Genomic DNA, 144,179 nt, shown 5'->3' with positions numbered 1-144,179 from the left:
AAGCCAGATTACAGAGTTTGGAAGAGCTAGCTGATTCTTCAAATGTTAAAAATCATATTGATGTATGGCAAAACCAATACAATATTGTAAAGTAATTAACCTCCAATTAAAATAAATAAATTTATATATATTTTAAAAATCTCAATAAGAAAAATAACAAAATATTCAATGAAACAGGCAATCATGACACGTTTAAATGAACCACTAAATCTCCAGAAACTGAACCTAAAAGAAATAGAAATACATGAATTGCCAAAAAATGTAAAATTACCATGATAAGAATGCTCAGTGACTTAAAGAGAGCACAGACAATGAAACAAAATTGGGGGTGAAGAAATGTGTGAACAAAATGACACTACCAACAGAGGTGTAAACTATGAATGAAAACCAGACAAATTCTGGAACCAAAAAATCAGATCAGATTAGATCAGTCACTCAGTCATGTCCTACTCTTTGCGACCCCATGAAACGCAGCACACCAGGCCTCCCTGTCCATCATCAACTCCCAGAGTTCACCGAGAATCCCGTCCATCGAGTCAGTGATGCCATCCAGCCATCTCATCCTCTGTCGTCCCCTTCTCCTCCTGCCCCCAATCCCTCCCAGCATCAGAGTCTTTTCCAATGAGTCAACTCTTCACGTGAGGTGGCCAAAGTATTGGAGTTTCAGCTTTAGCATCATTCCTTCCAAAGAAATCCCAGGGCTGATCTCCTTGAAAATGGACTGGTTGGATCTCCTTGCAGTCCAAGGGACTCTCAAGAGTCTTCACCAACACCACAGTTCAAAAGCATCAAATCTTTGGCACTCAGCCTTCTTCACAGTCCAACTCTCACATCCATACATGACCACAGGAAAAATCATAGCCTTGACTAGATGAACCTTTTTTGGCAAAGTAATGTCTCTGCTTTTGAATATGCTATCTAGGTTGGTCATAACTTTCCTTCCAAGGAGTAAGCGTCTTTTAATTTCATGGCTGCAGTCACCATCTGCAGTGATTTTGGAGCCCCGAAAAATAAAGTCTGACACTGTTTCCCCATCTATTTCCCATGAAGTGATGGAACCGGATGCCATGATCTTCGTTTTCTGAATGTTGAGCTTTAAGACAACTTTTTCACTCTCCACTTTCACTTTCATCAAGAGGTTCTTTAGTTCCTTCTTCACTTTCTGCCATAAGGGTGGTGTCATCTGCATATCTCAGGTTATTGGTATTTCTCCCAGCAATCTTGATTCCAGCTTGTGTTTCTTCCAGCCCAGGTTTCTTATGATGTACTCTGCATATAAGTTGAATAAGCGGGGTGACAATATACAGCCTTGACGTACTCCTTTTCCTATTTGGAACCAGTCTGTTGTTCCATGTCCAGTTCTAACTGTTGCTTCCTGAACTGCATACAGATTTCTCAAGAGGCAGATCAGGTGGTCTTTTATTCCCATCTCTTTCAGAATTTTCCACAGTTTATTGTGATCCACACAGTCAAAGGCTTTGGCATAGTCAATAAAGCAGAAATAGATGCTTTTCTGAAACTCTCTTGCTTTTTCCATGATCCAGCAGATGTTGGCAATTTGATCTCTGGTTCCTCTGCCTTTTCTAAAACCAGCTTGAACATCAGGAAGTTCACGGTTCACATATTGCTGAAGCCTGGCTTGGAGAATTTTGAGCATTACTTTACTAGCATGTGAGATGAGTGCAATTGTGTGGTAGTTTGAGCATTCTTTGGCATTGCCTTTCTTTGGGATTGGAATGAAAACTGACCTTTTCCAGTCCTGTGGCCACTGCTGAGTTTTCCAAATTTGCTGGCATGTTGAATGCAGCACTTTCACAGCATCATCTTTCAGGATTTCGAATAGCTCAACTGGAATTCCATCACCTCCACTAGCTTTGTTCGTAGTGATGCTTTCTAAGGCCCACTTGACTTCACACTCCAGGATGTCTGGCTCCAGGTCAGTGATCACACCATCGTGATTATCTGGGTCATGAAGATCTTTTTTTGTACAGTTCTTCTGTGTATTCTTGCCATCTCTTCTTAATATCTTCTGCTTCTGTTAGAACCATACCTTTTCTGTCCTTTATCAAAATCAAAAAATAGAAAAACTAAATTGAGAATTTTATGGGAAGGACTAAACAACAGACTTGACCTGGCAGAAGACAGAATCAACCAACTTGAAGACCGAACTTTTGAAATTACCAGAGCAGAGGATCAAAAAGAAGAACCAATAAACAAAAATGAAGAGAGCTAAAAGGACTTATGGAACACATTCAAGTGGAACAACATGAACATTATGGGAGTCACAAAATAGGAGAGAAAGGAGCAGAGAAGCAATTTGAAGAAATAATAGCCAAAAATTCCCAAGTCTCCAAGGAGACAAATAGAAAATCAAGTTGGAACTCCAATTGAGATAGGTCTAAAGAGACCTATCCTGAGGTACATTATAATCATATCATCAAAAGCCACAACAAAGAGAGAATCTTGAAAGCAACAAGAGAGAAACAACTTGTTATGCGCAAGAGAGTGCCTATTAGATTATCAGCAGGTTTTCAACAGAGATCTTGCAGTATAGAAGGAAGTGGAATGATAAAAATTAATGAAGGTATATCATATATGAAATGAGTCGCCAGTCCAGGTTCGATGCACGATACTGGATGCTTGGGGCTGGTGCACTGGGACAACCCAGAGGGGTGGTACGGGGAGGGAGGAGGGAGGAGGGTTCAGGATGGGGAACACGTGTATACCTGTGGTGGATTCATGTTGATATATGGCAAAACCAATACAATATTGTAAAGTTAAAAAATACAATTAAAAAAAATAAAATAGAGGCAAAGAAAAAAAATAAAAACATGATCAAAAAAATAATCAATGAAAAAAACACTGAATCAAGAAATCAAGAATACTATATCCAGCAAAACTATCCTTTTAAAAAAGAAGAAAGACTTTCCCAAACTAAAAATGAAGAAGTTTATCATCACTGGATCAGACCTATATGAAATGCTTAAAGGAGTCCTACAAGTTGAAGCAAAGGGACAATAAGCAGCAACACAAAACCACGTAAAAGTCCAAAATCCCTGACAAAGGTAATTATAGAGACAAATATAGAATCTTGCGGCTTGTGTTGTAGATGAGTGTCTTTTCATTTGTTTGTATCTTCTTCAATTTCTTTCGCTGATGTCTTTATTGTTATCTAGTTGTTCAGTCATGTCCAACTCTTTGCGAACCCATAGACTGGCCCACCAGGTTTCTCTATCCATGAGATTTCCCAGGCAAGAATACTGGAATGGGTTGCCATTTCTTTTTCCAGGGGATCTTCCCAACCCTGGGATCGAACCCATGTCTTCTGCTTGACAGGCAGATTCTTTACCACTGAGCCACCTGGGAAGCCAGAGATTAGCATGATGTGATGTCTTATGTTTTCCAAATACAACTCTTTCACCTAGCTAAATTTTCTTCTGATGCAATGTTTAAGGTGATTGTTTTCTTAATTTTTCTTTCTAACAGATTTTTAATTTATAGAAATGCAACAGATTTCTGTATATTAATTTTGCATCCTACAACTTTACAAAATTAGTTTATCAGTTGTTACATTTTATAAATCATCACCTCAGGATTTTGTATATAGTTTTATGTCATCTGCAAATAGTGACAGTTTTACCCTGTCCTTTTTGGTAAGGATCCTTTGAATTGTTTTCTGTTTTCTTTTTCTTTTATTCTTCCATCTCCTGCATTGGCAGGCATGTTCTTTACCACTAGCACATCCTGAGAAGACCCCTATCAGGTACATGTCTCTTTAAAATTACCTTATAGTCATTATCCTAGAGTTAGTAATATACATTTTTTTTTTCTTTTTTTTCTGTGGCCAGGACTTCCAATACTATGTTTAATAAAAGTGGCAAAAGTGAGTATCCTTTCTTGATCCCAGTCTTAAAATGTTTTCAGTACTTCACTAAGTATGATGACTTTATCATAAATGGATGTTGAATTTTGCCAAAAGCTTTTTCTGCATCTATGGACTTGATCATATGATTTGATTTTTTTTTTCATTTTATTTATTTATTTTATTTTATTTTTTAACTTTACAATATTGTATTGGTTTTGCCACATATCAACATGAATCTGCCACAGGTATACACGTGTTTCCCATCCTGAACCCTCCTCCCTCCTCCCTCCTCCCTCCCCATACCATCCCTCTGGATCATGGAGTATTACTTAGCCATTACAAAGAATACATTTGAATCAGTTCTAATGAGATGGATGAAACTGGAGCCTATTATACAGAGTGAAGTAAGCCACAAAGAAAAACACCAATACAGTATACTAACGCATATATATGGAATTTAGAAAGATGATTTTTTTTATTCTTCAATTTGTTAATGTGGCAGATCACATGGATTCATTTGTGACTATTGAACCATCCTTGTATCCTTGAGCTAAATCCCACTTGACATGGTGTATATTTATTTTGAAGTACTTTAAAATTTATTTTTCTAATATTTTGTTGATGATTTTTGGATCTATGTTCACCAGTGATATCAATTTGTATTTGTGTGTGTGTGTGAGTATCTTTGACAAATCTAGACAGCATATTAAAAAGCAGAGACATTACTTTGCCACCAAAGGTCCATATAGTCAAAGTTATGGTTTTTCCAGTAGTCTATGTGGATGTGAGAGTTGGACCATAAAGAAAGCTAAGTGCCAAAGAATTGATGCTTTTGAACTATGGTGTTGGAGAAATCTCTAGAGAGTCCCTTGGACTGCAAGGAGATCAAATCCATCAATCCTAAAGGAAATCAGTCCTGAATATTCATTGGAACGACTGAAGCTGAAGCTCCAATACTTTCGCCACTTGATGCTGGGAAAGATTGAAGGCAGTAGGAGAAAGGGATGACAGGGGGTGACATGGTTGGATGGCATCACTGACTCCATGGACATGAGTTTGAGCAACCTTAGGGAGTTGATGATGGACAGGGAAGCTTGGCATGCTGTAGTCCATGGGGTTGCTAAGAATCAGACACAACTGAGTGAGTGAACTGAACTGAGTATCTTTGTCTGGTTTTGGTATCAGGGTAATGCTAGTTTTAATGAATAAGTTTGGGAGTTTTTCTTCTACTTCAATTTTTTTGGAAATTTTGAAAGGATAGCTATTGTCTTCTTCAAATGTTTGATAGAATTACCCTGTGAAGCTGTCTGATCCTGGACATTTGTTTTGTGGACATTTCTTCTTGATTCAATCTTGGAAAATAGTACCTTTCTAGGAATTTATCCATTTCTAAATGTTGTGCATTCATTGGCACATAATCTCCTATGATCCTTTGCTTTTGTGGTGTCTTTTATAATTTTTCTTCTTTCATTTCTGATTTTATTTATTTGAACTTTTTTTTCTTGATGAATCCAGTTAAAGGTTTGTCCATTTTCTTCTATTTTCAAAACCATTTCCTAGTTTTATTGATCTATTCCATTGTTTGGGGATTTGCTTATAAAAATGAAGTCTCTGCTTCATTTTTGCTGCTCTCATTTTTCTTCTTTCTTTCCTTCTACTTAACTTTGTGTTTTATTCATTCTTATTTCCCAGTTTTTTTTAGGTGTAAGTTTAGATTATTTATTTGAGATTTTTCTTGTTTCCTTAAGTAGACTTGTATTGTTATAAACTTCCTCTTAGAACTGCCTTTGTTGCATCCCATATATTTTTTTAGTTTATTTATTTTAATTGGAGGCTAATTACTTTACAATATTGTAGTGGGTTTTGCCATACATTGACACGAATCAGCCATGGGTGTACAGGTGTACATGTGTTCCCCATCTTGAACCTCCCTCCCCCCCACCTCCCTCCCCATCCCATCCCTCAGGGTCATCCCAGTGCACCAGCCCTGAGCACCCTGTCTCATGCATCAACTCTGGACCCCATAGATTCTTTATCATTATGTCTCTATTTTTATTTGTCTCCAGGCACTTTTTTTTATCTTTTAATTTTTAAAATTTATTTGGCTGTGCTGGGTCTTTTTTTAATATAAATTTATTTATTTTAATTGGAGGCTAATTACTTTACAATGTTGTATTGGTTTTCCCATACATCAACATAAATCCTCCACAGGTACACACCTGTTCCCCATCCTGAACCTTCCTCCCTCCTCCCTCCCCGTACCATCCCTCTGGGTCATCTCAGTGCACCAGCCCCAAGCATCCAGTATTATGCATAGAATCTGGACTGGCGATTCATTTCATATATGATATTATATATGTTTCAATGCCATTATCCCAATTGATCCCACCCTCTCCCTCTCTCAGAGTCCAAAAGACTGTTCTATACATCTGTGTCTCTTTTGCTGTCTCCCATACAGGGTTATCGTTACCATCTTTCTAAATTCCATATATATGCATTAGTATACTGTATTGGTGTTTTTCTTTCTGGCTTACTTCACTCTGTATAATAGGCTCCAGTTTCATCCACCTCATTAGAACTGATTCAAATGTATTCTTTTTAATGGCTGAGTAATACTCCATTGTATATACGTACCACAGCTTTCTTATCCATTCATCTCCTGACGGACATCTAGTTTGCTTCCATGTCCTGGCTATTATAAATAGTGCTGTGATGAACATTGGGGTACACGTGTCTCTTTCCCTTCTGGTTTCCTCGGTGTGTATGCCCAGCAGTGGGATTGCTGGATCATAAGGCAGTTCTCATCTCTAGTAAAGTAATGCTCAAAATTCTCCAAGCCAAGCTTCAGCAATATGTGAATCGTGAACTTCCTGATGTTCAAGCTGGTTTTAGAAAAGGCAGAGGAACCAGAGATCAAATTGCCAACATCCACTGGATCATGGAAAAAGCAAGAGTTCCAGAAAAACATCTATTTCTGCTTTATTGACTATGCCAAAGCCTTTGACTGTGTGGATCACAATAAACTGTGGAAAATTCTGAAAGAGATGGGAATACCAGACCACCTGATCTGCTTCTTGAGAAATTTGTATGCAGGTCAGGAGGCAATAGTTAGAACTGGACATGGAACAACAGACCGGTTCCAAATAGGAAAAGGAGTACGTCAAGGCTGTATATTGTCACCCTGCTTATTCAACTTATATGCAGAGTACATCATGAGAAATGCTGGGCTGGAAGAAACACAAGCTGGAATCAAGATTGCCGGGAGAAATATCAATAACCTGAGATATGCAGATGACACCATCCTTATGGCAGAAAGTGAAGAAGGAACTAAAGAGCCTCTTGATGAAAGTGAAAGTGGAGAGTGAAAAAGTTGGCTTAAAGCTCAACATTCAGAAAACGAAGATCATGGCATCCGGTTCCATCACTTCATGGGAAATAGATGGGGAAACAGTGGAAACAGTGTCAGACTTTATTTTTCGGAGCTCCAAAATCACTGCAGATGGTGACTGCAGCCATGAAATTAAAAGATGCTTACTCCTTGGAAGGAAAGTTATGACCAACCTAGATAGCATATTCAAAAGCAGAGACATTACTTTGCCAAAAAAGGTTCATCTAGTCAAGGCTATGGTTTTTCCTGGTGTCATGTATGGATGTAAGAGTTGAACTGTGAAGAAGGCTGAGCGCCAAAGACTTGATGCTTTTGAACTGTGGTGTTGGAGAAGACTCTTGAGAGTCCCTTGGACTGCAAGGAGATCCAACCCAGTCCATTCTGAAAGAGATCAGCCCTGGGATTTCTTTGGAAGGAATGGTGCTAAAGCTGAAACTCCAATACTTTGGCCACCTCATGGGAAGAGTTGACTCAATGGAAAAGACTCTGATGCTGGGAGGGATTGGGGGCAGGAGGAGAAGAGGACGACAGAGAATGAGATGGCTGGATGGCATCACTGACTCGATGGACATGAGTCTGGGTGAACTCCGGGAGATGGTAATGGACAGGGAGGCCTGGCATGCTGCAATTCATGGGGTTGTAAAGAGTCGGACACAACTGAGTGACTGAACTGATCTGAACTGAACTGAAGGCAGTTCTATTTCCAGTTTTTTAAGGAATCTCCACACTGTTCTCCATAGTGGCTGTACTAGTTTGCATTCCCACCAACAGTGTAAGAGAGTTCCCTTTTCTCCACACCCTCTTCAGCATTTATTGCTTGTAGACTTTTGGATCACAACTATTCTGACTGGCGGGAAATGATACCTCATTGTGGTTTTGATTTGCATTTCTCTGATAATGAGTGATGTTGAGCATCTTTTCATGTGTTTGTTAGCCATCTGTATATCATCTTTGGAGAAATGTCTATTTAGTTCTTTGGCCCATTTTTTGATTGGGTCGTTTATTTTTCTGGAATTGAGCTGCAGGAATTGCTTGTATATTTTTGAGGCTAGTTGTTTGTCAGTTGCTTCATTTGCTATTACTTTCTCCCATTCTGAAGGCTGTCTTTTTACCTTGCTTGTAGTTTCCTTTGTTGTGCAGAAGCTTTTAATTTTAATTAGGTCCCATTTGTTTATTTTTGCTTTTATTTCCAATATTCTGAGAGGTGGGTCATAGAGGATCCTGCTCTGATGTATGTCAGAGAGTGTTTTTCCTATGTTCTCCTCTAGGAGTTTTATAGTTTCTGGTCTTACATTTAGATCTTTAATCCATTTAAAGTTTATTTTTGTGTATAGTTTAGAAAGTGTTCTAATTTCATTCTTTTACAAGTGGTTGACCAGCTTTCCCAGCACCACTTGTTAAAGAGATTGTTTTAATCCATTATATATTCTTGCCTCCTTTGTCAAAGATAAGGTGTCCATAGGTGCGTGGATTTATCTCTGGGCTTTCTATTTTGTTCCATTGACCTATATTTCTGTTTTTGTGCCAGTACCATACTGTCTTGATGACTGTGGCTTTGTAGTAGAGCCTGAAGTCAGGCAGGTTGATTCCTCCAGTTCCATTCTTCTTTCTCAAGATTGCTTTGGCTATTCGAGGTTTTTTGTATTTCCATACAAATTGTGAAATTATTTGTTCTAGCTCTGTGAAAAATACCTTTGGGAGCTTGATAAGGATTGCATTGAATCTATAAATTGCTTTGGGTAGTATATTCATTTTCACTATATTGATTCTTCCGATCCATGAACATGGTATATTTCTCCATCTATTAGTATCCTCTTTGATTTCTTTCACCAGTGTTTTATAGTTTTCTATATATAGGTCTTTAGTTTCTTTAGGTAGATATATTCCTAAGTATTTTATTCTTTTCGTTGCAATGGTGAATGGAATTTTTTCCTTAATTTCTCTTTCTGTTTTCTCATTATTAGTGTATAGGAATGCAAGGGATTCCTGTGTGTTGATTTTATATCCTGCAACTTTGCTATATTCATTGATTAGCTCTAGTAATTTTCTGGTGGAGTCTTTAGGGTTTTCTTTTGTGTGTGTGTGTGTGTTTTTCTTTTCTTTTTTTTTAATTTTATTTTATTTTTAAACTTTACAATATTGTATTAGTTTTGCCAAATGTCGAAATGAATCCGCCACAGGTATACCTGTGTTCCCCATCCTGAACCCTCCTCCCTCCTCCCTCACCATACCCTCTCTCTGGGTCGTCCCAGTGCACCAGCCCCAAGCATCCGGTATCATGCATCGAACCTGGACTGGCAACTCGTTTCATACATGATATTATACATGTTTCAATGCCATTCTCCCAAATCTCCCCACCCTCTCCCTCTCCCACAGAGTCCATAAGACTGATCTATACATCAGTGTCTCTTTTGCTGTCTCGTACACAGGGTTATTGTTACCATCTTTCTAAATTCCATATATATGCGTTAGTATACTGTATTGGTGTTTTTCTTTCTGGCTTACTTCACTCTGTATAATAGGTTCCAGTTTCATCCATCTCATTAGAACTGATTCAGATGTATTCTTTTTAATAGCTGAGTAATACTCCATTGTGTATATGTACCACAGCTTTCTTATCCATTCATCTGCTGATGGGCATCTAGGTTGCTTCCATGTCCTGGCTATTATAAACAGTGCTGCGATGAACATTGGGGTACACGTGTCTCTTTCCCTTCTGGTTTCCTCAGTGTGTATGCCCAGCAGTGGGATTGCTGGATCATAAGGCAGTTCTATTTCCAGTTTTTTAAGGAATCTCCACACTGTTCTCCATAGTGGCTGTACTAGTTTGCATTCCCACCAACAGTGTAAGAGGGTTCCCTTTTCTCCACACCCTCTCCAGCATTTATTGCTTGTAGACTTTTGGATCACAGCCATTCTGACTGGTGTGAAATGGTACCTCATAGTGGTTTTGATTTGCATTTCTCTGTTAATGAGTGATGTTGAGCATCTTTTCATGGGTTTGTTAGCCATCTGTATGTCTTATTTGGAGAAATGTCTGTTTAATTCTTTGGCCCATTTTTTGATTGGGTCGTTTATTTTTCTGGAGTTGAGCTGTAGGAGTTGTTTGTATATTTTTGAGATTAGTTGTTTGTCAGTTGCTTCATTTGCTATTATTTTCTCCCATTCTGAAGGCTGCCTTTTCACCTTGCTAATAGTTTCTTTTGTTGTGCAGAAGCTTTTAAGTTTAATTAGGTCCCATTTGTTTATTTTTGCTTTTATTTCCAATATTCTGAGAGATGGGTCATAGAGGATCCTGCTGTGATGTATGTCGGAGAGTGTTTTGCCTATGTTCTCCTCTAGGAGTTTTATAGTTTCTGGTCTTACGTTGAGATCTTTAATCCATTTTGAGTTTATTTTTGTGTATGGTGTTAGAAAGTATTCTAATTTCATTCTTTTACAAGTGGTTGACCAGTTTTCCCAGCACCACTTGTTAAAGAGATTGTCTTTAATCCATTGTATATTCTTGCCTCCTTTGTCAAAGATAAGGTGTCCATATGTGTGTGGATTTATCTCTGGGCTTTCTATTTTGTTCCATTGATCAATATTTCTGTCTTTGTGCCAGTACCATACTGTCTTGATGACTGTGGCTTTGTAATAGAGCCTGAAGTCAGGTAGGTTGATTCCTCCAGTTCCATTCTTCTTTCTCAAGGTAGCTTTGGCTATTCGAGGTTTTTTGTATTTCCATACAAATTGTGAAATTATTTGTTCTAGCTCTGTGAAGAATACCGTTGGTAGCTTGATAGGGATTGCATTGAATCTATAAATTGCCTTGGGTAGTATATTCATTTTCACTATATTGATTCATCCAATCCATGAACATGGTATATTTCTCCATCTATTAGTGTCCACTTTGATTTCTTTCACCAGTGTTTTATAGTTTTCTATATATAGGTCTTTAGTTTCTTTAGGTAGATATATTCCTAAGTATTTTATTCTTTTTGTTGCAATGGTGAATGGAATTGTTTCCTTAATTTCTCTTTCTGTTTTCTCATTATTAGTGTAAAGGAATGCAAGGGATTTCTGTGTGTTGATTTTATATCCTGCAACTTTACTATATTCATTGATTAGTTCTAGTAATTTTCTGGTGGAGTCTTTAGGGTTTTCTATATAGAGGATCATGTCCTCTGCAAATAGTGAGAGTTTTACTTCTTCTTTTCCAATTTGGATTCCTTTTATTTCTTTTTCTGCTCTGATTGCTGTGGCCAGAACTTCCAAAACTATGTTGAATAGTAATGGTGAAAGTGGGCACCCTTGTCTTGTTCCTGACTTTAGGGGAAATGCTTTCAATTTTTCACCATTAAGGATAATGTTTGCTGTGGGTTTGTCATATATAGCTTACCATAGCAAAAATCAACAAATCCAAAAGCTGGCTCTTTGAAAGGATAAATAAAAGTGACAAACCATTAGCCAAACTCATCAAGAAACAAAGGGAGAAAAATCAAATCAATAAAATTAGAAATGAAAATGGAGAGATCACAACAGACAATACAGAAATACAAAGGATCATAAGAGACAACTATCAGCAATAAAATGCCAATAAAATGGACAACGTGGAAGAAATGGAAAAATTCTTAGAAAAGTACAACTTTCCAAAACTGAACCAGGAAGAAATAGAAAATCTTAACAGACCCATCACAAGCATGGAAATTGAAACTGTAATCAGAAATCTTTCAGCAAACAAAAGCCCAGGTCCAGACGGCTTCACAGCTGAATTCTACCAAAAGTTTAGAGAAGAGCTAACACGTATCCTACTCAAACTCTTCCAGAAAATTACAGAGGAAGGTAAACTTCCAAACTCATGCTATGAGGCCACCATCACCCTAAAACCTGACAAAGATGCCACAAAAAAAGAAAACTACAGGCCAATATCACTGATGAACATAGATGAAAAAATCCTTAACAAAATTCTAGCAATCAGAATCCAACAATGCATTAAAAAGATCATACACCATGACCAAGTGGGCTTTATCCCAGGGATGCAAGGATTCTTCAATATCTGCAAATCAATCAACGTAATACACCACATTAACAAATTGAAAAGTAAAAGCCATATGATTATCTTAATAGATGCTGCATAGCCTTTGACAAAACTCAACATCCATTTATGATTAAAAACTCTCCAGAAAGCAGGAATAGAAGGAACATACCTCCAGGTGCTTTTTTATTTCTTCTTTGATTTCTTCAGTGACCCCTTGGCTGTTTAGTAATCACATCGCTAGCCCTCATATGTTTGTATATTGTACAGTTTCCTCTTTTAGTTGATTTTTTTATTCACATAGAACTGTGTTTGATATGACTTGAAATTTCTTAAATTTATCAAGATTTTTCTTGCAGCTTAGCATGTGATATGCTGAATATTCCCCATATACTTGAAAAGAATGTGTATTCTGCTGCTTTGGGATGAAATGTTCTGTGTACAGTGAATCCCCTACATACAAACCTTCAAGTTGAGAACTTGCAAAGATGCAAGTGTGCATTCGCATGTCCAACCACATAGTTTGTTCATGTGTCTGGCATACATTGTCAAATATGTACATCCTTTACAAGTGGTTGTGCTTTTGTGTACTTTACTGCACAGCAGTAAAATTGTGAAAGTGATGTCTCTACTTTTTAACGGACTAAGTTTGTCACAGCTTTCCTTCCAAGGAGCAAGCATCTTTCCTTTAAAGAAGCAAGAAATTTTATTTACAATCTTTTCATATTTACTTCTATGTATTTTGCTTGTTTTAACAATTATATTTAGACTTTAAAAAAATATTTAATGCTATTCAAGGTGATATTTTATTCCACTTTATTCTCTTCAATTATTCCATAGCATTTTGTGCATCTGCCATATGTGTATCTTATGACATAAGAATATAATTAGTTATTTATTTCTCCTGTACTCACTGGATTATAAATGCCATGGAGTTATAGTTCCTTAAACTAGCACAGAAAAGATCCTCACAAATGCTATCTGTATGAGTAAACAAGCTAAATAAATAAACCTCTATAAGAACTTGCCATTGTCATAGCCCTCTACCCTCCATCATTGCCCACTTTCCCCCCATTTCAAAAAAAAACACTTGGCCAACAAAGGTTCATATAATCAAAGCTATGGTTTATCCAGTAATCATTTATGGACGTGAGAGCTGGATCATAAATGAAGGCCCAGAATTTATGCTTTTGAATCACGGTGCTGTAGAAGACTCTTGAAGTTCCTTGGACTACAAGGGGATCAAACCAGCCAATCCTAAAGGAAATCAACCCTGAATATTCTTTTTTTTTTAATTTATTTGTTTATTTATTGGAGGCTAATTACTATCTGGTCCCATCACTTCATGCGAAATAGATGGGGAAACAGTGGAAACAGTGTCAGACTTTATTTTGGGGGGCTCCAAAATCTCTGTAGATGGTGATTGCAGCCATGAAATTAAAAGAAGCTTACTCCTTGGAAGAAAATTATGTATACCTGTGGCGGATTCATTTTGATATTTGGCAAAACTAATACAATTATGTAAAGTTTAAAAATAAAATAAAATTAGGAAAAAAATAAAAGTAAAAAAAATAAAAAAAGAAAATTATGACCAATCTAGATAGCATATTGAAAAGCAGAGACATTACTTTACCAACAAAGGTCCGTCTAGTCAAGGCTGTGGTTTTTCCTGTGGTCATGTATGGATGTGAGAGTTGGACTGTGAAGAAGGCTGAGTGCCAAAGACTTGATGCTTTTGAACTGTGGTGTTGGAGAAGACTCTTGAGAGTCCCTTGGACTGCAAGGGATCCAACCAGCCCATTCTGAAGGAGATCAGCCCTGGGATTTCTTTGGAAGGAATGATGCTAAAGCTGAAACTCCAGTACTTTGGCCACCTCATGTGAAGAGTTGACTCATTGGAAAAGACTCTGATACTGGGAGGGATTGGGGGCAGGAGGAGAAAGGGACAACAGAAGATGAGATGGCTGGATGGCATCACTGACTCGATTGACGTGAGTCTGAACCCCGGGAATTGGTGATGGACAGGGAGGCCTGGCGTGCTGCGATTCATGGGGTTGCAAAGAGTTGGACACGACTGAGTGACTGAACTGAACTGAACTGAATTACTTTACAATATTGTATTGGTTTTGCCATACACTGACATGAATCCGCCATGGGTGCACATATGTTCCCTATCCTGAACCCCCCTCCCACCTCCCTCCCCATCCAATCCGTCTGGGTCGTCCCAGTGCACCAGCCCCAAGCACCCTGTATCAAGGACTGATGCTAAAGCTCCAATACTTTGGCCACCTGATGTGATGAGCTGACTCATTGGAAAAGACTGTGATGCTGGGAAAGATTGAAGGCAAAAGGAGAAGAGGACAACAGGATAAGATGGTTGGATAGCATCACCAACTCAATGGACATGAATCTGAGCAAACTCTGGGAGATGGTGAAGGAAAGTGATGCCTGGTGTGCTGCAATCTGAGGGGTCTCAGTGTTGGACATGACTTAGCAACTGAACAACAACAATTTTCATTGTGTTGATTTTCATTGATCTGATTTGAACTGAAGCAGTTACTGGAAGAGAAGGGTTTCATCATATTTTACTTGTTTTAATTTAACGCAGGATTATTTTCATTAACTCTTTTAATAAAGATTCAGTATAACTGAGCAAAAATCTACTTTCACTTCTTTTCACACACAAAAAGTCATAAAGCACTTAACATTTGAGTCTCACATATTACACTTTGAAAAAGGACTGTGCATGCAATATAGAAGGTTGTTTTAGTTTATTTACTAGAGAATCTACAAGTCAAAGTTCAGTGCTACTTTGGATCTTGCTGGAAGAATTTTTACAAAGTAAACATGTAACAGATGTGATCATCAACAGCTAGAGTTACTCAGCAATTATTGATCTCTAATAAATCGCTAATTACTTCCCTGACCTTAAAACAACAGAGAGAAACAGCTTCCACTATCCTGATGGAAGAGCCAGTTGAGGAGAAAGTGTGGCCAGGATCAACACACACTTAGTGTGACATTGCAGCTGGAAATATTTTTTCCCTTGAGCTTTTCTAGATAGTCATTTTGCCTCCTTTTGAGGACCACCTGCTCAGCCTTGATGGCCTTTCAGGACCTTCTGGATCAAGTTGGAGGCCTGGGGAGATTCCAGATCCTTCAGATGGTTTTCTTTTGTATCTCTAGCCTCATAGTGTACCCTCACATCCTACTGGAGAACTTCACTGCAGCCATCCCTGATCATCGCTGCTGGGTCCACATCTTGGACAATGACACTGACTTGGCTAATGACACTGGGACCCTCAGTCAAGATGCCGTCCTGAGAATCTCCATTCCACTGGACTCAAACCTGAGGCCAGAGAAGTGTCGTCGCTTCAGCCACCCCCAGTGGCAGTTCCTTTACCTGAATGGGACCTTCCCCAACATGACTGACCTGGACACAGAGCCCTGTGTGGACGGCTGGATGTATGATCGAAGTTCCTTCTCCTCCACCATCGTAACTGAGGTAAGAGGCCCCATTTACCTCTTGTGAGTACATGATCTGGGTGATTAGGGGTAACAGAATAATGAACATGCTTCTAGCCTTTAGTCACTAGGTAGGTGTTCATTTTTCATCCTTTCAGGAAATATTAATTGCCTCTCTATTAAATGCCAGGCACCTACATATTTAATGAGTCTGCTGCTGCTGCTGCTGCTAAGTCGCTTCAGTCGTGTCTGACTCTGTGTGACCCCATAGACAGCAGACCACCAGGCTCCACCGTCTAACAAACTCCAAAATAGAAATGAACCCTTCTATTATAGTACTTTTATTCTTGGGATGACCAAAGTCTAAACAAGTAATTTATGTAATGTGTTTAAAATGTTATACCAGGTCAGTAATGCTCATCATTTGATTGTATATTACAAATATTTACTGACTGATGAAAAACTCCATTCCAAGATTATATTCTGGAGCAGTCATACTACATCTACTATAAAGTTCTAATCAGTAAAATTTTATATCTCCTCAAATGAGTTCTCTCTGTGGCCAAGACTGAGAACTACTTAGTCTGATGTAAGCTGGAGATTACTAAAACCAACAGATTTAGAGTACACTTCCCTAAGGAAGCTTTGTTTAAATGAGACCTGAACTAATGCAGAAAAAAGAAGCTGAAGAGGGTGAAAAGGCCCAAAATATTGAACTTTGCAAGTTATGTTAAGAAGTTTTGACCAGATTTCCACTGAGAGATTGTTTAAGTTTATTTTTTATCAGAGGATAATTGCTTTACAAAGTTGTGTTGGTTTCTGCCATACAACAATAGAATAAACCCTAAGTATACATATGCCACTCCCTCTTGAACTTCCCTCCCACCCCCACATCCTACCCCTTTAAGTTGTTACAGAGCACTGGTTTGAGCTCCTGGTGTTATATAGCTGCTTCCCACTAGCTATTTTACATATAGTAATGAGATTTTAAGCTGCTGTGAAGCTCTGCAGTGATGGTGTCCTTCTCTTTCAGTGGGACCTGGTATGTAAATCTGAGTCACTGATCTCAGTGGCTAAATTCCTAGTCATGAGTGGAATTCTGGTGGGAGGCATCATATATGGTTATTTATCAGACAGGTGAGTATCTCTCAATCATAGCTTTCTTTATTCTCAAGTACTTTCAGCTTATGAATTATTCTTTCATTAAGAAATATATATATTTCAACTTAGTTTTATGAAGCATCAATCATAACAATTGAGAAGTGTTTTATTTAACTTTGAATAATCATTGTGTCCATATAGTTAAATACTCAGAAAATTACAACAAAAAAAGAATACTTGTTACAATTACTTCAGTATTACAAATACTTCAGTATTCTTGCCTTGAGAACCCCATGAACAATATGAAAAGGCAAAAATATAGGACACTGAAAGATGAACTCCCCAGGTCAGTAGGTGCCCAATATGCTACTGGAGATCAGTGGAGAACTAACTGGAGAAAGAATGAAGAGATGGAGCTAAAGCAAAAACAACACCCAGTTGTGGATGTAACTGGTGATAGAAGCAAGGTCCAATGCTATAAACAGCAATATTGCATAGGAACCTGGAATGTTAGGTCCATGAATCAAGGCAAATTGGAAGTGGTCAAACAGGAGATGGCAAGAGTAAACATTGACATTTTAGGAATCAGCGAACTAAAATGGACTGGAATGGGTGAATTTAACTCACATGACCATTATATCTGCTACTGTGGGCAAGAATCCCTTAGAAGAAATGGAGTAGCCATCATGGTCAACAAAAGAGTCCAAAATGCAGTACTTGGATGCAATCTCAAAAATGACAGAATGATCTCTGTTTTTTTCCAAGGCAAACCATTCAATATCACAGTAATCCAAGTCTATGCCCTGGCCAGTGATGCTGAAGATGCTGAAGTTGAACAGTTCTATGAAGACCTACAAGACCTTTTAGAACTAACATCCAAAAAAGATGTCCTTTTCATTACAGGGGACAGGAATGCAAAAGTAGGAAGTCAAGAAACACCTGGAGTAACAGGCAAATTTGGCCTTGGAGTACATTATGAAGCAGGGCAAAGGCTAATAGAGTTCTGCCAAGAGAACGCACTGGTCATAGCAAACACCCTCTTTCAACAACACAAGAGAAGACTCTACACATGGACATCACCAGATGGCTAACGTCGAAGTCACATTGATTATATTTTTTGCAGTCAAAGATGGAGAAGCTCTACACAGTCAGCAAAAACAAGACTGGGAGCTGACTGTGGCTCAGATCATGACGTACTTATTGCCAAATTGAAGAAAGTCGGGAAAACCACTAGACATTCAGGTATGACCTAAGTCAAATCCCTTTTGATTATACAGTGGAAGTGAGAAATAGATTTAAGGGACTAGATCTGATGGACAGAGTGCCTGATGAACTATGGATGGAGGTTTGTGACCTTCTACAGGAGACAGGGATCAAGACCATCCCCAAGAAAAAGAAAAGCAAAAAAGTGAAATGGCTGTCTGAGGAGGCCTTACAAATAGCTGTGAAAAGAAGAGAAGCGAAAAGCAAAGGAGAAAAGGAAAGATATACCCATTTGAATGCAGAATTCTAAAAAAAAAATAGCTAGGAGAGATAAGAAAGCTGAGGAACAGTGATCAATGCAAAGAAATAGAGGGAAACAACAGAATGGGAAAGACTAGAGATCTCTTCAAGACAATTAGAGATACCAAGTGAACATTTCATGCAAAGATAGGCTCAATAAAAGAACAGAAATGATATGGACCTAACAGAAGCAGAAGATATTAAGAAGGGGTGGCAAGAATACACAGAAGAACTATACAAAAAAAATCTTCATGACCCAGATAGCCACGATAGTGTGATCACTCACCTAGAGCAAGACATCATGGAATGTGAAGTCAAGTGGGCCTTAGGAAGTATCACTACAAACAAAGCTAGTGGAGGTGATGGAATTCCAGTTGAGCTATTTCAAACCCTAAAAGATGATGCTGTGAAAGTGCTGCACTCAATATGCCAGCAAATTTGGAAAACAGCAGTGGCCACAGGACTGGAAAAGGTCAGTTTTCATTCCAATCCCAAAGAAAGGCAATGCCAAAGAATGCTCAAATTACCGCACAATTGCACTCATCTCACACGCTAGTAAAGTAATGCTCAAAATCCTCCTGCTGAAGCCAGGCTTCAGCAATACATGAACTGTGAACTTCCACATGTTCAAGCTGGATTTAGAAAAGGCAGAGGAACCAGAGACCAAATTGCCAACATCTGCTGGATCATCAAAAAAGCAAGAGAGTTCCAGAAAAACATCTATTTCTGCTTTATTGACTATGCCAAAGCCTTTGACTGTGTGGATCACAATAAACTATGGAAAATTCTGAAAGAGATGGGAATACCAGACCACCTGACCTGCCTCTTGAGAAACCTGTATGCAGGTCAGGAAGCAACAGTTATAACTGGACATGGAACAATAGACTGGTTCCAAATAGGAAAAGGAGTATGTCAAGGCTGTATATTGTCACCCTGCTTATTTAACTTATATGCAGAGTACATCAAGAGAAACGCTGGGCTGGAGGAAGAACAAGCTGGAATCAAGATTGCCGGGAGAAATATCAGTAACCTCAGATATGTAGATGACACCACTCTTATGGTGGAAAGTGAAGAAGAACTAAAGAGCCTCTTAATGAAAGTGAAAGAGGAGAGTGAAAAAATGGGCTTAAAGCTCAACATTCAGAAAACTAAGATCATGGCATCCAGTCCCATCACTTCATGGCAAATAGATGGGGAAACAGTGGAAACAGTGGCTGCCTTTATTTTGGGGGGCTCCAAAATCACTGTAGATAGTGATTGCAGCCATGAAATTAAAAGACACTTACTCCTTGGAAGGAAAGTTATGACCAACCTAGATAAGGTATGTCCAGTCAAGGCTATGGTTTTTCCAGTGGTCATGTATGGATGTGAGAGTTGGACTGTGAAGAAAGCTGAATGCCAAAGAATTGATGCTTTTGAACTGTGGTGTTGGAGAAGACTCTTGAGAGTCCCTTGGACTGCAAGGAGATCCAACCAGTCCATCCTAAAGGAGATCAGTCTTGGGCATTCATTGGAAGGACTGATGTTGAAGCTGAAACTGGAATACTTTGGCCACCTGATGCAAAGAGCTGACTCATTTGAAAAGACCCTGATGCTGGGAAAGATTGAAGGCGTGAGGAGAAGGGGATGACAGAGGATGAGATAGTTGGATGGCATCACTGAGTCAATGAACATGAATTTGGGTAATCTCTGGGAGTTGGTGATGGACAGGGAGACTGGCATGCTGTGGTCCACAGGGTTGCAAAGAGTCGGACACAGTTGAGCGACTGAACTGAACTGAAATGAATTACAATCACAATATTGTGGGACTTATGTAATCACCCCAGGGATATAGATACACAAATGGAGAGAATTAACCAGTGTGATAAGTGCCATTTTGTCAACACTAAGTTCTGCATACAAGATACAGAAGCAACATCTCCATCAGACCTGGAAGCATTTCTGGACAGAATTTAGAGAGGGAATGCCATAACATATTAATTTGGAAATTAACAGCTATCTATGGGAACAGAAAGAAGATGTTCAATGACATGGGATTCCACTTCTTTGCAGACATCATATGGCTAAATGTGTTTTTAGCCTTTGCCATGAGTATTGTATTGATTTGTTCCTAAGCTCTGTTAGCTGAATGGTTATGGATGCTCAGAGAATGGTCATCACATCATAGCTGCCCATGTGTGATGGGTATAAATCCTATTAAACTAAACATAGGGGCACACAGCAATGTGTCATTGGTGGTCTATTGAAAAAGTATGCCATAATTTTGATTTTAATTTTTGCAAAAGCAGTTCTCTAAAGATAAATTTGACAACCATACAATTAATCCAGTAACTGCTATTTCAACATCTTTAAGTCCTGTGACAATACTTCTGAAGTAGACAATCATTGCCACCACTGAAGTATGTCTCCCACAGACATATTGGAGAACTGAGGAGAGTCTTATCATCCATCTGCATAATGGTAACTTTTGCTCAGCTAAAAACTATGAAATTGGAATTAGTGAAGCTCAGTCGTGTCTGACTCTTGTGACCCCATAGACTATAGAGCCCATGGAATTCTCCAGGCCAGAATACTGGAGTGGGTAGCATTTCCCTTCTCCAGAGGATCTTCCCAACCCAGGGGTCTAACCCAGGTCTCCCACATTGCAGGCAGATTCTTTACCAGCTGAGCCACAAGGGGAGCCCAAGAATACTGAAGCCTATCCCTTCTCCAGAGGATCTTGCAGACCCAGGAATCAAACTGGGGTCTCCTGCATTGTAGGCGGATTCTTTACCAACTGAGCTTTAGGGAAGCCCCTATGAAATTGGAATATATCATAATAAATGTAAATTAGAAAACAGTTCAGAATCAGAGTATTCACTTTCAACAAACCTGTAACCCAGGCATCTGTGAAAATGTCATGAGAAAATGCAGAGATCAATATTCTTATTGAGTTATAATTGACAGATACAACTATATATATTTAAAGTATACAACATGATGTTTTGACATATGCATACAATATGAACTACATTATCTGTATCTATTGAATTGGTCATACTATTTTTATCCTTCTTTCTGTTAACGTGATGTATCACATTAATGATTGTGTATGTTGAACTATTCTTGCATCCCAGGGATAAATCCCACTTTCCACTTTATCACTTCAGTTACTCAGTTGTGTCCAGCTGTTTGCAACCCCATGGACTGCAGCATGCCAGGCTTACCTGTCCATTGCCAACTCCCAGAGCTTGCTCAAACTCATGTCCATTGAGTTAGTGATGGCATCCAACCATCTCATCTTCTGCATCCCCTTCTCCTCCTGCCTTCAATCTTTCCCAGCATCAGGGTCTTTTCCAATGAATCAGTTCTTCACATCAGGTGGCCAAAGTATTGGAGCTTCCGCTTCAGCATCAGTCCTTCCAATGAATATTCAGGACTGACTTCCTTTAAGATTGACAGGTTTGATATCCTCACTGTCCAAGGGATTCTCAAGATCTTCTCCAGTACCACAGTTCAAAAGCATCAATTCTTAGGTGCTCAGCTTTCTTTATGGTCCAGCTCTCACATCCATACTACTGGAAAAACCATAGCTTTGACTAGATGGACATTTGTCAGCAAAGTAATGTTTCTGCTTTTTAATATGCTGTCTAGGTTTGTCATAGCTTTTCTTCCAAGAAGCAAGCATCTTTTGATTTCATGGCTACAATCACCATCTGCAGTGATTTCAGAGCTCAAGAAAATAAAGTCTGCCACTGTTTCCATTGTTTCCCTATCTATTTGTCATGAAGTGATGGGACTAGATACATGATCTTAGTTTTTTGAATGTTCAATTTTAAGCCAGTTTTTTTCACTTTCCTCTTTCACTTTCATCAAGAGGCTCTTTAGTCCCTCTCACTTTATCAGGGTGTATGATTCTTTAAGTGTATCATTAAATTAAGCTTGCTAATATTTTGTTGCTTCGTGATTGGTTCTTAGGAGGTTGTATGTTTCTGGAATTTATCCATTTCTTAAAGGCCATCCAATTTGTTAGCATATAATTATTTGCACTGCTGCTAGGTCGCTTCAGTCATGTCCGACTCAGTGTGACCCCATAGACGGCAGCCCACCAGGCTCCCCCGTCCCTGGGATTCTCCAGGCAAGAACACTGGAGTGGGTTGCCATTTCCTTTTCCAATGCATGAAAGTGAAAAGTGAAAGTGAAGTCATTCAGTAGTGCCCGACTCTTAGTGACTCCATGGACTGCAGCCTTCCAGGCTCCTCCATCCATGGGATTTTCCAGGCAAGAGTACTGGAGTGGGGTGCCATTGCCTTCTCTGTAATTATTTGTAGTACTTGCTTATAATCCTTCGTATTTCTGCGGTATCAGTTTTAATGTTTCCTCTCATTTCTGATTTTATTCATTTAACTCTTCTCAATGAAGAAGTCTAGTTTTTTGTCAGTCTAGCTAATAGTTTGTCAATTTTGTTAATTTAAAAAAAAACTCTGCTTAATTGATATTTTATATTTTCTAATCTCTATTTTATTTATCTCTGCTCTGATCTTTGTTATTTCCTTCCTCTGCTAGCTTTAGGTTTAGTTTCCTAGTTCCTTGAGGTGTAAAGTTGGGGTGCTAATTTGAGTTCTCTCTTTTTTTTTAATTTTATTTTATTTTTAAACTTTACAATATTGTATTAGTTTTGCCAAATATCGAAATGAATCTGCCACAGGTATACATGTGTTCCCCATCCTGAACCCTCTGCTTTATAGACTATGACAAAACCTTTGACTGTGTGGATCACAATAAACTGTGGAAAATTCTTCAAGAGATGGGCATACCAGACCACCTGACCTGCCTCTTGAGAAACCTATATGCAGGTCAGGAAGCAACAGTTAGAACTGGACATGGAACAATAGACTGGTTCTAAGTAGGAAAAGGAGTTCCTCAAGGCTGTATATTGTCACCCTGCTTGTTTAACTTTTATGCAGAGTACATCATGAGACATGCTGGGCTGCAGGAAGCACAAGCTAAAATCAATATTGCCAGGAGAAATATCAATAACCTTAGATATGCAGATGACACCACCCTAATGGCAGAAAGTGAAAAAGAACTAAAGGGCCCCTTGATGAAAGTGAAAGAGGGGAGTGAAAAAGTGGGCTTAAAGTTCAACATTCAGAAAACTAAGATCATGGCATCGGTCCAATCACTTCAAGGCAAATAGATGGGGAAACAGTGGAAACAGTGTCAGACTTTATTTTGGGGGGCTCCAAAATCACTGCAGATGGTGATTGCAGCCATGAAATTAAAAGACACTTACTCCTTGGAAGGAAAGTTATGACCAACTTAGATAGCATATTAAAAAGCAGAGATATTACTTTGCCAACAAAGGTCTGTCTAGTCAAGGCTATGGTTTTTCCAGTAGTCATGTATGGATGTGAGAGTTGGACTGTGAAGAAAGCTGAATGCCAAAGAATTGATGCTTTTGAACTGTGGTGTTGGAGAAGACTCTTGAGAGTCCCTTGGACTGCAAGGAGATCCAACCAGTCCATCCTAAAGGAGATCAGTCCTGGGTGTTCATTGGAAGGACTGATGCTGAGGGTGAACCTCCAATACTTTGGCCACCTCATGTGAAGAGTTGACTCATTGGAAAAGACCCTGATGCTGGGAGGGATTGGGGGCAGGTGGAGAAGGGGATGACAGAGGATGAGATGCCTGGATGGCATCACCAATTCGATGCACAAGAGTTTGGGTGAACTCTGGGAGTTGGTGATGGACAGGGAGGCCTGGCGTGCTGCGATTCATGGGGGTTGCAAAGAGTCAGACGAGACTGAGTGACTAAACTGAACTGAACTGAATATGCACAATCTTTAAAAAAAAATGATACAAATGAACTTATTCACTAAACATTGACTTAGAGAGTGAACTTATGGTTTCCAGTGGGGAAGTGTGGGAGGGAGGGATAGACTGGCAGAAAAAAAATATAGTTCAAATCATTATTTCCTATTGATTTTCCATTTCCATTTTCCACTGTTGAAAGTGGTATTGAAGTCCCCTGCTGTTATTTCACTATTGTCTATTTCTGCCTTCAGATTGTTAATATTTGCTCAGTCTCTTATTTTGCCCTTCTCTTAATTTGTCTTTCTGTTTCTCTTCTTCTTTTGGGACTTCCACAATGAGAATAGTGTTTTATTTGTTGGTGTTCATAATCCAACAGACATTCTGTACTCTCTTTAATATTTTTTCTTTGTTCTTCTCTGATTGGAAATTTTCAAATGACTTGTCCTTGAGTTCATAGATTTTTCCTCCATTTTATACATCTTTTGTTGGTGCTCTGTATATTGTTTCACTTATTGTATTCTTCAGCTGTAGAATTTGGTTCATATTTATCATTTCTAGCTCTCTGTTCAACTTCTTATTTGTTCATGTATTATTTTCTTAATGTCATTGAATTCCCAACCTGCATTCTCTTGTAGCTCATTGAGTTTCCTTAAGACAGTTTTCTTGAATTCTTCATGAAGCAGTTCAAAGACATACACTTATTAGAGGTCAGTTGCTGCAAAACTATTCTGTTTCTTTGTTGGTGTCCTGTTTCCTTGATCTTTTATGTTTCTTATAGTGTTGTATTGATATATGCACATTTCACAGAACAATTACCTCTTCCAAACTTGATAGACTAGGTTTGTTGGAGAAAGACCTTCACTTGCGGTGGAGTGAGCAGGTACCAGCTGGGTGGGGTGTGCCAATTCCAGCTGTGAGGAAGGTCCAGGAGTGTAGTCTCCATGAAGCTCCACCAAGTGAAGGCTGCATTGGTAGCAGCCCTCTAATATTATTGGTGCAAGGGCTGTTTTGGGTACGGATGCCTACCACATCTTTCCTCAGAGTGTGCTGGTCATTTTGCCCTTGATAGGAGGTGTAATTGATGTTGCAAGGTTCACAGCCTGCACTGAATGTTGGGTAGATCCTCCTCTTTGCTCCGTGACCGTCATAGCCCTGTCAAGGGTGGGATCTGATCCCCAGTTGTTGGAATAGAAGCCCTAAGGGTCAGATTCCATAAGGCTCCATTGCCCTTAAGTGCAAGCTTTGTGCCAAAGGAAGTTAGTCCTATAGCAAGTGGGGCCTGTGTGATCACAGTGAACTTAGGTACCTCCCATGCAGGCATTCACAGTTCTGCCCAGTAGCAGCCCAAATTTTCATCCCTTCTCTTGTGTTCATCCTAACGCAGTACTATAGTGGCTCTGGGAGCTGGCGTGAGCAGCTGCAGGGATCAAGGTGGCTGCCCTGCTGCCTGGGACTTTGGGGGCTGCCTCTTTAAATCCCTCTTTTAAAATATTTGCTTCTGTGTTTCTTCCTTCTCCATCTTATCAAATTCCTCTCAGCATTTTCTAAGTCCCTCTGCTTCTGTCATGACTGTCTTCTATATTGTTTTAGAAGGAAACCTGTTGCCCAAAGCCAACAAACCCAAAGTCAGCAAGGAGGGTCTCGTATGCAACCCATCAGCCACTGTGATGGATTTATTCCACAGGCGTTGTTTTCAAATAAGTTCTGTTGTAAACTGTGAGCCTAAATTAGCAAGTACAACTTTAGATTCCCTGAGTGTAGGTTTTATACAGAATCCCTATGCTAAAGGCATGTGTTAGTAGAAGGGACAGTTATAATATTTTAAAATTCCAAAATTTGCAACCTGCCTATATGGTTTAAATTGGTGTCAACCCAATACTAGTAACAGAAGAGAGAAGAGGCTTTGATACATTCAGTTTCTGTTTACACACGGGAAGTTTGCTTCTCAGATCTGCCATTTATTGTTGATGCTTTAAGGATTCATTGCATCTGCCTGCAATAAGGGAGACCCGGGTTTGATCCCTGGGTTGGGAAGATCCCCTGGAGGGCAACCCACTCCAGTACTCTTGCCTGGAGAATCCCATGGACGGAGGAACCTGGTGGGCTACACTCCATGGGGTCGCAAAGAGTTGGACACGACTGAGCGACTTCACTTTCACTTTCTAAGGATTCAAAGTGCTTTCTTTTTGCTAGTTTTTACAAGAGGTTGTTATTGTTCCTATAGCCTAATTTGGTGCTTTCTTTCTCAGGTTTGGGAGGAAGTTTATAATCAGGTTGTGTTTCCTCCAGCTTGCCATTGTTGATACCTTTACAGTCATTGCCCCCAATTTCCTCATTTACTGCTCACTACGTTTCTTGGCTGGAATGTCTGCTACATGTCTCCTGACAAATAATGTTTTGCTCAGTAAGTCAATGCTTTGTATCTTCAGTGTTTTCCAAGTCTTAACTCTGACCTTGAAATTCCATGTTTATTTAAATAAAATTTCCGCTTGTGTTTTCTTTCAGCACTGGAATGGACAGAGCCCCGATTCCAAGCTATGGCAACAACACTGTTGATGGCTGCCACTAGTCTGGGACAGACAATCCTTGGAGGCCTGGCTTTTGCCATTCGAGACTGGCACACTCTCCAGCTAGTGATGTCTGCACCACTCTTTGTTTTGTTTCTGGCCTCAAGGTATGAACTTCTTTCCTCCTCTGTCTTGTGAGAGTCTGGGGTGAGAATGTACATGGAATCAAATACAAGAATTCTGTTTGGTCCTGGTCTATCCCTGAGTATTGAAGAAGGAAATGGCAACCCATTCCAGTATTCGTGCCTCAAAAATTCCATGGACAAGAGCCTAGTAGGCTACAGTCCATGGGGTCGGAAAGAGTCAGACATGACTGGGTGACTTTCACTTCACTTCATACCTGAGTATGTACTTTCCTTATATGTACCCCATGTACATTCAAGAAGCAAAACAGGTAGAGTTGCCAGATAAAATTAAAGACATTCAATGAAATTTGAATTTAAGATAACCAGCTAATATTTTTGTGAAATTATATCCCAAATATTGTAAGATACATAATTATACTGAAAATTGTTCATGATTTATATGAAATTTCTAGCTGGGTTTTGTATTTTTGTTTGCTACTGAATAAAACACAATAAATCCCATTGTATTCAAATTTCAAACAAGCAACAAATAGTTTTTTATCTAAAATATTGCATGGGGCATAGTTCTAATTAAAAATTTACCTTTTTTACTTGAAGTCCAAATTTAACTAGGCGCACTATTTTTACATGCTAAAACCAGCAACCCTAAAGACAGAGGACAGCAAAGAATCTTCTGGGAATTCTGAGTCTTTTGAGGTCTTTCCATCCTTACTAAAAAGACTTAACGAGTATGATGCAAACAGAATTGATACAAAAATATTATCCCTACAGAGAAAAACATCTGAAGGTGAGCTAGCCTCCATTACAATCTGTGATTATAGGTATGGCTTTGCAAAAAAATTATGTGATACAGAAGATATGGACATTTTTCATTTTTTTAACTGATATTGGAGGGAGGAATGGAAAGCAAATTCACCTCCACAACTTAGTAAAGAAAAAGCAGCGTGGTTCCTCTAGTTTAAATTAAGTCAGATTGGATCAGTTCACTTCAGTTCAGTCACTCAGTCATGTCCGACTTTTCACGACCCCAAAGATCACAGCACGCCAGGCCTCCATGTCCATCACCAACTCCTGGAGTCTGTCCATTGAGTTGGTGATGCTATCCAACCATCTCATCCTCTGTTGTCCCCTTCTCCTCCCACCCTCAATCTTTCCCAGCATCAGGGTCTTTTCACATGAGTCAGCTCTTTGCATCAGGTGACCAAAGTTTTGGAGTTTCAGCTTCAACATCAGTCCTTCCATTGAACACCCAGGACTGATCTCCTTTAGGATGAGCTGGTTGGATCTCCTTGCAGTCCAAGGGACTCTCAAGAGTCTTCTCCAACACCACAGTTCAAAAGCATCAATTCTTCGGCATTCAGCTTTCTTTATAGTCCAACTCTCACATCCATACATGACCACTGGAAAAACCATAGCCTTGACTAGATGGACCTTTTTTGGCAAAGTAATCTCTCTGCTTTTTAATATGCTGTCTAGTTTGGTCATAACTTTCCTTCCAAGGAGTAAGTCTCTTTTAATTTCAAGGCTGCAGTCACCTCTGCAGTGATTTTGGAGCTCCCAAAAATAACGGCAGCCACTGTTTTCACTGTTTCCCCATCTATTTGCCATGAAGTCCCTATTTGGGACTGGATGACATCATCTTAGTTTTCTGAATGCTGAGCTTTAAGCCAACTTTTTCACTCTCCTCTTTCACTTTCATCAAGAGGTTCTTTAGTTCTTCTTCACTTTCTGCCATAAGGGTGGTGTCATCTGCATATCTGAGGTTACTGATATTTCTCCCGGCAATATTGATTCCAGCTTGTGCTTCCTCCAGCCCAGTGTTTCTCATGATGTACCCTGCATATAAGTTAAATAAGCAGGGTAACAATATACAATAACCTAAGAAGGCTGTTCAGAAGAAGATTATTGTCTGAAAATGACTCTCCCTCAGAGAAATGATTACAGATATATTAATAATACAATGAGGTGAGTTCATTTAGACTGGAGGCTGTAGTCTCTGTCAGGCTCATCCTTTGTGTCACTACACCCTCATAACAGTTCTGCAGAGTCTGTGGGACTGCCTCCTTGCTACACAGATGATAAAATCAAGGCAGCTATAAGTAACTCGCTTATGTAGCCAGATTCCATCATAACTGGTAGGAGCGGGAGTGATTCCAATCTGTGTGAGCCTTTGGCATATATAAATCACTTAAGGGCCCTTATTTTAGAAAAATGACACATTATGAAGAGACATTTCTTATGCCCTTATAAGAACCTTGGCAAAGGCCTGTACAAGTACGGATCCCTCATGTTTCAGCTTCATGAGCTCCCTGGTAAATTTGCCTCTGGTTCAGAAGGGAGTCAATATGACTCCAGCCTGCAATCTCCATAGTGAAGGTAAACCACACAGAGAGGTCATCTCATTTTTCCCTAGTTATGGCACAAGAGAATGTAAGTTTATAAATTTTGGTATAATCCAACAAGTGGTAGGCATCAGACTGGAGGGGAAAGGCATCTCTGGAAAAAGGCTATGTGCAAAAAGGACAAGTGAGAGTTGACTACACTTTTGTCCTACTCTTCTATTTTAGGTGGTTGATAGAATCTGCTCGGTGGTTGATTACTATAGACAAACCCAAAAAGGGCTTAAAAGAACTTCAAAAAGCAGCCCACAGAAATGGAAGGAAGAATGCTGGAGATATCCTAACCATGGAGGTGAGGAGGCTGGGAGTTAGTTACAAAATGCAAGAAAAACATATATGTTATTCTTTATATTATTTATATTTCATATATATCATTCTTATCCATAAGAGGAAGGGAAAGCAAGATCACAGTTGTGGTTATGAGGCTTCTTACCTCACTGTCCTGTTTCTCAACAAGTATCAACATTGTTTGTGTTGGCATTGGCAGAGAACACGTTGCTGCTAAAAGTAGACACAGATATTTTACTTAACAGAGGAAAAGATCACTAATTATTAACAACTGGAAAGACTGAGCATTGGTCACACATTAACTTGGTAAGAGAAAGTAACCAAAACTAATTTTTTCTTTCCAGTTCAATGTTCTGATAGCCTTTTTTCAGGGCAACAAGACCATTAGGAAGGTTCCATGACTGTGCAGAATAGAGCATACAGAACTTCATATTTCTGTTCATTCACTCACAAACACTTTGATCCATGCAATCTACTGATGCTTACCTATGGCAAGTTTGGTTCTATCCCTGGAAATATGACAGTGAACAATACAAATCTCTGTTTTGTGAAAGTGACAGTCAGCTTACCACACGTCCCAAGGGTAAAACTGAAGAGGTATGCCTCAAAGAAGTGATTTTCTTTTTTATTTTTCTTCCTAGGTAGGTAAAACATTGTGGACCATTAAGTGACTCATTCATCATATCATGCACATACATAAAATACTTATCAAAAGATTACAGTGTGTGAGACATGTTACTTGGTCATGAATAACAGAATAAGCCAGGATTCCAGCCTTCTAGAATCTTTCATATAGATTTGAGGGGGAAAGTAACAGATATTTTTAAGTCTAAATGTTTGCAATGATAGGAGATAGAAAGATTTCTACTGAAGACCCTGAAAAAAAGAGTCTACCTTCATTTTATTGGAAAAAAAATAATAATTAGCTGGTTCAGGAAAAGAAATGCAATATTTTTGGAAGCATATTCAATGACATATCTAATGAAATTTTTATACTCCCAAAAGAAAGCAGAGGCTCTTTTTAAAAGAGATTTGAATAAGGAGAAGCAAAATGCTTCTGAGAGTTAAGATTCAATTGAAGATGGGGGAAAGGAATCAAAGCATGCTCAGTTGTGTCTGACTTTTTGCATCTCCATGGACTGCAGCCTGTCAGGTTCCTCTGTCCATGAGATATTCCTGGCAAGAATACCAGAGTGGGTTGCCATTTCCTTCTCCAGGGGATCTTCCTGACCCAGGGATTGAAGGTGTGTCTCTTACATCTCCTGCATTAGCAGCTGGGTTCTTTACCACTGAGCCACCTGGGAAGAAATCAAAGTTTCTCCCATAATGAAGCCATTACATGGGGATAATACCCCTGAGGGTCCTTGACATGATGGAGAATATGTTGATACATGCTTCTGAAATAAAAAAGAAAACCTCTAAATTGGTATTGACCTATGGTTCTTTTAAAACTGCATTGATATAACCCTATCTCATACAAAATTAAATTGTACTAACTTATTTCTGAGGAACTATCTTTATAGTCAAGCCCAAATCTAACATTTTGCCTACCAGTTTGGCCCAGTACAGAGAATGAAAGATTTGATCTTACAAGGGCCAGGCACATAACAAAAACAAGTGATACAAGCAGTAAGTAAGACAAGAATAAAGCATTATCAAAGTGAAAGGCAGCTGACGATCACCTCAGTGCCAGGGGAAGAAAGGGAGTTTTGCACAAGAGGAACAACTGAAACTTGGTTTACAAAATGGATTCACTGCATGAATGACTACTCAATATTGTTTAATTTGATTTTTTTATTTTGTAAAAATAATTTAGAAATTTGTGATCTTAATCTTGTTTTAACTTCATCTGATGAATTGCCTGACACACCCATTTCAATCATAACTTAAATTTGTTCCACTTATATCCACTCAAATATCATTTTGTCTTTTTTTTAAATTTTATTTTATTTTATAACTTTACATAACTGCATTAGTTTTGACAAACATCAAAATGAATCTGCCACAGGCACACATGTGCTCCCCATCCTGAATCCTCCTCCCCCCTCCCTCCCCACACCACCTGATGTATAGAACAGTCTTATGGACTCATTTTGTCTTTTAACAGGAGCGTAATTGTTTTACAATGTTGTGTTAGTTTCTGCTGTACAATGAAGTGAACCAGCTATATGTATAAATATATACCCTCCCTCTTGGACCTCGCTCCCACCTTCCATCCTTCCCACCCATCTAGATCATCACAGGCACCCTGTGCCATGCAGCTATGTATTTTATACATGGTAGTGTATATATGTCAATCCTAATCTCCCAATTCATCCACCCTCCCCTTCCTCTACTGAGTACATGTGTCTGTCTTCTACATCTGCATCTGTATTCCTGCCCTGCAACAATTTATCTGTACCATTTTTCTATATTTCACATATATGCATTATTGATTATTCCAGTCTTGAATGTCTGAGAGCCCAGTATATAACACATTTCTTTTCCCCAAAACACATACAACTTAGGTACAATTTTAAGTTTGCAGAAAGATGGAAAGCAAAATCTTTGTTTTTCACTCCAGTGAAAATTGGAATAATAGATGTGACTTTAAATATCTAGCAGCAGAGTATAATCAGCAGAATGAAGGGCTAGGATGGGCCAACACTTGTCTCTCCCGTAAAAACAATAAAAACAATAATTAAACAGCTTGTTGTTGTTTAGCCACTAAGTTGTGTACAAGTCTTTTGCAACCCCATGGACTATAGCCCACCAGGCCCCTCTGTCTGTCTGTAGGATTTCCCAGGAAAGAACACTGGAGTGGGTTGCCATTTCCTTCTCCAGGGGATCTTCCTGACCCACATCCCCTGCATTGACAGGCAGATTCTTTACACTGAGACACCAGGGAAGCCCAAAATAAACAACTACCAACTGACGATAACAGCTCTGGAAAAAGGCTGGACTACAAGGACAAAAGAGCAGAAACACAAAAGTCACAGGGATATCTGCATAGAAGAAGTGCAGGAAACATTTTACCTGCATCATCCTGTGCTCCAATCCAGAGTAGCTTGGTGACAGGAGGAGTCCCCATGCAGGGATCTTACCCTATGAGGAAATGGAGAGCAGGATACTTCTGCAAGTCTCAACCCTTATGGACTTTTACAGACTTTGCTTCTGAGGACTCAGATAGGCTTCACCTATGCTGATCAGATGTCAGAGATACTTGGAGTCCTAGATACTGTGTTTCTTCTCCAAGGCTGGCACTGTCACTGTGGTGAGACCTTTCCCAGCAACCACAGTCACTGTTGTGATCAAAATTCCACAGAATTAAATATCCTTTCATGACAAAAATTCTCAAAAAATCAGGTATAGAGGTAAGGTACCTAAATATAATAAAGGCCATATATGACAAGCCCATAGCTAACATCATACTCAATGGTGACAAGTTAAAAGCCTTTCTTTAAGATCAAGAACAAGACAAAGATGCCCACACTCATCATTTCTGTTCAACATAGTTTGAAATCCTTACCATAATAATTAGGCAAAAAATAAATAAATAAAGCCATCCAGGTCAGAAAGGAAGAAGTAAAATCAATTCTGCTTGCAGATGATACGATCTTATGTACAGTGTTGACATGAAACAAACAGACTGCTAGGTATCTCTCCAGTAAAGATGGGTTTATTCAGGATCAATAGAGAATTGCATTTCAGGGCTTGCAACCATGGTGAGCCATGTGCAAGTTCCTGCATGGCAAGGGAAAGAAAACACCTTTATAGGGAGGAAAAAGCAGTTAGGAGATCCTTTACAGCTAACAGAGAGTCCATGGCCTAATTGGTTTCTCCTTGCCAGGAAAGAAAAGGAGTGTTTCTTCTTCCTATTGGGCTCTACTACTATCACAAGACATGGAAGCTCCCCCTTCTAATCTCTTGATTCTATTTAATTGAAGTTTCTGTGTATTAAGTTTATACTATAGAAAATCCTAACGACTCCATGTAAAAAGCCTGTTAGAACCGATAAGCAAATTTAGTAAAGTTGAAGGATAAAAAAATCAATGTTAAAAATTAATTATATTTCTATACACTAACAACCAACTATATGAAACAGAAATTAGGAAAGCAAACCCATTTACAACAGTAAAAAAATATATATATATTTAGGAATAATTTAAGCAAGGAGGTGAAAATTTTCTGTATACAGAAAACTATAAATATTAATGAAAGAAACTGAAGACACAAATAAATGGGAAGATATTCCATGTATTGGCCTGGAGTAATTAACATTGTGAAAGATCCGTATTACCCCCAAGTAATATACAATCTCTCCCCAAGCAATCTCTATCAAAATTCAAATGCATTTTTCTTTGAAGTAGAAAAAAACTATCCTAAAACTTGTACGGTACCACAAAAGACCCTGAATAGCCAAAGCAATCCTGAAAAAGAAGAACAAAGCTGGAGGTATCACACATCCTGATTTCAAACTATATCACAAAATTATAATAATCAAAACAATATGGTGCTGGCATAAAAACAGGCACAAAGAATGGTGGATCAGATAGAGAGCCCAGATACAAACCCATACATAAATGTTCAACAAGAATTTAATAAGGAACACACAATGAGGAAAGAATAATCTCTCCAATAAACAGTATTGGGGCAATTGGATAGTCATATGCAAAAGATTGAAACTGAGTCCCAGTCTCACACAACTCACAAAAATTAACTTCAAGTAGATTAGACTTAAAGGTAAATCCTAAAAGCATATTAGAGATACCAAGGAAACATTTCATGCAAAGATAGGCTCAATAAAGGACAGAAATGGGAGGGACTTAACAGAAGCAGAAGATATTAAGAACAGATGGCAAGAATACACAAGAACTATACAAAAAAAGATTTTCATGACCCAGATAATCATGATGGTGATCACTCACCTAGAGCCAGACATCCTGGAATGTGAAGTCAAGTGGGCCTTAGGAAGCACCACTATGAACAAGGCTAATGGAGGTGATGGAATTTCAGCTGAGCCATTTCAAATCCTGAAAGATGATGCTGTGAAAGTGTTGCACTCAATATGCCAGCAAATTGGAAAACTCATCAGTGGCCACAGGACTAGAAAAGGTCAGTTTTCATTCCAATCCAAAGAAAGGCAATGCCAAAGAATGCTCAAAGTACCACACAATTGCACGCATCTCACATACTAGTAAAGTAATGCTTAAAATTCTCCGAGCCAGGCTTCAGCAATACGTGAACCATCAACTTCCAGATGCTCAAGTTCGATTTAGAAAAGGCAGAGGAACCAGAGATCAAATTGCCAGCATCCACTGGATCATCGAAAAAGCAAGAGAGTTCCAGAAGAACATCTATTTCTGCTTTATTGATTATGCCAAAGCCTTTGACTGTGTAGATCACAATAAACTGTGGAAAATTATGAAAGAGATGGGAATACCAGACCACCTGACCTACCTGTTGAGAAACCTGTATGCAGGTCAGGAAGCAACAGTTAGAACTGGACATGGAATAACAAACCGGTTCCAAATAGGAAAAGGAGTACTTCAAGGCTGTATATTGTCACCCTGCTTATTTAACTTATATGCAGAGTACATCATGAGAAACGCTGGGCTGGAAGAAGCACAAGCTGGCATCAAGATTGCCGGGAGAAATATCAATAACCTGAGATATGCAGATGACACCACCCTTATGGCAGAAAGTGAAGAAGAACTAAAGAGCCTCTTGGTGAAAGTGAAAGAGGAGAGTGAAAAAAAAAAAAAAAAAGTGGGCTTAAAGCTCAACATTCAGAAAACTAAGATCATGGCATCTGGTCCAATCACTTCATGGCAAATAGATGGGGAAACAGTGGAAACTGTTGTGGCTGCCTTTCTTTTTCTGGGCTCCAAAATCACTGCAGATGGTGATTGCAGCCATGAAATTAAAAGACACTTGCTCCTTGGAAGGAAAGTTATGACCAACCTAGACAGCATATTAAAAAGCAGAGATATTACTTTGCCAACAAAGGTCCGTCTAGTCAAGGCTATGGTTTTTCCAGTCGTCATGTATGGATGTGAGAGTTGGACAATAAAGAAAGCTGAACGCTGAGGAATTGATGCTTTTGAACTGTGGTGTTGGAGAAGACTCTTGAGAGTCCCTTGAACTGCAAGGAGATCCAATCAGTCCATCCTAAAGGAGATCAGTCCTGGGTGTTCAATGGAAGGACTGATGTTGAAGCTGAAACTCCAGTACTTTGGCCACCTGATGTAAAGAGCTGACTCATTTGAAAAGACCCTGATGCTGGGAAAGATTGAGGGCAGGAGGAGAAGGGGATGACAGAGGATGAGATGGCTGGATGGCATCACCGACTCGATGGACATGGGTTTGGGTGGACTCTGAGAGTTGGTGATGGACAGGGAGGCCTGGCGTGCTGTGGTTTATGGGGTCATGAAGAGTCGACAAGACTGAGCGACTGAACTGAGCTGAACTGAAAAGCATAAAACTCCTGAGGTGGGGAGTTGGGGGTGGGGGTGGAAATAGGAAAAAAGCTTCTTGACATGAGTCTTGGCAATGTTTCCCGAATAAGACACCAAAAGCATAAGCAACAAAAGCAAAAATAAAAAGGTAGGACTGCGTCAACTAAAGAGCCTCTCACAACTGAGAAAACGATGGTTTGAAAAGGCAATGTACAACTTGGGAGAAACTAATGTATGGCAAAACCACTACAATATTGTAAAGTAATTAGCCTCCAATTAAAATAAATAAATTTATATTTTAAAAAAGTGTCAAACTATATATCTGATTAGGGGTTAATATTCAAAAAATATAAAGAAACTATTAACTTTTATCAAAAAAGCAAATAATTCAATTTTAAATGAGCAAAGGATCTGAATAGACATTTTTCTAAAGAAGAAACAAATGGCCAATAGGTATGTAAAAAGGTGCTCAGCATAATTTAGGGACATGCAAACTAAAGGCACAATGAGGTATTATCTCACACCTATTGTCAAAAAGATAAGAGATAACAAATGTTCACAAGGATGTTGAAAAAGGAAATCCTTACACACTTGTTGATGGGAATGTAAATTGGTACAGCCATTGTGGAAAATGCTATGGTAGTTTCTCAAAAAATTAAAAAATTGAACTACCATATGACCCAGCAATTCTACTTCTGGGTGTATATCCAAAGGAAATGAAATCAGTATCTTGAAGGGAAATCTGCACATCCATATTAATTTAGCAGTTTTCACAATAGACAAAATTTAGAAATAGTCTAGATGTCCTTCAAAAGTTAAATGAGTAAAGAAAGTGTGAGATACACAGACATATGCAATGGAATATTATTCTGACTTTTAAAATTATAAGGAAATCTTTCCATTTGCAGCAACATGGATTAACCTGGAGGGTATTATGCTAAGGGAAATAAGCAAGACAAATATTTTATGATATTACTTACATGTGCAACCTTAAAAAAAGAAAAAATCAGTTTCTTAGAAGCACAGAACAGAATAGTGGTTGCAAGGGGCTGGAGAAAAGGAGAAATGGGGAGACACAGGTCAAAATGTAAAAACCTTCAGATATAAGTCTGGGGATCTAATGTACAGCATGGTGACTACAGTTAATGATAATGGTATCCAATGAATGCTTCCCTGGTAGCTCAGACGGTAAATAATCTACCTGCAATGCAGGAGACCTGGGTTTGATCCCTGGGTTGGGAAGATCCCCAGGAGAAAGGAATGGCTACCCACTCCAGTATTCTTGCCTGGAGAATGCCATAGACAGAGAAGTACAGCCCATGGGATTGCAAAGAGTCAGCCACAACTAGTGACTAATACACTTACATCCTATGAATGAATAAAGAAGATGTGGTATACACCCAGTGCAATATTGGCATAAGAAATGAAATACTGTCATTTGTAGCAACATGTATGGACCCTGAAAATAGCATACTAAATGAAGTAACTCGGAGAAAGACAAACTACTTATCACTTATACATAAATTCTTTTTTAAAAAACATTTTTTATCTTTTTTAATTTAAATTTATTTATTTTAATTAGAGGCTAATTACAATATTGTATATATAATATAAATGAATCTATTTAGAAAACAGATTCACAGACACAGAAAACAAACTTATGGTTACCAAAGGGGAAAGGTGAGGTGGGGGGGTGTAAATTATGAGCATAGAATTAATAAATACACACTATTATATATGGGCTCCCCTGATGACTCAGGCAGTGAAAAATCTGCCTGCAATGCAGGAGACCTGGGTTAGATCTCTAGGTCGGGAAGATCTCCTGGAGAAGGGAATGGCAACCCACTCCAGTATTCTTACCTAGAGAATCCCATGAGCAGAGGAGCCTGGTGGACTACAGTCCATGGGGTTTCAAAGAGTCAGACACAAACTGAGCAACTAACACTAACACTAATATATATGAAATGGGTAGTCAGCAAGGGTTTACTGTATACTTTATAACAGGGAATAATATTAAGTGTTTTATAACACCCATTATAAAAATAACCTCAAAATTTTTATACATATGATTATATGCATTATATATATATATGGATCACTTTGCTGTAAGCCCAAAACTAACATGATATTATAAATCAACTGTATTTCAATTAAAAATTAATAAATAAAAATTTTACTTAATAAGTTAATAAAGATCTCAGCTGTACTAGATGTAAACTGATATACACATTTGTGACTACAAATCTTTGTGAGAAAGGCATTATTTTTTATTCTCCTAATATCCTAATCCTGATTCTCTGATTTATTCATTTGCTAATTCTTCTTTTGAATGACAAAGACACTGAGGCTAAAAGATATTCAATTAACTTCCCAAGGTACATACCTGGCAAATGGCAGAGCCATTGTATAACACCAGGTAATAAAGTCTGGGTGTAAAATCTACTACTCCAAGATCTCCTCTGATTCTGTCCTTAGATTTAATGCCAGGCATTTCATTCATGAAGACACAACATGCTAGGATTTCCCTTAAAGAGGCTAACTCATGGACCAAAATTAAGGCTGTCAGGAGAATTAGTCTCCTTCCTGAAAAAAATGTTTTTTCTACCAAGAGCAGCCAACTGAGAACCAAGCTCAGTTGCCAGACTTTCAGGCGCCTCTCATAAAAATGAAGCTTTGGACCTAAATTCAAGTAACTCTTCAATTAGTGCCTTCCTGACCTAAATCTACAATCCTGACACCCCTTTTGATTCCCAGCGGGCAAATTGAGTGTCATGCCAAAATGCCATTGTCACTACACAATTTCCCTTTAACTCCACAATTCTCCATTCATAACACTGTACACCTGTCATTACATATTCAGTGTCTGTATTTTCCAGTAGAAACAAAGGGAAGTCATCTACCTGGTCCTCTGTTGGGAACCTCACAAAGCCTACAATTGTGCGACCACTGAACAGTTTGTTTTGTTGAAGGTCCTGAGATCCGCCATGCAGGAGGAGCTGGAGGCAGCAGAGACCAAACCTTCTGTGCTTGACTTGTTCCGCACACCCAACCTGCGTAAAAGGATCTGTCTCCTGTCCTTTGTGAGGTGGGCTTCACACAGTACATGAGGGATGTTAAAATAGTGGAGATGTAATTGTATTTGTTATTTCAACATCTATAACATGCTAGAGGGGCAGATTTGAGACAAAGTATGAGGAAGTTAAGAATATGGTTGCCATGTTTGGCTAAAAGTGAAAAGGTTATGAAAAGGCAAGCACAGAAGTAATTATACAATGAGGAGTTCTGTTTGTCACACCACCCTACCAGGCTCATCACTGCAGATGCTGAGAATGTCAATCATGGCACATGATTGGCTATGAGTATCTTGGCTATAAGTTTCTTCACTTGTTCTAATTTTAATTAAAGTAAAACTACAAATAGTAAAATGAACAAATATATGCTGTTCAATGAACAATTCCATATACAGATAGCCATCACCCAGATCAAGGTATAGAAAAAAAGCTAAAATTCTAGAAGGCTCCATCATATCTCCCCTATAGTAAAACTCTCTCCCCGGAAGTGTAATCATAATTGTGACCTCCATCATCATACAATCATTTTAGATAATTTTAAAGTGATAATCTTGCAAGGAATTATTTCACAAAATAGACCATTCCTTAATAGTTTATCGCCATCACTGCCTGTCTGGGCCAATATTATTGCAATTTGTAGGACCTATAGTCTAAACTTATGTGTTTTTCACCTTTGTTCACCACAGATTTGCAAATGTGCTGACCCATTTTGGCCTGACTCTCCACCTCCAGCACTTGGGGAGCAATATTTTCATGTTCCAGATTCTCTTTGGCATAGTCACCATCCCAGCTAATTACGCCGCTCTTTTGGCACTGAATCACCTGGGCCGTCGAATAACCCAGATGCTTTTCATATTTCTGCTGGCCGTCTCCACTCTAACCATCACATGTGTGTCTGAAGGTAAGAAAAGGCCAAATATTCAAGAAAGAAAATGTCTTCCCCATCCTCATTTCTCATGAATTGTACTGGTCACACCTATTGCAAGCAAGAAGAAAATGGAGACTGGGTTCTAACAATTCCCCGAAACCAATCTGGAGTTTTAGTACATGTGCATGCTAAGTCACTTCAGTCTTGTCTGACTCTTTGTGACCCTATGGACTGTACCCCACCAGGATCCTCTGTATATGGGATTCTCTAGGCAAGAATACTGGAGTGGATTGCAATGCCCTCCTCTAGGGCATCTTTCTGATTCAGGGTTTGAACCTGCGTTTCTTGCCTCTCCTGCATTGACAGGCGGGTTCTTTACCACTAGCGCCACCTAGGAAGCCCCAGGTGTTTTTAGTACATATTCTGCTATTAAGTTGCTGGAAAAAGAGCCAAAGATCCGTCAAGGTTGGCTCTGATATCATGTCCAAGAAGTATCTGGAAATTGATGCCATGTATTACTGGCAGTTTCTCTAAGATAGCATTTGATCACTTGGCTTTGCCTAGTCACGCTTCATTTGGGCCTTTGCTTGCTTGCTTGTTTGGCCCCCTGCAGTGGAAGTGCGGAATCTTAACCCCTGGATGGCCAGGGAAGCCCTGCCTTTTTATAGTAAGTATGAAGGGTCTAGGAGCTTCCCTGGTGGCTCAGCAGTAAAGAATCTGCTTGCAATGCAGGAGACGTGGGTTCAATCCCTAGGTTGGGAAGATCTCCAGGAGAAGGAAACAGCAACCTACTCCAGTATTCTTGCCTGGAGACCCCCATGGAGCCTGGCGAGCTACTGTCCATGAGATCTCAAAGAGTTGGACATGACTTAGTGACTAAACAACCACAACCTGGAGGATCTAGACCTTGTGGCTGCATCTCGTGCAAGGACACGATACTGTCACTTCCTCTCTTCAGGCTCTCTCTCTTTTTTAAAAATTAACTTATTTATCTTAATTGGAGGATAATTACTTGACAATATTGTGATGGTTTTTGCCATACATCGATATGAATCAGCCTCAGGTGTACATGTATCCCCATTCCAGAACCCTCCTCCCACCTCTCTCTCTACCCTATTCCTCTGGGTTGTCCCAGAGCACCAGCTTTGAGTGCCCTGCTTCATGCAGTGAACCATGACATTTTATTCCATGATTCTGTCTCCAGAATGTATATATATTCTCCAACTCTGGTTTAGGGGTGTGGTCTTGACCTCAAGAAAACAAAAATTTCTTATCTTCAGGCAGAGAAGAAATATCCATTAGGAACAAGTCACTGTAGTTAAGGGCCTCTCTTAGAATCAATTTCACTGAATTAAGCAATCATGTGTAATAAATAGGGGAACCCAGATGGTCACCATGCTTCACGTGACTCCCAGTGTGCAGTTATATATTTTACATGATACTTGAGTAGCAGGTTCCACTCCTCATCTTTTTATTATTATTATTATTATTGGAACATAACTGTTTTACAATGTTGTGTTAGTTTCTGCTGTATGAAAAAAGTGAATCAGCTATGTGTATACAGAGATCCCCTGCTTTTTGGAGCTCCCTCCTACCCACCCCCATCCCACCCATCTACCTCATCACAGGGCACTGAGCTGAGTTTCCTGTGCTATACAGCAATTTCTCACTAGCTAGCTATTTTACATGTGGTAGTAGATATATATGTTAATCCTAGATTCCATCAGTTCAGTTCAGTCACTCAGTGGTGTCTGACTCTTTGTGAACCCATGAATTGCAGCACGCCAGGCCTCCCTGTCCATCACCAATTCCCGGAGTTCACTCAGACTCACGTCCATCGAGTCAGTGATGCATCCAGCCATCTCATCCTCTGTCGTCCCCTTTTCCTCCTGCCCCCAATTCCTCCCAGCATCAGAGTCTTTTCCAATGTGTCAACTCTTCGCATGAGGTGGCCAAAGTACCAGAGTTTCAGCTTTAGCATCATTCCTTTCAAAGAACACCCAGGGCTGATCTCCTTTAGAATGGACTGGTTGGATCTCCTTGCAGTCCAAGGGACTCTCAAGAGTCTTCTCCTAGATTCTATACATATGCATTAATATACAGTACTTGTTTTTCTCTTTCTGACTAACTTCACTCTGTATGACAGACTCCAGGATCAGCTACATCACTACAAAGGGTCCAACTTCATTCCTTTTTATGTACCTTTTTATATATGTACCACCTCTTCTTTATCCATTCATTTGTCTGCTGATGGACATTCAGGTTGCTTTTACGTTCTAGCTATTGTTAACAGTGCTGCAATCAAATTGGAGCAGATGTGCTTTTATTTTTATTTTTTTATTATTATTTTTTAACTTTAAAATATTATATTGGTTTTGCCATACATCAACATGCATCCACCATGGGTATACACGTGGTTTTCTCAGGATATATGCCCAGTAGTGGGATTTCTGGGCCATATGGTAGCTCTGTTTTTAGTCTTGCTCCTCTCTTCATCTTGAACAGCATCAGCAGAGCAAGTTTGCTGCCTTACAATCAACGTCACTCCAATGTTGCAATATTCTTGTGAGATTTTCTGTAACTGGGTGGAAACTGACTGAACCTTGCCTTCAGTGTTTCCCGAGGGCTAGCATTCTTTCCTTTGTGAAGGTCCTTACTCCTGATTTTCTAACATTATTCTAAATCTAGTTGCTCTTCAAATTGTTCATTAACATAGCAGCCCTGCCCTTTTATTATATTCTTCTGCAATATAAGTCCCTTGTAAATATTGCATATGCACCAATGTTTCAAATTCATGAAGATTTAAGTGATGATCATACCCCTCAGAAACTGCCAACAAGAGTTCTACATTCTACCTCAAGGCCAGAGGAGACACAGAACAGAATTAGTGCCAGAGAACACCTGCTGGTCTCACCTTCTTTTTCCTCTTCTGCAAATCTCAGACATTCAAGGAGAATTGATGAAATAACCCAGACCCTTTTATTCATCATGAGTCCTAAAAAGTAGATAAGTTACATTTCTCAGCCTATTAGACACTGCACATTTTCGACCCCTGTGCAGCTTCTCTGCAATGTATACTTGCAAACACCTCCATTCAGATCTTCTTCATTTGTAATTACAAGAATGCAATTGCTTCAGCTCAGATTTCACGAGCCTCACTGGTCTTTCTCTCTCCAGAAATGCAGGCCGTGCGTATGGCTTTGGCAGCTTTAGCAACAGGAGTTTCTTTTGCCACATTTGCCAGTAATTTTTGCCATGGAAGTGAATTGATTCCTACTGTGCTCAGGTATACTGAAATCTCGTGGATACTCTTTCAGGATCAAAACAGACCTTTCTGAGTTAACTGACATTTATTGAAGGAAGAAAAGAAGATTGGTTAGTTATCAAAGCAATCAATTATAATTACAAAACACCAGCAATTTATAAGCAAATTTATTTAAAGCAGACTTTGTTGGGCACTGGGTGATGCCCTTAAATGCATCATCTTATATAGTCTTCTGAACCACACAAAGGATAGATGGCATGAGTAATGGTATCTTTTTTAATGATCAAACTGTTTTTTAATGCACTTAATGTACTTGAATTTGAAAAAAATCGCTTATGATTAACAGAAAATTTCAAAAGCAAGCATATGTCATCAGCATATGTCTACTGCTATGCTATCTCCCATAATCAAAGCAAAATAATAAATCACAAATTATATTGTAGATTTGTACTTGACTTTCTTGTATTATTGTTTATACCCCAAGGGTAACATCTGTGGGAATCATGGGAATTGCTGCTAATACTGGGGCAGCCCTGGCTCCCCTCTTGATGATTCTAACGGTGTATTCCCCTCACCTGCCCTGGATCATCTACGGAGTCTTACCCATCCTCGCTGGTCTTGTTGTCCCACTCCTTCCTGAAACCAGGAATAAGCCTCTGCCTGATTCCATCCAGGATGTGGAAAATGAGTGAGTAAACCCTCTAAGTGTCCCTTGGGGGAGCTGTGCACTCAGGGTCTGTGACGAGGATGGCAAAACATGAGTTGAGACACTGTCCCCCAAACAAGCTAAGATCTAAGCTATTTCCAGGTGATCCATGCCTTTGGTTTAGCTAGAGTCTCATCCCTCCCCACAGTGACCTCAGACTCTCCCAAGCTTCCCTGGATCACCCAGACCAACATCAGTATGCACCAGTAGGTTCAGTGGTGAAGAAGCCAAAATTAGATGCTCTGGTGTGACATACACACTCCTAAAGGTGTTTCACAAACATGCACTGATCCAAACATGGGATTCTCATCCCTCAGACCCTGGCAGACCTCAGCCCAGAGAGGGCAGTAAGCTCTCTGAGATTGTTGGTGTCTGTAGGTCTGTGACCTGCCCAGGTCACTGAAGACCAGAGGGAGACCAAGGAGAAGACCAGAGCCCCTCCCCTCCCACAGATGGCAGTGTATCTCGGGGGAAAGAGTCCTACTGTGTTGCCTGTGAGATTTGGACCATCTGACTTTCCCTGGAAATGAAATGTTACAAAAAGAGAGAAAAAGAGTAGTAAATATTGGGAATTTAAAGGGATGACTGGGAAAGGATTCTATGACTTTCTGTGTTCAATTTGCCTTTTCCAAAAACTTTTGACCAATGCAATGGTGTCCAAAAGTAAAAGTAGAAACTATTGAAACTGCCTTCCCAAAGTTTGCTCTGGGAGGTTGGTCTTTTTCTTCACAAGATTCATTCCAACTCTCAGGGCTGAGGTCACAGTTTTCACACAAGCTGGTGGACAAAAGATTAGCTTATTCTAAAAAAATAAACATGTAGGGCATATAGGCTTCTTCCATGTCTTTTTATTTTTTGTGTTTGCTTACTGATTTATTTGTATTTGTCCTAGGGGAAAAAGCTCAAGAAAAACAAAGCAGGAAGATACTTTCATGAAAGTGACACAGTGTTAAGGGATTCCAGGAATGAACTGTTAATCAAAGAGGAAGAAAAAATTGGTGTCTTTCCTAAATATTAAGAAAATGTGAATAAATAAAACAAACTGTATGATAAAAACATAGATCCATTGACTATTGTTGTACTAATTGCTAAATATTCAATACCTACAACCAATCATTGTAAGAGGTATGAAAGAAAATAGAATTATAAAAATATTTATATTAAAATGTTTATGTAATGGTAGAAACCTAGTATGCTTCTAGATAGTAAAATTATTAGTCTTAAAAGCACTAGTGTATTTTGCAGTTACTTGGTAGAATAACTGGTAGAAGAATTACAATTTTTAAAAAACCTATATTTTTTGAGATATTAAAACTTGTTCCAAATATATTTAGAAATTAATAGTAGACAAGATGATTCAGAAAAAGAGGATTATAGAGTGGATTGAGCTGCTTGTTAAGTGGAGAAGCATGTGCAAGTCTTTAATTTTGTAAGCTATAATAGTAAACCAAAAAAATAGTAATAGCAGATGCATTTTCAAATAAAAAGAAATCCAGAAACAGACCATAGTATTTTAACATTTAATATATCATAATTTGGGCATAAGTCACTAGAGGAAATAGAGTATTGTGCAAAAAAAAAAAAAATAGCATTAACCATGTGGTTAGAAGTTGCTAATAATTTGATCACATAGTAAACCAGAAAGATCTACCTGAATAAAGTTAAATGGAACAAATAAACAAAAGAGATGATTATACTGCTTTCTTTGTGTTTTGAATGACTTTTATCTCATTTTCTTACCTAATTACTCCAGCTGGGACTTCCAGTGCTATATTGAATAGAAGTGTCAAGAGTGGACATTCTTGCCCTGTTCCTCGTATTAAAGGAAACACTTACAGTTTCCCCTGTTAAGTACAATGCTAGCTGTGGGCTTCTCACAGATAGCCTTTAGTATGTTCAGGCGATTTCCTTCTATTCCTGTCTATTAGTGTTTTATCACAAAAGGGTGTCATTTTTGTGAAATTCTTTTCTGCATTCATTGAGATGATCATTTGATTTTTATCCCTCATTCTGTTAATGTGGCATGTCACATTATTGACCTGATGTGCTGAACCATCCTTACATATCAGCGGTAAATCCCACATGGTCATGATGTATAACCCTTTTAACAAGCTGTCAAATTATTTTCTAACATTTTGTTGGGAATTTTTGTGTCTACATTCATCAGGAATACTGGCCTATAACATTCTTTTCTTGTATTAATAGTATCTTTAACTTTGGTATCAGGATAATGCTAGCCTCAAAATATTAATTTGGGAGTGTTCCCTCTTCTTCAATTTCTGAAAGAGTTTTGAGAACTTGTGTTAATTCTTTAAGTGTCTGGTAGAATGCATCTGTGAAACCATCTAGTCTCGAGCTTTTCTTTGTTATAACAAAGTGCGTATGTGCTCAGTCATGTCCAACTCTTAGCAACCCTTTGGCCTCTAGCCCTCCAGGCTCCTCTGTCCATGGGATTTTTCAGGCAAGAATGCTGGAGTGGGATCTCCTCCAAGGGATCTTCCTGACCCAGGGATCTGACCCATGTCTCCTGAGTCTTCCATGTTGACAAGTGGATTCTTTACCACTGAGCCATCCGAGAAGTCTGGCACCGAGGCTTGGGTGGTTCAGCTGATAAGGAACTTGCCTGTCAATACAGGAGATGCAAATTCAATCCCTGGGTCAGGAAAATTCCCTGGAGTGGAAAAGGGCAACCCGCTCCAGTATTCTTGCCTGGGAAATTCCATGGACAGAGGGGTCCATGGGATTGCAAAGAGTTGGACACAACTGAGGGCACATGCACCATTTTCTTTGTTGGGAGATTTTAAATTAATGATTTAATTTACTTCCTCATTATTGGTCTGTTCAGAATTTTTTTATTTCTTCCAGATTCTAGGAACTTATATCTTATAGGTTACCCAATTAGTTGACATATAATTGTTCATAGTAGTGTCCTATGATCTTTTTAATTTCTCTGGCATGAGTGGTAATGTCTTTTCTTTTTCACTTCTGATTTCATTTATTTGTCTCCTCTTTTTTGCATTAGTGAAAAAATATCGGTTTTATTTTATTTTTTCCAAAACATTACTTAGTTTTGGGTTTTTTAAATTGTGTCTGCTATTTCATTTATTTCTGCTCTAATCTTTAATGTTTCCTTCCTCCTGTTAATTTAGGCTCAGTTTCTTCTTTTTCTAGTTTCTTGAAGTGTAAAGTTACGATTTTTAATTTGAGATATTTCTTCTTTTTAGTGAAAGCACTTATTACTATAAATTTCCCTCTTAGTACTACTTTGCTGCATACCATAGTTTAGATACCTTGCACTTTCATTTTTGTTTGTCTCAAGATATTAACTAATTTCCTTTTTGATTTCTTTTTTGGCCCACTGGTTGTTCAAGAGCATTTGGTTAAATTTCCACATATTTATGAATTTTCCAATTTTCCTCATATTATTGATTTATAGTTCTATTTCACTGTGCTTGCAGAAAAAATTTAGTATGATTTCAATGACTATGATTTTATTTGTAGAAGACCCTAAAGACTTCACACACAAAAAAAAGAAACTGTGAGAACTAATAAACAAATGCAATAACATTGCTGGATACAAATTCAATAAGCAAAAATCAGTTGCATTTCAATACACTAATAATGAACTATCCAAGACAGAAATTAAGAAAACAATTTCATTTGTAATAGCAAAAAAAAGAATAAGACAGAATGAAGAAGTGAAAAACTTGTACTTTGCAAATTATATGAAGTAATGGGAATGGATGCCATGATCTTAGTTTTTTGAATGTTGATTTTTATGCCAGCTTTTTCACTCTCCTCTTTCATCTTCATCAAGAGGCTCTTTAATTCCTCTTCACTTTCTGCCATAAGTGTGGTGTCATCTGCATATCTGAGGTTATTGATACTTCTCCTGGCAATCTTGATTCCAGCTTGTACTTCATCCAGCCCAGTATTTCACATGATGTACTCTGCATATAAGTTAAATAAGCAGGATGACAATATACAGCCTTGATGTACTCCTTTTCCTATTTGGAACCAGTCTGTTGTTCCATGTCTGGTTCTACCTGTTGCTCCTTGACCTGCATACAGGTTTCTCAGGAGGCAGGTCAGGTGTCCTGATAGTCTCTTTAAGAATTACCAAAGCAATCTATAGATTCAATGCAATCCCTATCAAGATACCAATGATATTTGTCACAGAGCTAGAACAAATAATTTCACAATTTGTATGGAAATACAAAAAACCTCGAATAGCCAAAGCAATCTTGAGAAAGAAGAATGGAACTGGAGGAATCAACCTGCCTCACTTCAGGCTCTACTACAAAGCCACAGTCATCAAGACAGTATGGTACTGGCACAAAGACAGAAATATAGATCAATGGAACAAAATAGAAAGCCCAGAGATAAATCCACGCACCTATGGACACCTTATCTTTGACAAAGGAAGCAAGAATACACAATGGATTAAAGACAATCTCTTTAACAAGTGGTGCTGGGGAAACTGGTCAACCACTTGTAAAAGAATGAAACTAGAACACTCTCTAACACCATACACAAAAATAAACTCAAAATGGATTAAAGATTTAAACATAAGACCAGAAACTATAAAACTCCTAGAGGAGAACATAGGAAAAACACTCTCCGACATACATCACAGCAGGATCCTCTATGACCCACCTCCCAGAATATTGGAAATAAAAGCAAAAATAAACAAATGGGACCTAATTAAACTTAAAAGCTTCTGAACAACAAAGGAAACTATAAGCAAGGTGAAAAGACAGCCTTCAGAATGGGAGAAAATAATAGCAAATGAAGCAACTGACAAACAACTAATCTCAAAAATATACAAGCAACTCCTGCAGCTCAATTCCAGAAAAATAAACGACCCAATCAAAAAATGGGCCAAAGAACTAAATAAACATTTCTCCAAAGAAGACATACAGATGGCTAACAAACACATGAAAAGATGCTCAACATCACTCACTATCAGAGGAATCCACTAGCTTTGTTTGTAGTGATGCTTCCTAAGGCCCACTTGACTTCACATTCCAGATGTCTGGCTCTAGGTGAATGATCACACCATCGTGATTATCTGGGTCATAAAGATCTTTTTTGTGTAGTTCTTCTGTGTATTCTAGCCACCTCTTCTTAATATCTTCTGCTTCTGTTAGGTCCATATCATTTCTGTCCTTTATCAAGCCCATCTTTGCATGAAATATTCCCTTGGTATCTCTAATTTTCTTTTTCCTTTTTTTTTTTTTTTTTTTTGCATTTTATTTTATATTTTTATTTTTTCACTTTTTTTAAATTACTTTACAATATTGTATTGGTTTTTCCATACATCAACATGAATCTGCCACAGGTATACACGTGTTCCCCATCCTGAACCCCCCTCCCTCCTCCCTCCCCGTACCATCCCTCTTACTGCTGGGCATACACACTGAGGAAACCAGAATTGAAAGAGATACGTGTACCCCAATGTTCATCGCAGCACTGTTTATAATAGCCAGGACATGGAAGCAATCTAATTTTCTTGAAGAGATCTCTAGCCTTTCCCATTCCATTGTTTCCCTCTATTTCTTTGCATTGATCATTGAGGAAGGCTTTCTTATCTCTCCTTGCTATTCTTTGGAACTCTGCATTTAGATGTTTATATCTTTCCTTTTCTCCTTTGCTTTTAACTTCTCTTCTTTTCACAGCTATTTGTAAGGTCTCCTCAGACAGCCATTTTGCTTTTTTGCATTTCTTTTCCATGGGGATGGTCTTGATCCCTATCTCCTGTACAATGTCACGAACCTCCATCCATAGTTCATCAGGCACTGTATCAGATCTAGTCCCTTAAATCTATTTCTCACTCCACTGTATAATCATATGGGATTTGATTTAGGTCATACCTGAATGGTCTAGTAGTTTCCCCCACTTTCTTCAATTTAAGTCTGAATGTGGCAATAAGGAGTTCATGATCTGAGCCACAGTCAGCTCCCTGTTTTGTTTTTGCTGACTGTATAGAGCTTCTCCATCTTTGTAACTCCATACCCTAAACCAGAAAAAGAGTCTAATAAACTTAAATGGAATCAATAAACCACAATTGGGGGAGGAGCCAAGATGGCGGAGGAGTAGGACGGGGAGAACACTTTCTCCTCCACAAATTCATCAAAAGAGCATTTAAACGTCGAGTAAATTCCACAAAACAACTTCTGAATGCCGGCAGAGGACATCAGGCACCCAGAAAAGCAACCCAACTCTTCGAAAGGAGGTAGGAAAAAATATTAAAAACAAAAAAAAAGAGACAAAAGAGGGAGGGACGGAGTTCCGTCCCGGGAAGGGAATCTTAAAAAGAGAGAAGTTTCCAAACATCAGGAAACCTTCTCACTGCCGAATCTGTGCCGAGCATTGGAAGCACAGAGGGCAACATAACAGGGAGAAAATATAAATCAACAATTTAAAACTCGCAGATTGCGAGCCCTACGGTAACTCCCCCAGCAGAGAAGCAGCGCAGACGCCTGCATCCGCCATTAGCAAACCGGGGCTGGGCAGGGAGGCGCGGCGCGGGCTGCATCGCTGAGAGTAAGAATCTGGCCTGAATACCCTGAGCGCTATCTGAGCGAAATAATTTGGGCTAGCAAACCAGACTGTGGGATACCTACCACGCGAAAAGCCAGCCCTAACCTAAGACCGCCAGGCCCGCGCACGGAACAAAGGACTGAACAGAGATAGCCGGCTGCAGATCTTCCCCCTCCGGTGACAGGCAGCCAGAGCCGGAAGGGGGCAATCGCAGCCCCAGAGAGACATTATCTATAAAATTGTAAGCAGGCTTCTTTGCTAACTAAAACTTCTTGGGGGTCTGGACGGTCAACATCTGCCTGAGAAGGTGCGCCGGTTTTACATCCAGATAACCGAGTGGCGGGGAGGCGATAAGTCGCAGCATTGGCGCTCGCCTGGGAAGAGCAAATTGGCGCTCGGACCTGGGAAGAGTACAAAACGCAGGCCCAAATGAGTCTGCGCCTCTGAGGACTACCCGAGTGCCTGAACCTGAGCAGCTTGGACCTGGGAGGTGCATGCAGCCCAGGGCCAGCCTCGGATTGTTCCCGGCGGAACAACCTAGAGTCCGAGCAGTGTGGACAGGGAGGCTACACGCGCCGTGAGCGGGGGCAGACCCAGGGTGGCTGAGGCACTGCGAGCCCACGCCAGTGTTATTTGTTTGCACCCTCCCTCCCTCCCTCCCCACAGCGCGACTGAACAAGTAAGCCTAAAAAAAAAAAAAAAAAAAAAAAAAAGTGTCCTCCACCTTGCCCTTTGAGTCAGGGCGGAAACCAGATACTGAAGAGACTAGCAAACAGAAGAAGATATAACAGAGGGAAACGCCTTGGAAGCTACAGGCAATAGATCAAAACCCTGTGGTTACTACGGACTACATAGGAAGGGGCCTATAGATCTTGAGAAATATAAATCTGACCAAGGAACTAGCCAAAAATGAACTGAACCCACAACACCCACAAAAAAAGAAACAAAAAAGTCCTAGATATATTTTTATTATTTTTACGATCATTCTTTCTTTTTTTTTTTAATTAAAAAAAAAAAAATTTTAAGTCCTCTATTGTTCCTTTAATTTTCACTTTTATAACCTATTACTTCGCAAAAAAAAAAAAAAAAAGACCCTATTTTTTTCTTCTTCAGCAAACTTCATATATATATATTTTATAATTTTTTGACCTTGTTGTTTTTTTTTGTTGTTGTTGGTTTTTGTTTTTTTCTTCTTTTCTTTAACATTGTATTTTTGAAATTCCAAACTCTACTCTAGATTTTTAATTTTCGCTTTTTGGTATATGTTATCAATTTTGTACCTATAGTTTTTTTTTTTATATAATTTCTGTGATTTTTTTTTTTTCTTCTTCTTCTCTGTTTCTTTCTCTTCTTCTTTTATATAACATTGTATATCTGAAATTCCAAACTTTACTCTAGATTTTCAATTTATGCTTTTTGGTATTTGATATCAATTTTGTACCTGTATTTTCTTTATAATTTTTGTGACATTGTTCGTATTTGTTTGTTTGTTTTCTCTCTTTATTTTTCTTCTTTTTTTTTTTTTTTTTTAACATTGTATTTTTGAAATTCCAAACTCTACTCTAGATTTTTAATTTTTGCTTTCTGGTATTAGTTATCAATTTTGTACCTGTACTTTCTTTATAATTTTCGCGACCTTGTTTGTTTTTGTTTGTTCATTTTTTCTCTCTTTCTTTTCCTTCTTCTTTTCTTTAACATCGTATTTTTGAAATTCCAAACTCTACTCTAGATTTTTAATTTTCGCTCTCTGGTATTAGTTATCAATTTTGTACCTGTACTTTCTTTATAATTTTCACGACCTTGTTTGTTTTTGTTTGTTCGTTCTTTCTCTCTTTCTTTTCCTTCTTCTTTTCTTTAACATCGTATTTTTGAAATTCCAAACTCTACTCTAGATTTTTAATTTTCGCTTTTATGTATTTGTTACCAATTTTGTACCTTTAAGGACCCAATCTTCAGGACCCATTTTTCACTAGGGAGTGAGATTACTGGCTTGACTGCTCTCTCTCCCTTTGGACCCTCCTTTTTCTCCACCAGGTCGCCTGTGTCTCCTCCCTAACCCCTCTCTACGCTACCCAACTCTGTGAATTTCTGTGTGTTCCAGACGGTGGAGAACACTTAGGGAACTGATTACTGGCTGGATCTGTCTCGCTCCTTTTCATTCCCCCCTTTTATCCTTCTGGCCACCTCTGTTACCTTCCTCCTTCTTCTCTTCTCTGTATAACCCCGTGAACATCTCTGAGTGGTCCAGTTGTGGAGTGCACATAAGGAAGTGACTACTGGCTAGCCCACTCTCTCCACTATTGATTCACCTCATCTCATTTGGGTCACCTCTAACTCCCTCCTCCCTCTTCTCTTCTCCATGTAACCCTGTGAACCTCTCTGAGTGACCCTCACTGTAGAGAAACTTATCATCTTTAATGTAGATGTTTTATCAATGGTGCTGTATAGAAGGAGAAGTTTTGAAACTACTGTAAAAATAAGACCGATAATCGGAAGCAGGAGACTTAAGTCCAAACCCTGACTCCAGGGAACTCCTGACTCCAAGGAACATTCATTGACAGGAGCTCATCAAATGCCTCCATACCGACACTGAAACCAAGCACCACACAAGGGCCAATAAGTTCCAGGGCAAGACATACCAAGCAAATTCTCCAGCAACAAAGGAACACAGTCCTGAGCTTCAAGATACAGGCTGCCCAAAGTCACCCCAAAACTATAGACATCTCATAACTCATTACTGGACATTTCATTGCACTCCAGAGAGAAGAAATACAGCTCCACCCACCAGAACACCGACACAAGCTTCCCTAACCAGGAAACCTTGACAAGCCACCTGTACAAACCCACACACAGTGAGGAAACGCCATAATAAAGAGAACTCCACAAACTGCCAGAATACAGAAAGGACACCCCAAACTCAGCAATTTAAACAAGATGAAGAGACAGAGGAATACTCAGCAGATAAAGGAACAGGATAAATGCCCACCAAACCAAACAAAAGAGGAAGAGATAGGGAATCTACCTGATAAAGAATTCCGAATAATGATAGTGAAATTGATCCAAAATCTTGAAACTAAAATGGAATCTCAGATAAATAGCCTGGAGACAAGGATTGAGAAGATGCAAGAAAGGTTTAACAAGGACCTAGAAGAAATAAAAAAGAGTCAATATATAATGAATAATGCAATAAGTGAAATTAAAAACACTCTGGAGGCAACAAATAGTAGAATAACAGAGGCAGAAGACAGGATTAGTGAATTAGAAGATAGAATGGTAGAAATAAATGAATCAGAGAGGATAAAAGAAAAACGAATTAAAAGAAATGAGGACAATCTCAGAGACCTCCAGGACAATATTAAACGCTACAACATTCGAATCATAGGGGTTCCAGAAGAAGAAGACAAAAAGAAAGACCATGAGAAAATACTTGAGGAGATAATAGTGGAAAACTTCCCTAAAATGGGGAAGGAAATAATCACCCAAGTCCAAGAAACCCAGAGAGTACCAAACAGGATAAACCCAAGGAGAAACACCCCAAGACACATATTAATCAAATTAACAAAGATCAAACACAAAGAACAAATATTAAAAGCAGCAAGGGAAAAACAACAAATAACACACAAGGGAATTCCCATAAGGATAACAGCTGATCTTTCAATAGAAACTCTTCAAGCCAGGAGGGAATGGCAAGACATACTTAAAATGATGAAAGAAAATAACCTACAGCCCAGATTATTGTACCCAGCAAGGATCTCATTCAAGTATGAAGGAGAAATCAAAAGCTTTTCAGACAAGCAAAAGCTGAGAGAATTCTGCACCACCAAACCAGCTCTCCAACAAATACTAAAGGATATTCCCTAGACAGGAAACACAAAAACGGTGTATAAACTCGAACCCCAAACAATCAAGTAAATGGCAACGGGAACATACTTATCAGTAATTACCTTAAATGTAAATGGGTTGAATGCCCCAACCAAAAGACAAAGACTGGCTGAATGGATACAAAAACAAGACCCCTACATATGTTGTCTACAAGAGACCCACCTCAAAACAGGGGACACATACAGACTGAAAGTGAAGGGCTGGAAAAAGATTTTCCATGCAAATAGGGACCAAAAGAAAGCAGGAGTAGCAATACTCATATCAGATAAAATAGACTTTAAAACAAAGGCGGTGAAAAGAGACAAAGAAGGTCACTACATAATGATCAAAGGATCAATCCAAGAAGAAGATATAACAATTATAAACATATATGCACCCAACATGGGAGCACCACAGTACGTAAGACAAATGCTAACAAGTATGAAAGGAGAAATTAACAATAACACAATAATAGTGGGAGACTTTAATACCCCACTTACACCTATGGATAGATCAACTAAACAGAAAATTAACAAGGAAACACAAACTTTAAACGATACAATAGACCAGTTAGACCTAATTGATATCTATAGGTCATTTCATCCCAAAACAATGAATTTCACCTTTTTCTCAAGCGCACATGGAACCTTCTCCAGGATAGATCACATCCTGGGCCATAAAGCTAGCCTTGGTAAATTCAAAAAAATAGAAATCATTCCAAGCATTTTTTCTGACCACAATGCAGTAAGATTAGATCTCAATTACAGGAGAAAAACTATTAAAAATTCCAACATATGGAGGCTGAACAACACGCTGCTGAATAACCAACAAATCACAGAAGAAATCAAAAAAGAAATCAAAATTTGCATAGAAACGAATGAAAATGAAAACACAACAACCCAAAACCTGTGGGACACGGTAAAAGCAGTCCTAAGGGGAAAGCTCATAGCAATACAGGCACACCTCAAGAAACAAGAAAAAAGTCAAATAAATAACCTAACTCTACACCTAAAGCAACTAGAAAAGGAAGAAATGAAGAACCCCAGGGTTAGTAGAAGGAAAGAAATCTTAAAAATTAGAGCAGAAATAAATGCAAAAGAAACAAAAGAGACCATAGCAAAAATCAACAAAACCAAAAGCTGGTTCTTTGAACGGATAAATAAAATTGACAAACCATTAGCCAGACTCATCAAGAAACAAAGGGAGAAAAATCAAATCAACAAAATTAGAAACGAAAATGGAGAGATCACAACAGACAACACAGAAATACAAAGGATCATAAGAGACTACTATCAACAATTATATGCCAATAAAATGGACAACGTGGAAGAAATGGACAAATTCTTAGAAAAGTACAACTTTCCAAAACTCGACCAGGAAGAAATAGAAAATCTTAACAGACCCATCACAAGCATGGAAATTGAAACTGTAATCAAAAATCTTCCAGCAAACAAAAGCCCCGGTCCAGACGGCTTCACAGCTGAATTCTACCAAAAATTTAGAGAAGAGCTAACACCTATCCTGCTCAAACTCTTCCAGAAAATTGCAGAGGAAGGTAAACTTCCAAACTCATTCTATGAGGCCACCATCACCCTCATACCAAAACCTGACAAAGATCCCACAAAAAAAGAAAACTACAGGCCAATATCACTGATGAACATAGATGCAAAAATCCTTAACAAAATTCTAGCAATCAGAATCCAACAACACATTAAAAAGATCATACACCATGATCAAGTGGGCTTTATCCCAGGGATGCAAGGATTCTTCAATATCCGCAAATCAATCAATGTAATACACCACATTAACAAATTGAAAAATAAAAACCATATGATTATCTCAATAGATGCAGAGAAAGCCTTTGACAAAATTCAACATCCATTTATGATAAAAACTCTCCAGAAAGCAGGAATAGAAGGAACATACCTCAACATAATAAAAGCTATATATGACAAACCCACTGCAAACATTATCCTCAATGGTGAAAAATTGAAAGCATTTCCTCTAAAGTCAGGAACAAGACAAGGGTGCCCACTTTCACCATTACTATTCAACATAGTTTTGGAAGTTTTGGCCACAGCAATCAGAGCAGAAAAAGAAATAAAAGGAATCCAAATTGGAAAAGAAGAAGTAAAACTCTCACTATTTGCAGATGACATGATCCTCTACATAGAAAACCCTAAAGAGTCCACCAGAAAATTACTAGAAATAATCAGTGACTACAGTAAAGTTGCAGGATATAAAATCAACACACAGAAATCCCTTGCATTCCTATACACTAATAATGAGAAAACAGAAAGAGAAATTAAGGAAACAATTCCATTCACCATTGCAACGGAAAGAATAAAATACTTAGGAATATATCTACCTAAAGAAACTAAAGACCTATATATAGAAAACTATAAAACACTGGTGAAAGAAATCAAAGAGGACACTAATAGATGGAGAAATATACCATGTTCATGGATTGGAAGAATCAATATAGTGAAAATGAGTATACTACCCAAAGCAATTTATAGATTCAACGCAATCCCTATCAAGCTACCAACAGTATTCTTCACAGAGCTAGAACAAATAATTTCACAATTTGTATGGAAATACAAAAAACCTCGAATAGCCAAAGCGATCTTGAGAAAGAAGAATGGAACTGGAGGAATCAACTTACCTGACTTCAGGCTCTACTACAAAGCCACAGTTATCAAGACAGTATGGTACTGGCACAAAGACAGAAATATTGATCAATGGAATAAAATAGAAAGCCCAGAGATAAATCCACGCACATATGGACACCTTATCTTCGACAAAGGAGGCAAGAATATACAATGGATTAAAGACAATCTCTTTAACAAGTGGTGCTGGGAAATCTGGTCAACCACTTGTAAAAGAATGAAACTGGACCACTTTCTAACACCATACACAAAAATAAACTCAAAATGGATTAAAGATCTAAACGTAAGACCAGAAACTATAAAACTCCTAGAGGAGAACATAGGCAAAACACTCTCCGACATACATCACAGCAGGATCCTCTATGACCCACCTCCCAGAATATTGGAAATAAAAGCAAAAATAAACAAATGGGACCTAATTAACCTTAAAAGCTTCTGCACATCAAAGGAAACTATTAGCAAGGTGAAAAGACAGCCTTCAGAATGGGAGAAAATAATAGCAAATGAAGCAACCGACAAACAACTAATCTCAAAAATATACAAGCAACTCCTACAGCTCAACTCCAGAAAAATAAACGACCCAATCAAAAAATGGGCCAAAGAACTAAATAGACATTTCTCCAAAAAAGACATACAGATGGCTAACAAACACATGAAAAGATGCTCAACATCACTCATTATCAGAGAAATGCAAATCAAAACCACTATGAGGTACCATTTCACACCAGTCAGAATGGCTGCGATCCAAAAGTCTACAAATAATAAATGCTGGAGAGGGTGTGGAGAAAAGGGAACCCTCTTACACTGTTGGTGGGAATGCAAACTAGTACAGCCACTATGGAGAACAGTGTGGAGATTCCTTAAAAAACTGGAAATAGAACTGCCTTATGATCCAGCAATCCCACTGCTGGGCATACACACTGAGGAAACCAGAAGGGAAAGAGACACGTGTACCCCAATGTTCATCGCAGCACTGTTTGTAATAGCCAAGACGTGGAAGCAACCTAGATGTCCATCAGCAGATGAATGGATAAGAAAGCTGTGGTACATATACACAATGGAGTATTACTCAGCCATTAAAAAGAATACATTTGAATCAGTTCTAATGAGGTGGATGAAACTGGAGCCTATTATACAGAGTGAAGTAAGCCAGAAGGAAAAACATAAATACAGTATACTAACGCATATATATGGAATTTAGAAAGATGGTAACAATAACCCGGTGTACGAGACAGCAAAAGAGACACTGATATATAGAACAGTCTTATGGACTCTGTGGGAGAGGGAGAGGGTGGGAAGATGTGGGAGAATGGCAGTGAAACATGTAAAATATCATGTAGGAAACGAGTTGCCAGTCCAGGTTCGATGCATGATGCTGGATGCTTGGGGCTGGTGCACTGGGACGGCCCAGAGGGATGGTATGGGGAGGGAGGAGGGAGGAGGGTTCGGGATGGGGAACACATGTATACCTGTGGCGGATTCATTTTGATATTTGGCAAAACTAATACAATTATGTAAAGTTTAAAAATAAAATAAAATTGGAAGAATAAAAAAAAAAAAAAAATAAACCACAATTTTCAATAGAAAATGCTACAAAACTGTGGAATATTTTTTAAATAACAGAAGTATTTTTATTTTTTTACTTTACAGTATTGTATTGGTTTTGCCATACATCAACATGAATCTTCCACGGGTGTACACATGCTCCCCATCCTGAACCTCCCTCCCACCTCCCTTCCCATACCATCCCTCTGGGTCACCCCAGTGCACCAACCCCAAGCATCCTGTATCCTGCATCAAACCTGGACTGGCGATTCGTTTCTTATATGATATTATACATGTTTCAATGCCATTCTCCATTGTGCTAGGTCTTCAATGCTGTGTGGGCTTTTCTCTAGTTACGGCAAGCGGGGTCTACTCTCTAGCTGCTGTGCACAGGCTTCTCATTGCAATGGCTTCTCCTGTTTTGGAGCATGGGCTCTAGGGCACATGGGCTCAGTAGTTGCAGCTCTCAGGCTCTAGAGCACAGGCTCAATAGTTGTGGCGCACAGGCTTAGCTGCTCTGTGGCATGTGGGATCCTCCTGGATGAGGAATCAAACCTGTGTCTCCTGCACTGACAGGTGGATTCTTTACCCCTAGTCACCAGGGAAGTTTCACGAGTATTTTTTTAAGTCTACAGTAGGAAGATACATTTCTATTTCTATTAGTTTGTTTGGCCATTCCTGATATCGTCTTTGCTGGCTCTATCTTCTCAATGCTCTACTTAAAATCAGAGTTCTAAAAGCTCATCCTTAGCCTTCTTCTCTTTTCATTTTATATGATCTTCTCTGGTGCTCCTGACACTGATAGGTACTTGGTCTGCAGCTATACCTGCTATATAAATGCAAACAGTGACAGATTTTATTATCTTGGTCTCCAAAATCACTGCAGGATGGTGGCTGCAGCCATGCTATTAAAAGACACCTGCCCCTTGCAAGAAAAGCTGTGATGAACCTAGACAGTGTATTAAAAAGCAGAGATATCACTTTGCCTACAAAGGTCCATATAGTCAAAGTTGTTTTTCCACTAGTCCTGTACCTATGTGAGAATTGGACCATAAAGAAGCCTGGTGTGCTGCAGTTCATGGGGTCACAAAAAGTCAGACATGACTGGGTGACTGAACAACAATTATACCTGCTATGTCTACAGCTTAGACTCACTATTTTGTCTAAAGAAGTGTTTCAAATCCCAAGTTGAAAACCCTACATAGATATCAAAAAAAAAAAAAGGAAAGCAAAATTTTGCCTTTCCTTTATTCTGAATTTAGACAATGTCAGTCCAATGCACAAAAAAGAAACTGAGGAGTCGGTTTGATTTCTTCCCTTTTCCTATTCCTAAATCCAATATCCAATGATTTGGCAGGTGACCAAGATGGTGGAGGAGGAAGACCCAAAACTCACCTCCTACATGGACACACCAAAATTACTACTACTAGAACAAATATCTATGAGAACACTCTGAAGACTAGCAGAAAAGACTGTCCACAACTAAAGACATAAAGAAGGAACTACAGCAAGCCAGGAGGAGGAGGGACAGAGACATAATATTGTCAGGATGCAGACCCCCCAGATCAGTGAGGGCCTAGGGAAGACTGTCACAAATGGGAGGACTGTCATAACTGTAGAGGTCTTCCTCAAGGATTGAGGGATCCAACCCCCACATTAGGCTCCCTAGCCCAAGGGTCCTGCTCCAGGAAAACAAGACCCCAAAAACATCTCATTTGAAAACCAGCAGGATTATATTCAAAAGAATCAGAGAGCTGTAGGAGACACTCTGCTTTTAAATGGGGCATGCAACATCTCACAAGCCCCAAGTCCTATCACAGAAGCACAGAGGCAATAGTTTGAAAGGAGACTGGTTGATCTTGGAGAGCCTCCTGGAGAGGCAAAGGGAACTGGGACTACCCGCTGGAGACACTGGCAGCAGTCAGTTTGGGGAGCTTGTTCTATCTCAGTAACACTGGAACTGGTACAATCAAAGAATTCTGAAATCCTTCCTGTAGCCCACTGGGAACCTGGCCCCACTCTCCAGCAAGAAGAGGACCAGCAATGGGCAAAGAGGAGCCATATTTCTCCCACCCTACCTCCCTGAGCCCCAGGGCACTTAGAAAATCAAAAGAAGATTTGAAGAAGCAAGTCTCAGAAAGGCAGGGGTGGGGGTCCCTCTGGAGCCCCCAAAGCAGGAATTTGGGAATTTTTATGCTGAACCCATTAAAACGACTCAGACCAACAATTTACCTTCTGCGCATCTCTTCAGCCAAGTTTAAAATTCCCAGGAGACAAATGTTTGCTTAGAATGATTCTCTGGCAACCTCATACATATTTCCCATCTGGTTGACCCTAGCTGTGAATGATAAATCCAAGGGCAGGGATACCCCCATTTAAGATAGGTCAGTTTAGTTCAAATTTATTCATCCATGGCCAGGAATACACAGCTCTTTTATAAATAGCCAGGGGATAAGCTCTTTTCTCTCTGAATAAATGTCCTTCCCTCAATTCCTCCTTTTGTTGTTGTTCAGTCACTATATCGTATCTGAATCTTTGCGACCTCATGGACTGCAGCACACCAGGCTCTTCTGTCCTCCACTATCTCCCAGAGTTTGCTCAAATTCCTGTCCATTGAGTCGGTGATGCTAACACATATCCTCTGCCACCTCCTTCTTTTTTTGCCTTCAATCTTTCCCAGCATCAGGGTTTTTTCCAATGAGTCAGCACTTTGCATCAAGTGGCCAAAATACTGGAGCTTCAACTTCAGCATCAGTCTTTCCAATGAATATTCAGGGTTCCTCGCAGTCCAAGGAACTCTCAAGAGTCTTCTCCAGCACCACAAATTGAAAGCATCAACTCTTTGGCACTTCCTCCTATTGGAAGGACTAATACATTTCTGGGTAGTTATTATGATGCTGTATTAACAGGGCAGGAACAGCTTCATTTTCCATGCATTTGGGTTTCATACAATCTTAATGTATTAGAACATTAAAATTCACCTTTGATAGGCTGCTCTTCATACACCAATGGTTAAGCATTTGGCTCTACTGAGCAACTATTATGAGATGAGATGGTTGGATAGCATCACCTACTCAGTGGACATGAACTTGGGCAAACTCTGGGAGATGGTGAGGGATAGGAAGGCCTGGCATACTGTAGTCCAAAGGGTGGACTTATAAGTGCACAAACTCTGCTGTATAGTCAAAGATGGTGGTACTGCTGCCAAAATGGGATTACTAGTCTGGTAGGCAATATAATAGTTGCTGTTGTTGTTCAGTCGCTGAGTTGTATCTGGCTCTTTGCCACCTCACTGGCAAACTCCAGCAGACAGTGAGGGACAGGAAGGCAGGGCATGCTGTAGTCCATAGGGTGGCAAAGATTGACTGGTATGATCTTCTTGCTGTCCAAGGGACTCTCAAGAGTCTTCTCCACAGTTCAAAAGCATCAATTCTTCAGCACTCAGCTTTCTTTATGGTCCAACTTTCACATCCATATATGATTAGTGGAAAAAACACAGCTTTGACTCTATGGACCTTTGTCAGCAAAGTGATGTCTCTGCTTTTTAATATGCTGTCTAGGTTGGTCAAAGCTTTTCTTCCAAGGCACAAGCATCTTTTAATTTCATGGCTGCAATCACCATCTGCAGTGATTTTGGAGTCCAAGAAGATAAAGTCTGTCACTGTTTCCATTGTTTCTCCGTCTATTTGCCATGAAGTGATGGGACCAAATGCCATGATCTTAGTTTTTCGAATGTTGAGTTTTAAGCCAGGTTTTTCACTCTCCTCTTTCGCCTTCATCTTGAGGCTCTCTAGCTCCTCAGTCCTTTCTGCCATTAGGGTGGTATCATCTTCGTATCTGAGGTTATTGATATTTCTCCCTGCAATCTTCATCCCAGTTTGCACTTCATCCAGCCCAGCATTTCTCATGATTTACCCTGAATATAGGTTAAATAAGGAAGGTGACAATATACAGCCTTGACGTACTCCTATCCCAATTTGGAACAAGTCTGTTGTTCCATCTCCAGTTCTAACTGTTGCTTCTTGACCTGCATACAGATTTCTCAGGAGGCAGGTAAGATGATCTGGTATTCCCAACTCTTTAATAATTTTTCACAGTTTGTTGTGATCCACACAAAGGCTTTAGTGTAGTCAATGAAGCAGGTATTTTTCTGGAATTCTCTTGCTTTTTCTATGATCCAACAGATCTTGGCAATTTGATCTCTGGCTCCTTTGCCTTTTCTAAATCCAGCTTGTACATCTGGAAGTTCTCAGTTTAGGGGCTGTTGAAACCTAGCTTGAAGGATTTTGAACATTACCTTGCTAGCATGTGAAATGAATGCAAGTGTGTGGTAGTCTGAACATTCTTTGGTATTGCCCTTCTTTAGGATTGGAATGAAAACTGACCTTTTCCAGTCCTGTGGCCACACTGAGTTTTCAAATTTTGCTGGCATATTGAGTGCAGCACTTTCACAGCATCATCATTTAGGATTTGAAATAGCTCAGCTGGAATTCCATCACCTCCACTAGCTTTGTTTGTAGTAATGCTTCCTAAGGACCAGTTGACTTCACACTCCAGGATTACTTACCTGTGTTTGGAAGATGACGGCTCAACCACACAAAATATCCTTTCCATATTTTTCTTAATATTAATATCTGGCCAGGTCCTCCTGTTTGGCATCTGGGCAATGCTCTTAGACGAGGCTTGATTAGCTCCACCCCCGCCCCACCCTTCCAGAGACCAGCCTTGCCGATTAGAAATCCTGAGTGTAAGCCCCTAAAAGGTAATTTCTTCACTGTTAGAGCACTGTTTTCCTATTGCCCTGTGAAGTCCCAGGGCTGCCCTGGACAACCACCCACTGGGCACAGACATATGGAAGAACAGAACCCTCAGTGTCTGCATGTGAGCAAGACATACTGCAACTTCTTGCTTTATCCCTGAGCCTAGATGGTAGTGAAGCCTGCTTCTGATGCAGTGTGCCAGAATGGGCTCCCTGAGACTCCAGAGCACCCAGGCAAGCTCTGCCACAGCCACAGGTGGTCAGGCGAGGGGCAAGGGGCCGGGGGTGGGGGTGACATGTGACTCTGTGCAGCATCAATCCTGGATTTGCATCAAAGAGGTACAAAAAGAAAAGATTAACTTTTCTCCCACCACTTCCCAGTAGAGAGGACACACTTTGTTGCTTCAGCCCTGAGAGAGATACTGTCAGTGTCCGTATCCTGCAGGGACTTCCTGTCCAAAGGCATCATCCCTGTGTGCTTAGTCACTCAGTCATGTCCGACTCTTTGCAACCCTATAAACTGTAGCCTTCCAGGCTCCTCTGTCCATGGGATGCTCCAGGCAAGAATACTGGAGTGGATAACCATTCCCTTCTCCAAGGCATCTTCCCAACCCAGGAATCTAACCTACGTCTCCTGCATTGCAGGTGGATTCTTTATGGGCTGAGCCACCAAGGAAGCCTAAAATTACAATAGATCAGCTCAAAAATTTATCCTACTCATGAGTATCTGTTAATATTCATCCAACAGCCAAAGTCTGATATAAAGATTATGCGCAATTGATTTTGCCTTCGCTGTGGGTGAGGAAGCCTTTGTCCCTGCCCCACATAGGCCTCTTCATTATGCATCTTCTGGCCTTAATTACCTCTTCCTGCATTTCATTATACCACAGCTCTTGACCCCAAAGTCCTTATTTTGCCAAGTGGAGACATTACTGCTATAAACATTTATCCACTTAAAGGACTGGGCAAAGCTGGGTGAGTGGGTGCAACCTGTTCACGGTGGGCACAGAGTCTGCGACAGAGATAATGAACACATAGACCCACGGAGTCACTGATGGTCATCAGGAGGCTGGGATTGACAGATACACAGTACTATATATAAAATAACAAGTACTTACTATACAGCACAGGGAACTCTACTCAATATTCTGTAATAACCTATATGGGAAAAGAAGCTGAAAAAGAATATGTGTATTAAATCACATCAGTCGTGTCTGACTCTTTGCAACCCTATGGACGGTAACCTGCCAGGCTCCTCTGTCCATAGGATTCTCCAGGCAAGAATACTGGAGTGAATTGCCATGCCTTCCTCCAGGGGATCTTCCCAACCCAGGGATCGAACCCGAGTCTCATGTCGCCTGCATTGGCAGGCGGGTTCATTACCACTAGGGCCACCTGGGAAGCCCTGAAAAAGAATAGATACATGTATTTTATATAAGGGAATCACGTTGCTGTACACCTGAAATGCAACATTGGAAATCAACTATACCCCAAAATTAAATTAAAATTAAATAAAATTCACTCTAATTTACAAAAAAAAAAAAAAAAAAACCGTGCCTGGAACAGGGTTAGCACTCTGCTGTCACTGCTGTCCTTGGCATTATTACTTTACTCCCATGAACTGTTGGGAGCCTGTCCCTGAAGGCTTCGGGTCTAGCACACGCCCTCCCCCAAGGCTAGCCTGTCGTGAAGTTTTGGACTCTGCTTCACCCACAGCTGCTCCACTTTTCCTGTTTCTGGCATTGAGCAGCTCCATGATATTCTGCCTGCAGGGAGGGTTCTGCTGCTCAGGCAAAGCTTGGAAAGCACTGCTCTGGAAAATCCCCTGAAGACAGGATCTCCCTTGTTTTTCCCGCTCAGACTGTCTCTCCACCACCTTGGTCACAGCTCACAGGCTCATGCAAATGTCGGGAGAGCCCTCCTGCATCAAGATGGAAAGGCCAGGAAGCTGTGGCCTCAGTCAAATTTTTTTTTTTCTCAGTCGATTGTCTTTTTCAAACACCCTTCTTTTGAAACACAACTGGAAGAATCCAAAATTACTCATTTACAAGGCCTTCCCCCTACATTGCTACAAACTCACATATGCTTTACCTTTTAAGTTGAAGCAATTTTTCTGAAAACAAAAATTCTTTTTTATATTTAACCTAGAAAACTAAATGCTTTTCAATATCCACCACCATAATTTAACAAATTTAACAACTTTCTCTGCACCAAGAAACATCACCAGCGCAGTCAACAATTAGCTGCCTTCTCATTAAAGCGTCTGCTCAGCTGGCTGACAACGGGCTGGCTGGCTTCAAAAGCACAGGGAACAGACCCTTCTGGAGAACAGAACTTTGAGTTTGAACTCAGCCTTCTTAGAGTTTGTTTAACCCTGTATTGTTCTGTTACAGCATTAACAGAAGTTTCACTAGGAACAGCCTGGGGTCAGACTGTATCCAGCACCCCCACTCCTTATGTTGCTCTTGACTATGTGTGATATAAAAATCCTAGTCCTGCAGAATTGAGTCAACTTTCCCTTTAAAATCTTTACTTTTTTGAATGAGCTCCCCTCCCATAGGCCTGCAGGAAATCCGGTTCTGTCCCACAGTATTCCAGAGGACCCCCCCACGGAATCTCTGGTCAGCTTGCTTCTAATGCACTCCCTCTCAGGTGCTACAAACCATGCATACCAGCCCCTTCATGTGTCAAACACAGCAAACACAAGGCTTGTGGATAACAATAGGTGATTATAGGCATAAGACAAAAACTTAAAACCAGGAACCTGGGAGCAGCTTATCTCTATTCCCACTATCACTCCGGGGGTCCCCTCCATTTCTCCGCTCAGGCTCTGGCCTGCTGTCCCAGTGGTGGGGGTTCATTCCCATTGTGCCAGTTTGCACGTCTGACTGGCACAGTTCCCCTCCTATCTCCCAATGCCTGGCCAGCAAAACCAGATTCCTTTGTTGTCACAGTAATCTATGCACAGGTTATTCAGGGTTTCCCAAAGTCCGTCTCTCCTCTGTCATTAAGCAAAACATCTGGGTTGTGCCTAGGAGCTGCCAGCCCATGAGTCGCTTAGAATGGGTCTCCCCACCATTAACAACACAGCACATTGGTGTTCTCTGCTCCACGTGATAGGCCAAGCGAACCAATGCCACCACCATCCCCACTTGCCCACGCGTGCCAAAGCAAAAAAGAACAGACACTAAAAAAAAAAAAAAAAAAAAACCACAAACCTATAGTTAACATCTCAGAAATATTTGCATTCATATGGCTTTCCCTTGGGATCTCCTCTCCAATTGTGGGTATGTGTTTTATATCTACAAGACTAAACAGGCTCACCCAAGTGCTTTCCAGGTGGTACTAGTGGTAAGCAATCCACCTGCCAAGGCAGGAGACGCTAGAGATGCAGGTTCAATCTCTGGGTTGGGAAGATGCCTGGAGAAGGAAATGGCAACCCACTCCAGTATTCTTGCCTGGAGAACCCCATGGACAGAAGAGCCTAGCAAGCTATAGTCAAATGGGGTTGCAAAGAGTTGGACACAACGGAGTGCTCACACACACACACACACACACACACTCACACGGGGGTCCCATTCAAAGTAGAGTTCTTTTTACCTTAGAATGCAGCAACTGCTACAAGTTTTTAATGACACTTTAAGAAACTCTCCCCTCCTCATCTGCAAAGTGTGAAGAGTGCCTCCTAGAGCTCACGACTTTATGGACAGCTTGGAAGCAGGGGGAGCCCACTGTCCAGTAGGTGGTCTCCAACCCATGCTCCACTGTGTCTTGCATCCCTCCAACCATCTCAGAACTACTCACTTCCATCCCAGACCACCACTCCTGGGTTCAGACAAAGGTGGGCAGAGCCAGGGCTTGACACAGGGCAGACATTCCAACATGCTTGTTGGGTGAACTGAGTGAACATAAGCCCTGAAGATACTTCTGAGGGTCTCCGCCCCATCTAGTACAAACCAGAAAGGACCCAGGGAAGTGTCTTTCTGTTCCGAACATAAGCAAGAAATAGATAAGTGCCTTATTTCAAAGTTACTAAATACATCCTGGCGCGAGAGAGTTGTTTGTTAATCAAACAACACCCTGTTCCCTTGATTAATGATTAATATGGTCTGTGAGTTCAAAGTGACCTTCAGAGCAAAAGGTTTACTAATCTATCACTGAGTTCATTCAAAGCTAAAATTTATACACTATAACCCTGGCACTTGGGTTCTCCTCTAAAGGAAGTCTCCAACCTCGACCTATCATGAATAGAGAGACTGAAGGGAGGGATACTGGGAACTCCGGTGATGTCGGGGAGTAGGGAGGAGGAGATGGCAGCAGGGGCAACGACTTTATCCTAGTTGTGATTCACAGAGATGGGGGCGAGCTCCACTCACCAGCACCTGAAACTGTTGTGCAAAGAGAGAGAGGCCCTTCACGCAGGGCAGAGGGGAATCAATCAAAGACACACATCCAGACTCCAAAATCTAGGAGACAGGAGGAGTCAGTCAAGCTTGGGTGGCTAAGAACAGAGCAGGGGAAACTGAATGGTTTCACCACAGGTCTATTTCTTCCAAACGGGAGAAAGACTCACAGAAGATCCTAACGGACCTGATCTGAGATGCTCTGGGGGCTCCATCCCCCTCTTCCAAACTCTCATGCTTCCTAGGCATTTTGAGTCCTTCTCTGGCTTTCTGGGGTGGCTTCAACTCTCTGCTAGCACTGACAATCTCCAGCCATCATTTTAGCTTTACTGTCATGGCCACATTCTTCAAAGCACAAAAATCACTCCTTTCTCTCCCTCATTCACACCAAAGTCCATTGATTAAATTATTTTAAATATTCCTCTGAAACTGGTGAAGATGGAAATTTCTAAATTTTCTAGTGCTTATGAGGCAGAAAATGCAAGATAACTGGTCTCGTCAATTAAACTTAACATTGGGACACTTTTTAGACAATAAAGAATAAAGCTGATGTATAATTTTAAAAGAAAATATTTCTTGGGAAACCTGCTTCTGGATGAAGGCACAGTTGGCCCTGAGCAGTGAGGTTTACAGGTTTCCTTAAAGGCTTCCTCCCCTGAACCACTCTGGGAGGGGTCTGAAAAGGGCAGTAAAGAGAACTTCTGAAAAGAGTTCTTTGCTCCTGGGAACATTCAGCAGATCTTCCAGGATGTTAAAAAGCATCACAGACTAGGTTCATCCTAAGAAGTAAGTAAGGCCCCTTTCCTATTAAAACAAAAAAGTTAAGATGAAGTATGTGAAAAGCTTAGCACAGTGCCTGGTGCCTAATAGATACATAACAAATATTAGGTTCTTCCCACCCTGAGAGTCCAGGGGCCTATGAGCACATATATTGGATGTATTTCTGGAGGGGCAATTGGGTACATTCTAGATTCTTCCAGAAGCTCACAATTTTCTTACAAGGGGCCAGGGAAAGAGGAAGGCAGGGGAGGGAAGGAGGCCTGGGTTCTCTTTGCCAGCTCGGCCACTCTTCCTCTGCCTGGGGTTTTCAGCACCTTCAGGCTGTCTCTGGTTTGGGTCTTATGCTGTCCACCACGGCTGAGAGCACCGCCCCTGCCGCCTTTGCTCCCTCCATCAGCACGTGCTCCACCTGCAAAGGAGACCAGCTCACAGGACCCTCGGTGAGGCTCCTAGGACCCCGCCCTGCCCCACCCCTACCTCACCACTCTCTTCAGGAACTGGCCTGCCTAGGAGGAAGCATCCCAAAGATGCTAGAGCCACGAGAGACCTGGACAAGCCAGGATTGCCTGAGATGGACATCAGAGGCAGGGGGAGCCCTTTCCTCCAGGAGGCAACCTGGGCTCCTAGTTCTCTTCCTCTCCCAGAGCCATTCAGCCCAGGATCTGCCTACAGTCAGAAGGGCACAGCCACTGAGTCCCTTATTCTACATACAGGGAGTCTGAGAGGTGGGGAGGGGAGCTCCCTTGGACACAGTCACACAGGGATCAGTTTCAAACAGACCTGGGCTTAGGTCTCCTGAATGCCCGGTCCAGGCTCCTTGGGAGGACCTCCTATCACCCCCTTGCTCCCTGGCATCTTCTTTTTTGCTCGTGAGACAGGAGACCCCTCACACCAGGGCCCACCGAGCCTGGAGCACTAGAGCAAGGACTCCCAAGAGTGGAATGCCACACCTGCTGGCTCCTGGGCACGCCGTATCTCAGGTCATTGACAAAGTGCTCGCAGTTCCCCTCGATCAGGCTGTACTGCACAATCTTATTGATCATCTTTTTTGTCCGCTGGATGATCTTGTCCACAGGCAGGGGCAGGTACGTCCCATCCAGCTTGTTGTTGACCTTCCAGGAGCAGCCATGCAGCACATCCTCCAGATGACTGTATTTCACCACCGCCCGGTTGCTGAAGACAGAAGTGATGCTGCCAGCCTCAAAGTCCTCACCTGGCGGCCAAAGACAAGCCAAAGTTGGGAGCTGTAAGGGGCCATGGTACAGAGCCACCGGCTCACTCCAGGGGCTGGGTGAATGGCTTCTTTTAGGGCCCCAGTTTCACTGTCTCTAAAAGGCACAACAGAATGCAGAGTTGGGCTAAATGAAATGCAAAGGGCCAGCTTCCCCAAGAAAACTTCTGTCCTGTTTTCTGCACTCCCCACTTTCAGCCCTCACAGAAATCTTTCTCACCAAGCTCTGGAAACACCTTATGGTGTGGTCCCAGATTCCATTCTGTGTACTGATTCGACCAAGTCCTAGGACTGGAATCTTGCTTTCCTTACCAGAACCAGGGTGACAAGCACCCTTACATGTAAGAGTCGTTGACTCCTGGGGGAAGGATTATGGCTTCCTGCCAGGCCTCCCCCTGCTGCCCCTGCAGGGGTGCAGGTGAAGCCAAGAGGCCACGCAGACAGGACTCTAGGTGGGACCCATTCCAACTAGCTTCCACCCAAAGCCATTCTCCCTTTCTCTCCACTCAAGTATTAGGATTCTCCTTGAGGGTTTATTTAAAATCAGGGTTCCACAGCTTTGAAAAAAGAAACATTTGAAGCTGCTGTATTATCATACTCAGTCCTTAGAGGAGAGCCTCAGAGAGGGTCAGAAACCTGCTCAAGGCCAGGTAAGTGGCAATTTAATACAGGACTGTTTTCCTGCTACAACCATATGGGTATGCAAACATGGGAACCCTCCCCCGCTGTAAGTTGTGTGAGTGCAAGAAATGTCCCATTTCCTTTGCGAAGCATTTGAAGTCTATCTGCTGATTTCACAAAAGCTGGCAGTAGGCAATTCAGTTTTAGGCAACAAAGATGGCAGAATTCATTTTTAGAGGAAGATCTGATGGGGAGGGTAGGGACATAACTGTTAATTTATCCTATAACAACTCTGGTTATACCAGAAGAAGTTTCCTGGATTTAGCCTGGAAAGGAGAGGGGAGATGAATGCGATGTGAAATAATTTTTCATTTTTCACATAGGCATCCAGACAGGAAGTGGGACAGGCAGTCAGATGAGTGGGGAAGCAAAGCAGAAGAGAGGGACTCTACTTTACAGAAAGGTCCCAGCCAGGTGAGAGGCTGAGGCAACCGAAGGGGACAGGACACGGGCAGGAGAGCCATGACCAAGGTGTTCAGTTCAGTTCAGTCGCTCAGTCATGTCCGACTCTTTGCGACCCCATGGACTGCAGCATGCCAGAGCTCCCTGTCCATCCCAACTCCCAGAGTCCACTCAAACTCATGTCCATCGAGGCGGTGTGATCAAGGTGTGGCCACAGGCATTTGGTATCAGTGCCCTTTTGTAATCTCAACTTGAACAGGCAGTACTTGCACAGGAGGCAAAATTCCAGAGGCGTCCAAGATTACACAGTACAGCCCCATGCCTCTCCATCTTCCAGCTCCCCCAGGTTCCATCTCCTGAGGATACCATGTGACCAGCGGTTCTAGATGTCCAGTTTTAAGCTGTTTCACATTCCATGCTGTTATCTTCTACTATCACCACTTCCACCCGCATCAAACCTCAACTAAAGTTTAATTAGTCACCTGTTTAATCTCAGCCCTGTGCTCATGCTGAAGTGAAAGGAGAACAGTGTCCACACTGAGGGTGAAGCCACCTGGGATGGGTTGGAAAAGCAGGGAGACCCGGTGAGGGTGGAGCTGCCAAAGGTAACCAGGAAGCCGGAAATAGCATTTGGGGACAACAGGAAGCAAGTGGGCAATCAGAATGTATAAACATCTGCACCCCTCCCAGGGAATCCTCAGAAATAGAGGAAGATCTTGAACCAAGTTGTGTTCAAGATGGACTGGAAGCCCCCAGGCTTACCTGTCCATGAAATTTTTCAGGCAAGAATACTGGAGTGGGGTGCTATTTCCATCTCTGAGGGATCTTCCTAACCCAGGGATCAAACCTGTATCTCCTGCTTGGCATACAGGTTCTTTACTATTGAGCCACCTGACATTTCTATTTTAAAAGAAAGGGTGGTCTAGGCGGTCAGGGAACTGAGGGATGTTCTTCACACTTGCATCTGTCTTAGGGCTGGTCACTCAGTGGTTTTTGATGGACAGAGACCAAGCTCAATCACACAGTAAATTAAGGTCCAGTCATGCTTCTGGTGTTTTATTGCTGAAGTAAGGTAGCAGCTGAGGGACACAATAATTAACTGTCCCTTTTATGCTGCTAACTTCAATATCAATATTTCAATAGAGCAGTGGTCCCCAACCTTTTGGCACCAGGGACCATTCTCATGGAAGACAATTTTTCCATGGGTCAGGACAGGATGGTTTCGGGATGATTCAAGCACATTAAATTTACTGTGCACTTTATTTCTGTTATTATCACATTGTGACAATTTGGAAATGTGAGCGATGGGGAGCCACTGCAAATACAGATGAAGCTTCACTCACTGGCCTGCCACTCACCTCCTACCGTACTGCCCAGTTCCTAACAGGCCAAGGACCTGAACTGGTCCATGACCCAGGGGATCACTGCAATAGAGTATCCACTCTTACTTGGGGGAGCCAGGTGAACCACACAGTCATCTTCCACATAGATGGCCCAGTGCTCATAGCCAATCCGAAAAATCTCAATCAGGTCTCCAGGTCTGGGTTTTGGTTTATCCTATGACGGAAAAACAAAATAAAATGAGACTTCATGTGCCCAAGGAACTCCAGAGATCCTGTTTGGGGAGCAGCTACAACTCAGTGTGAAGACACTGCCTTTCATCACATTTCAGAAACCCAGGCTGCAAAAGGATCTCTCCACACGAATGACTGAAGGACCCACCCATTCCTGCCACCACCCTCATTATTAAAGCCACAGAAGCTGACAGTGCCAGCTCCAAATGCACAGCTCCACATGCACATACGCCCTTCAGTAAGTGATGGAACTCCTGTACACTTTCTCCTTGACGCTGTTCAGTTCAGTTTAGTCGCTCAGTCGTGTCCAACTCTTTGCGACCCCATGAATTGCAGCATGCCAGGTTTCCCTGTCCATCACCAACTCCCAGAGTTCACTCAAACTCATGTCCATCGAGTCAGTGATGCCATCCAGCCATCTCATCCTCTGTCATCCCTTTCTCCTCCTGCCCCCAATCCCTCCCACCATCAGGGTCTTTTCCAGTGAGTCAACTCTTCGCCTGAGGGGGCCAACGTACTGGAGTTTCAGCTTCAGCACCAGTCCTTCCAATGAACACCCAGGACTGATCTCCTTTACAATGGATTGGTTGGATCTCCTTGCAGTCCAAGGGACTCTCAAGAGTCTTCTCCAACACCACAGTTCAAAAGCAACAATTCTTTGGCGCTCAGCTTTCTTCACAGTCCAACTCTCACATCCATACATGACTACTGGAAAAACCATAGCCTTGACTAGATGGACCTTTGTTGACAAAGTAATGTCTCTGCTTTTTAATATGCTATCTAGGTTGGTCATAACTTCCCTTCCAAGGAGTAAGTGTCTTTTAATTTCATGGCTGCAATCACCATCTGCAGTGATTTTGGAGCCTAAAAATTTAAAGTCTGACACTGTTTCCACTGTTTGCCCATCTATTTCCCATGAAGTGATGGGACCAGATGCCATGATCTTAGTTTTCTGAATATTGAGCCTTAAGTCAACTTTTTCACTCTCCTCTTTCACTTTCATCAAGAGGCTTTTTAGTTCCTCTTCACAATCTGCCATAACAGTGGTGTCATCTGCATATCTGAGGTTACTGATATTTCTCCCGGAAATCTTGATTCCAGCTTGTGCTTTTTCCAGCCCAGAGTTTCTCATGATGCAATCTGCATATAAGTTAAATAAGCAGGGTGACAATATACAGCCTTGACAATATACTCCTTTTCCTATTTGGAATCAGTCTGTTGTTTCATGTCCAGTTCTAACTGTTGCTTCCTGACCTGCATATAAGTTTCTCAAGAGGCAGGTCAGGTGGTGTGGTATTCCCATCTCTTTCAGAACTTTCCACAGTTCATTGTGATCCACACAGTCCAATGCTTTGGCATAGTCAATAAAGCAGAAGTAGATGTTTTTCTGGAACTTTCTTGCTTTTTCAGTGATCCAGCGGATGCTGGCAATTTGATCTTTGATTCCTCTGCCTTTTCTAAAACCAGCTTGAACATCAGGAAGTTTGCGGTTCACGTATTGCTGAAGCCTGGCTTGGAGAATTTTGAGCATTGCTTTACTAGCGTGTGAGATGAGTGCAATTGTGCAGTAGTTTGAGCATTCTTTGACATTGCCTTTCCTTGGGATTGGAATGAAAACTGACCTTTTTCAGTCTTGCGCCCACTGCTGAGTTTTCCAAATTTGCTGGCATATTGAGTGCAGCACTTTCACAGCATCATCTTTTAGGATTTGAAATAGCTCAACTGGGATTCCATCACCTCCACTAGCTTTGTTCGTAGTGATGCTTTCTAAGGCCCACTTGACTTCACATTCCAGGATGTCTGGCTCTAGGTGAGTGATCACACCAACGTGATTATCTGGGTCGTGAAGATCTTTTTTGTACAGTTTTTCTGTGTATTCTTGCCACCTCTTCTTCATATCTTCTGCTTCTGTTAGGTCCATACCATTTCTGTCCTTTATCGAGCCCATCTTTGCATGAAATGTTCCCTTGGTATCTCTAATTTTCTTGAAGAGATCTCTAGTCTTTCCCATTCTGTTGTTTCCCTCTATTTCTTTGCATTGATCACTGAGGAAGGCTTTCTTATCTCTCCTTGCTATTCTTTGGAACTCTGCATTCAGATGCTTATATCTTTCCTTTTCTCCTTTGCTTTTCACTTCTCTTTTCACAGCTATTTGTAAGGCCTCTTCAGACAGCCATTTGGCTTTTTTGCATTTCTTTTTATTGGGGATGGTCTTGATCCCTGTCTCCTGTACAATGTCATGAACCTCAGTCCATAGTTCATCAGGCATTCTGTCTATCAGATCTAGTCCCTTAAACCTAGTTCTCACTTCCACTGTATAATCATAAGGGATTTGATTTAGGTCATACCTGAATGGTCTAGTGGTTTTCCCTACTTTCTTCAATTTAAGTCTGAATTTGACAATAACGAGTTCATGATCAGAGCCACAGTCAGCTCCCGGTCTTGTTTTTACTGATGGTATAGAGCTTCTCCATCTTTGGCTACAGAGAATATAATCAATCTGATTTCAGTGTTGACCATCTGGTAATGTCCATGTGTAGAGTCTTCTCTTGCATTGTTGGAAGAGGGTTTGTGCTATGACCAGTGTGTTCTCTTGGCAAAACTCTATTAGCCTTTGCCCTGCTTCATTCTGTACTCCAAGGCCAAATTTGCCTGTTACTCCAGATGTTTCTTGACTTCCTACTTTTGCATTCCAGTCTCCTATAATGAAAAGGACATCTTTTTTGGATGTTAGTTCTAAAAGGTCTTGTAGGTCTTCATAGAACCTTTCAACTTCAGCTTCTTCAGCATTACTGGTTGGGGCATAGGCTTGGATTACCATGATATTGAATGGTTTGCCTTGGAAACAAACAGAGACCATTCTGTCATTTTTGAGATTGCATCCAAGTACTGCATTTCGGACTCTTTTGTTGACCATGATGGCTACTCCATTTCTCCTAAAGGACTCCTGCCCGCAGTAGTAGATATAATGGTCATCTGAGTTAAATTCACCCATTCCAGTCCATTTTAGTTTGCTGATTCCTAGAATGTCGACGTTCACTCTTGCTATCTCCTGTTTGACCACTTCCAATTTGCCTTGATTCATGGACCTGACATTCCAGGTTCCTATGCAATATTGCTCTTTACAGCATCAGACCTTGCTTCTATCACCAGTCACATCCACAGCTATGTATTGTTTTTGCTTTGGCTCCATCCCTTCATTCTTTCTGGAGTTATTTCTCCACTGATCTCCAGTAGCATACTGGGCACTTACCAACCTGGGGAGTTCCTCTTTCAGTATCCTATCATTTTGCCTTTTCATATTGTTCATGGGGTTCTCAAGGCAAGAATACTGAAGTGGTTTGCCATTCTGTTCTCCAGTGGACCACATTCTGTCAGACCTCTCCACCATGACCCATCCGTCCTGAGTTAGGGTGAGCATCATGCAAACTTTTTCAATAGAGGGCTCTAGAGAGACATTGCAAGAAGAAGGGGATCTCCTGCAGGTTCTGGCTTTGTTACACCAAACTCTTAATTCTTGGGATAAATCTCACTTAGTAATGATGTATAATCCTTGGCATCACTGACTCAATGTACATGAGTTTGGGTGAACTCTGGGAGTTGGTGATGGACAGGGAGGCCTGGTGTGCTGCGATTCATGGGGTCACAAAGAGTCGGACATGACTGAGTGGCTGAACTGAACTGAACTGAAATTCAGTTTGCTAATATTTTGTGGAGGACTTTTACATCTATATTCATAAGGTCTGTAATTCTTTTCTTTGCCTAATTTTAATATCAGGGTACTTTATTATTGGGTAACACTGACCTCAGAATGATTTGGGAAGCTTTCCCTCCTCTATTTTTTAGAGTTTATGAGGGATTGGCAACTTTTCTTTTTTAGAGATATAGTAGAATTCTCAAGTCAAGCCATCTGGTCCTGAGTTTTTCCTTGTGAAAAGATCTTTTATTTACAAATTCAATTTATTTGTTGTAGGTCTGTTCAGATTTTCAAATTATTCCTGAGCCAGTTTTGTAATCTGTGTCTTTCTAGGAGTTTGTTCATTTCATGTATGTTTTCTAATTTATTAGTATAAAGTTGTCCATAGTATTCCTTTACTATCCTTTTAATTTCTGCAAGATTGGTAACAAGCTCCCTCTTTCAGTGTTGATTTTGGTAATTTGAGTTTTCTCTCTTTTTCTCTTGGTCAATGAATGTAGCAAAAGTTTTGCCCATTTTGTTTATCATCTCAGAGAAACAACATATGGCTTCCTTCTACTTGCTTTGAGTTTAGCTTGCTTTCTTTTTTCCAGTTTATCAAGGTAAGAACTTGGATTCTTGATTTGAAATCTCTCTTCTTTTTTAATATAGGCATTTATAGATTATATAAAGCACTGCTTTAACTACATATAAAATTTGATGTGTTGCTTTCATTTTTATTCAACTGAAAATATCTTCTAATTTGTATATTTTTATTTCACCCATGGATTATTTAGAAGTATGTTTTTTAGTTTCCAAATACATATTTCCCAAATTTCATTGTTATTGATTTCTAGTTTAATTTCATGTGAACAAAGAAATATTTTGTATGATTTCAATCCCTTTAAATTTGCTGAGACTTGCTTTATGGCCTAGAATATGATCTATCTTGGGGAATATTCAAGTCTGCTTAAGAAGAATATGTGTTCTATTTTTGAGTAGACTACTCTGTAAAAGTCAGTTAAGTTGATTAATATCATTGTTCAAATCTTCTATATGCTCACTGATTTTCTGTCCAGTTTTTCTATCCAATATTGAGAGTAGAGTATTTAAGTCCTCGACTATTATTTCTGAATTGCCTATTTCTCTCTTCAATTCTGTCAGCTTTTCTTCCTGAATTCGGGGCTTATATTGTTAATACGTGTTTACAATTGTTATATCTTTCTGATGAATTAGCCTTTTATCATCAAAACTGTTCCTCTCCTTAATAAAATTCCTTCTCTTAAAAGTCTATTTTTTTTTAAATATTAGTATAACCACTCCAGCTGTGATTCTGCTTGCATCTTTCTACATCCAACCTATTTATGATCTTAAATCTAAAGAGTGCCTCCTGGGAATTCCCTGGTGGTCCACTGGTTAGGACTCAGCACTTTCACTGCCATGACCCAGGTTTAATTCCTGATCAGGGAACTAAGATCCTGTAAGCCATGCAGCCAAAATAATAAATAAATAGCTTGTCTCTTGTAGGTGGCCTGTAACTGGATCTTGTATTGGCAAGTCAGATGATCCTTTTTTGGACTGTTTGAGTCACAAACCGCTGTGAAACTGTGGATTCAAATTCCCATCTGGAGTCCTTGATCTAATACAAGCTCCATGACTTTAAAATTAGTTAGAATAAAAGCTAAAATATATATATATTTATATTCCTTTACAATAATAACCTATGTAATTACCTTTACTGGTGCTTTGTATTTCTTCATGTAGATTAGTTACTGTCTGGTGTGACTTCCTTTCAGCCTGAAGAACTTTCTTTGCTACTCCCTTTCAGGCAAGTCCTCTAGCAACACTTTCTTCCAGTCTTCACTTATCTGAGACTTCACTTTATTCCACCTTCATTTTTGAAAGATAGTTTACCAGACATAGGATTTCTGGTTGACAGCTTTTTTTTTTTTTTCCTTTTGTCACTTTTCATACCCCATCCCACTGCTTTCTGGCCTCCATCATTTCTGACCAAAAAAACAGCTATCAGTTTTTTTTTTTTTTTTTTAACTTTACAATATTGTATTGGTTTTGCCATATATCAACATGAATCCGCTACAGGTATAAAATTGTGGTTCCTTTGTACGTGAGTCTTTTCTCTCTCTCTCTCGCTCTCTCTCTCTCTCTCTCTCTCTCTCTCTCTCTCTCGGCTTTCAAGATGTTTCAACTGTTTTGATTCTGATTCCCCCAAAGCTGGTGGTTGCTGCTATTTGTTTGTTTGTTTAAAGGGCTGCCTGGGTTAATTCTGCAATGTCTGTTTCCCTCACAGTATTCAACCCTGGTGTATCTGCTCCAGTTTTGTTTTGTTTTCTTGCTTTTATTTTTAAGCCTGACGTGGGCAGTGACTGGTCAGAGGCTGACACACCTCTTGGGCCAATAAGGCATCACTTTTGTCCTATGGAGCTTGGTGTGGTTTGGAGAATTCATTCAAGGTTTTAAAGTTGAAAAGTCTGTGAGCTGTCATTTAATACTTTCTGCATTCACAAGGCCTCATGCTCCTCCAGGAATGGAAGGACAGGCCCCTCCAGTGTTTCCTGAATGTGTGTGCAGCCTATGCACCCCTTCCAGACCAGTACCTTTTCTAGGCCCTCTTTAACTGTCTCAGTACCTGCATTTCTGTATTAAATTTCTGGCTGGTCTGTTAATCTATCGCTTGTCCCAACAAATACTGCAACCTCAAACTAGCTGCAATTTTGGCCTTCCATGATGTCTGTCACTTAGGTAACTATTGTTTTCAACAACATCCATCCCTGGGCATGGAATTTTCCACATTCTGCTTCAAATAAAGTTTCCCTCTGTGGCCACTGCCAGTCCTCCTGGCATGTCCCACCCACTTTCCCACCACAGAGCTGGGGAAGGTAGGGGATGGAGGGCATACTAAGACACTACAGATCTCCATTGTTCTGAGATTCCAGGGTTAGACTTTCTTGATTTAATGCGTATCAATTTACTGTATGCTTTTGGTCAAATTCCAGAATTTTCTTTATTTATTGGTTGTGCTGGGTCTTTGTTGCTTCACAGGTTTTTCTCTAGTTGCAGCAAGCAGGGGCCACTCCTCCTTGTGGTGTGCAGGCTTCTTATTGTGGTGGCTTCTCTCGTTGCTGAGCATGGGCTCTAGGGAGGGTGGCTTCAGTAGTTGCTGTTCCCAGGCTCTGGAGCACAGGCTCAATAGTTGCAGCACACGGGCTTAGTTGCTCCACAGCATGTGGGATCCTCCTGGACCAGGGATTGAGCATGCGTCTCCTGCATTGGCAGGCAGGTTCTTTACTACTGGGCCACCAGGGAAGCCCCAGAGTGTTTAAATCATTGTATTTGACAGTTTCATCCAGCTTTATTTTTGCTATTTGGGGAGATTTTCTGAGATCCTCAGCCATTTCAGAAGTCCTGACCACTTGAGGGAATGAATTTTTATGGGCACAAAGCATACCACTGACTCAGCAATACTACATGGAAGAAATTGTGGCCAAGAAAGATGAAGTGCTTGCCAAAGTCCTTTGCAAGTCAGCTGGCAGAGCTAGGACCAAAACCAGGCTTCTACCCCCTGGCAAAACTAACTCCTGCCTGAAAGAGAAAGTACAATAGCAACTTAGTTCCCACTAGAGGGCGCCCCAAACCAGCCTTCCCATGTGGACCCTGAAATCGCTATCCTTGCTGAATTTTCCTGGAATAACTGCCATTAGGGAGACAGAACAATTTATTCTGATGTTAGTCTAAGCCAGAAAAAAAAAATGAAAATAAATCCAAATGCTGGCCATCAAGGATGTTTAACAAGCTTGGTACAAGAAACAGAAAGTTTCAGCACTGAGGGAAGTGGATTTTAGAATTGTAACCTACCTGCAACATTGCCACTGGATAAGGGTTGTTGCTGTTCAGTTGCTAATTCATGTCTGACTCTTTGCCACCCCATGGACTGCAGCACTCCAGGCTTACCTGTCCTTTACTATTTCCCTGAGTTTGCTCAAACTCATGTCCATTGAATTAGTGACGCCATTCAACTAATTCATCCTCTGTCATCCCCTTCATCTCCTGCCCTCAGTCTTCCCCAGGATCAGCACCTTGTCCCCAGCATCAGATGGCCAAAGGATTATATCAGATGGCCAAAGGATTGTAGTTTCAGCTTCAGCACCAGTCCTTCCAGTGAATAATCAAGGTTGAATATTCTGAATGAATTGACTGGTTTGATTTCCTTGCAGTCCAAGGGACTCTCAAGAGTCTTCTCCAGCACCACAATTCAAAAGCATCAATTCTTTGGCACTCAGCCTTCTTTACGGTTCAACTCTCATATCCATCCATGACTACTGGAAAAACTATAGCTTTGACTATACAGACCTTTGTTGGCAAAATGATGTCTCTGCTTCTTAATATGCTGTCTAGGTTTGTCATAGCTTTTCTTCCAAGGAGCAAGTGTCTTTTAATTTCATGGCTTTAGTCACTGTCCACAGTGATTTTGGAGCCCAAGAAAATTAAATCTGTCACTGTTTCCACATTTTCCCCATCTATTTGCCAGGAAGTGATGGGACTGTATGCCATAATCTTTGGTTTTTTGAATGTTGAGTTTTAACAGGGGTAGGAACGTGAAAACTTGAACGGAACTTACAACAGACTTAATAGTCACCTAGAGTCACCTGCTTAATAGTCATCTGCTCTCTTGCTGAAGTTTCTCCCACTATAAACTGATTGTACTGAGCTTTGGGTCTCAACTTTGGTTGCACATGGAAATCCCCTGCAGCGCTCTTAAAAATTAAGACTAATCTGGAGTATGGCCTGAGAACCAGAGTTTTAAGAGCTCCTTGGGTGATTCTAATGGCAGCCAAGGTTGTAGCCATACTGGAAGCTTTTCCAGTCTCATCCTTCCTTTATCCTTGACTTTACCTGGTCCCCAGCACTTCATGAACCTTAGGGAACCAGTCTATATTCTCCAGGTTGACCTCCAGTCCCAGCTGGTGCTCCAGTCTTCAAATCCAGATTAAGCTTTCTCTGCCCTTTTACTCTCTTTGAAATAAGATGTCACTTCAAAATCTTCCATCCATCTTGTTATTTATTTCCCTTTCACAGGCTGGCAGCCCAGCCCTGGCTCTTCTCCCAGAGATAGGCACCTGTTTAGAAAAACCAGTCTTTCATAAGGCCCCTAGATGATAAAAGTTTCTGAAAGTCTTATAACTCTGAGGGGTGATACAAGGAAGTGGGTGGAGGGCTTATTCCTGCCTACAGCAGAGGGGAGGGTTCCCTGAGGCAGGCCATTATGTATGGACAGTATCTTTTTAGTGACCAAAAGCAATGGGAAACACAAGGTAAAGTCAAAGGAACAGATTCAATATGGAGTCAAAATTGGCTCTTCCCTGTAACAATCTGTACACACGTGTTCATAAGAAGCTTTATTTGCAATAGCCAAACACTAGAAACAACCCAAATGCCCATCAATGGTGAGTGAATGAACAAATAGTGGTCTATCCATACAATGAATTACTACTTAGTAATAAAAAGAAATAAACTATTGATAACATGCAGCAACATAGATATAACTTGGAATAATTATATGAAATTATGTGAAAGGAGAGAGACACAAAAAAGCACATACAATATGATTCCATTTATGCAAGCCTCTAGAAAATGCAGACTAACACATAGCAACAGAAAGCACATCAGTTGTTGTATGGGGATGTGAGTGGAAGAGGGAGGGGTTTACAGAGGGGGACAAAGAAAGCTGTGGGAGTGATGCAGATGTGTGTGCCCCCACCAGGAATTGTACCTGCAGCCTTAGCAGTGAAAGCAGAGTCCTATCCATTGGCCTGCCAGGGAATTCCTGGTTATTCGTTATCTTGATGGTGGTGATGGTTTCATGGCTGAATACACACGTCAAATTATACCCAATTGTATACTCTGAATATATGCAGTTTATGGTATGTTGGTTATACCTCAATAACTGCTCAATAAACAGATCCATAAAGCTGTTTATAAACAATTTAAAAGGCATCATTTCAGTTCAGTCGCTCAGTCGGTCCAACTCTTTGTGACCCCATGAATCGCAGCACGCCAGGCCTCCCTGTCCATCACCAACTCCCAAAGTTCACCCAAACTCATGTGCATCAAGTTGGTGATGCCATCCAGCCATCTCATCCTCTGTCATCCCTTTCTCCTCCTGCCCCCAATCCCTCCCACCATCAGGGTCTTTTCCAATGAGTCAACTCTTCACATGAGGTGGCCAAAGTATTGGAGTTTCAGGCTCAGCATCAGTCCTTCCAATGAACATCCAGGACTGATCTCCTCTAGGATAGACTGGTTGGATCTCTTTGCAGTCCAAGGGACTCTCAAGAGTCCTCTCCAACACCACAGTTCAAAAGCATCAGTTCTTCGGCGCTCAGCTTTCTTCACAGTCCAACTCTCACATCCATACATGACCACTGTAAAAACCATAGCCTTGACTAGATGGACCTTTGTTGGCAAAGTAATATCTCTGCTTTTTAATATGCTATCTAGGTTGGTCATAACTTTCTTTCCAAAGAGTAAGTGTCTTTTAATTTCATGGCTGCAATCACCATCTGCAGTGATTTTGGAGCCTTAAAAAATAAAGTCTGACACTGTTTCCACTGTTTCCCCATCTATTTCCCATGAAGTGATGGGACCAAATGCCATGATCTTAGTTTTCTGAATGCTGAGCTTTAAGCCAACTTTTTTTTTACTTTTGTTTTTTATTGATTTTAATTGAGGGATATTTGGTTTATGGTATTGTGTTGGTTTCTGCCATACATCAGCATGAGTCACAGGTATACATATACCCTCCCCCCCCCCCCCGCTCTTGAACATCCCTCCCACCTCCCACCCCATTCAATTTTACTTTTTTTTTTTTTTGGTATTGGTTTTGCCATATATCAACTTTTTCACTCCCCTCTTTCACTTTCATCAAGAGGCTCTTTAGTTCTTCTTCACTTTCTGCCATCAGGGTGGTGTCATCTGCATATCTGAGGTTATTGATATTTCTCCCGGCAATCCTGATTCCAGCTTGTGTTTCTTCCAGCCCAGCATTTCTCATGATGTACTCTGCATATAAGTTAAATAAGCACGGTGACAATATACAGCCTTGACGCACTCCTGTCCCGATTTGGAACCAGTCTGTTGTTCCATGTCCAGTTCTAACTGTTGCTTCCTGGTTTCTCAACATCTAATCACATGGACCACAGTCTAACTCAATGAAATACTAAACCATGTAGGGCCACCCAAGACAGACAGGTCACGGTGGAGAGTTCTGACAAAACATGGTCCACTGGAGAAGGGAATGGCAAACCACTTCAGTTTTCTTGCCTTGAGAACCCCAAGAACAGTATGAAAAGCTAAAAATATAGGACACTGAAAGATGAACTCCCCAGGTCAGTAGGTGCCCAATATACTACTGGATATCAGTGGAGCAATAACTCCAGAAAGAATGAAGAGATGGAGCTAAAGCAAAAACAACACCCAGTTGTGGATGTGACTGGTGATAGAAGCAAGGTCTGATGCTGTAAAGAGCAATATTGCAGAGGAACCTGGAATATTAGGTCCATGAATCAAGGCACATTGGAAGTGGTCAAACAGGAGATGGCAAGAGTGACCATCAACATTTTAGGAATCAGAGAACTAAAATGGACTGGAATGGGTGAATTTAGCTCACACGACCTATCTACTACTGTGGGCAGGAATCCCTTAGAAGAATTGAAGTAGCCATCATAGTCAACAAAAGAGTCCAAAATGCATTACTTGGATACAATCTCAAAAACGACAGAATGACCTCTGTTCATTTCCAAGGCAAACCATTCAATATCATCTTAATCTAAGTCTATGCCCCAACCAGTAACACTGAAGAAGCTGAAGTTGAATGGTTCTATGAAGACCTACAAGACCTGTTAGAACTAAAACCCAAAAAAGGGCATCTTTTTGAATGTCCTTTTCATTACAGGGGACTAGAATGTCCCCTATAAGATGTCCTTTTCATTATAGGGGACTAGAATGCAAAAGTAGGAAGTCAAGAAACACCTGGAGTAATGGGCAAAATTGGCCCTGGAGTACGGAATGAAGCAGGGCAAAGGCAGGAGAACGCACTGGACATAGCAAACACCCTCTTCCAACAACACAAGAGAAGACTCTACACATGGACATCACCAGATGGTCAACACCAAAATCAAATTGATTATATTCTTTGCAGCCAAAGATGGAGAAGGTCTATACAGTCGGTAAAAACAGGAGCTGACTGTGGCTCAGATCATGAACTCCTTATTGCCAAATTCAGACTTAAATTGAAGAAAATAGGGAAAACCACTAGACCATTCAGGTATGACCTAAATCAAATCCCTTATGATTGCATTGGAGAAGGAAATGGCAACCCACTCCAGTGTTCTTGCCTGGAGAATCCCAGGGACGGCGGAGCCTGGTGGGCTGCCATCTATGGGGTCGCACAGAGTCAGACACGACTGAAGTGACTTAGCAGCAGCAGCAGCAGCAGCATGATTATACACTGGAAGTGAGAAATACATTTAAGGGACTAGATATGATGGACAGAGTGCCTGATGAACTATGGATGCTGGTTTATGACATTGTACAGGAGACAGGGATCAAGGCCATCCCCAAGAAATAGAAATGCAAAAAAACAAAATGGCTGTCTGAGGAGGCCTTATAAATAGCTGTGAAAAGAAGGGAAGCAAAAAGCAAAGGAGAAAAGGAAAGATATACTCATTTGAATGCAGAGTTCCAAAGAATAGCAAGGAGAGATAAGAAAGCCTTCCTCAGTGATCAATGCAAAGAAATAGAGGAAAACAACAGAATGGGAAAGACTAGAGATCTCTTCAAGAAAATTATAGATACCAAGGGAACATTTTATGCAAAGATGGGCTCAATAAAGGACACAAATGGAATGAACCTAACAGAAGCAGAAGATATTAAGAAGAGGTGGCAAGAATACACAGAAGAACTATATAAAAAAGATCTTCATGACCCAGATAACTACAATGGTGTGATCACTCACATAGAGCCAGACATCTGGAATGTGAAGTCAAGTGGGCCATAGGAAGCATCACTACGAACAAAGCTAGTGGAGGTGATGGAATTCCAGTTGAGTTATTTCAAATCCTAAAAGATGATGCTGTGAAAGTGCTGCACTTGATGTGCTAACAAATTTGGAAAACTCAGCAGTGGCCACAGGACTGGAAAATGTCAGTTTTTATTTCAATCCCAAAGAAAGGTAATGCCAAAGAATGCTTAAACTACCAGACAATTGCACTCATCTCACACTCTAGTAAAGTAATGCTCAAAATTCTCCAAGCCAGGCTTCACAATACGTGAACCGTGAACTTCCAGATGTTCAAGTTCGATTTAGAAAAGGCAGAGGAACCAAAGATCAAATTGCCAACATCTCCTGGATCGTTGAAAAAGCAAGAGAGTTCCAGAAAAACATCTACTTCTGCTTTATTGACCAGCCAAAGCCTTTGACTGTGTGGATCACAATAAACTGTGGAAAGTTCTGATAGAGATGGGAATACCAGACCACCTGACCTGCCTCTTGAGAAATCTGTATGTAGGTCAGGAAGCAACCGTTAGAACTGGACATGGAACAACAGACTGGTTCCAAACAGGAAAAGGAGTACGTCAGGCTGTATATTGTCACCCTGCTTATTTAACTTATACGCAGAGTACATCATGAGAAACTCTGGGCTGGAAGAAGCACAAGCTGGAATCAAGGTTGCCGGGAGAAAGTTCAATAACCTCAGATATGCAGATGACACCACCCTGATGGCAGAAAGTGAAGAAGAACTAAAGAACCTCTTGATGAAAGTGAAAGAGGAGAGTGAAAAAAGTTGATATATGGCAAAACCAATACAAAAAAAAAAGTAAAATTGAATGGGGTGGAAGGTGGGAGGGATGTTCAAGAGCGGGGGGGGAGGGTATATGTATACCTGTGACTCATGCTGATGTATGGCAGAAACCAACACAATACCATAAACCAAATATCCCTCAATTAAAATCAATAAAAAACAAAAGTAAAAAAAAAGTTGGCTTAAAGCTCAGCATTCAGAAAACTAAGATCATGGCATTTGGTCCCATCACTTCATGGGAAATAGATGGGGAAACAGTGGCTGACTTTATCTTTTTGAGCTCCAAAATCACTGCAGATGGTGATTGCAGCCATAAAGTTAAAAGACGCTTGCTCCTTGGAAGAAAAATTATGACCAACCTAGACAGCATATCAAAAAGCAGAGACATTACTTTGCCAACACAGGTTCGTCTAGTCAAGGCTATGGTGTTTTTTAGTCATGTATAATGTGAGAGTTGGACTATAAAGAAAGCTGAGTGTTGAAGAATTGATGCTTTTGAACTGTGGTGTTGGAGAAGACTCTTGCAAGTCCCTTGGACTGAAAGGAGATGCAACCAGCCCATCCTAAAGGATATCAGTCCTGAGTGTTCATTGGAAGGACTGATGTTGAACCTGAAACTGCAATACTTTGGCCACCTGATGCGAAGAGCTGACTCATTTGAAAAGACCCTGATGCTGGGAAACATTGAAGGGGGGAGAAGAAGGGGATGACAGAGGATGCAATGACTGGATGGCATCACCGAATAAATGGACATGAGTTTGGGTGAACTCCGGGAGTTGGTGATGGACTGGCGTGCTGCAGTCCGTGAGGTTGCAAAGAATTGGACACGACTGAGAAACTGAACTGAACTAAGCTGAAAGCATCCTTAATCAGTGTGCAGTTCAACCTGCCATGGTATAAATCAAGTAAAATACAGTATAATGTAGAGAAGTCTCCAGGAATTAAAGATATGCCTCATCTGAGAATTCCCACAGTACCCACCTCCGCTGCTTGCTTCATTAACCTGCCCGCAGTCCCAGGCTTCGGGGTTGAATTCTGCTCTGCTCTCTTCTGGTTGGGTGTGGACTCCAGGCTGACTACGGGCTTCTCCCTAAATGAATTTTGTGATCGTATAGTTAACAGAAAAACCACTACTTCACAACTATTGGAAATTCTGTATTACTTTAGAGTTACAATTTTAAGGTATCTTTCAGTTTTGAGATTCTAGGAAACATTTTGCCTATGAAATTTGTTTCTGTGATGCCATTCTGTCCTGCAAAATAATGGCTGTTTTCTGCTTTTCAGACAATTGTTTAAAATGCTAATGACAGCAATGAGTAGCTTTCAGGGGTGTTTTCCTCCCTCTAATAATCTTTTTTTGATGTTTTTAAATATCTAGACATAGCTTTTTTTTTTTTAACTTTACAATATTGTATTGGTTTTGCCATATATCAACATGCATCCACCACAGGTATACACGTGTTCCCTATCCTGAACCCTCCTCCCTCCCCATACCATTCCACATAGCTTTTTTAAAATAGTACACAATGCCTTCTAAGGAAATTCAACAAGCCTCTCCTCATCCCTTGCCCTCCCAGTCCTCCAGGCCAGAAGGGCCCCTCAACTGTTGGACTGTTTCTTCCAATAATTAGCTCCATATTTCTGAGAAAGCCTGTTGACAGCACTGTAACTGCCAGTAATGTGATAGAAATCAGTATATTTTGTCCCTTGAAGCAAAATGTTACAGGAGAGGACTGAAACTAAAGGCAAGGATATGATTTTGGGGTAGAAAAATAGAGTGAAATATATGGGGCCACAAAGACCTGAGTTTGAATCCTGGCTCTCATATTTGCTGTGCAACCTTGAGCTAGTAAACTAGTCTGTCTGAACCTCGGTTTGACTGTCTATAAACTAGAGATGCTAATATTGGTCTCACAGAGTTATCAAGAGGGTTAAATGGAAAAGCATATGTATACATCTGGCTTCTCTGGTGGCTCAAACGGTAAAGAGTCTGCCTGCAATGTAGGAGACCCAGGTTTGATCACTGGGTTCAGAATGACCACCCCCAAAATGGCTTTTTCCTGACCATCCCCAAATTTTAACTCTTCTCCAAAGGTATAGTGTATGGGAGTGATAGGGAGGAGGTGGGGCATACTCCCCATTTTCAGTATTGTTCTTCTCCAAACTTTCAGCTCTCAGAATCTTAAACAGAGACAAATGTCATGTTTCTCAAGAAAGTCAACTGTAGAAACTGGAAGATGGTTGAATCATTCATTAGTTACTGAGACCAGCGGGCAATATTGCAAGCATTCTTGGGAAGCAGTTCAGTTCTCAGGGGTCTGCAGAATGGCTAGAAACTACGACAAGGTGGCCTCTGGCCTGGCCTGCAGGTTCCAGGACTGCCCTCCCGCTGTTATCACCAGGAGCACACCAGGCTCCGTTGCTGGCAGCCTGGTTCATGCAGACACCAGCTAAGGATTTGTATTACAGAACTGTTATCAAAGTCAGTTCTTGAAAACCACCCAAAGACCCAGTCCTTCCACACAAAGAAAGAATCTTACCCCTGCTGGACACTGCTTCTGCCCTGTTCTATCGTGCCCTGCTGTGGCTTCTTGGGCAAAAGCTGGTCCAACGCCTGAGATCCCACAGATTCTTCTAATTCAAAGGAAAAAAAAATCATGTTACTGAATATTTAAACCACAACTGCCTTCTATGGGGAGTGTAATCCATGAAAGGAGGGTTGGAGTCAGGCCTTGACAGTGATGCAAAGGTGGGAGCTCTAGTCTAGCACTGAGCCCAGCTCCCAGCTCAGTTCAGTTCAGTCACTCAGTCGTGTGCAACTCTTTGCGACCCCATGAATCACAGCACGCCAGGCCTCCTTGTCCATCACCAACTCCCAGAGTTTACCCAAACTCATGTCCATCGAGTCAGTGATGCCATCCAGCCATCTCATCCTCTGTCATCCCTTTCTCCTCCTGCCCCCAATCCCTCCCACCATCAGGGTCTTTTCCAATGAGTCAACTCTTCACATGAGGTGGCCAAAGTATTGGAGTTTCAGGCTCAGCATCAGTCCTTCCAATGAACACCCAGGACTGATCTCCTTTAGGATGGACTGGTTGGATCTCCTTGCAGTCCAAGGGACTCTCAAGAGTCTTCTCCAACACCACAGTTCAAAAGCATCAATTCTTCGGCACTCAGCTTTCTTTATAGTTCAACTCTCACATCCATACATGACCACTGGAAAAACCATAGCCTTGACTAGAAATACCTTTGTTAGCCAAGTAATATCTCTGCTTTTCAATATGCTATCTAGGTTGGTCATAACTTTCCTTCCAAGGAGTAAGGATCTTTTAATTTCATGGCTGCAATCACCATCTGCAGTAATTTCGCAGCCCAAAAAAATAAAGTCTGACACTGTTTCCACTGTTTCCCCATCTATTTCCCATGAAGTGATGGGACCAGATGCCATTTTTAGCCCTCAATAAATTTTGGGATAAAGGGGGCTGTGGGACCATCCTGAAGAGGGTTCCTCCTCCAGGAAAGAGAGATTTTGGAAATCCTGGGTATGGAATTGGGGAGCGGTTGCCTCTATCCCAGATGGCAGAAGACTTGGGGTTAAACCCAATGGCAGAAGCTTCTGTGGGGCTGGAGCCGTTCTGAACTCTACCTGCCGGGCAGCAGCCGCGTCTGTTTACTTGGTAAATACTCGCGAAGGTCGCTGGATGCCTGGCCCGCTTTGATTAAATTAGTAGCCAACGACCATTCCTAACTATTCACTTATTTCCGTTAGCAAGCATCTCTAACAACGAACAAATATCTACGAGGAGAAGTGAAGGAAACCACGGTGACCTTTCTGAAGGTCCGAGGGCCTGCTGGGACCTGGAGAACGACCCCGGAAGGCTCCAGGCCCGGACGTGGCGGCTCGGTGGGGAGAAGCCCCACGCCCGCCGCGGCCTGACCGGGGCCGGGTTGGAAGTCCAGGAGCGGGCTGGGTGCCATTCGGCCCAGTACTCGCGGTTCTCAAGGCGGGCCTGACGCGGGACCGTGGGAACCTAGGGAGGCGGCGCCCGCCCTCGCCCCGGGCGGCGGGGCTCAGGCCCATCCCGCTGCTGCCGCCCCGCCGGTCCCCGGGCCTCGCAGGGGGCGACGCGCCGGGCTGGTTCCCAGACGGCGCGGGCCCGGTCGGCGGCGCGCGGGGAGGGCGGAGGGGAACGGAGCCGGCATGCGGGCGCGCAGCAAACGGCGGGGGCGCGCGGCCGGAGCGCGAGGGCGCGGTGAGCACGTGCCCGAACAGAGCGGGCACCGATCGCGAGCTTGGAGGCCCAAGAACCTGGGGGCAGAGGGATGTTGAGAGGAAAGGCCGGGAAAAGCAGCGTAGGCTATTGGTAGGATGGAAAGCAACAATCCTTTGCATAGGACTCAGAGGTGGAATCTGATGTGGTTGGAGAAGCTGAAGGTCAACGGTGCAGACAGAGGAGCAACAAATGGAGACAGGAGTTCAGGCCTGGTTGGACTTCCCTGATGGCTCAGATGGTAAAGCGTCTGTCTACAATGCGGAAGACCTGGGTTTGATCCCTGGGTAGGGAAGATTCCCTGGAGAAGGAAATGGCAACCCACTCTAGTACTCTTGCCTAGAAAATCCTATGGATGGAGGAGCCTGGTGCAGGCTACTGTCCATGGGGTCGCAAAGAGTCGGACACGACTGAGCGACTTCACTTTCACTTCAGGAGGTCTTGGAGAAGCATCTTCTTGTTTAGGAGTTAAAATCTTGGGAGATTCAGACTAGGTAGATGGACAGATAATCTTTTACATGCTTTTAATTAAATGATATACATATGTGTTATATATATATGTACATATATGTATACACACACAAAAATAATAATAGGAAACATGTAGTTTTGAAATGAGGATAAAGTTACTACCCATGAATGCACCATCCAGGGTTTCCCAGCTGGCACCAGTGGTTAAAGAATCTGCCTGCCAATCCAGGAGATGCAAGAGACACGGGTTCAGTCCCTGGATTGGGAAGATCCCCTGGAGTAGGAAATGGCAACCTTCTCCAGTATTCTTGCCTGGAAAATTCTACGGACAGAGGAGCCTGGTGGGCTACAGTCCACGGGGCTGCAGAGAGTCAGACACTGCTGAGCGACTAAGCAGCAGCCACAATACACCACCGTTGGTAAGAACGCTGCAACACAGCAATACCTAGCACAGATGCTCCTCCTGCCTGTATGATCTTCCCTTATCCTGTCTCCGGGCCTTCTCTTCACCCCCCGCCCCCCGCCCCAGAGGTTACCTCTCTCCTGTCTATCATGCTTTTGTTTTATAAAACATTGTTTAAATCTCTTCTTTGATTTCCTAACACGCTGTTTCATTTTGCTTATTTGAAGATCATAGTGCAATTTAATCACGCTGTATCATCTGCACTCTGCTTCTTTTAAAGTTGTCTCTATAATGCATTCACATTGCTATACAGATCTGTAATTTGCTTCCCTTGATGAAAAATATTCCATTTTGTGACTAGACCACAATTTATTGATCTGATGATGAAACTACTTGGGGTTTTTAATTTCTATTTGGATTTAGAAAAATATTGAAAACAACCCAAACTGTGTCCTGGTGTATGCATGCAAGAGAATCTACAGGATTTAATAGCTAGCAAGATATGAAAATATTCAACTTTACAGTAGAACACTAAAACATCTTCCCAATTGGTGGTACCAGTTTCACTTCCACCAGCAGTGGGTAAGAATTCTTGTTGATTTACATCTTTGCCAACAACTTCCCTGGTGGCTCAGACGGTAAAGCGTCTGTCTACAATGCGGGACACCCGGGTTCAATCCCTGGGTTGGGAAGATCCCCTGGAGAAGGAAATGGCAATCCACTCCAGTACTATTGCCTGGAAAATTCCATGGACAGAGGAGCCTGGTAGGCTACAGTCCATGGGGTCGCAAAGAGTCGGACTCGACTGAGCGACTTCACTTTCACTTTAAGTACTATCTTAATTTTTCCAGGTGAGCAGATATAAAATAGTATTTCACTGAAGTTTTCATTTGCACATAACTGATCACTAATAGGGCTTCCCTGGTGGCTCAGACAGTAAAGCATCCGCCTGCAATGCAGGAGACCTGGGTTTGATCCCTGGGTTGGGAAGATCTCCTGGAAAAGGGAATGGCAACCCATTCCTGTGTTCTTGCCTGGGGAATCCCATGGACAGAGGAGCCTAGCAGGCTATAATCCTATGCTGTGTGTAGTCACCCAGTCATGTCTGACTCCTTATGACCCCATGGACCGTAGACTGCCAGACTCCTCTGTCCATGGACATTCTCTAGGAAAGAATACTGGAGTGGATTGCCATGCCCTCCTCCAGAGGATCTTCCCAACCTAGGGATCGAACATCAAGATCTTTACATATATTTATTAGCCATTTAGACTTTCTCTTTTAAATGTGCCTGTTCGTGTCTTCTGCCCATTTGCCTTTGGAGTTGTGCTCTTACTAATTTGTAGGTATTGTTTATATATTCTCGATATTCATCTTTAGCTAGTCATATTTGTTTGCACACATTTTCTTCCAGTTCCTGGCTTGTCTTTTCACTCTCTTTATGAAATCTTTTGAAGAGAAATTATGGACTTTAAGGAAGCAGAATTTACCAATTCTTTCTTTTGAGGCCAGCTCCCTATGTCTTTTCATGAAGTCTTACTTTGCCCTGAATTCAGGAAAATATTTTTCTACATCTGTTTTGTAAAAGTTTTAAAACGTTCTTTTTCATTCTGTCAATCTGGAATTGATTTTTGTGTGCATGTGAGGCAGAGATCCAATGTGTGTTTCCCTCATATGAATAATCATTTATCTCAGCATCACTTACTGGTAGTTTCTCCCTTCCCTTCCAACCCCACCCCCAAGCCCCACCCTCATGATGAGCAAGGCCACCTCTGTCACATGTCAGGTTTTCGTGAATGAGCAGGAATATTGTTGGCTCTTATTCTACTCCACAGGCAAAGTGTTTGTCTTTGTGCTACTACTGTTAAGGGAAACACACTGACTGAAACCTCCCACCCTGGCCAGCTGCTGCTAAGTCACTTCAGTCGTGTCCAACTCTGTGCGACCCCATAGACGGCAGCCCACCAGGCTCCCCTGTCCCTGGGATTCTCCAGGCAAGAGTACTGGAATGGGTTGCCATTGCCTTCTGCATAGTAAATATTTGTGTGAGTTATTTTATGACAGGAGGTCCTGGCAAGGAACACAGAACTAACAACCCATCACCAATGGGAGGAATCTGGGAAAGGTCAAAAGAAGACACCATGTGTCCTGCCACCTCCCAGAGTCCCTCTCACTGGCATCCATCTTGGCTAAGCAATGCCTGTGCCACCAGGAAGGACCCTGAGTCAGAGTGACTGGCCAGAGAAAACCCGGAAACGAATCCCATCACCATAAAGTTGGAAACTGTAAGCCACATGGCAGAGCACTTCTCCTGGGTTCCCTTACCCTACCTCTCTGCCTGGGAGCCCCTTCCCAATAAAGCTTCTTGCTTTGTCAGTATGTGTGTCTCCTTGGACAATTCATTTCTGAGTGTTAAACAAGAGCCCACTCACTCTTAGACCCTGGAAGGGATTCAACGATCTCATCATATGATCTTAATTACTGCACCTTTATGATAAATCTTAACATATGGATATCTTCAGATTCCCCTTATTCTTCCTCAGGAGTTTCTTGACTATTCTTGAGCTTTTGCCCTTCCATAAATATTTCAGAATCAGCTTGTCAGGTTGCTCAAAAGAGTGTGTCATCACTTTGATTGACATTACATTGAATCCATAAATCAATTTGGCAATTTTGAGATCTTTAAAAACTTGAGTCTTCCAATCTATTACATATTGTATCTCTCTTTTTGTTAGTACCTCTTTAATGTCTTTCAATGAAGTTTTATACTATTCTTCATACAGATCTGATCTTAGGTGTGTATTACATTTTTTTTCTCTATTCATTTGAAAGTTTACACTCTATTCTTTTATTTATTGACCTCAAAATTTTAACATTTATGCTTAAAGGTTTAAAGTAATATCCTAAACACCCCTCTGAAGCAATGTGAGAATCTTGGGACACTTTCACTCCAATCTTACCCTTCCATGCTATTTTAGTTCTGCCCTTTTTTAAAACCCCCAATTCACATTATTAATGTTACCATTATTACATTATATATATATATATATATATATATATATATATATATGCTTAGATTTGCCTATACATTTGCCACTCCATTTGTTTATCATTCCTTCTCGCATTGCAAACCTTCCCTCTGAAGTCATCTTTCTTCTTCCTAAAATATAGCCTATACATTTATATATAGTTCCTATAGGAAACATCTGTGAGTGATTAACTCCTGGCTTGCTCCAGACGCTTGCTCCTTGGAACAAAAGCTATGACCAACCTAGACAGCATATTAAAAAGCAGAGACATTACTTTGCCAACAAAGGTCTGTTCAGTCAAAGCTGTGGTTTTTCCAGTAGTCATATATGGATGTGAGAGTTGGACCATTAAGAAGGCTGAGCACCGAAGAATTGATGATTTTGAACTGTGGTGTTGGAAAAGACTCTTGAGGGTCCCTTGGACTGCAAGCAGATCAAACCAGTCAATCCTATAGGAAATCAGTCCTGAATATTCATTGGAAGGACTGATGCTGAAGCTGAAACTCCAATACTTTGGCCACCTGATGCGAAGAACTGACTCATTGGAAAAGACCCTGATGCTGGGAAAGATTGAAGGCAGGAGGAGAAGGGGATGGCAGAGGATGAGATAGTTGGATTGCATCATCGACTCCATGGACATGAGTTTGAGCAAGCTCCGGGAGTTGGTGATGGACAGGGAGGCCTGGCGTGCTGCAGTCCGTGGGGTCGCAGAGAGTCAGACACGACTAAGTGACTGAACTGAACTGAACTCTTGGTTCTCATGGTGCCCAGATGAGGACCTCAGAGGTTCCTGGGGCATCATATGGAGAAGCAAGAGCCACAGGGCTGTTCAGGCAGCCAGGCGGGTTTGGAGGTCTGCAGAAGGACAGGCTTCTGCCTCTGAAAGGGCCCAAGGGGAGACCCCGGTGCCTCTCTGAGGGGCTCCTCCTTGACAGAGAGTGCTGGAGTAAAAAAACTTTGTCTGTTCTATTTCTACACTATTTCTACTGAGGTCCCCAGCACTAGAACTGCTCAGAGCTGGGAGTGCCTCGTGGGCCCCCATGGCTCTGCTCCCCCACCCCCACATTCCCCAGCCGGAGGCGTTTCCACCTCCCCTCCCATTCAGGGCACTGCGGTGGGAAGGTGCCCACAGGAGCAGACTGTGCTTCTGCTCCTCCAGGCCATTAAGCTTTGCATCTCTTCCCTAGAAAATAGAATAGGAGAGCAAAAGCTGTGCACTGATTGAGTTGTGGTTTGGGATTTTTGGATTCTTTGTTTGGTTGGTTCAGTAAGATACACATCAAAATATTAATAACAAGAAATGTCATGTTAGCCTACTGAGCCTATGAGTGTTGCTTGTCCTTTTCCCAATTTTATGATATTTCTATCCATCTCTTTGGGGGTGGGGGGAAGAGAAATAAAAACAGCTGGCTTTGTCCTTTGGTTCTCCCCTCCAAGTATATGTCTTCTCTCTCCAGTTAGACTGGGGGCACCCTGAGAGCAAGATTGATTGCTGATCCCTTTAATGAATGCAGCATCCAGTTATTAAAAAAATTGCTGCAGTCACTAAAACTCACTTACAGGGCAGCATAGAAATTGAAACTGTTTACTCAAGAGTATATGAACCTGCTTTCAGACAATAGCACCTTCATTCCTTCAAACACACTAATTGAACATCCCCTGTGTTCAGGCTCCACCTAAACTGATTCTTATACCCCCACCTCCTCCAAAATGATCTTGGCTAGAATTAACCAGCTTGCCACCCCCTCCAGATTATACCTCAGTCTTCCCTGTTTTTCCAGAATTTTCCCAATCATTTGATTCAAGATGTTGGAGTCCCTTTGGGGAGTCGTTTTTCCTTGTCTCCCTTATCCAGCCAGCTGTCAGGTTCTGCCAATTCTTCTTGCCTTGTCAATTCTTCTATCCTGCCACTATGTTTTAGGATGATGCAAAACTGGTTCTGAGAGAAAACAGATCCAGGAGCATTTTCAGTGACCTAGAAGGGAATCAGATAGAAGAAAGGGATGGAGACAAGACTGAAGTAGGTTAATCTATGCAGTAGTCCCTCCCTAGGCCCAGAGAGGTATACCTATTCAGGAGCAGTGAAAGAGGCTGCTAGATCAAAGAATGGGGTAAAGTGGGGCACCTTGAGATCCCTGAGCATGGATTATGTTTCCCAAACTATTAATTGGTAACTGACAAATATTGATTTTTTAAAAAATGCCTCAGTTACAATCTGTAGCTAGTTAGAAGAGTATGTGGGCTATTTTGCAGTTGGGCCATGATTCCACTCCTGCTAAGGGAGAGACAGAGAAGAAGGCAGAGACAGGACAGGAGTTATAAATCATCACCTCTCACAGTCACCCAGTCTATATTTTAAGCATTTTCCCTGTATCAGGCATTTGCTTGGTACTCAGGTTGTAAGAATAAATCTGCCCTCTTGGAACTTACAGGTGAGGAGTAGGGGAATAAGAGACAGACATTGAACAATTCTTCAATACATAATGACAAGCTATGATAAATGCTCTGAGGGAAAGGTACAGGGTGGAGGGCATGGGGGTGGGGTGGGAGAGTGCCAGTCTGTGGCAGGGGAATCCCACCTGCCAGCGTCAGGTCACCCTCAGCCCTTTCCTGAACCTCTCCCACAAGTGCCCCCTCACTCTGGCTCAGGAAGAGAAATTTACTCCACTGCCCCATCCCACCCCTGGACAGACTAACTAAGACCTTCTCTTACTCTGGAGTCTCTCAGATCAGATCCAGCAAATCTGGATGTGTACTTTAAACCAACCAGGTCCCCATCTGCCACCAGCTGTCAAAAGCTGGAGTCATTGAAAAAGAGAAATGACATGCACCATCCCCCTTTCTTCAGCTGCCTCCCCCCTGCAGGCCCTCAGCAGCCTCCACTTATGACTGTTACAAAGAGAAACAGTTATAAACACCTGAGGTTTCAGAACCACTCTCCTGTTATGGGCTGAATTGTGTCCACCACCCCCAAATCATCTGTTGAGTCCTGACCCCAAGTATGGCTTCCCTGGTGGCTCAGTGATAAAGAATCTGTCTACCAATGCAGGAGATGCAGCTTCAGTCCTGGGTTGGCAAGATCCCCTGGAGAAGGAAATGGCATCTCAATGGAAATCCCATGAACAGAGGAGCCCAGCAAGCTACAGACCATGGGGTCACCAAGAGCCAGGCACAACTTAGCGACTAAACAACAAAACCACAGTATGTAGAATGTGAGGTGCGCTGTGTTTGGAGATAAGGCCTTTGGAAGGAAAAGGAAGGTAAAATGAGATCAAGTGGGTGGACCCTAATCCAATATGACTGGTCTCCCTACAAGAAAAGATGAGGGTGCAAACCAAGGAGAAAAACAACCCTGCGGACAGCTTGATCTGGGCCTCTAGCCTCCAGAACCGTGAGAAAATAAACACCTGTTGTTGCAGCCACCCAGCCCACAGTGTTTTCGTATGCTGCCCCTAGCTCCTCAATTCAGGGAGGAGGCTGGACAGGGTGTGGGCGCCGCCCTCGGGTGCAGGGCTCCCCATCCCTGCCCAGCTGGTTTCTCTACCTTTGTTTTTTCCCCCCTGCTGTGTATATAGATTATTCTTCCTGAACACACCTCAGATCCAATTTCCCCACACAGAACCTTCAGCCGCCCAGCTCCCCCCTACCCAGCAGGGTCTGAGCAAACAGCCTGGTTCTGTACCTGGAGCCCTGTGGATTAGGATCTAAGTCAGTGTTTCTCAAACATTAAAATGTTGATTCCTGGGCTCTTTCACCCCAATATCTCTGGGGTGGGGCTCAAAAATTTATATGTCTAGATCTTCCAGACCCAGGGATTGAACCTGAGTCTCCTGCCTTGCAAGCAGATTCTTTGCCATCTGAGCCACCAGGGAAGCCCAATAAGTTCCCAGGAGGTACTGATGCAGCCTCTTTCCCCGGGAGCCCCCAAGGACTCACCCATCAGAGCAGCTGCTTCCTTTCCCCTCCCCACCCCGGGCCCTTGAGCCTTTGCCCAGCTTTGTCCTGCCAGGAATTCTCTGCTGCCAAGTGGACACGGTGGTCAGATCCTGGGGCTTCCCAACTCAGGATAAAGTTGAGAGGTTGTGCTGCTTTTTAAAGGAAAGGGCTTATTGGAATTTGAACCAGAACTGGAATGGTTTCAGTCCCAAGGATCATTTGCTGTTGTTGTTCAGTTGCTGAGTCGTGTTTGACTTCGCGACCCGGTGGACTGTAGCCCACCAGGCTCCTCTGTCCATGGGATTCTCCAGGCAAAAATACTGGAGTGGGTTGCTATTTCCTTCTCCACCAAAGGAGAATAGGGTAGCTTAAAAAAAAAAACACAGAAATCTAGACCCACTCCCAGATACAGACCTCCCTTCAAGACAGGAGACACGCTACTGTGATCACCTTTTCTATATGTAAATGATCAAAAGGAGCCCCAGCGAGGGTAAGTGACTTGTCCTGGGAAACAGCACATTATAGCAGAGGCTGAGCAAGAACCCAGGTCTCCTTTGGTGTAGTTGTGTGCTCCCCTCTGCTCACCTGCCTTTTCCGAGCCAAAGAGGGTCTCCTCTCACCCTGCCTGTTCTTACCTCTCCCCATCCCACATACTTGTGACCCAGCTGGGCCCTGGCATTTCCAGCCATTGTGAAATGGAGCCTCAAAGGACTATAAAACTTGCCAAAAGGAGAAGAGTGGGGAAAGCGGCAGAAAAGGAGGGAGAGGTGGAAACCTTTTGTTGGGGGAGGGAAAGGGAAGCCCCCCATTGGTGTCCAGGAAGTTGGGGGCGGGGCTTCTCCTGGGACCTGCCCACATGTACCACCAACTCTGCCTCTGACCCCTGGAGGGCTCCAGCTGCCGCCCCGGAAACCACAACCCCCTGCTGGCCTCAAAGGAGCCAGCTTCTGGCTTCCCTCTGCAACAGGCTGCGTGCTTCAGACCCTGAGGATTAGTTACTGCAAGCTTCGCACCCCTCGACCTGGACTTCTGCTGACACCCAGTCCAGCCGGTGGGGCTGGAGCTGGTGTGGGGCACTGGGGGTAGACAGCGGACCCTGCCTGGTGCAGGTGAGACTGACAGCTGGGAGAGCTGCCCCAGGCACCCCACGCCACCCCCATGGTACCTGGAGAGAAACTGGACCCGCTTCCTGACACTTTCATCCTGCAGCCGCCAGTCTTCCAGCCGGTGAGCAGCCGCTCAGGTCTGGAACCTCCTGGGTCTCAGGGCTCCCCCTTCCAGCTGGGCCCGGTCTCCCAGGTTGGCAGGGGGCTGAAGAGGCCTTGAGTCATGGACCCTGCTTCCCCAGCCCCTGCCCATGGCTCTTGGAAGGCCCTCCTGAGCTTAGAGTGACTGACAGCTCATTCCCACTCGTCAATGAGCTCATGGGGTGATTGCATTTTAAAAACAGTAGAGCCTGAAGACAGTGCTGTCTCCTATTCCACAGTGGGTGGCTAAGAGGGCCTGGGCGGGGAGTGCGTAGTATTGCTGGGGGACCCTGATCACTGAGGAAGAACAGTCTCATCTCCAGCCTGGGAGTCGGGTCAGAACCTCCCAGTCAGACACAGGGTTGGGGTTTCCTGGACTCCTCCTTTGGCCCAGTGCCCTGCAGATTTCCTGAAGCCTGGCAGTGCATTACAGAAGATCAAACTCCCAGGAGACCCACCCTCCCACTAATGAGCACTAATTATCACTTTCTCTTTACTTGGTCCTCTCCTCTCAGGAGAACAGCTTCAGCTCAGTTAATTACAGGCCAGGCCCAGAGCTTGGGAAGTGGGAGGGACTGACATGCTGAGCCCAGCTAAGCTGTGGGTGCTCTGATAGCTGGGGCCTCCTGATCCTCCCCAGGTGAGAGGGGCCCCTTGCTTTGCAAGCTGCAAGCTCCCACCTGGAGTGCAGAGCTGTCGGGTCTCAGCTCTTCTTGGCAGTTTGGGCTTCTGAAAGCTGCCGGGAGTTGGAGAACACTGGGTAAGGGCCCATCTTGTGACACTGCCCAGTGTGTACCTGGGCAAGTTCACGTTTATTCTGCAGACACCTCTTTAGAGCCCACTCTGTGCCAGGCCAGGCCCTGAGCCTGTAGAAGCTAAAGACAGGACTTTGGCTTTGAGGGGCTTGTGCCTCCCAGCCAAAGGGCTCCGTCTAAGCCAGTCGGCCAAGGGCCAAACTAGCCACGGCAGCAGAGAGCACAGTGAGGGAAGGGATAATTCAGGCACCAAAATGGATGACGCTTGGAGAAGCAATCAGAGCCTGGGAAGTCAAGTCAGATTTCACAAGGTGGAGGGGGTGCTGAGGAAACAGTCCCAGAAAGGGCCAGAAGCGGTAAGAGTATGCGTCGTCTTTTAGGAATACCAGGGGGAAAGGTGAGCTGAGCAGGCAGACTGAGTCATTATCAGGCATCCAAGCCAGGATCTGTGCTCAGATCCCAACTTGTCCATCCCTCTGCCTCCCGGTTCCCAGGCTCTGGCCTATAAACAGTCCTCGGGGAGCCTGGACACTCACTGAAATGGAGCCCTGAAGGACACCCATTGGAGGCCAGGGTGGCAGCCAGGGGACTGTAAACCTCAGTGGGGTCACTACTGTGCCCTAGGAGCTGAGAGAGGGGCTGGGCTGGTGCTCCAAGGGGGCAATGGGGCTGGATCTGGCTTCCCCTGTGCTGTGTGGCCTGGGTGTTGTGAAGAAAAGAGAGTAGGCGAAAGAGAACATTTCAGAGAAAACTTATTTTTCCCCATCAAGACATTTTCTGTTTGGGGTGGGACAGTTATCTTGTTCCTCTTCCCTCCTCATCCCACCCCCAACACAGGGGTCCCTAGGCCCTTTCTCCAACCTGGTATGGATGAGTTTCTTCTTTGTTCAGGTGATTCCTTTTGTCACAACAATTTTTGGTGGCCTGCGAGCAGGCAAGATGGTCATGCTCCAGGGAGCGGTCCCTCTAAATGCACACAGGTAAGGGGAGTGCTCCATGGGGCTTCTTCTCTGCCTTCAGGGTCTCTGGGAGTCTCTGACCAGAGGCGCCCTTTGAGAGCCTCACCTCCCCCCAGGTTCCAGGTGGACTTCCAGTGCGGCTGCAGCCTGCACCCCCGGCCAGATATCGCCATCCACTTCAACCCTCGCTTCCACACCACCAAACCCCACGTCATCTGCAACTCCCTGTACCGTGGGCGCTGGCAAGTTGAGGCCCGGTGGCCCCACGTGGCCCTGCAGAGAGGGGCCAGCTTCCTCATCCTCTTTCTCTTTGGAAATGAGGAGATGAAGGTGAGCGGGAGGGGACACCAGGGCTTCCCAGGTGGTGTTCGTGGTAAAGAACCTGTCTGCCAATGCAGGAGATGCAAGAGACGATCCCTGGGTCGGGAAGATCCCCTGGAGGACATGGCGACCCACTCCAGTATTCTTGCCTGGAGAATGCCATGGACAGGGGAGCCTGGAGGGCTACAGTCCATAGGGTCGCAAAGAGTCGGACACGAATGAAGCGACTTAGCACGCACGGGAGGGGACATCATGGGGTCTAGAAGTTGTGTCCTTCTGCTTCCCTTTCCTTCAGCCGCTCTCCTTGTCACTGTGTTAAGGGGTATTTGGAGGGATGAAGCACAGAGTCCAGTACTCAGAGAACCAATGAGCTGCCATGCCTGGTTCCAAGCTGCCCTGGGCTCACCTGGCCCGGTACACATGGTGGTATTCAGCAGACGCCATGGTGCTGCTGCTGTCACAGGGGGCGTCTAGAGAGCGCTGCAGATGCCGGGCGGGTGCTGTTCTCAGCTCACTGACTCCTCACAACAACCCATGAGGAAGGAACTGTCATTCTCCCCATCACACAGAAGAGTGGGGACGGAAGGGAGAGAGAAACCTGGCCTCAAGGCTTTCACTGCTGATGCGAACTCCTGCCAGAAGGATCTTCAGACTTCTCCAGGGCAGAGGGAGCTGGTGCCAGCCAGCACTGCAGGGAGGGACAGGGGTCCCAGAGCCCCTGAGGCCGCTCACCTGTGGATGCGGCAGGCGGAGGGCTGCTGCGGCTGCTGGAAGGTCAGCTGAAAGACTAAAGTGGGGCAATGTGGTGTGTCAGGGGCCAGGCGGGGCATTGAAGGTGCTCTGCCTGCCAGTTCCACAACCTTGGGGAGGCTACTTAAGTTCCCCCAAGCCTTGGGCACCTGTCTTTATTATTTTTTTATTTTATTTTTTAACTTTACAATATTGTATTGGTTTTGCCATATATCAACATGAATCCGCCACAGGTATACACATGTTCCCCATCCTGAACCCTCCTCCCTCCTTCCTCCCTGTACCATCCCTCTGGGTCGTCCCAGTGCGCCAGCCCCAAGCCTGTCTTTAAAACATACTTGCCTCCTAGAGTTGGTGTGAAGTTAAAAGAGGAAAATTCCAGTAAGAGACTCAATGGATGTCTGGCACGTCAGTGTGGTCTCAGCCTCGTCTGTCTCTCCAGGTGAGTGTAAATGGACAGCACTTCCTCCACTACCGCTACCGGCTCCCGCTGTCTCGGGTAGACACCCTGGGCATATTTGGCGACATCTCGGTGACAGCCGTTGGATTCCTGAACATCAACGTAAGTTCCTCTGGGGCCAAGGCCTGGGTGGCAGCAGTCTCTGACTTCCCCTGATGCCTGGACAAGCCTGGGACCCCCTTCCATCCCAGACAAGTCCTGACACCAATTATAGCCAAGGTGGAGGGCATCCATCCAGGTGTTGGACATGGCAGGGGTGAGGGAGGAGCTGACCACAGAAGAGGAGCCCAAGAGCCTGGGGCAGAAGTCTATCCTGGACGTGAAAGTGAAAGTCGCTCAGTTGTGTCTGACTGTTTGTGACCCCATGGACTGTAGTCTGCCAGGCTGTTCGGCCCATGGAATTCTCCAGGCAAGAAAACTGGAGTGGGAAACTGTTCCTTTATCAAGGGATCTTCCCAACCCAGGAATCAAACCCAGGTCTTGCACATTGCAGGCAGGTTCTTTACCATCTGAGCCACCAGGGAAACCCATGAATACTGGAATGGAGAGCCTATCCATTCTCCAGGGGATCTTCCTGACCCAGGAATCAAATCAGGGTCCCTTGCATTGCAGGCAGATTCTTTACCAACTGAGCTGCCAGCTGAGCTATCCTGGGTGTGGAGTCTGGTCAATGTGGAGCAGTGGCCAGAAAGCAAATGACTTGGAGTCTTGGAGCTGTGGACCCAAACATAGCACTGGCTGTATCATTCCCAGCTGAGGAGCTAATTTAAAAGTGCAGATTTCTGGAACCCACCACCAGAGATTCTGATTTAGTAAGTCAGAGGTAGGGCCCAGGAATCAGCATGATCAAATGCCAGGTTTGAGAAGCCCTGACAAGGCCTCTGGGGAGAGGAGGAGCTACCAAGGCCACAGCTGGCCTCTGCCCTCCTTCCCAGGCACAGCAGGGCAGGCAGGAGGCAAATCAAAACTCTAGACTTGCAGTGGTCCTGAATCCTGCCTGTTGCTTTTTCTCTCTCCCAACAGCCATTTGTGGAGGGTGGCAGCGAGTATCCGGTTGGACACGTGAGTCTTGGGAGCTGGGTTAGCCTTCGCTGTCCCAGCCGTCCCAGCTGAGCCGGTACCCCTCCCTCTGACCCCAGTGGGACCTGCCACTCGCTGGACTGATGCTCACATTGCACAAGGCCCAGCTGCCCCCTCCCTCACTGTGCAGTCACCATGGTTACAGCTGGCCCTGCCTCAGTCCATGGGAGCCTGGATTTGCCTCTCCCTGGTGCCAGGGCCAGCTAGGGAGGACAGATGGGGTGGGCTGACTTCCTGGAGTGGGCAGGGCCCAGCCTTTCTACCAGATCCATCTCAGATGGAGCTTCAGCAACCCTGCAAGGTAGCAGGTTGGCTTGCAGGGCAGAAGGGAGATGAGACCCAGGGACTTGCCCAGAGTCACACAGTGAGTGAATGACAGACCCTGCATCCAGTTCTTCCTCATTATTCCAGAGCCGGTGTCCACCTGAATTCAAGAGGGCCCCACTGGAGGGCCAATCATTTTCCCGTATTATCTCTGAGAGAAGTAAACCCCCAGTATCCCCAACTTTTAAGGATCCCTTTCGTTGAGCGAGCACCACGTGGCCTCCATGTCCCCTCTTTCTTTCCTTGACAGCCCTTCCTGCTGAGGAGCCCGGGGCTGGTGAGTGACCTCTGCTCCTGCGTCTGGTGGAGGGACAGTCCCTCACCTGCTCTATCAGGGCTGGGAGGGCGCCCCACCTGGTGGGAAATGGCCCCCAGCACCAGGATTTGCCCTTGAATTGCAAGTTGTGGGTGAACAGGCAACTTCAGGCTGAAGCTCCAGCTTCATTTTACCTATTCTCCATTTATTCTGCACACAATTTTCTGATAGTCATCCCTGCTAGGCCAAGCACCAGGCTGTAGGGTGGAGGTACATATCAGTTCCACCTCTCCAGCTGCATACAGGCTGGTGGGGAGGCAGACCAAGGAATGAGCCATTACCATTTGGAGCACAGCATTAGGGGCTCACAGCACGGGGGGCAGGCGAAAAGAAGGGGAGGCCAGGGAGAGCAGAGTACAGGAGGCTGGCCTGCAGTAGGTGTATAATAACTAAGCAGAGCTGTTTCCTCCTGGCTGCAGAGCAGAGGCAGAGGTTTACCTGCCTCAAGGCTCCCTGGCCCCTAAGGACAGTCCAGGAAGCAGCTCCTCCGGGCAGTAGCCCTCCCCAACCCCCTCTGTGAGATCCGCCTCACCCCCACCTCTCAGTCATCTCCTGTGTTCCTTCAGGAGGTGCCCTGCTTCCATGCCCTTCCCCGGGGTCTCTGGCCTGGACAGGTCATCATAGTGCGAGGACTGGTCTTACCGGAGCCAAAGGAGTAAGTATGCAGAGTTGGGGGTAGGGGTGGGGGACAGGACGCATCTCTGTGCCAGGCACAAGCTTTAGAAGCATCACCTCTTTAATCTCCAGCACTACTGTTTAGCCCCCACCTTCCAGGTGAGGAGACAGAGGAGCAGAGAGCAGAAGTAAGTTGCCCAAGGTCACAGAGCCTGTTAAAGTCTGACCTGGGGTTGGTTCCAGGGCTCAGGTGGCTTTGTGGCACCAGCAGCTCCAATTCCAGGAGTGTCTTCCCTGCCTGGACGTGTGGTCAGGCCAGCCAGCCTCTCACCGCAGGTCCCAGCTGCAGCCTCAGGAAAGGTCCTTTAAAGACACAGGCTGGGACTTCCATGGCAGCCCAGTGGTTAGGACTCTGCACTTCCAGTGAGGGGCCATAGGTTTGCTCTCTGGTCAGGAAACTAAGATTCCCTCATGCCTCTCAGCCAAAAAAAAAAAAAAAACTAGAGAATAAAAGTGTACAACTTGAAAAATCGCAAACAGATGAGAGGAACTGATCTCCCACAGTGCCCTGGTTTAGGAAACTCCGCCAGGAGACCCCAAAAAGGAGGCCCCGCGCAGGGAGGTGGGGACTTGGAGGAACTCTAGTCAAGAGGATACTGCCTGAGTTCTCCCACAGGGGGCGCTACGACTTTATTCCTCAAACCTGCAGGCTCCAGTTAAGACAAGTATCTTTCTTTTCTTTCTTTCTTTATCCTTCTTTTCTTTCCTTCTTCCTCATCATCCTTCCTTCTCTCCTTCTTTCCTTCTTTCTGGAACTGCACTGGATCTCATGACGTTCCTGGACCCGATTTCCTGGGTTTGACTTCTGTTGCATGGGTGCGTGCTAAGTCGCTTCAGTTGTGTCCGATTCTGTGCGACCTTACGGACTGTAGCCCGCCAGGCTTCTCTGTCCATGGAATTCTCCAGGAAATAATACTGGAGTGGGTCATCGTTTCTTTCTCCAGGGGATTTTCCCGACCCAGGGATCAAACCCATATCTCTTATGTCTCCTGCATTGGCAGGTGGGTTCTTTACCACTAGCGCCACCTGGGAAGCCCTTGACTTCTGTTGAGGACACTTCAAATCTGAGCAGCTTCACAGCAGTGACCTTTCCTTTCTGTGCCTTAGTTTCCTTGTCTGTAAAAGGGGGTAAAAATAGTGCCAGCTTTAGGGATTATGCCAGGCATATAGCAAGCGGTCCACAAATGTGGTGGAGAAGCAGGGGACTAAGGAAAATGCCATGTATTTTCCCTGGCCTATCCCCTTCTGTTTTGTTCTTTTTTAAGTCACTGACCTGACTAAACCCTTGCCCTGCATGCGCTTGACCAGGTCTGTGAATTCTAGGCAGGCTTGCAGCACAGGCCTCGGCTGCATGGGCCTCAAAAACCAGGCACTACTGGGTTGGATTCCTGGTTTTGCCTTTTATAAACTGTGGTCTTGGGCAAGCCACTCCAACCCTCTGAGCCCTGAGTTCCCCCAGTGGAAAAAAAGGAGAAAGATAACCCCACCTGAACAGGGAAGATGAAAAAGTTTCCAGTGGACGAAAGAACCCCCACTCCTTCCCAAACTTGGAGACAGGAAGCCAGATCTTAGCTCAGAGTCACATGGTTATTAGCAGTTGACACACAGATCATTTTACTGCTCTCTCTCAAGGGCCATGATTCACGTGTCCTCAGAGGCCAGGCAGGTCACATAAACAGTGAGGCACCAGGTTGGGAATGTGGTGAAGTGGAAAGAATATTTCTATAGATCTTCTGATGCCAGATCTTCTGAATTTCTTTTTAAAAAAGAAGCCAAAATTTTCGAAAACTTTCTCAGTTTTTGAAAATGATAATACTTTAAAGTTGAACAATACTGGGGATCAGCCAGAACATTTCTATAGGTTAGGTCAGCCCTGGGCCACCTCAAGGCTTAGAACAACTGCTGCTGCTGCTGCTAAGTCGCTTCAGTCGTGTCCGACTCTGTGCAACCCCATAGACGGCAGCCCACTAGGCTCCCCCATCCCTGGGATTCTCCAGGCAAGAACACTGGAATGGGTTGCCATTTCCTTCTCCAATGCATGAAAGTGAAAAGTGAAAGTGAAGTCGCTCAGTCGTTTCCGACTCATAGTGACCCCGTGGACTGCAGCCTACCAGGCTCATCCGTCCATGGGGTTGTCCAGGCAAGAGTACTGGAGTGGGGTGCCATTGCCTTCTCCACTTAGCACAGGACCTGGTGTTTATTTAGCAAGCCCACAAGCACCTTCTCCCACCCATTCCTACAGTTTCACGCTCAGTCTGCGAGACGAGGCCGCCCACGTTCCAGTGACGCTCAGGGCGTCCTTTGCAGACAGAACTCTGGCCTGGGTCTCCCGCTGGGGCCGGAAGAAGCTGATCTTGGCCCCCTTCCTCTTCTACCCCCAGCGATTCTTTGAGGTGGGTCAGAATCCAGATCCCTGGTCCCTCTGGCATGGAGCACAGAGCTACACTCCCATGCAGGGGAGTGGGGGTACGTCCAGGAGTGGGGGCGCGGTTTGTGGAGCCAATGCCACTAGAAGAGAGGAGATCAGTGGGGCTGATCTCACACCCTGAAACACCAATTTAATTAATCAAAGTGGGCCCTGGCCTCAGCATTATTAAAAAGCCCTGCTGCGATTCATGGGGTCGCAAAGAGTCGGACACGACTGAGCAACTGATCTGATCTGATCTGATCTGGTCTGAATGACTCCAATGTGCAGCTGAGGTTGAGACCACTTCTCCAGGGGAAGCAACCCCTGTTACAGATGGTGAAATGGAGGCCAAGTCCTGGGCAGATCCTTGTGGAAGGGCTGACGACAACCTGGGCCCCTCCATCATCCCGTCTTTTTCACCACTGGGTGCCCCATGGGTTTATTCCTTGTGTCCTTTGATGGAAGGAGAAGCCACTGGGTGGGGCATCAGGCAGGCAAGGGAGGGTCTTGCTGCAGGCAAGGGAAGCCTGCAGCACCCCATGCCCTTCTGTACCAGGTGCTGCTCCTGTGCCAAGAGGGAGGCCTGAAGCTGGCGCTCAACGGGCAGGGCGTGGGGGCCACCAGCCTGGGCCAGCAAGTCCTGGAGCAGCTACGGGAGCTGCGAATCAGTGGTAGCGTCCAGCTCTACTGTGTCCACTACTGAGGAGGGAGACAGAGGGCCCAGCCAGAGAAGAGGACCTGCCTATACCAAGGGCCCCACCAGCTGATCCCACTCTCCTCCCCTTGTTAAAAATGTCCCCACGATGTCAGGCCTGGCTCACCTCCGGAACCAGGAGCCTGAGTCTGCAGATGCTTTGGGCCCCACAGCAGAAGGTGGGCACGAGAATGTGAAGGCTCCAGAAACTCTGCAGCTCCCTCTTCTGAGAGCCTGGGATTTGGCTCTGCCATCTTTCAAGGGCCTCTAAAAGGAGGTAGACACTCCAAATAAAGCCTAGCAAAGGTACTAATGAAGGTACCCCAAAATACAGCAGCTTTGAAAATTGAGATGTTTATTTCCTTCTCACACAAACAGAAAATGGTTCAGGTCAGTGGGTAACTCTGCTCCCTGTGGACCTTCTGGCTCATCCCACCAACCCCAGAGAGTCAGCATCACCTGCATGGCTGAAGCATGGTCACCACTGTATCTAGGTTTCAACCACTGAGAAGGCAAATAGAGAATACGGACAAGGCCCACCTGATGTCGTAAGCCCAGGCCTGGGATTGGCACACGCTATTTGCACTCACATCTCATCAGCAAATACTCAGTCACATGACCACACTGTCTACAAGGGAGGCTGGAAATGTTCTCTGTGAGATGACCATGTGCCTGGTCACAGGTCCACAACTGTGATTCCTGGGATATTTGGTATTATTTGTATGATCTTATTTTGTGTTTTCTACTTACTGTTGCTATTTTGTCCTTATATTTTCAGCTTTCATACTTACTATTGGATTGATGAAATCTCCTTTATCACCCTCCCGTTTTTTTTCTTAAGCTAATTTGGAAGTTATGAATTCCATTTTATGGCAATGGCACCCCACTCCAGTACTCTTGCCTGGAAAATCCCATGGACGAAGGAGCCTGGTAGGCTGCAGTCCATGAGGTCACTAAGAGTCAGACACGACTGAGCGACTTCACTTTCACTTTTCACTTTTCACTTCATGCATTGGAGAAGGAAATGGCAACCCACTCCAGTGTTCTTGCCTGGAGAATCCCAGGGACAGGGGAGCCTGGTGGGCTGCCGTCTATGGGGTCGCACAGCATCAGACACGACTGAAGCGATTTAGCAGCAGCAGCAGCAGTGGTTATCCATACTTTTTATTTTATTTTTTAATTAACATATAACATTGACTTTTCAGGATGGGTAAAATTCTAGATTTGCGTGATGACCACCAATACAATCAGGATATATAACTCCATCATTCCAAAAAATTCCTTGGTGTTGCTTCTGTGTAATCATACCTTCTCCACCCCCTCCCTTAACCCCCAGCAACTCACTGATCTGCTCTCCATTACTGTATTTTGCATTTTGAGCATGTCCTATAAATGGAATCAGGTAGGATGTGAACCTTTGAAACTGGTTTGTTTCAATCAGCAGTACCTTTGGGTACTGATCTAAGTTGCTGTGTGGTAACACTTAGCCATTTCTATTTATTATTAACACTCAGTATGATTCTATTGTACCGTAATATATCTGTTGACCCAGTGAAGAACATGTGAGTGGTTTTCAGTTTTTGACAATTATGAATAGAGCTGCTAAAAACATTTGTATACAAGTCTTTGTATGAATGTAACTTTTCATTTCTCTTGGTTTAATACTTACCAGTGGGCTTGATGGATTATGTGGTAAATGCATGTTTAATTTTATAAGAAACTATCAAACTATTTTCCGGAGTTATTTCAGAGTAGCTTTGGCAATTTCACATTTCCACCAGCAATCTATTAAATTTCCAGTTGTTCTGCATGCTCATCAATACTTGTTATTGTCGGGATTTTTTTATGTTAGCCATTCTTGATGTATAGAGGTATCTCATTGTGGCATTAATTTGTATTTCCCTAGCAGCTAAAGATGTTGAGCATCTTTTCATGTGCTAATTTTCCATCTGTGTGTTCTCTCAGAAGTGCTGTCCCCTTCTCTATTTTATTGAATTTTGTAAAAACTGGGACTGTTTCTTTAAACTGTTCATGAAATTTTCTGGGGAAGCTGTCTAGACCTGGATATTTCCATTTGCAAGATTTTATAATTAAAAATTCAATTCCTTTAATAGGACATGGAAATAGACTGTGTATCTATTTTACCTTAGGTTGGTTTCATTAGTTTGTGTTTTTCAAGAAATTGGTCCATTTAATCTAGATTCCATATATATGCATGACTATGCAATATTTGTTTTGCTCTTTCTGACTACTTTACTCTGTATAACAGGTTCTAGGTTCATCCACCTCACTACAACTGACTCAAATTCATTCCTTTTTATGGCTGAGTAATATTCCATTGTACATATGTACCATATCTTCTTTATCCATTCATCTATCAATGAATATCTAGGTTGCTTCCATGTCCTGGCCATTATAAATAGTGCTGCAATGAACACTGGGGTACATGTGTCTTTTTGAATTGTGGTTTTCTCAGAGCATATGCCCAGTAGTGGGGTTGTTATGTCATATGGTAATTTTATTCCTAATTTGTTAAGGAATCTTCATACTGTTCTCCATAGTGGCTGTACCAATCTACATTTAATCTTAGTCATCAAATGTAATACATGCATAGAGTACATAATATGGTTTTCTTATCTTTTCAATGTCTGTGGGGTCTTTAGTGAAAACCCTTCTTTCATTTCTGATGTTGGTAATTTGAATCTTTTTCCCTTTTTTTCTTTGTCAGTCTCACTAGAGTTTTACCAATTTAATTGGTATTTTCAGAAAAACAGCTTTGACCCTATTGATTTTCTCTACTGTTTTCTGTTTCCAACTTTATAAATTTCTGCCCTTATCTTTTTTATTTTCTTCTTTTTACTTGCTTTGGTTTATTTTGCTCTTTTTTCCTAATTTCTTCCGTTGAAAGCTCAGAGTACTGATTTTAAACTTTTCTTCTTTTCTACTATAAGCATGTAAGATAATACATTTTTTCTCAGCACTTTACCTATACCACACAAATGTTGATATTTTGTGTTTGCATTTTTTTTTTTCATTTTAAAATATTTGCTGGGGTGGTCCTAAGATGGTGGAGGAATAGGACAGGGAGACCACTTTCTCCCCCACAAATTCATCAAAAGAACATTTGAATGATGAGAAAATTCCACAAAACAACTTCTGAATGCCGGCAGAGGACATTACGCACCCAGAAAAGCAGCCCATTTTCTTCGAAAGGAGGTAGGAAAAAATATAAAAGATAAAAAGAGACAAAAGAGGTAGGGAAGGAGCTCCATCCCAGGAAGGGAGTCTTAAAAAAGAGAGAAATTTCCAAACACCAGGAAACACTCTCACTGCAAAGTCTCTGTCAAGCCTTGGAAACACAGAGAGCAACATAACCCGGAGGAAGAATAAATAAATAATTAAAACCCACAGATTACATGCCCAACAGTAACTCCCCCAGCAGAGAAGCAGCACAGACACCTGCATTCACCAGTAGCAAGTGGGGGCTGGGCAGGGAAGCGCAGGCTGCATTGCTTAGAGTAAGGACCAGGCCTGAATGCTCTGAGGGCAATCTGAGGGAACTAACTTGGGATAGCAAACCAGACTGTGGGATAGCTACCACGTGAAAAGCCCTAACCTAAGATACCACCAGGCCCACTCACAGAACAAAGGACTGACTAGAGCTACGCAAAAAGCCCTAACCTAAGACACCATCTAGCCCGCTCACAGAATAAAGGACTGAGCAGAGCTAGCCAGCAGCAGGCCGGCCCATCCCCCTCCGGAGACAGGCAGGCAAGGGCAGCCAGAGCCAGAAGAGGGCAATCGCGGCCCCAGAGAGGCATTATCTACCAAACTGCTAGCAGGCTTCATTGCTAACCAAGACCTCTTGGGATTCTGGACGGTCAACATCCACCTGAGAAGGTGCGCCGGTTGTACACCCAGAAAACCAAGCAGCAGGGACAGGGGAGGCGATAAGTCGCAGTGACCGTGCTTGCCAGACACCTGGTCACCTGAGCTGCTCGGACCTGGGAAGGGCACAAACTCAGGCCCAGCTGAGTCTGTGCCTCTGAGAACTACCCGAATACCTGAAGCTGAGTAGCTTAGACCTGGGAAGTGCATACAACCCAGGGCCAGCCTCAGACAGTTCCCAGCAGAGCAACATAGAGCCTGAGCAGCATAGACAGGGAAAGCACACACGCTGTGAGCAGAGGCAGGCCCAGTGTGCCCAAGACACTGCGAGCACTCTCCACGTATGCCGGTGTTATTTGTTTGCAGCGTCCCTCCCTCCCCACAGCACTACTGAACAAGTAAGCCTAAAAAATTGTCCACCATCACCCTCTTGGATCAGGGCAGAAATTAGACACTGCAGAGACCAGGAAACAGAAGCTGAAACAGAGGAAACCGCCCTGGAAGTGACAGGTGCAATAGATTAAAACCCTGCAGTTAGCGTCAACTACATAGGAAGGAGACAATAGATCTTGAGAAGTATAAGCTGGATGAAGGAACTATCTGAAAGCGAACTGACCCCACACTGTTCACAATGACACCAGAGAAAGTCCTAGATATATTTTTACTATTTTCATTCTTTAATTTTTTTTTAATTTTTACGTCCTCTACTAATCCTTTAATTTTCCTTTTTATAACCTATTACTTTGACAAAAATAAGACCCTATTTCTTAAAGCAAACTTCATATATATATATATATATATATATATATATATAAAATAATTTTTGTGACTTTGTTTTTTTCCTTAAATATTGTATTTTTGAGAATCCAACCTCTACTCTAGATTTTCAATTTTTGCTTTTTGGTATTTGTTATCAATTTTGTACCTTTAAGAACTGAATCTTCAGTAACCATTTTTACTTAGGAGAGAGGTCACTGGCCTGCTTGCTCTCTCCCAATTTGGATCTCCTTTTTCTCCACCAGGTCGCCTCTACCTCCTCCCTCCCCCCTTCTCTTCTCTACCCAACTCTGTGAATCTCTGTGTGTTCTGGACTGTGGAGAACACTTAGGGAACTGGTTACTGGCTGGATCTGTCTCTCTCCTTTTGATTCCCACCTTTATCCCCCTGGCCACCTCTGTCTCCTTCTTCCCTCTTCTCTTCTCTGTGTAACTCTGTGAACATTTCTGAGGGATCCAGACTGTGAAGAGCACATCAGTTCAGTTCAGTCGCTCAGCCGTGTCTGACTCTTTGCGACCCCATGAATCGCAGCACGCCAGGCCTCCCTGTCCATCACCAACTCCCAGAGTTCACTCAAACTCATGTCCATCGAGTCAGTGATGCCATCCAGCCATCTAATCCTCTGTCGTCCCCTTCTCTTCCTGCCCCCAATCCCTCCCAGAATCAGAGTCTTTTCCAATGAGTCAACTCTTCGCATGAGGTGGCCAAAGTACTGGAGTTTCAGCTTTAGCATCATTCCTTCCAAAGAACACCCAGGACTGATCTCCTTTAGGATGGACTGGTTAGATCTTCTTGCAGTCCAAGGGACTCTCAAGAGTCTTCTCCAACATCACAGTTCAAAAGCATCAATCCTTCGGCACTCAGCTTTCTTCACAGTCCAACTACCTCATCCATACATGACCACAGGAAAAACCATAGCCTTGACTAGATGGACATTTGTTGGCAAAGTAATGTCTCTGCTTTTGAATATGCTGTCTAGGTTGGTCATAACTTTCCTTCCAAGGAGTAAGCATCTTTTAATTTCATGGCTGCAATCACCATCTGCAGTGATTTTGGAGCCCGAAAAAATAAAGACACTGTTTCCACTGTTTCCCCATCTATTTCCCATGAAGTGATGGGACCAGATACCAAGATCTTAGTTTTCTGAACGTTGAGATTTAAGCCAACTTTTTCCACTCTCCTCTATCACTTTCATCAAGAGGTTTTTGAGTTCCTCTTCACTTTCTGTCATAAGGGTGGTGTCATCTGCATATCTGAGGTTATTGATATTTCTCCCGGCAACCTTGATTCCAGCTTGGGATTCTTCCAGTCAGCATTTCTCATGATGTACTCTGCATATAAGTTAAATAAGTTGGGTGACAATAAACAGCCTTGACATACTCCTTTTTTAGGGAAGTGATTACTGGCTAGCTTGCTCTGCCCTCTTTTGATTCCCCCTCTACTCCTCCTGGTCACCGCTATCTCCATCCTCTCTCTTCTCTTCTCTGTGTAACTCTGTGAACATCTCTGAGGGATCCAGACTGTGGAGAGCACATAAGGAAGTGGTTACTGGCTAGCTTGCTCTTTTCTCTTTTGATTCTCCCTCTTCTACTCCTAGTCACCTCTGTCTCCCTCCTCCCGCTTCTCTTCTCCATGTAACTCTGTGAACCTCTTTGGGTGTCACTCACTGTGGAGAAACTTTTCATCTTTAACCTAGATGTTTTATCATTGGTGCTGTATAAATGGAGAAGTCTTGAGGCTACAGTAAGAATAAGACTGAAAACCAGAGGCAGGAGGCTTAAGTCCAAATCCTGAGAACACCAGAGAACTCCTGACTCCATGGAACATTAATCGATAGGAGCTCATCAAATGCCTCCATACCTACACTGAAATCAAGTACCACCCAAGGGCCAACAAGTTCCAGAGCAAGACACCACACAAATTCTCCAGCAACACAGGAACATAGCCCTGAGCTTCAATATACAGGCTGCCCAAAGTCACTCCAAACCCATTGACATCTCATAACTCATTACTGGACACTTCATTGCACTTCAGAGAGAAGAAATCCAGCCCCACACCCCACAAGCTTCTCTAACCAGGAAACCTTGACAAGCCACCCGTCCAACCCCACCCACAGTGAGGAAACTCCACAATAAAGAGAACTCCACAAACTGCCAGAATATGGAAAGGCGACCCCAAACACAGCAATATAAACAAGATGAAGAGGCAGAGAAATACCCAGCAGGCAAAGGAACAGGATAAATGTCCACCAAACCAAACAAAAGAGGAAGAGATAGGGAATCTACCTAATAAAAAATTCCGAATAATGATAGTGAAAATGATCCAAAATCTTGAAAACAAAAAGAATTACAGATAAATAGCCTGGAGACAAGAATTGAGAAGATGCAAGAAAGGTTTAACAAGGACCTAGAAGAAATAAAAAAAGAGTCAATATATAACGAATAATGCAATAAATGAGATCAAAAACACGCTGGAGGGAGCCAAGAGTAGAATAACAGAGGCAGAAGATAGGATAAGTGAAGTAGATGATACAATGGGAGAAATCAATGAAACAGAGAGGGAAAAGAAAAAAGGAATTCAAAGAAATGAGGACAATCTCAGAGACCTCTGGGACAATGTTAAATGCCCCAACATTCGAATCATAGGAGTCCCAGAAGAAGAAGACAAAAAGAAAGACCATGAGAAAATACTTGAGATAATAGTTGAAAACTTCCCTAAATTGGGGAAGGAAATAATCACGCAAGTCCAAGAAACCCAGAGAGTCCCAAACAGGATAAACCCAAGGCAAAACACCCAAAGACACATATTAATCATATTAACAAAGATCAAACACAAAGAACAAATATTAAAAGCAGCAAGGGAAAAACAATAAATAGCACACAAGGGGATTCCCATAAGGATAACAGCTGATCTTTCAATAGAAACTCTTCAGGCCAAGAGGGAATGGCAGGGCATACTTAAAGTGATGAAATTAAAAAAAAAAAAAAAAAAACTACAGCCCAGATTACTGTACCCAGCAAGGATCTCATTCAAATATGAAGGAGAAATCAAAAGCTTTACAGACAAGCAAAAGCTGAGAGAATTCAGCACCACCAAACCAGGTCTCCAACATATACTAAAGGATCTTCTCTAGACAGGAAACAGAGGAAGGGTGTATAATCTTGAACCCAAAACAATAAAGTAAATGACAACGGGATCATGCATGCATGCTAAGTCGCTTCAGTCGTGTCCTTCTCTGCGACCCCATAGATAGCAGCCGACTAGGCTCCTCTGTCCCTGGGATTCTCCAGGCAAGAACACTGGAGTGGGTTGCCATTTCCTTCTCCAATGCATGAAAGTGGAAAGTGAAAGTAAAGTCACTCAGTCGTTCCCGACTCTTAGCGACCCCATGGACTGCAGCCCACCAGGCTCCTCCATCCATGGGATTTTCCAGGCAAGAGTACTGGAGTGGGTTGCCATTGCCTTCTCTGCAACGGGATCATACTTATCAATAATTACCTTAAATGTAGATGGGTTGAATGCCCCAAACAAAAGACAAAGACTGGCTGAATGGATACAAAAACAAGACTCCTATATATGTTGTCTATAAGAGACCCACCTCGAAACAAGGATCACATTCAGACTGAAAGTGAAGGGCTGGAAAAAGTTATCTCATGCAAATAGAGACCAAAAAAAGCAGGAGTAGCAATACTCATATCAGATAAAATAGACTTTAAAACAAAGGCTGTGAAAAGAGACAAAGAAGGACACTACATAATGATCAAAATATCAATCCAAGAAGATATAACAATTATAAATATAAAGGCACCCAACATAAGAACACGGCAATATGTAAGACAAATGCAATATACAAATGCAATATGTAAGACAAACAAAAGCCCAGGATCAGATGGCTTCACAGGTGAATTCTACCAAAAATTTAGAGAAGAGCTAACGCCTATCCCACTCAAACTCTTCCAGAAAATTGCAGAGGAAGGTAAACTTTCAAACTCATTCTATGAGGCCACCATCACCCTAATACCAACACCTGACAAAGATGCCACAAAAAAAGAAAACAACCGGCCAATATCACTGATGAACATAGATGCATAAATCCTTAACAAAATTCTAGCAATCAGAATCCAACAACACATTAAAAAGATGATACATCATGACCAAGTGGGCTTTATCCAAAGGATGCAAGGATTCTTCCATATGGGTAAATCAATCAATGTAATATACCACATTAAAAAATTGAAAAAATAAAAGCTATATGATTATCTCAATAGATGCAGAGAAAGCCTTTGACAAAATTCAATATCCATTTATGATAAAACCCTCCAGAAAGCAGGAATAGAAGGAACATACCTCAACATAATAAAAGCTATATATGATAAACCCACAGCAAACATTATCCTCAATGGTGGAAAATTGAAAGCATGTCCCCTAAGATCAGGAATAAGACAAGGGTACTCACTCTCACCACTACTATTCAACATAGTTTTGGAAGTATTGGCCACAGCAATCAGAACAGAAAAAGGAATAAAAGGAATCCAAATTGGAAAAGAAGACTAAAACTCTCACTGTTTGCAGATGACATGATCCTCTACATAGAAAACCTTAAAGACACCACCAGAAAATTACTAGAGCTAATCAATGAATATAGTAAAGTTGCAGGATATAAAATGAACACACAGAAATCCTTTGCATTCCCATAAACTAATAATGAGAAAATAGAAAGAGAAATTAAGGAAACAATTCCATTCACCAATGCAACAAAAAGAATAAAATACTTAGGACTATATCTACCTAAAGAAACTAAAGACCTATATATAGAAAACTATAAAAACACTGGTGAAAAAAATCAAGGAGGACACTAATAGATGGAGAAATATACCGTGCATGTGGGTCAAAAGAATCAATATAGTGAAAATGAGTATACTACCCAAAACAATCTATAGATTCAATGCAATCCCTATCAAGATACCAAGGTATTTTTCATAGAGCTAGAACAAATAATTTCAGAATTTGTATGGAAATACAAAAAACTTCAAATAGCCAAAGTAATCTTGAGAAAGAAGAATGAAACTGGAGGAATCAGCCTGCCTGACTTCAGGCTCTACAACAAAGCCACAGTCATCAAGACAGTATGGTACTGGCACAAAGACAGGAATATAATAAATGGAACAAAATAGAAAACCCAGAGTAAATTCCACACAACTATGGACAGCTTATTTTGACAAAGAAGGCAAGAATATACAATGGAGAAAAGACAATCTCTTTAGCAAGTATTTCTGGGAAAACTGGTCAACCACTTGTAAAAGAATGAAACTAGAACACTTTCTTACACCATACACAAAAATAAACTCAAAATGGATTAAAGATCTAAACGTACAACCAGAAACTATAAAACTCTTAGTGGAGAACTTGGACAAAAAAACTCTGCGACATAAATCACAGCAGTATCCTCTATGACCCACCTCCCAGAATATTGGAAATAAAACCAAAAAGGAAACAAATGGGACCTAATTAAAATTAAAAGCTTCTTTAAAACAAAGGAAACTATAAGCAAGGTGAAAAGACAGCCTTCAGAATGGGAGAAAATAATAGCAAATGAAGCAAGTGGCAAAGAATTAATCTCAAAAATATACAAGCAACTCCTGCAGCTCAATTCCAGAAAAATAAATGACCCAATCAAAAAAATGGGCCAAAGAACTAAACAGACATTTCTCCAAAGACATACAGATGGCTAACAAACACATGAAAAGATGCTCAACATCACTCATTATCAGAGAAATGCAAATCAAAACCACAATGAGGTACCATTTCACACCAGTCAGAATGGCTGCCATCCAAAAGTCTACAAAAGCAGTAAATGCTGAGGAGGGTGTGGAGAAAAGGGAACCCTCCAACACTGTTGGTGGGAATGCAAACTAGTACAGCCACTATGGAGAACAGTGTGGAGATTCCTTAAAAAACTGGAAATTGAACTGCCATATGACCCAACAATCCCACTGCTGGACATTCACACCAAAGAAACCAGAACTGAAAGAGACACATGTACCCCAAAGTTCATCGCGGCACTGTTTATAAAAGCCAGGATATGGTAGCAACCTAGATCTCCATCAGCATATGAATGGATAAGAAAACTTTGGTACATATACATAATGGAGTATTACTCAGCCATTTAAAAGAACATATTTGAATCAGTTTTAATGAGCTGGATGAAACTGGAGCCTATTATACAGAGTGAAGTAAGCCACAAAGAAAACCACCAATATATATATATGGAATTTAGAAAGATGGTAATAATAACTCTGTATGAGAGACAGGAAAAGAGACACAGATGTATAGAACAGTCTTCTGGACTCTGGGAGAGGGTGACAGTGGGATGATTTGGGAGAATGGCATTGAAACATGCGTATTACCATATGTGAAACGAATCTCCAGTCCAGGTTTGATGCATGATACAGGATGCTCAGGGCTGGTGCACTGGGATGACCCAGAGGGATGGTATGGGGAAGGAGGTGGGAGAGGGACTCAGGATGGGGAACACGTGTACACCCGTGGCAGATTCAAGTCAATGTATGGCAAAACCAATACAATATTGTAAAGTAATTAGCCGCCAATTAAAATAAATAAATTTATATTTAAAAATGTGTAATTTCCACGCTGGTGGGTGGGGACACAATTAGACTTGGTGCAATTTGAAACTCAAGGATTGTTCCCTATAATTCAGACCAGTACTATCAAATCTCTGCTAAAAACTTGAAGGGTGTCACCTGTACCTTCCCACAGTTCTCTGTATGTAGCTCTCTCCTGTGAACTCTAACTATATAGAGTCATAAATCTCTCTTCTTGTGGAGACTGTTTGTCTCTGCCTAGGTACACCTTCCATGTATGTGTTGGAAACTATTTCTAGAGTTGGGGCAATTGTAGAACTCTCCTTGCTTGCTCCCTGCCTCAGGAATCCATTCTCTGCTGCCAGATGTTTGATGTAAAACAATGCTCTTTCATTTGTCTTTTCTACTTTGGGGTTATTTGAGACACGAGGATAAATGTGCCCTTTACTCCTTTATGTCGACTAAAATGGAGGTTCTCCTGCAATCAGAACTCACTGAATGCCTTGTGAATGCTAGGCACTGACTTCTGTGCATGGGTGCAAACTTGATTGGGGATATTTGTTGGGGCCTAGAGAGCCCCAGTATTGCTGGGAAAACATGCCAATTACAAATAGTATTTGCTATGTGGTATGTTCAGTTCAGTCGCTCAGTCATGTCAGACTCTTTGCAACCCCATGGACTGCAGCACACCAGGGTTCACTGTTCTTCACCAACTCCTGGAGCTTGAGCAACTCATGTCCATCGAGTTGGTGATTCCATCCAACCATCTCATCCTCTGTAATCCTCTTCTCCTCCTGCCTTCAATCTTTCCCAGTAACAGGGTCTTTTCTAATGAGTCAGTTCTTCACATCAGTTGGCCAAAGTATTGGAGGTTCAATTTCAGCATCAGTCCTTCCAATGAATATTCAGGATTGATTTCCTTTAGGATGACTGGGTGGATCTCCTTGCAGTCCAAGGGACTCTCAAGAATCTTGTCCAACACCACAGTTCAAAACCATCAATTGTTCATTGTTCACCATTCTTTATGGTGCAACTGTCATATCCATACATGACAACTGAAAAAATCATAGCTTTGATTATACTGAACTTTTTCAGCAAAGTAATGTCTCTATTTTTAAAAATTTTTTATAGGTTTGTCATAGTTTTTCTTCAAACAAGCAAGCATCTTTTAATTTCATGACTGTAGTCATCATCTGCAGTGATTTTGGAGCTCCCCAAAATAAAGTCTCTCACTGTTTCCATTGTTTCCCCATCTATTTGTCATGAAGTGATGGGACCAGATGCAATAATCTTCATTCTCTGAATGTGAAGTTTAAACCAGATGTTTCACTCTCCTATTTCACATTTATCAAGAGGCTCTTTAGTTCCTCTTCAATTTCTGCCATGAGAGTGGTGTCTTCAGCATATATAAGGCTATTGATACTTCTCCCAGCAATCTTAATTCCAGCTTGTGCTTCATCCAGTTGGGCATTTCACATGACATTCTCTGCATATAAGTTAAATAAGCAAGGTGACAACATACAGCCTATATATACTCCTTTCCCGATTTGGAACCAGTCTGCTCTTCCATGTTCAGTTCTACCTGTTGCTTCTTGACCTCCATACAGATTTATCTGAAGGCAGGTAAGATAGTCTGGTATTCCCATCTCTGTAAGTTTTCCACAGTTTGCCGTGATCCACACAATCAAAGGCTTTTGCATGGTCAATAAAGCAGAAGTAGGTGTTTTTCTAGAATTCTCTCGCTTTTTCTATGATCCAACGAATGTTGACAATTTGGTCTCTGGTTCCTCTGCCTTTTCTAAATCTAGCTTGAACATATGGAATTTCAGTTTATGTACTGTTCAAGACTTGCTTGGAGAAATTACTTTGGTAGCATGTATTATGAGTGCAACTTTGTGGTAGTTGAACATTCTTTTAAATCACCTTTCTTGGGGATTGCAAGGAAAACGACCTTTCCAGTCCTGTGGCCACTGCTGAGTTTTCCACATGTGCTGGCATATCAAGTGCATCACTTTAACTGCATCATCTTTTAGGATCTGATATAGCTCTACTGAAATGCCATCACCTCCACTAGCTTTGCTCTTAGTGATGCTTCTGAAGACCCATTTGACTTCACATTTCAGGATTGTCTAGCTCTAGGTGAGTGATCACACCATCATGGCTATCTGGGTCATTAATATCTTTTTTTGTGCAGTTCTTCTATGTATTCTTTCAACCTCTTCTTAATATATTCTGCCTCTGTTAGGTCCATCCCATGTCTCTCTTTTATTGTGCCCATCTTTTCCTGAAACATTCCTTCCCTATCTCTAATTTTCTTAAAGAGATCTCTGGTCTTTACCACTCTAATGTTTTCCTCTTTTTCTTTGCACTGATCACTAGGAAAGCTTTTTAAAAATCTCTTCTTGCTATTCTTTGGAACTCTGCATTCAGATGGGTATGTCTTTCTATTCTCCGTTGGCTTTTGCTTCTCTTCTTTTCTAAGTTATTTGTAAGGCCTTCTTAGACAACGTTTTTGCATTTCTTTTTCTTAAGGATGGTCTTGATATGGTATGTACAGATCAAAAAAATGAAGATCATGGCATCCCTTTCCATTCAGTTCAGTTCAGTTCAGTTGCTCAGTCGTGTCCGACTCTTTGCAACCCCATGAATCGCAGCACGCCAAGCCTCCCTGTCCATCACCAACTCCCGAAGTTCACCCAGACTCAACGTCCATCGAGTCAGTGATGCCATCCAGCCATCTCATCCTCTGTTGTCCCCTTCTCCTCCTGCCCCCAATTCCTCCCAGCATCAGAGTCTTTTCCAATGAGTCAACTCTTAGCATGAGGTGGCCAAAGTACTGGAGTTTCAGCTTTAGCATCATTCCTTCCAAAGAAATCCCAGGGCTGATCTCCTTCAGAATGGACTGGTTGGATCTCCTTGCAGTCCAAGGGACTCTCAAGAGTCTTCTCCAACATCACAGTTCAAAAGCATCAATTCTTCGGTGCTCAGCCTTCTTCACAGTCCAACTCTCACATCCATACATGACCACAGGAAAAACCATAGCCTTGACTAGATGAAACTTTGTTGGCAAAGTAATGTCTCTGCTTTTGAATATGCTATCTCGGTTGGTCATAACTTTCCTTCCAAGGAGTAAGCATCTTTTAATTTCATGGCTGCAATCACCATCTGCAGTGATTTTGGAGCCCAAGAAAATTTAAAAAAATAAATAAATAAACAAGACCATTCCATTACTTCATGGCAAATACATGGAGAAACAATAAAACAGTGACAGGCTTTATTATCCGGGGCTCCAAAATCACTGGAGATAGTGAATACAGCTGTGAAAAAAGAGACCCTCATCCTTGGAAGATAAAGCTATGAAAAACCTAGACAGCATACTAAAAAGCAGAGACATTACTTTACAGCAAAAGTCTGTATAGTCAAAGCTATGGTTTTGCCACAAGTTGTGAGGGATGTGAGAGTTGGACCATAAATAAAGCTGAATACCAAAGAATTGATGCTTTTAAACTGTGGTGTTGGACAAGACTCTTGAGAGTCCCTTGGACTGCAAGGAGATCCAACCAGTCCATGCTAAAGGAAATAAGTCCTGAATATTCATTGGAAAGACTGATGCTGAAGCTGAACCTCCAATACTTTGGCCAATTGATGGGAAGAACTGACTCATTAGAAAAGACCCTTATGCAGGGAAAGATTAAAGGCAGAAAGTAAAAGGGAAGACAGAAGATGAAATTGTTGGGTAGCATCACTGACTTCATGAACATGAATTTGAGCAAGCTCCAGGAGTTGGTGATGGACAGGGAAACCTGGCAAGCTGCACCCCATGATATAGCAAAGAGTTGGACATGACTGAGAGAATGAACTGAACTGAACTGATGTACAGAGGACATCTGGGAGCAGGCAGAAGTCTTTGGGGTCCAGTCAAGCCTGTGGCCCTGGTGGGAGTGGTGAAAGATTTAGGTGGAAGGGGAGGCTTCCCATCCTCTGGTGCAGGTCCTTGAATCCAAGGCAAGGAGCACAAGATTTTGAATGTATTACCAAAATATTGTTTTCTAAAAAACAAAAAACTGTTTTCTGCAGGAGTGAGAACTTTGACTGAGTCTGTTCTCTAGATTTTACTGAGGGATGTGGAAGGGATCTGGAGTGGGCTGAGTCTGAAAAAATTAGGTGACCAGCTGCTGGAGGGCTAGGCTTATGGTAGCCATTCTGCACTAGATGGAAAACAAATCCAGAGAAAAAGTGTCCCTTCTGAAGTGTACATGCCAATGTATCACATTGTTTCAGCAGATCACTTCAGTGGTGTTTTGGGACAAGCAAGAAATGCATGATGGGTGGTTGGCTTTTGTCAATTCCTATGGGTTGTTCGATGACTAAATGTTTGGTTACTTAACTGCATGGTTGGAATTACGCTTGGGAAAGAAAACTAGATGAGGTCCACAAACATTTAGACATTAAACAGCAAGCATAGGAAGGTTACTAAGGCAAATATAGGTAATTTAAACATGAGGGGCCAAATGGGGAAAGATACATTTAACAGGCTGAGATTGGGCTCTACAGGTTGCCATAGTTGTTGCTATGACAAGTAGCCATAACAGCTACGTGTTGCTACTCTGGAGATGTGGGAAACTGACAAGAGGCCAAGAGCCTTTACAACTTTCCTTGCAGTGTGATTTCAGGGGAGAAGTAGTTGAAAAGGAAAGACTGACTGGTAAGGCTGAGAAAGTGAGTAATCATTAGCTCTTGTGGGAGCCCGGAAAACAGAAGCATCAGCTCAGTCAGAGTTCTGTGTCACAGTTCAGAAATAGATGTCATTTGGCTTGAATCAATATTTAGCCTTGGGAATGGCAGCCATAACCTCTAAACAGATTTCCTTCTCCCCAGGTGGTAGAATAATTCATATTTGTTCCAGACTCAGGAACCCAGAAAGCCCTCTCAGGTCTACTTGCTCTTTGCAGGCACATATGCAGTCTAGAAGGTGGAATTATCATCATGGGGCCCATTTTCCAGATGAGGAAACTGAGGTTAAGAGACTTGATCAAGCTCACACAGCTAAGCATGTGAAAAGCCAACCACAAACCCAGGGTAACAGTCCTCAAATTGTGTGTTTTTGTTCCACACCCACTGGGAGTGGTGGGTGATGATCTGGAAGCAATGCTTAGGCAGAAGCAAACAATATTCATGTTTAAATTGAAGAAAGTAAGGAAAACCACTAGAACATTCAGCTATGACCTAAGTCAAATCCCTTATGATTATATAGTGGAGATGAAAAATAAATTCAAGGGATTCGGTCTGGTAGCCTGAAGAACTATGGATGGAGGGTTGCAACATTGTATGGGAGGTGGTCATCAAAACCATCCTCAAGAAAAACAAATGTGAGAAGGCAAAGTGGTTGCCTGAGGAGGCCTTAAAAATAGCTGAGAAAATAGAAGTGAAAGGCAAAGGAGAAAGGGAAAGATATACCCAATGGAATGCAGACTTCCAGAGAATAGCAAGGAGAGATAAGAAAGTCTTCATAAGTGAATAGTGCAAGAATTAGAGGAAAAGAACAGAATTGTAAAAAGTATAGATCTCTTCAAGAAAAGTGGAGATACCAGAGGAACACTTCATGCAAAGATTGGCACAATAAAGGACAGAAAAGTCAAAAACCTAACAGAAGCAGATGAGATTAAGAAGAGGTGGCAAGAATGCACAGAAGAACTATACAAAAATGTTCATAATGACCGGGATAGGGATGATGCTGGGGTCACTCACATAAAGCCGGATATGCTAGAGTATGAAGCCAAGTGGGCTTTAGGAAGCATCACTACAAGAAAAGCTAGGGAAGGTGATGGAATTCCAGCTGAGCTGTTTAAAAATCCTAAGGAATGAGGTTGTCAAAGTGCTGCATTCAATGTGTCAGCAAATTTGAAAAGCTCAGCAGTGGCCACAGTGCTGGAAAAGGTCAGTTTTCATTCCAAACCAAATGAAAGGCAATTCCAAAGAATGTTCAACCTATCCTGCCATTGTGCTCATCTCACTTGCTAGCAAGGTAATGCTCAAAATCCTTCAAGCTAAGCTTCAACAGTTCATGAACTGAGAACTTCCAGATATACAAACTGGTTTGAGGAAGCAGAGATCAAATTGCCAACATCCATTGGATCATAGAGAAAGCAAGGGAATCCCAGAAAAACATTTCCATCTGCTTCACTGACTATGCTGAAGACTTTCACTGTGTGGACCACAACAAACTGTGGAAAATTCTTAAGGAAATGGGAGTTGTAGATCACCTTACCTTTCTCCTAACAAGTCTGTATATAGGTCAAAAAGCAGCAGTTAGAATTAGACACAGAATAACTGAAAGATTTAAAATCAGGAAAGGAGAATGACAAGGTATACATTGTCACTCTGGTTATTTAACTTATATATAGGATACATCTTTCAATGTACTGGTCTGGATAAATCCCAAGCTGGAATCAAGATTGCTGGGAGAAGTATCAACATCCACAGATATGAAGATGACACTACCCTGATAGCAGAAAGCAAAAAAAGAGCTAAAGAGCCTCTCGATGAGGAGAGGAGATGAAAAAACTAGCTTAAACTCAACATTCAAAAAACTATTCACAAAAGGATACTCAACATTCAGGGCATCTGGTCCCACCACATCATGGCATATAGATGAGGGAAAAGTGGAAACAGTAGCAGATTTTATTTTCTTGGACTCCAAATCACTATGCACCTTGACTGCAGCCACAAAATTAAAACACACTTGCTCCTTGGAAGGAAGAAAGGCTATGAAAAACTTGCACAGTGTATTAAAAAGCAGAGACTCACTTTGCTACAGAGGTCTGTAGTGTCAAAGCTATGGTTTTTCCAGTAATCAGGTACAGGTGTGCAATCTGGACTATAAGAAACGGTGAATGCCAAAGAATTGAGCTTTTGAACTGTGGTGCTTAAGAAGATTCTTGAGAGTCCCTTATACAACAAGGAGATCAAACCAGTCAATCTGAAAGGAAATCAACCTCTGACCCCTGCTGTCTCAGCTGAGGCATCTACTGAAGGCCTCCAGGTGGAAAGAATGGATGCTTCCACTGCAAAAGTGCCTAACCATGGCAGCTCCAAGCAAACAGTTCATAGCCCCACCCATGGAGAAGCTCAGAAAGGCTGAAGGCTCTGTGTACCCTGGATCTCTCAATACATGCGTTGCATTCTCCCCAGCAGCATTGGAGGCCAAGCAAGGGGCATTCTGGGCCCTGGAGGAGGGAGATGGCTTAGGGATTCACTGGGGCCACCATTTACCAAGTAGGACTGGAAAGGGAAAAGCAGGCATATGTGGCAGAGAGCTGGTGACTGGGGTGTGGGAACAAGAGGGAACCAGCTCTGTATGAAGTACCTCACCCAAACTCCCCTGGAGGACAAGCCCAGGGATAAGATCATCTGAGATGGGATGGAGAGAGTCTGTTTCATTACCCCTTATAATTCCTCTGAATGAGGAGGTGGTGCAGTTGGTGGGTCATCACAAACCCTTCCATGGCCTAGACTATCTCCAAGTCGCTTTCTTTGGGGCTGCCTCTCCCCAGCTTCAGTCTTGTAGTTCTGGAGGAAATTGACAATCATGTGTGCTGCTGGGTCAGGGCCACACGACCATGTAAAGCCAATCATAGGACCCCATGACCCTGCCAGGACGGCTGATCTAGGACTGTACATGTGATCTGAGGTGGGTCATTCAGAGAACACCCTCGAACTCGGATGTCTTCAATCTTTTCTTTCCTTATTGGAGATGGCTTCAGGATATATAACCCTAGGGCAGGTAGTCTGGACTCCCTCACTAGATGTAGAAGCCTTAATGAAGAAAGTTGTCAGGCTAAGACTATCAAAGAAGAGGGAATGAAACAGTGAGTGTGTGAAATAGAGAACTGATGACTTCTGATTTCTTGGGTCCAGTCACTGAGATCTTTGTATTTGCTCTGAGTCTTGTGTCCTGTATTCCCAAAATCATTTCCATGAGTCTCCCCTTTCCTTGAAGCCAGGTGGAGGTGGGCTCCTCTCAACTGTGATTCAGACTTGGTTCTAGATCCTTCCTGATCATTGTACACCTCCCAGACACAAACAGAGGCACCCGTTTGTTTCAGCACCATTACGAGTAAAACCCTTTATTCTTTATTGAGAATAGGGTGTGCACACCACCAAATACAGTTCACCAGCATCCTGGGCAAGAGTACCCTAAGTGTGATTTAGTGTTTGCTCGGAGTGGCCTTACTGATTCCTGAACCACTCCAAGCATTTATACTGCCTGTGCCAGGCCAATCCTGTCATTTCCTCGATCCAAGACTGAGAAATACAGCCTCAGGAAGATGTCACCCAGCATCCAGGTCTCTCTAGATGTCCTCACTGTGTTTTCTTTAAAGGTGGTATAGCAGTGGCCTCTAGAATCCTGGGGGAGCCAGAGACACACACCAGTCAGCCTGAGCCCTTACCTGCAACTCCCACAAATATCCAGACCCAGCACAATTCTTTGTTTTATGTCCCTCTTTTGGTAAGTATCAATGGATTTTCTCCTTAGCAGGGGATATGAGAGTTCATCCACAACCAAAAAGGGCCAAGACATGAGGTTGCCATGAGGAAGGGTGTGGGGGAGGGGAGGACTGGGAGTTGGGGATACAGAGGAATGATAAACAACAAAGTCCTACTGTAGAGCATAAGGAAATACATCAAATATATTAACTATCCAGTCATAAACCACATGAAAAAGAATAAGAAAAAGAATATATATTTCTGTATGTGTATAACTGAATCACATTGCTGTGCAGCAGAACTTAATGCAACACTGAAGATTAGCCACACTTCAATAAAATTTTTAGAAAAGAAAAAAGAGTGTCCATAGTTCTCCTCTCTCCCTGTTTCTTTCCTTCTGACTCCTGCTGCTTGTTTTTTCTGCAGAGAATGCTGGTTCTCCTCCTGCATCCCCAAAATACATACTTTATTAAAAAAATTTTTTTGTATTGGAGTATAGATTATTAAGAATATTCTGAGTTTCAGGTGGACAATAAATGGACTCAACCATATGTATCCATGTATCCTGGTCCCAAAAATACCCCTCCCATCCAGGCTGTCATATAACTGAGTGGAGTTCCCTGTGCTACACAGTAACTCGTTGTTGGTTATCCATCTTAAATAGAGCAGTACCCACAACATGTTCTTGAAGACTTAACTTAGGAACGCTGGGAAGCCTCCTTCAGCCCGCACTCTCCCTCTTTGGCCACTCCAGGCTTGGGTGGATAACGTACTCTGGTTCCTCATTCCCACCATTCAGTCCATAGCCCTCATACCCCGAGTAAGTCCCCAGTGCCCCAGTGCAGAGCACCTTGGGATGCCATTTGCATGGAATCCAGTGCAGTTTTGCCTAGAACCAAGCAACCCTCCACATGGCTCCATAAGTTTACAGTTTTAGAATTCCTGAAATTCCCTCCCTTCCTCAAAGCTTCTTTGAGCCCATCAGCCAGCTCTGAACTCCCACAGGGAGCTGACATGAAGCCTCCACCCTGTGCCGGGGCTGAGCAGTCACTGTGCACCCTTTATTCACATTAGCATCCAGCCTCCCCACAGAGGGGTCGGGTAGCCTGACTCACAAAGGGGGCACCCGGCCAGAGCTAGTGGATGATGCATCTGAGAACTAGGGTGACCATGTAATTTATCATCCAAATGAGGAAAACTGCGAGAAGGGAAGGGAGACTGTTAATCCTATGGTGGGACACTGGGAGTGTCCCCAGCCATTCTCCCTGTCACATGACTTATTTCAAGGACTGCTAGAGCTGACCTTCTGTGTTCATCCATCTGAGGGTTCAGATTGAACTGAAGCTCTTTGACACTGAGGACCTGAGTGTTCCCCTCTCCTTGTGACTCCCACCATACCAGCATGGCGTGATGTCGCCACATTTATTTCAAGATGATCAGTGTCCCAGATGGCCCTTTACTCTTTTCTTTTTTTTTTTTTTTCTTAAATAATTTTTTTGTATTCATCATTGTTTTATTATTGTAGAAATTTTATTTTTAAAATTTAGATATTTCTTTTTTTTTTTACTTTATAATATTGTATTGGTTTTGCCATATATCAACATGAATCCGTCACGGGTATACACATGTTCCCCATCCTGAACCCCCTACCCACCTCCCTCCCCATATCATCCATCTGTGTCATCCCAGTGCACCAGCCCCAAGCATCCTGAATCCTGCATCGAACCTGGACTGGCGATTCTTTTCTTATATGATATTATACATGTTTCAATGCCATTCTCCCAAATCATCCCACCCTCTCCCTCTCCCTCAGAGTCCAAAAGACTTCTATACATCTGTGTCTCTTTTGCTGTCTCGCATACAAGGTTATCGTTACCATCTTTCTAAATTCCATATATATACGTTAGTGTACTGTATTGGTGTTTTTCTTTCTGGCTTACTTCACTCTGTATAATAGGCTCCAGTTTCATCCACCTCATTAGAACTGATTCAAATGTATTCTTTTTAATGGCTGAGTAATATTCCGGCCCTTTACTCTTAAGTGGTTCGTCTTGTGGGAGGTTCTGGCCAGCCCCAGGGCTCAGCAGCATCTGCAATAGTGTAAGTTGGCCTGCAGAGGGCGCCCTCCTCCCAGCAGCAGCCCAAGGGTTCCTGCAAGTTCCTATTTGAGAACCACCCCTCAGGGTTCTCCCCTCACCTTGAGGATGTAGGCTTGAGCTGGGACTGGGTAGTTGATACCATTGATGGTGAAGATAATAGAGGGCAGGGTATTGACCACAAAACATGAAACATAGTGCTGTTAGAGACAGAGGGAGAGAGGTTGGCCCTGGAGATCCTTCTTGTGTGTGGAGACTGGGAGTGACCCTGGGGCATGACACGTCACCTTGGAACCCCTTGGCGTGGCGCCGATGAGCTTCTGGATGTTATTGACCAGTCTTCTTGGGCCAAAGATCAGTGATGTCCCAGTATCCACAAAGGCCTCGCAGCTGCCAGAACAAATAATAACCTTTCTTTTCATGGAGATGCTGAGAGACAGTGTGACAAAGCAGGCATCAAGATCACTCTGAGTCTCCCCAGAGCTGCCTTCTTCCCGACTGTCTCCTAAACAGCTCTTTGTCTCTTGCCCTCATTACCTTTGCTCTCGACACGGCACCTTCCTTGACATTCTTGAATGCAGTACTTGAGTACACCAGGCTGTTTTGCACCTTGACACAAGCTGGTCTTCCTTCCTAGAGGAGCCCCCTCCCCTTTGACTAGCAAATTTCTTCTCATCTTCCAGATTCCAGCTTAATTGTCATGGTTTCAGGGAAGTCTTTCTCCCAGTGTTTATCAATCTCCTTTCTTGACAGTCTCTTTGTAGACACTTCCTCATGTCTAGCATGTACCAAAGTCACAATTCACTATGTGTGTGTCTCATTTCCTGTGCATCTGCCTTCTTAGATGTGAGGGCAAGTTTTATTCTCATTGCCTCCTTAAAGTGCCTGGCACACAGTGGATGCCCAAGGCTTGTCTGTTTAGTGAGTGAATGAAGACTGTGAAAATAATGAATGAGAAACATCCAGACAGCTGTATCTGGTGGGGAACAAATAACGGGTCAATTGCAGAGTGAAGATGGAGATTTGTGAGGGCAGCAGATTCTCACAGTGGTGGGAGAGAGGGGCTCCTCTAGGAGAGGGTGTCTGCCAGCACTGCTCCTACAACCAGCTCAGATGCTGAGACCCTGGCCAGGAATTACATGACTAGCCCACAGAAACTCCAAAGGACAGGTCAGCTTTTGTCTGAGGGTATCACACAGAATCCTATCAATTATGCCTCTTGTCCTCAGGTCACTCCTGGATTCCACTTTCCTGATTCTCTGTTATAGCCCCTGCCCCACTGTGTGCCCATGAACATGGGGTGTCTTTTTGTTAGTTGCTTTCACATCTTACGACTTCAGCAAATCTCTCTACACTGTTCAGTAGTTGCTCCCTTAGGAGACCAGTTCTCCCCATTTCCAGTACTTTCCCTGTTTTTAAACTGACATTTATCTGTACTGAGATCTTCCTATGTCCCCGGTAGCCCCGGACAGTTGGTCATCTTATATCTCTGTTCAGGCTGGATAAATTCTCCCTAATCCTCTGTTCACCACACTGTAGAATCCTCTAACCATGCTCCACACCTCACAACGCAGTGGGTGCAGCCCTCTCCCAGCTGCACAGACCTCTCTGGACCCTTTTAGGACCCTGGTCAGAGCCCTGGTCAGAAGGCCTGGGGATTATGAACCCATGGGTTGTTTGTGTATCTATGCGCTTGTGTGTTTGTTTGTATGTGTGTTTGTATGTGTCTCTGTGAGTGCTTGTGTGTCTCTGACTAGCTATGCATGTTTATATGTGTCTCTGTGTGTTTTTGTGTGCCTGCTTGTGTGTTTCTATGTGTCTGTGTGCCTGTCTGTGTTGTTGTGGGTGGTGTATATGTCTGTGTGACTGTGTGTCTGAGAATGCATTTGCATGTGTCTGCCTGTGTCCATGTACAGTAGCGGGAGCATCACTTGAGCTGACCCTCAGAGGGAGAGGCTTACCAGTCCACGTGTAACTCCAGTCTCCCATTTGGATCAATGGTACCCAATTGAGCGCTCCCTGGCAGTAGGATTTATCCACCCCACCAAACATCACCACACTGCCTTTCGCCCTGCATGTGTAGAGAGAAGAGAGGGGCTGATCCTTGGAGGACAGTAACAGCAGCACTGTCTGAGAGCTGTGCTGGTCCACCCATCAAGGCCCTAATAAGATCCCCATGTACAGATGCAGAAATCGAGGCTAGGAGAGATTGAGATCCAGACCGAGGTCGATTACTGGCTAATGAGTGGCACAGAGGAGGTTAGAAGCTGAGGCATCTGTCTGGGCTCCACCCACTATATCTTTTGAAGATGCCCTACCTCCAGCGACCTTAGTGCTCAGACAAAATCAGAGGACATGGTGCTGAAGCATAATGGCTTTCTCCTTGTACAGCTTGTCATTTTTCAGGAAACTCAAAGCCTGGGAGTTCTAAGGGTGTGGGTTCAGGGCACCCAGAGTTGGCTCTGCTGGCCTGTGACCTCTACTGTTCAAAGGGCCCCACACTCAGAAGGGACCCCATCTCTGCTCTCCCTGTCTTGAAATGCCTAATAGTTCTTGAACAAGGGGGTCCCACATGTTTGTTTTGTGTCCCACACTTTAATTTTCACTGGCTCCTGCAAATTGGGTAGCTGGTCCCGGGCTCCCAGTGGAATGCTAATGAGGAAGGAAAGATGTCCACCATCCTTCTCCTTTCTTACTTATCAAATTCATAAGCAAATTGTATTGATTTTTCCTCCAACTTGTTTCCCATTGCCTTCCATTAGTCTTCCTCCTCACTCAACCCCCTAGACTGAGGTACTGGTCTTGAGCCCAGGAGCGGGGTTGTGGTCCAATAAAACGTTATTTATAAAAGCCAGTGGTGAAGCCAGGTACAGCCCTGGGGCTAGATTTATCCTGGGTTAGATTATCTCTCAGAATTCTTCTTTATCAAGTGTTCTATAAATTTTGTGCAACTAAAAGCATCTTAAAGCTAATTTGGAGAAAGTGATTTTCCATCTCAGACTTACTTGCTCAAGTAGAAGGCAAAACAGGCTCAGAAATGGCACCTTGATTCTTCAGGTTAGAAAAGATGGGGATAGCTCCAAAGACAGATATGTTGGGGTAGTTCAAGCCCAAGATGCCATCAAAAGGTGCACCCTCACACCCATATTCCACAAAGCTTAGACCGAACAGCTGGCCAGTACTTACAAGGTCCCCAAACTGTGGGAGAGAAGAGTGTTCCCACTTACAGATACGTGCAGTGGGGCTAGGACTGGGCTGGGGTGCACTGACATTAGATCCTCAGAGAAGAATTGAGGCTGTGCTCTGTCTTTGTTGGCCCACAGACGGTTAGACCAAGCTGGGAGGGGAATTTGGGTTCCATTTGTGAGAGGCTGTGAATTTTAAAACATCTGCCCCTCTGAAAAACACCACCTGAGTGAGTCAAATTGGCCTTGTGGCTTCTGTCCAGGTGGGGCAACCAAGTCAGGCCAGGACCCATTGGTGCCCCCTTGTGGACAAAATGAACGAGAGCAAGATGGCCTTCTCTGGCATCTCTGTGACCTAATGACAGGAATGGACTGAATTCTCTAAGGTACTGTGGATTCTGCATCTGTCTAGGAAGACGGAAGCCAAAAACACAGTCTTGCTTGCAGGGATCTATGAAACTACTGCCTCGGAAATTCACTTTTGGGGATATGTGTGTATTTGTGTGGGTGTGTATGAGAGAGAAAGAGAGCGGGGAACTACTCAAGTACTTTGGGGAGGCAGGACATACGTTTTATTAGACTCTCAAAGGCACCCTAGAGTGAGAATTCATTTATCAGGCCCCTTGACATCTCTGCCGTCCAGTTTCCAACTATGGATACCTGAAGCCCTTGACTGCCCCCAGGGTCGCCAGATCAGTTTTATCCTGTCCCCAAACACCCTACAGCAACTTCAGTCCTGAAAAGGCAGCCTAACTCCACCGTTTACCACATGTGTGCCCTCAGCAAGGCCCTTGCTGTCTGCACCTCAGTTTCCTCATATGTCTCATGAGCTAATCAGACCACCTGCTGTGTGGTGTTGTTGCAGGATTAAACCAATTATTATCTGAAAGTGCCTGGAACAGTCTGTGAATATAAACGTGGGTGCTTTTTAACCCTTTTCTCACTCCCAGCAAAATGAACCTTGAACTTCTCATGGGCAGAGGAGCTGCAAGTCAATCTCTGGGTTAGCTAATCCATTTGCCTGTGTGTCACCATGGGCACTGCCTCCTCAGGCACAGGATCCTGTGGGTAAGATGGTCAATATCTATGGGAGTTAGGCTAGGAAGGGTCCTGCCAGATGGTCCTGTACCTGTTTTGCAAGCAAGGGTCACTCCATAGCCAGTCCTGACTCAGCTTCTCTTTACACATTACCCAAACAGTGTTATAAGCAAGAAATCCCTTCATGCTCCCAGATCCATAGGCGATCCTGAAGGTGTTTTGGGTAGGCCGGAAGGTGGAAGACTTGTAATGTCTGAACCTAACTTGTGTAGCTGCAGACACAAGAGATGAGTGTCATCAGGTGTCAAGGGTAGAAACAGGGTGGCAGGGCAAGTGAAGGATGGTCCAGGTAGGGTGTATCTGTACTCACAACAGGCTGGACTGGGGCAAAAGATGGAGGGCACCCACAAGTCAGATGAGCCTGTGTCAAAGATAACCTGGAATTCCTGAGGGTGTGCTCCAATGGTGACTTTACCCATGTAGAGCATCTACAGGGAAAAGCAGGGAGTGGGTTAGTGCAGAAGTGGCTACCCTCTATTCCCACACTGATGTCTCCCTTTGGGTGTCATATATCTCTTGAGATCACTTTCCAACCACCGTGAAGCTCAAAGCCTTTGATCACAGAGGTGCTTGCATTTGATTTTTTTTTTTTCCTATGCTACACTGTGTGCAGGATATTGATTCTATCACCAGGCTTTGAAGTGGTACCTCCTGCATTGGAAGTGCAGAGGCATAACCACTGGACCTCCAGGACCGTTGGACACTCAGGGAAGTCCTGGTGCCTTCATTTGAGAAACTCTGTAGTCTCTTCAAACCCAGCCTTAGCACCCCCTTCTCCAGGAGGTCCTTCTTGATCAACCCCAGCCACTCCCTCTAAACTCAGACCACATCCAATCAACACCACACAAGTGACCCTTTTTTTTTTTGACATGTATTTACTCTTTGCCTATCTCTCAGGCTGGCATGGGCTTTCTTGAAGACAAAATAAGCACTTTTTCTAATCTAAAAACAGTAACGACTGTGTTTGATTCTGATGGCCTTACACAGAATACGGGTTAGGTAACTTTTTACTGCTATGGTTCTTGCATCTGTGGAAACTGAATTCCTCTGCCTGGTTATTCACAATTGCTTTGCAATTGGGTCTACCTACTGATCAGAGATGGTTCACTCTTCATCTGTAACTAGTTGACTCCCTTAGTTCAGAAGGAACTGCTGCTGCTGCTGCTAAGTCACTTCAGTCATGTCCAATTCTGTGCAACCCCATAGACAGCAGTCCACCAGGCTCCACTGTCCCTGGAATTCTCCAGGCAAGAACACTGGAGTGGGTTGCAATTTCCTTCTCCAATTCAGGAAAGTGAAAAGTGAAAGTGAAGTCGCTCAGTCGTGTCCGCCTCTTAGCAACCCCATGGACTGCAGCCTACCAGGCCTCTCTGTCCTTGGGTTTTCCCAGGCAAGAGTACGGTAGTTGGTTGTCATTGCCTTCTACTCAGAAGAAACAATCTCCCTCAAATTAATGACACATCTTTGACACAGAAATGGATGTTTACCTGCCACCTGGTAATTTCTGGGCCCAATCACCAAGACAAGAGTTGAAGATGATATTACTTTCTCCTCTGCGTGGGGCCCGTTTTGCCCAGTGTTTCTGCCTCCTGCAGGAACCATAGCCCCAACATCCCACATGGCATCTCCAGATGAGCCCCAGTGTTAGGTTAGAGCACCAGGGGGCGCTGTGGAGCGCCATCCTCCCAAAACACACATCCATGATGTTCCTCAGGGGGTGAATAGTTGTATTTGAGCCACGAGAAGAAATCTGAGACAGTCTGTAAGCATGTTCCTTGAGGAAATTGTTCAGCATGTTTTTTCACTGAGGGTATTTCTCATTGTCTTCACTTTCCTTAGAGGTATTCTTTTCACCAAACATTTGACAAAGAAAACAAAGAAGATGCTACATTTAGCTGTCAGTGTTAAGCTATAACTGTCATTGTAATGGCCCTGTGTATTTTCTCATCATTTTTATGAGTCACCTTATTATAAGAATTTTATGCATATTCCATGGCAAAGACATAGGTTTGAATAAAGATTCTGTTCTGTAATATTGGGTAAGCCATATGACTATGTGGGGTCTCAGTCTTCCCTTGGTAAAATGGTGGAATGTAATGATTCAAACCCTCCATATAGGACATCTTGGGGATAGTGAAGTGGTGGATATAAGGTGCCTGATAAATAGGAAGTCTCAACAATGACAGCCACTAGCATTGCTGTTGCCGTCCCACTGTATCCTTCTCATAGAAGCTCAGGGAAGGAGGTAGAAGGGGGATTCCTGTCCTCTTTTACAAGGGAGGAATTTGAAATTTAAGAGACTTGTGAATTGGCTGTGGTCACACTGCTTGTCAGATATAAAACAGTGTATAAGTAGCCTTCCCAATCTTTCTCAAAGTTGAAAGAGAAGAGAGAGTTTAAAGAAAAATCCAAAAGATAGGGAACAAGTTCAGGAAATGTAGAAAATTAAAAGAAAAGTTAAAAGAAAACACCACAGAGAGAAATACACTCACAGAGACTTCCAAAGGAATGGAGAGATACATGATAGTGATGCAGAGATGCAGACATAGACATATACACACTGAAGTAGAGAGGGAACAAAGACCATGCTAAATAAAAGGGAGAAAAGTGCTATTCCACAGGACCACACCTACATCTGCACTGACTGTGCACTGAACACTTGCAAGGACTTCCAATTTCAATAGGTCATGACATGATTGGACCCCAGAGTTGTGGAACTATGCAAATCTACACCAAGAAACGTGAGTCCCACAGTTCCTATAGCAAGGTACTTATCAATATTTAAGGGTTGAACTTTAAGATTGTCAGGGAAATATTCCATTCTGTTCTAAACCTGATGAGTAGAAGAATAATCAGATGAAAATAAAAATCACAGAAAGGAAGATGATGTGGCTTACAGTCTCCATCCTTACATGACTCTGCAATCTGAGAAGGGCACCAGCCCGAGGAGCACAACCACTTCATACTTCTTTCCTGGCTCCAAGTATTCAGAGCAGTCCTGGTTCTTAGCATGTAGTGGTGACCGGGAGCCGCTAGTTATATATGCTCTGGCATGCCCTAGTTTAGCCCTTTAGGCCAATAATAGGTCTGAAAAGAACACAAAGTTCTCAATAAAATCTTTACCTTCATCAGTGTCCTTGGCGAGTGGCCCTTGAAGCTTCACAGAATACAGAGAATTGAACTTAATCTCTTCCTTGAAGGTTGGTTGGAAAATCAAACTGATCTGCATGGACATCTAAGAAGATGGAGAACCTTGCCTACTTGGAGAAAAAAAAACTGCTAAGAACATCATAAAAATGGATACTAAGGGCCATGCTCGACATTCGTGGTTTCGTGTCATCTTCCTAGCCACTTCATGAGATATGCATTGCTGTCTTCGTTGGAGAGGAGATTGCTAGGAGAATAAGTTGTCAAATGACAAAGTGAAGACCTCAGGGACAGCCCAGGGACATATAACTGGCTTTAGGTAGTGGGTTTAATGGCAGACATCAGGGGCACCTATGATGCCAGGCTGCATCAAAGATTTAGGGCAGAGCAGTACTTCAATTGCATGGTTTCAGTATTGGAAGAAATGTCATATGCATCCACAAGATATTTTATAGCATCCAGCAAACATACAAGGAAGAACTGTGCTAGGGTCTGGGTTAAAGGCTTCAAAGTCAAAGTTGATGAAGACAAAAGTAGTCTTTATCTTAAGAGAGCTAGCAGTCTAGTTCTCACAAACTCATGGCCCCAGGAGGCAGGAGATATGATACTAGAATTAGGTGGGCATGTTGGACCCTCGGCAGCACAGGCCTTACCACTGGGAGCAGCCTTTCCTCCACTTCACCCATGCTGGAAAGCAGGCCAGTTGGCCATGTTTTCAAGAGAATCGGAAGTTGGGATATTTATGTACAATCTACTGATTTTAATGTTAGCAATTAATTTTTTTCCCAAAAAACAGTGGGAACGAAATCTCCACAGCGATGTGCTAGAATCAGCCTTCAGTCTCTGCAGGTTTTTATTTCTCGCCTAGAGTTGGGAGTGCAGTGGGGACACAGAGGAATTTAATTCATGTCGGTTGATTTAAAAAGAGACTGAATGCGTACTGAACATGTGTGTTTCCTTTCTACTTATAAAGAAAGATCATCAGGGACATACAAACCAACAAAATTTAAATGCTACCAATACAATATTATAAAGTAATTAGCTTCTAAGTAAAATAAATAAATTTAATTAAAAAAATTAAAAATTAAAATTAAAAAAAGGAAATTATTCTCCCAAAAAAAAGAAAAATGGATATATTTCTGATATAATTTCCCCACAGGGTCTATGTCATGAAAAATTTTGTCTGCCAAACCAAACATACAAAAAAATAATTTTGAAATGTCTTCCCAATCAAAGAAGACAAAACAACTGTGGCAGCCAAAGTAAAGACAGTCGTGTTTAATGACTCATCCAGGACACCCAGGGCCTATTTCTGCATGAGATCTATCCATGCCTGTCCCTTGAATACAACAGGAGCCTCTCCTGTTGCCAGGTGTATTTAGATGTGGCACTGTGACTTAATGCTCATTTTTGCATGGTGTTTAAATTCAGTTCTGGTGGATAAATCCCAACAGGGGGAATATGATGTCACTGACAAATAACACACACATATGCCCTTTGAACTATGGTGTTGGAGAAGACTCTTGAGCATCCCTTGGACTGCAAGGAGACCAAACCAGTCCATCCTAAAAAAAAATCAGTCCTGAATATTCACTGGAAGGACTGATGCTGAAGCTGAAGCTCCAATTATTTGCCCACCTGATGGGAAGAACTGACTCATTGGAAATGACCCTGATATTAGGAAAGATTGAAGGCAGGAAGAGAAGGGGAAGACAGGATGAGATGGTTGAATAGCATCACCAAGTCGATGGGCATGAGCTTGGGTAAGCTCCAGGATTGGTGATGGATAGGGAAGCCTGGCATGCTGCAGTCCATGGCTCTGCAAAGAGACTGACATGACTGAAAGGAGTGAACTGAACTGAACAAATTGAGAACAAAGAGACTGATAAATCTAATTGCATCAAGCTGGTGACTAGCTGCCCATAACAACACATTACTTAAGTGGCTTTAAAATTCAGAATTATGACTGCATTCAGAGTGGACTATCTTCTAAGGAAAAACAAAAATACTGCCCATCCAAAACAAAACCAAAGAAAATCAAAAGAAAAACAGGAAATAAATCTGAAACTATATTCAACAACTTACTGTTCCTCATAACTTCTGTTATTGTGACAGAATCACACGCATGTTAACAGGTAAAAGCAAGACAATAATTAATACTAATGTTCTGAAGTAAGCCTTTCAGTGGCTAGAAAAACAGTTTCACACATAACATAAAGAAGTTTAATTCAAACCCTGCTGTCTTAAATCTTGAACTGAAAGCACAAGTTTGTACCAACTAATTATATTCCTTTTTATTTTATTTTTTTAAGAAAACACGTACTTCCTACTCTGACCACTATAAAGCCTAGAAGCAATGACAACTTAATAACAGTGACTATTCTGAGGTCTAACATGTAGCTTCTAAATATATTTCCCATCAGACAATGCATGGATTCTTAAAGAGATGGCTGATTTCAGGACTGGGTAAAGAAATGCAAAAAATAATCTTGGGAATCGTGAAGGACCAGAAAGCTAAGGGACTTCAAAGACCAATGGGGACTGGACAGAAAGTTTAGGAATCCAAATGAAAAGGCCAAACATCTACCAGTTTGTTGGGCAGAATGATGTTTCTGCTTCTCAACACACTGTTTATGTTTCTCATAGCTTTCCTGCCAAGAAACAAACATCCTCTGATTTCATGGCTGCAGGCACCATCCACAGTGGTTTTAGAGGCTAAGATGAAGAAATCTGTCACTGCTTCCACCTTTTCTCCATCTATTTGCCATGAAGAATGGGGCTGGATCCCATGATCTTAGTTTTTTAATATTTAATCTTAAGCTGGCCGAATGTGTCCAAATGTTAATAGGCAACATCTAATTTGTCACTGTGATAGATTGCTAGGGCACCAACTTACCATTCTGAGCACTGAGAAAGGGAAATAATCATCAATATTTATGCTATTTTTGTTTCTATTAAGCATAGGTTATGTAACTACAAACAGTTCCAAGAAAACAAGCTGGACTGTCCCTTCTGGGGGTGATGAGAGAGTGATGGGGGCAGCTATAATACAGATGAAGCCTCACTCACTGGCCTGCAGCTCATCTCCTGCTGTGGAGGTCTGGTTCCTAATAGACCAAGGACTGGTACTGGTCCTGACCCACTGTGCTGGTACTGTGGACTCCTGCTCTAAACCCAAGAGTGGAACATTCTGTAAGACAAACCACCCTGCTTCTGCCCAGTTTCTGAACAAATAAATGGCATTAAAATTGGGAGAGGAACAGTTATTTACTCTTAAAGGAGAACAACCGAGTGCAACATATGACTACATTCTTTCAATAAACTGTGAAAACTGCTTTTTGAGAATCAGGGAAATTTGTACATGGACTGGATATTAGATGTTAATTTTATTGGGAACAAACGAGCATTTTTTTCACATCCTATCATTTTACCCCAAATACTCATTAAGTATATTTTGTGAAATGTTCATCTTGTCCCTAAAACACTTCAGGAAAAATGAATAAAGAGTAAAAGAGAGAATGAAATGACGGTCTGTCTTGATTTAAAAACAGATCTGCATAGCTGCTATGGATTGAATTGTGTCCACCCTTGATTCCCAATGTGATGGTATTAGGAAGTAGGGCCTTTGGGAGGTACGCAAGTTGACATGGGGTTTTGATGGTGGTCCCTCATGATGGGATTATCCTCTCCCTCTTTTTCTCTCTTATTCTCCCTCTTCCTCCTTCCCTTCCCCCACCACAAATGAGAACATAGCAAGAAGAGAAAGATCTGATGCAAGTCAAGAATGTCTTCACCAGGAACTCAGTTGTCCACCACCTTGATGTTGCATAGTCTCCGGTCTATGACAACCTGTGGGACTAAGAGGCTAGTTTTGTAGTTATTGATGCCAAATGATGAAATATAGGGTTCATGACACACTATTCTTTCTTATATTTGTTATGTTTCAAATCGTTGTGTAGTAAGAAGTTTTTAGAATGAAGCTTCTATCTTAGTGATACCCTGAGGGGCCCAAGATAGCAGATTCAGGCAGGTCCCCAGTGAGTGAGTGTTTGGAGGACCACATGCTCCTTACTCCAACTCTTCTCTTGCCATCTGAAAACCATCCCCCCATACCTGACAATCTTACCTCCAACCCTATTTGCATCTCCACTCCCCTTCTAAGCCTCTGAGTCATCTAGTTGGAGATCTTGATGATTCCGGACAGGGTCTGGAAGGAGATGGAATGCAAATATTTTTTTAAAAAATGATCTGGGCAGACCCCTCCTTGGTTTTCCCTTCTTTATTGCCATCTGCAGGTGAGGGATAGGGCCTGGGTAGAGAGGAAGCAACAAGTGAGACTGCATGTATATTTGCAAGAGAAGGGATGAGGAATTCACAACCCAGTAACCAGGAGGTGGGCAGCTTGTACAGGGCCCAGGAGGGAAGGAAGAAGCACTGGGAAAAGAATAGTGGCTACCTGAGAGCCAGACCTACCTGAGTCTTCCTGTTAAACTTGGAGGTTGTGTCCTTCCTCCTTGAATTTCTGCTCCAGATTTGGAGGGGATAGAGCTGTACTCACTGCTAATGAGTCACAGGGAAAGGAACAGCCTCCAACAGGAGCCCTTTGATTCCACTCTAACTGTGGGTATCATCCCAAGCCAGAGAGCAAATGGCAGGTCATCCAAAAGATGACCTACTTTAAATAGTATTTAAAATACTACAAAATTTGTCTAAGAGTCCTGGCATATCTTGTTCCCAGAGTTTTTTAGGAGAGATGATTCATTAGCTTAATTTGGGTTCTGCTGAGGAATCTACAAGCTTCCCATTGGTAACTTCTGACTTATAACTACCTGATCTCATCCCACAGAACCCAAATGATGGAAAGTTCCAGTGGGCAAGGCCTCTAAGGTCCTCAGTGTCACAGCAGCTGTGTGCCAAGTGGTCTACCACTCCCAGTCCTGAGCCCAGGACCCATGAACATCACCAGACAGTTACAGCCCCCTGCCCACCAGAGGCGGCCTCAGCATCCTCAGCAACACCCACCTCTGAGCCCCTTGTCCACTGATTGGCAGTGAGCTTCAGTCTGGAACAAGTGTTCTGGAGCAAGTCCAGTCTCCCTCATCCAAGAGATGGGAAACTGAACCCTGGGGTGTATGACTCACCTTAAGGCTGAAGTTAAGTTAGTGAAGACTTCGGACCCAGGAACTCTGGTTCCCAGGCTACAAACTTCCAGGAAGGGAAAAATGAGAGAAAACTCAATTGCATCCACTGCTGGGTAGCTCTCAGATGTCTGCAAGCACCAGAGTGGAAGTTCCTTTCCCTTTGCCCCTCAAGTCTGGTTCTGATTTTATCAGCAGACCTGCCTCCATGAGCAGCAGGAAAGCAATATTCAGGGCTGTTTCTTCTGGGTTCCAGGCACAGTGGGGGAGCCCCAGCTGTAGTGACCCCAGGAGGAAGTCCTGCAGGTGGTGACTGAATCACTCCCAACTCAGAATCCCCAGAGCTCTTGCTCCTCATTCACACAACACAGACCTTGGGTGACTGGATAACATGCACCTGCATTCAAGCGAGAAGCATTCCTTTCTCAGCCTTCTGGTAACTTAGATAAGTGTCTTATGTTTCCTCAGGGAACCACTGGCTGAGCGAGGCTGGGGTCTTAGTCTACCCTGGATGAAACGGATGTGTTCCCTCCTTCTTTGATGCTCAAAATAGACCTTGGAGCTTCAAAGGCCTTGAGAGAGTTACAATCACACTTATGTTTTTTCAGGACTTTGCTTTATGAATCTGGTTGGAGAAAAAGAACAGAAACACAGGACAAGGCTGGACATCTCTGGGTCCCAGGTGACTGTGAGTTGAGTTCCATCCACCAGGCTTCAGAGTCAGGTGCTAATGTTATTCACAAGGTACCTTTGAAGAAGGAATAGAGGAAAGAGTTTTTGGGCAGAGAGGAGTGTGGTCAAAGGGCCATGGGAATCACACAGGGCAAGATGAAACAAGAGTCATTACTTGCTTCTTTGCTCTATCAGTTCCTTGGCATTTCTACTCCTGAGAACAAGTACATGGAGATAGTCAGAGGCATTGGTGCTTCCCCTGGCACCTGATGCTCCTGGTGATAACCGGTTTGTGTACACATCCCTGAGTCCAGAGCATATTCAGCCTCGTGAGAGCCCCAGGTCTTCCCTTCTTGGGAAGGCTGACATGCCTCATTGCTGCTAACTCACAACTGAAGCATGGGATGAGGTCATGGTGGTTGACCTGTAGGCCAAGTTCCAAGCATGGAAGGAAGATTGGCAGTGGAAGGGTAGCCATTAATTAAACTTGGTTACCTTGGTCCTTAGCAGGGGCTACTTCCCACAACTACAATGTTTTCTCCCAAGCTTTTTGCATGGCCAGGTCCTTCTCAACATTTACCATCATCTCAAATGAGTCTCTCTCAGGCTTGCTTTCCCTGGCCACTGCACTCTCACAAGCACAGACCCTCATCCAAAAAGTGCCTAGACACTTCCCTCCATAAAAACAATAATTATAGTTACCAAAGTGGAAAGGTGGGAGAGGGATAAATTGAGAGTTTGAGATTAATATCTGTATACTACTTTATTTAATAGATAATCAACAAAGACCAACTGTACAGCACAGGAATTCTGCTCAATAGTCTGTAATAACCTGTATGGGAAAAGAACCTAAGAAAGAATGGATACATGTGTATGTATAAGGAATTAATTTCTCATACAAATAATATTAATACAATAATGTAAATTGACTATACTCCTATATAAATTAAAAGCTGAATTTTGAAAAATTCTTATGTCTAGAGATTCATGGAGTTCTTTAGACTCTCAGGATTCCAGATACGATGCTGGAGATGGCAGAGTGGGTGCAGGAATCGAGACATTATCTGAGGTTGCATTTTCCTGGGCTTTGTTGTCTTCTTGCTTCTAGTGTCACCTTTGATTTGTCTTGGAGGATCTAATATAAAAGTTCCGAGACACCAGTTCAGTGT

The 144,179-nt window shown here is 42.5% G+C and overlaps 4 protein-coding genes across 4 annotated transcripts; 2 read left to right on the top strand and 2 right to left on the bottom strand.

The window, feature by feature from the left end:
• Nucleotides 1-15,131: 15,131 nt before the first annotated feature.
• LOC113886323 (solute carrier family 22 member 9-like) lies at nt 15,132-45,516 on the top strand. Its single transcript, XM_027532432.1, has 10 exons — nt 15,132-15,775; nt 16,769-16,872; nt 26,385-26,539; nt 26,641-26,809; nt 29,356-29,479; nt 38,882-38,997; nt 39,670-39,884; nt 43,029-43,137; nt 43,601-43,804; nt 44,715-45,516. Exons 1-10 carry the CDS (start codon nt 15,374-15,376, stop codon nt 44,773-44,775), a joined length of 1,659 nt encoding a protein of 552 aa, XP_027388233.1. The 5' UTR covers nt 15,132-15,373; the 3' UTR covers nt 44,776-45,516.
• Nucleotides 45,517-68,131: 22,615 nt separating this feature from the next.
• HRASLS5 (HRAS like suppressor family member 5) lies at nt 68,132-89,966 on the bottom strand. The gene is made up of 6 exons (XM_027531170.1): nt 89,653-89,966; nt 88,365-88,458; nt 86,806-86,914; nt 72,145-72,253; nt 69,333-69,595; nt 68,132-68,791 (listed from the first exon to the last, which is right to left on the bottom strand). The coding sequence occupies exons 1-6, from the start codon at nt 89,903-89,905 to the stop codon at nt 68,699-68,701; spliced, it is 921 nt and encodes a 306-aa protein (XP_027386971.1). The 5' UTR covers nt 89,906-89,966; the 3' UTR covers nt 68,132-68,698.
• An 8,902-nt stretch (nt 89,967-98,868) lies between these two features.
• On the top strand, nt 98,869-108,833 carry LGALS12 (galectin 12). Its single transcript, XM_027532771.1, has 9 exons — nt 98,869-99,159; nt 100,826-100,914; nt 101,010-101,223; nt 102,407-102,526; nt 103,448-103,486; nt 104,079-104,105; nt 104,711-104,799; nt 107,062-107,212; nt 107,783-108,833. The coding sequence occupies exons 1-9, from the start codon at nt 99,091-99,093 to the stop codon at nt 107,927-107,929; spliced, it is 945 nt and encodes a 314-aa protein (XP_027388572.1). The 5' UTR covers nt 98,869-99,090; the 3' UTR covers nt 107,930-108,833.
• Nucleotides 108,834-127,444: 18,611 nt separating this feature from the next.
• LOC113885989 (pregnancy-associated glycoprotein 1-like) lies at nt 127,445-137,911 on the bottom strand. The gene is given in 13 exon segments (XM_027531943.1): nt 127,445-127,594; nt 129,872-129,970; nt 130,058-130,199; nt 130,643-130,706; nt 131,732-131,841; nt 132,776-132,797; nt 132,800-132,968; nt 134,147-134,265; nt 134,364-134,481; nt 135,750-135,856; nt 135,859-135,899; nt 136,966-137,121; nt 137,883-137,911. Coding segments are annotated over 13 exon segments (1,326 nt in total).
• Between the last annotated feature and the right edge of the window lie 6,268 nt (nt 137,912-144,179).

This window comes from Bos indicus x Bos taurus, chromosome 29, assembly GCF_003369695.1.
Source record: "Bos indicus x Bos taurus breed Angus x Brahman F1 hybrid chromosome 29, Bos_hybrid_MaternalHap_v2.0, whole genome shotgun sequence".
Lineage (NCBI taxonomy): Eukaryota > Metazoa > Chordata > Mammalia > Artiodactyla > Bovidae > Bos > Bos indicus x Bos taurus.
The sequence above is the reverse complement of the archived record's forward strand: the minus strand, read 5'-3'. Positions and strand labels throughout refer to the sequence as shown.

What these genes read in the sequence shown, in the direction of transcription:
- HRASLS5 (XM_027531170.1), bottom strand. Translation starts at nt 89,905, where the DNA reads ATGGGCCTGAGCCCCGCCGCCCGGGGCGAGGGCGGGCGCCGCCTCCCT. An exon ending in AGAAGCAGTGTCCAGCAGGG is followed by an intron (nt 86,915 to 88,364) that starts GTAAGATTCTTT and finishes AAATTCATTTAG; the next exon opens with GGAGAAGCCCGTAGTCAGCC. An exon ending in GCGTGCCCAGGAGCCAGCAG is followed by an intron (nt 68,792 to 69,332) that starts GTGTGGCATTCC and finishes TCTCCTTTGCAG; the next exon opens with GTGGAGCACGTGCTGATGGA.
- LOC113886323 (XM_027532432.1), top strand. Translation starts at nt 15,374, where the DNA reads ATGGCCTTTCAGGACCTTCTGGATCAAGTTGGAGGCCTGGGGAGATTC. An exon ending in GAGATATCCTAACCATGGAG is followed by an intron (nt 29,480 to 38,881) that starts GTGAGGAGGCTG and finishes GTTTTGTTGAAG; the next exon opens with GTCCTGAGATCCGCCATGCA. An exon ending in TTGATTCCTACTGTGCTCAG is followed by an intron (nt 43,138 to 43,600) that starts GTATACTGAAAT and finishes TTATACCCCAAG; the next exon opens with GGTAACATCTGTGGGAATCA.
- LGALS12 (XM_027532771.1), top strand. Translation starts at nt 99,091, where the DNA reads ATGGTACCTGGAGAGAAACTGGACCCGCTTCCTGACACTTTCATCCTG. An exon ending in GTCTTACCGGAGCCAAAGGA is followed by an intron (nt 104,800 to 107,061) that starts GTAAGTATGCAG and finishes CCATTCCTACAG; the next exon opens with TTTCACGCTCAGTCTGCGAG. An exon ending in ACCCCCAGCGATTCTTTGAG is followed by an intron (nt 107,213 to 107,782) that starts GTGGGTCAGAAT and finishes CTTCTGTACCAG; the next exon opens with GTGCTGCTCCTGTGCCAAGA.